This window comes from Lynx canadensis, chromosome D2 (assembly GCF_007474595.2).
Source record: "Lynx canadensis isolate LIC74 chromosome D2, mLynCan4.pri.v2, whole genome shotgun sequence".
Lineage (NCBI taxonomy): Eukaryota > Metazoa > Chordata > Mammalia > Carnivora > Felidae > Lynx > Lynx canadensis.
The window spans coordinates 78,704,297-78,825,915 of NC_044313.2; the positions used below are offsets into that span (position 1 = coordinate 78,704,297).

Sequence of the window (121,619 nt, forward strand, 5' to 3'; positions counted from 1 at the left end):
CCACTTCCTGTATGAACGCGTTCACGTGCCTGAAGGTGCTGCCCAGGGAAAGGCGCTAGGAGCCCGGCGGCCACGGAGATGTGGAGCTCGTTATTCAAGCTCCCAGGTTCCCCCAGTGTGAAAAGTGCTTTACTAGCCTACTTCCTGGGCAAGAACCTGAAGACAGTGGATTAAGGAACATTAAGAGTGTGCTGGCCAGATTGCAGGGAACACGTGGGCAACCAGTGATGGGAGAAACAGGTCCTCCATACGCCTGGGATCATGATGCCATTGAGTGGCCCTTCCCTGCTGCGTCCGGCCGCCTGTGGTGCGCCCTCCAAGCACGCATGAGAAGTGTGATCACCTCCTGCTGTCCAAAACTGGCCCATGGGAAAATAGGGGCTGCTTCCCAAGAGGTGTCCATTGGGGGTGGGGGTGGGGGCGGGGGGAGGAGATCTAAGGCTTAGATTAAGACAACGATCCTCAAGCCTCAGTCCCCCTTTTGCCATTTGTGTGGCTCACTTGTACTTTTATTTAACTTTATATATTTTTAAATCAACTTACTTGTTTCCTAAGATGACTTTATTTTTAAAACAAAAAATTATATTGTCATATAGCCATAAATGGAAAATCAACATTCCTTACCAAACACAGAGGGCATCCATAAAAATAAATATACAACTATTGAAACAAAATATTCGCCTGCATACCACTAGGAATTGTTTCCCAGCCCGCGGGTGGAAAGGCCAACAGGCTTCTGGAGAAGCTGACTTACTGTGCAGAGGTGACTTCTGTCCACTTTGGCCTTCCTGCCAGCCCTCAGGTGACTGCTGGAGAAAGACCGTCTTTCTGGTCTGACGCCCAGACCCTCCCCAGGAGACTTGAAGGGGTGCTGTCATTACACTGGTGGGGGGACCCTCTGCCAGGCACCTGCCTTTCCCTGTTAGAACGGGCTGAGTCAGGGGCACCTGGGTGGCTCAGTGGGTTCAGCGTCCGACTTCGGCTCAGGTCGTGATCTCACAGTTGGTGAGTTCGAGCCCCGCATCTGGCTCTGTGCTGACAGCTCCGAGCCTGGAGCCTCCTTTGGATTCTGTCTCCGTCTGTTTCTGCCCCTCCCCCTGTCTCTCTCTGTCCGTCTGTCTCTCTCAAATACAAAGAAACATTAAAAAATAAAATAATAATAATGATAAAAAAGAACAGGCTGAGTCAGCTTAAGGGAGACAGTGGTTGGGGGAGGAGGAAAGTGAGTCCCACAGAGCCAGAAAGGGGGGGGGGGGTTGGAGGCGGGTCCAGAGCACAGGTCTCTTGCACAGAAGGGATAAGTGGAAGGTTTTCCGCAGAAGGCAGCCCTAGTTCACTAATAGACTCGTGACAAGGTCGGGCCCGTAGATTTAAATCCTCATTACCTCACTAGCTACGAGAAGCTTTGCATAATATTTAACCCCTCTCTCTCTCTCCGTCTCACTTTAAACATAAGCCCTTTGAATCGTGATGATTTGCCTGGGAGTTGGTCTCGCATTGTATAATTTAATTTAATTTAATTTTTGCAATTTGCAAATGGTCCACTTCAGACCCTACGGGGTCACCAACGTGTTTTATAGGTGACAACACATGGGGTCCCCGCCCGTGGTGCCCAGCACCGGTGCCTTTCATTTCCTGAACTGCCTGCCTTCTCACGAGGTGAGAGAACACAGCATCGCCCGCAGCCTGTCAGCTCAGCCTCTCCACAGGGAAAATAGCTCGGTTGCATTTTTCTGGAAAAGAACTAAAATGGAATCATGGGATCAGACTCTTAGTTCCCATGACCGTCCAGTCGTTGTCTCTGGTCAGGTGTGGCCTGAAGGAGAGGAGGTGCCCATCTCTCTCTGCCTGTCTTCGTACAAATGTGATCGTTCAGACACGCCCAGGGTTTTCTCCAGAAGCTCACTGCAAGCCACATGCCCCCGGTCTGTGCTCTCTGGGTCATCTACTGGCTCAAGTCCACCAGATAGGTATCGGTGAAGAAAAGAACGAATATCTTTGTGACGTGCCCAGATGATCATCATAAAATAGTTCAAAATGGTAAAGGAGAAACACCCCCAAAAGGGGGTGAGGCATGGCTATATGATTTAAAATAGTTTTAAATTTCTCAGCATCTCCTTCCCCCCTATACACAGCGCCCTCTAGGAAGGATGGTTCTCTGGGAGACTTGGGACTTTGTGTGAGTCTGCTGGTTTGGGGGGCGCTGGCCTTGCACAAGAAAGGGGTGGGAGATTGCCAGGGAGGGTGAGGATCTTTGGGGGAAGTAGAGGTGGGTCAAGGCAGCAGTCAGGGAGGTAATGTCAACACGGGATCAGGAGGACTGACTTGGGGAAAGACCTGTCTGGTGAGGTTTCTTTTTTCCCCCCAAAAATGTTCTGTGTTGGGCCCTGTTTGATGGGTCCTCTCTTTGTGGACCATCACAATATACTTGGTTGGATTGGATTTCTTATTAAAGGCTGAAGGGGCCAAGCAGAAGTGTGGATCGAGGGGGACAATGGACCCCAGAGATTTAATGTCCACTTAGAAAAAGACCTATCAGGGCGCCTGGGTGGCTCAGCTGGTTAGGCGTCTGACTTCAGCTCAGGTCGTGATCTCACAGTCTGTGAGTTCGAGCCCTGCATCGGGGTCTGTGCTGACAGCCCCGAGCCTGGAGCCTGCTTTGGATTCTGTGCTCTGTCTCTTTCTCTCAAAAAATAAACATTAAAAAAATTTTTTTAAAAAGGAGGGGGGGAACAACACCTGTCAGAGTTCAGGAGAGGTCCAGCTCATAGAAGTTGGGCCACATTTGCACTTCCTTTGGAAGTTCTCCTGGTGCATTCAAGCCGGGAGAAAATCAGCACAAATATCAACGTGGGTTGGCAAAAACCGTGCAGTCTTTTAAGTGCTTCCATTCAGCAGACTGATATTTTTAACACTTAAAACTGCAATGTAGAGTCTCATGTGGGGCTAATGTCAAGAATCTAAACTTGAGGCCCTCGGCGGGGCATTCCTGACAGCTTCTGACCTGCGGTCACAGAGTCTCAAAGTGGGAGAGACCTTTGGGACCCCAGCTTGGCCCTTCCCGCTTGAATCCCACTAGGACAGCCTGGGGAGTGAAACCCCGGCCTGGGCTGCAGTCCTTCCGGTGCTGCCTCTCACTGCCTCCGAAGGTGGCTCATTCCATTTCAGAACTTTCCAGCGGTCAGAAACGCTCCCTGATGCGCCATGAAACACGGGCGATAGTAACCGTCCTTGAATTCGAGGTTAGAAGAGGTGTTCTTACCACCCAAACCCTCCTCACCAGCCCTTCACAGACCCACGTCTTGAGACGCTTCTTTCCAGATGCTTCCAGCCAGTCAGCCCGACTCCCTGATCGCAGCACATGGAGCGAGACGGATTTGTCTAGCGTCCACGCTGAGGAAGGATATGAAACAGATATTCCCCACCGCGCTGGCTTTGAAATCCCCGTGGAGTCTCCAGTTCATTCCAGGAGGTTACCAAAATTCTTTACGATCTTTCTTCAAAGCTATTTTTACTTAAGCCAGGAAAATGTAAGGGGAGGAATTATTTAAGGAGCTAGGAATTGTGCAATCAAACAAAAATAAGGAATCGCGACTAGCAGCATCTAATACTTATATAGTGCTAGGGACCTTGGCGTGTTTCTTGCGTACCTGTTCACTCATCCAAACCTCCCAGCTGCCGCCACGAACAGGGTCCTGTTACCATCCCATTTCAGGTGAGCAACTTGTAGCAACTTGCCCAGACTCGCCTGGCTCCACGTGGCAGAGAACTAACTTCTGAAGTCCCTGCTGAATCTACTTCCTTTTCAAAACAGATACATCAATGGCCTTATGACTGAGACATAAACTCCCTAAGGAAGTATGAAACCTGATCGTGTTGCTGTTCTGTCCAATGCGTGGTTTCCTGTTGATACAATTCTATCCAGCAAGACGGTTTGCTGGGCTTGTATCCATTTTCCCTTCTAAAAATTACAGCTCTTGGCTTCTGCAGATCGGGTTGAAATAAAGGACAGCACGACTAAGCCTGTGTGGACGTAACTCCACGCTCTAACTCGGAGCCTTTCCAAACGTGAGTATGGACGTGACTCACCTGCTGATAGGATTAAATTTGGACTCTGATTCAGTAGGGCTGAAGAGGCGTGTGAAATTCTGTATTTCTCCCCAGCTCCCGTGTGAGGTCAACGGCACCATTCGGAAGGGGCAAGGACCAGCCAGCTCAGAGACACCATCCATCACATCAGTCCAGGGGTTTGATCTCATACGGATAAAAACTAGCTGAGTCTACCATTTTGGCCAGTTGCGTTATTATTCAGGTGCCTCTTTTACGGAATTAGGCGGGGAATCTGGGACGATCCACGAACTAACTCATGTCATAAAAAATTAATACATGCATTTCTACCCAGTTTCCATTTACCTTAATGTTATATACAGCTGAGGCCAAATTTTTACTTAGCAGAGACAAGTCTGCCTTGACTATATAAATAAGCTCTTCCTATCAAGAAGAAGAACAAACAAACTTAGTTCATTTTCAAACAGGCTGAGCTTTTATTTCCGTGAACAGTAAGAACCCTGGCCAGAAGCCTGCTGATTCTCTCAGCCAATCAGAATAATGTGACCATAAATGTCCATAAATTCCCCCCTCAGTGAATCTCTGCCTTCCTTATTTCTGTCGTGGGGACATGTGTCTTACAGCTCTGTGCCACATAGTCTGCCTTTTATGTCTTTCCTCTCCTGTCCTAAAAAAAGAAAGAAAGAGAGAAGGAAAGAAAGGAAGGAAGGAAGGAAGAAAGAAAGAAAGAAAGAAAGAAAGAAAGAAAGAAGAAAAACCCCAAACAAAAAACTAAGCTCTGTAGAATCTCTCATCTAAAAGCCCATTGTCTTTTATGTTAAAAGGTATTAATACACACACAGCTCTTGATTACTTTTAACAATATCTGACACATTTAGGGCACTTAAAAAGTGCTATTCTAAGGGCTTTATAAACATGTTTTCGCTTAATGCTCGTCCAAAGGCTGGAGGCAAGTCTTCTTACACCTGTTACAGAAGGGTAGCGAGTGAGGCCTTGAGCAGCTAAGGATCTGGTCGCACAGCAAGTAAGTTGCAGAGCTGGGGTTCGACCCAGGACAAGGAATCGTTTCTTGCCCTTACCGATGGGCCCCCCTTTTTCCTGAGCCAGCACGTGCCAACTAATTGAGCATCCACTGTGTCCCAAACCCTTTTCCGTGTATGACCTCACTGAGCCCTCGGATCCACACCTATGAGAGAAGGATCACTTTATCTTATTCACGTGGACAGGTACCTGGATCAAGTTCCAAGGCAAGTGGGGACTCAGGTCTGTCTGTCTCTGACCCTGTGTTCTTTGCACAATGTTTTGGTGTCTTCCACCTTCTTAGTGATTGAGAGAGTTGGCCTCGTGCTTTTTTATTTTAAATTTATTAAAAACTTTTTTTAAATGTTTACTTAATTTTGAAAGAGAGAGACAGAGCGCGAGTGGGGGAGGCACAGAGAGAGAGAGAGAGGGAGACGCAGAATCCGAAGCAGGCTCCAGGCTCCGAGCTGTCAGCACAGAGCCTGATGTGGGGCTCGAACCCACGAACCGCGGGATCGTGACCTGGGCCGAAGTCGGACGCCCAACCGACTGAGCCACCCAGGTGCCCCCCCACCCTTTTTTTTAATAGAGGGCCAATCTGAAACCTTTGCATACACCAAAGCACAACCTAGAATATTGCATATCCTATTGTCACTGGGACACTCTCTGGAAGCATCTAAAATGCCTTGCCTAATCGATTCTCCACTCTTTTCCCCAGCTTGCTTCCCTCGCCTGCCCCCAGTTCCCTCTTCCTATGACATCATGTCTCCCACCTGGGCCCATCTACCTCTTTGTGGTGCTATTTACAAAGCAGACATTGAATCAAATTGGAAAATGTCCCTCTCTTGCCTTCCCTTGGTGCTGTATCATGCCCTAGGATCTCATCCCTCGATTTTGCCTTTTCCCCCCGCTCAGATCCCAGTCTAGACCTCACCTCAGAATAGAATGTACTATCTTCTTTTCCTGTTTTGAATGTAGCATAGGTTCATAAGACGCAATGATGAAGGATAAAGCATTGGCCAATTCCTTCAAAAAAAAAAAAAAAAGCCATTCGTCTTGCAACCCAATGATGAACCCATTGCTGCCATTTGCCAGGGGGTCACTTGCACTAGAAAATGCTTCATGCGCATGCCATCTTATTGGAGCCTCACATTATCTTAATATTCAGTGTTATCCTCATTTTACAGATTAAGGATCTTGAATAACTTGCCCGAGACTATGTGCCAGGACATGGTAAAGCTGGGCTTGGAACACAGGTTTCCCGGCTCCTAATTTGCCCCTCTGTCAACAGAGCCCCCTTCCTCTTTGATGGTGTCTCGTCTTACCCTTTGCTTCAGCTGACTTCCTTGTATTCTACCTCCCCGCACCCTGTTCCCGTGCTGTCATCCAAACTGCCCCTCTGGAAGGACCTGCTTCCTCCACTTTGACCATCCAACCCCCACTTTTCATATGAAGCAAAATGAAACACTTGGAGCCTTCCCTGACTTGCTACCCCCCCCCCCCCCCCCCCACCATTGCAACCCTTCCAAACTTAGAACTTTCTCTGCACTTTTGAGGAGTGAGGAGACCAATTTTCATATTTTGAGTCTCCAAAAAGTATCTCTCTTTTTAAAAACGGACACTTCAGATAAATCCATATGGGCTTGGAAATGAACTACCCCGGTCTGACCGAGGTAGTTCACTGCTCCACGACTACACGTGACTTTAGATGGCGCGAGACACATTACTGGTCAGGAAGCAGGTTGCTTGAAAAGAAGGCATTATTTTCCACAGTCTTTGAATGGAGGCTTTGAGCTTAAGTCTGGATCTCAACAGTTTTCCTGAATTAAGTAAAACATTATGAGTCCCTACTTCACGGCACGGACTGAGCCAGGCTCTAGGAACAGTAGTGAGCAAGACGGGGATGGCCCCTGCCTTCAAGGCTTTACAGACCAGGGCAGACAACCCAGCAGAGGGTTAACAGTAGTCAGCCCTGGCCTCTCCCCACCTTGAGGAATGTTTCTCTTCTTTGGTTCCCCGGACACTAGCTTTCGAGTTCTCTCCTCCCCTGCGCCTTCCCTCCGGTTATGCCTGATGCGTGACCTGCCTGCTTAGCGCTGTCCTCAGTGCCCTCTGCCCTCAGTTCTTCAAAGATGCCCTGAGGCTTCGACCATCACCTCTTCCCAGGTGACATTCAGATCTCTATCTCGCGCTCTGACTTAGGTCGACACTGTCCCTGCACCATTTTTCATTTTTGCCCATTTTCCACTTACCACCTCGAACTCTTTCTGGGCCTAAAACTGAGCTCTTCAATTTCCAACCTGACCAGAAGGGAGAGGAGATTGGAAGCAGCGAACAAAAGAAAAGATAAAATAAGAATCCAAGTGGAAAGAAGTCTCGAGAGTCTTTGGGTTCCGTCTGGCCATTCTCTGAAGCAACCGTGCTGTGCTCCTTCGGTGTCTGTCAATCTTCATGATTAGGCAGGAAGCTCCTTCAATGTAGGGAGTGTATCTTCTATCATCCCATGCTTGTGGGTCTATTCCAAAGTCTTACAGGGGCTTTGTACACCCGTGAGGACACAGGGGGTACACACAGGACACAGAGGGGGACAGGGACGCAGACGCTGGAAATGGCCTTTGCTGTTGTTTCTGAATGGACTCGCCTGACATTGGATTGTGCAGTCGGAACTCGATGGCTGGCAAATTATCAAACACCCTTAACTCTTCCTGAGTGAATGAGGTTGGAGTTTTGTCCTGATTTTTGATAGAAAGATCAAAACAGTGCCATCCATCCAGGCCGTCCTTCCCCACCTCTCAGGGATTGTAGATGTGTTCAGAAAAGTGATGGTGTCATCGTCAATAATAGAAAGGCAGAGAGAGAGGGAGAGAGAGACGCAGAGACACAGAGACGGGGAGAGATTAGCCTCAGCTTGAGACCATCGTATTCTCTTTCTCATGTTTTTATGAGGGTTATTGCCACCTACACTAACCAGAGTTTAGTATCATCCTAACACGAGTAGCCTACGTTTTAAGCGTTCTTGACAATTATTTAGCTAGACTGTCAACCTTTCAGAGCGCTGGAATGTTGTAGTGAATTTCTGTCTTTGAAGTCCGCAGGCATCTGGTCCGCGATGAATCACAAGGCCTGGCTTCCTTAAGAGATGGGGCTGCCAGAGTCCTCTGCGCTGTGGAGCCTGGAAACTCGCTGACCCCATTTTTCCTCCCCTTCATCACAGCTCCTGCCTCCCTCCCTCCCTCCTCCACACCGGCGTAGCTCAGTAGAAGCGACTTAGTAGCAGCTAAAGACGCTATAGTTTGGCCGGTGCTTGGCTTTTCAGTGTTTTGGACAGTGGACCACGTTCCTAAACATAGAACGACATGGTGTTGATGCTTCTCACCAATGCCCATGTTTTGACACCCATCAGTTCTGAACTTGTTCTTTCTCTCTGCCTCTTGTCATCCTACTTATTCCTTCAGTAAACAGAGGTCGCAGGGGATAGTGTACTTAGTGTGGGCCTAGATCAGGACAGGGAAGCACAGTGTGCTCACGTCTGCTCGCGGAGATCGTCAGCTGCCAGAGCCTCACGGGACTGGACCTTCTGTCTGTGGGAGCCACGCTTCCCCCCACCGACCGCTTTCAAGGGTCCCTTCTGTTAAAGTCTTTGTCCACTGTTACCTTAGGATTCTGGGTGTAGACAGTGGGCTGGCCAGGTGAACGCTCAGTTGGCTTATTAAACTGGGTAAAGGAGAAGGGTTTTCCAGGTCACCCTGAAAATCAACCACAGTTGGATTCTCACTTGGTTTATAACTCTGAAGGTGTATGGTATGTGGAGACAACTTTTTCCATTTTAATTCTGTCCCCAAGTAGTTCACCCTGCCACGTTCATATTCCTCAGTGAGGGAGCCAGGATAAGCCAGTCTGTCCCGGTCCAGGCCTGGTCCAACCTGAAGACCGATTCACTTCTGCACTTTCATTCCAACAAGATTTATTGACTTTTTGAAAAAAATTGTTTATTTATTTTTGAGAGAGAGATCGTGCGGGAAGGGGCAGAGAAAGAGGGAGGCACAGAATCCGAAGCTGGCTCCAGGCTCTGAGCCATCAGCACAGAGCCCGACGCGGGGCTGGAACTCATGGGCTGCGAGATGGTGACCTGAGCCAGAAGTCAGATGCTTAACCGGCTGAGCCACCCAGGCGCCCCATTGTATTTATTGACTTTTGGACAAGTCACTATCTCTGCAGTGGCAGGAGAGAAGAAAGATTTAGGCCACAGAGATGAAGGGGATATGAGTCTCGTCGCCTAGAAGAGCGCAGGCAGGCCAGTAGGAGCTAGAGGACTCTGGAATCAACTTCTGGCCCCACACGCGTTAGTTAGGTGAGCACGGGGCCGTTATTTAGTTTTTCTGAGCTTTGGCTTTCTGTCTGGCTTTCTGAAAAAGGTGGCAACAACAGGATGTACTTTATATTCTTGTGTGAGTGGACAGGTAATTCACGAAGAAGATGTCCCGTAGTGTCAGACGCATGGTTCCTACTCTGAAGGGCGGTATTGCTAAGAGGGCCAACGGCGTGACGATGGCTCCTGGTGTCTGTTTTTATGGAGACGCTGTCTCTCGGGGTAGAACACGTTAGCCTCTGCCGGCGGGAGAGAAGACTCACTTTGACACCCTGGCCCTCACAGGGTGCTCCCCGGCCTCCCCGGACGTCCCGAGCTCCCCGGCAGCAGGGCGACCCGGTGGTCTATGCAGCCCAACGGAGTGTGCGTGACCGATGACCGCGCGTCATTTCTTCTTTCCTTGGTGGTTGGGTCCCCACCGAACGGGACCTTTTCTGTCTCCTACTGGTTACAGAGGGCTGACAGGTCCCAGAAGACATGGGGCGCCTGGGTGGCGCAGTCGGTTAAGCGTCCGACTTCAGCCAGGTCACGATCTCGCGGTCCGGGAGTTCGAGCCCCACGTCGGGCTCTGGGCTGATGGCTCGGAGCCTGGAGCCTGTTTCCGGTTCTGTGTCTCCCTCTCTCTCTGCCCCTCCCCCGTTCATGCTCTGTCTCTCTCTGTCCCAAAAAAATAAATAAAAAAAAAAAAAAAAAAAAAGAAGACGTGACAGAAGCTCTCCCACTGTCCACAGGGAAACAGGATCGTGCAGATTTGTAGAGTTCCGACAAACGTATTGCCATTACGTTTTCTCAGCTTCGTCTATTTATGTGACAGGAAGAGTAGGGGCTTCTAGCTTTTCAATAACTCAGCCCACAAAAGTACTCATTCATTAGGTGCCGAAGATGCAGGGAATACATTTTCTGCTTTGGGGTGCGTGCGGGTACATTTTGTGATTTATCCAAAAGGATCTGGGGGACACAGGCAAAGTGTCCTCAACCAGAGGTAAGCATCCCAAACAATGTAAACATCTCCCACAAACGTTGCTATTGGCTTAAGCCTCTAAGAGGTTCTAACAATGTTTAATAAAAGAAATAATTATTTAACATTTAAACCCCAACTCTACCTTAGTACCTGGACAGTTGCATCTTGCCGTATTTTATGAAACATTTTCGGGGATTCTGTTCCAAATTTTCTTTCCATCATAGCTTCTTAATTATGAACACATATTTTGAAACGGCAATAGAATATAATTCCATTCATTTAAAATTAAAAAAAATTTTTTTAACGTTTATTCATTTTAGAGACAGAGAGAGACAGAGCATGAACGGGGGAAGGTCAGAGAGAGAGGAAGACACAGAATCTGAAACAGGCTCCAGGCTCTGAGCTGTCAGCACAGAGCCCGACACGGGGCTCGAACTCACGGACCGTAAGATCGTGACCTGAGCCGAAGTCGGTCGCCCAACCGACTGAGCCACCCAGGCGCCCCTCCATTAATTTAAAATTACAGTCTCAGAGTGCCCGGGTGGCTCAGTCAGTTGAGTGTCGGACTCTTGATTTCAGTTCAAGTCATCATCCCAGAGTTCTGGGATCGAGCCCTATGTCAGGCTCTGCACTGAGTGTGCTTGGGCTCTCTCTCCCTCTGCCCCTCTACCCCACTCACGCTCTCTCTCTCTCTCAAATTAAAAAAAAGGTAAAAGCAAAATAAAATTATAGTCTCAGTCCTCAGAGATATTTTTAAATATTTTAAATACAATATCACCCAATTGCTATTTAAGATGTTTACAGACATGTTAGTCGTTTCCAAGTCATTGAAGAAGTGAATTTTAGCTATAGAATTACAGAATTTGAGAGCCAAAAAGCTTGAATTAAAGCCAGTACAATGGAACAGATATTTAAATGTGAATAATATACTATGTTTCTCCATTTTGCGTGACTCTCAGAATGAACCAATACGTTGACCTCAACCCCATCAACCCCTTTAAGACTCAATATTGCCTTCCTGTCTTTACTCTAGCATACTAATAATATCACGAATTAATATATTAATTATCTATTATCTATAATAAGTATATGATTAGCATCGTTAATGTATAATAGTACCTAATAATAATCCGTGATAGAGTGTTGATGTAGAAAGGACGTGAGATTCTGTGGCCGGGCCATTTGGCCCTGGCCTCAAGCTTGAGAGAGATCTCAGATCTCAGCCACAGTTAATTTGAGAAGCTAATGAGCAGGACCCAGATGAAACTTCTGTCATCAATACCGATTCCAAATTAAAGTCGCTGAATTATGCTTGTTTCTCCTGTGGAGTAGTACCCCAGTATTGGTATTCTCGTGTTAGTACTACTGTGTGTTAATACCACAATAAACACTCCCCAAATCAAAGGGGAGAAGACACATCCAAGGACAGTGAGCCTCAACAGCCGTCGGTTGCCAAACTTACCGAGGCTCCGACTACCTTAACATTTTAGTACCTCTTAGTGTGTGGCCTTGCTTTTATTCTAGAATATTTACTGAGAGCCCACCAGGTGCCAGGCACTGTTTTAGGTCCTGGAGTGATGAAGAAAGTTGGGGGGGGGGGTAGGAAAGGCCTACTCTCACGCAGTTTACAATCCAAGGGACAAGCAGACCTGGCCCCCGGTTCGCGGAGCCTGGAACCCCCAGGCTGGGTCCCCGAAGGCTGCCTTCACTCTCTCCATGTCCTTTCACAGTCTCCTCCCTCTTTATGAACTTTAGCGATCTTCTTCACGGACCTTCCATACCCAGTGTTCAAAGATTTAGGAAATGTAGAGGCATGGTTTTTCGCTCTTGCTTGATAGCTGTCTCTTTTTTTAAACTGATGACTCAAAACATGGTTTTACTTTCACTTCAGTTGGTAATTTAATGTGATACTGACGCAATCCGTAATACTAGTTAAATGCACTGAATACTAATTGCATGCTACACATTGCACCAAGCAATTCGCATTATCTCATTTAATTGCAAAATAACCTTATTTTCCCCATTTTAAAGATGCAATTTTGAGAGGTGAATTGCCCGGGTTAACAAAGCCAGCAGATAACCGATCTAATTTTTTTTTTAATTTAATTTCTTTAATGTTTTATTTATTTTTGAAACAGAGAGAGAGTGCAAGCAGGGGAGAAGCAGAGAGACAGGGAGATACAGAGTCCGAAGTAGGCTCCAGGCTCTGAGCTGTCAGCACAGAGCCCGACGCGGGGTTTGAACCTGTGAAGTGAGCCAAAGTCAGATGCTTAACTGACTGAGCCACCCAGGCGTTCCGCCGATCTGGGGTTTGAAATGAGCTCAGCTAACTCCAGAGACTGAGCCCTAGACAACTCTAACCCTTTGCTGTCTGTCCCAGAAAGTTACCCTGTTCATGACACTGACTGAGAACATTATTTCAAAGGGGAGCAACATTCCTCATATTTTTTGACCCTACAACATTAGAGCATTGGTCAGCTTCCCCCAAATGCTTCCTAATTAGAAGGAGAGAGATTCATTTTACCAAACAGAGTCTTAAGTGAGCTGTGAATGCCAAGGTCAATGGTCAGGTGGAATTCACAAAAACATTTTTATTACTTAATTACCTTTAGCCGATGTATCTGGCTACTAGAGGAATTCATTTTGAAAACAGACCACCAACATCTAATAAGTTGCATGCTATGTATTGGTTGGATAGGGGGTTAGTTTTCAGTTCACTTTTAACACATAAAGCATAAAGCACGCATCAGGTTCAAAGGGCAAATTCTTGGGGCTTCTATTTTGGGGGAAATGCCAGGAACATCTTTCTATTTGCAGAGGGTTTCCTAAATAGGGGCCTTGAGAGTCTATTTCTTCAGCAAAGATTCAAGTCAAATGAAATATCACTTTAGTCAGGCTGTATTTCCAGTTCATCTTGAGGCCTGGTTTAGTCCCCCTTGTAAAGTTTAACAAAAATCTGTAGCTCAGAAGGTCCCAGTTTATGGTAATATATCAAAACATACCGGTGATTACGCATGTACGTGCAAATGTAATTGCTTACGTGCAGCCTGACAAAATCTAGGCTGTCGGATGACTTTGGTTCAGTTGCAAAAATGAATACAGGTTTTATTGAAATGTCTGCAAATCAATAGGGGCCATTTGAGGTTCTTCCAGGTGAAGCACTTTGTACCTGGAGAGAGACTAGCCCCTGTTAGGGAGGCTTTTGGGGGGCAGAGGGAGTGGGAGGTTAAGCCCAGCAAGGTGCCCAGATCCGGCTTACAGAGCACACTGCCTGAGATCCATGAGTACTTGGTAATTTGATGAGCCAGGATGAAACCATCGATTTTTCTGTTTTTTTAATTTTTATTTATTAAATTTTTTAAAAACATTTATTTATTTTTTGAGAGACAGAGAGAGACAGAGCACGAGTAGGGGAGGGGCAGAGAGAGGGAGACACAAGAATCCGAAGCAGGCTCCAGGCTCCAAGATGTCAGCACAGAGCGCAGTGTGGGGCTTGAACCCATGAACTGTGGGATCGTGACCTGAGCTGAAGTCGGACGCTGAACTGACTGAGCTACCCAGGGGCCCCCATCGATTTTTCTTTAGAAAGCGGGAGGAAGACACAATTTCTAATAAGAAAGTGTTCTTTTTGTTGTGAACTCTGAAAGGATTTCACAAATCCCCCCTCTTCCCCCGCCCTCTCTGGGGCTGCCTTGTCTCTCCCCATTAAGACATTTCACTTCCTGTTTCCCTTGAACCTGCTCAGAGGGTGACCGCCTGGAGGTTCCCCGGGAGTGAGAATCTGGTAGATCCTCACTCTTCATGGACTCTGTCTCCAAAGCAGTGCCAGGAATTATCCAGATAAGGAAATTCTGACTCAATGGGTCACGGGGAGCAAAGGGGGTGGGGTGCGGAGAATGGAGGGGAAGGTCCCAGCAAGATGCAAGTGGAAAAAAGAAATTTAGAAGTTAAAATTGATTTTTGGAAAAACTAAGGACTTACAAATTGAGCTATTAGAATAAAGCAAACAGAAGGGGCACCTGGGTCGTTCAGTCGGTTAAGTGCCCAGCTCTTGGTTTCCACTCAGGTCATGATGTCAGGGTCATGGAATCGAGCCCCACATCCCATCAGACTCTGCGCTGACAGAGCAAAGCCTGCTTGGGACTCTCTCTCTCCCTCTCTCTTTGCCCTGCCCCTGCTCATGCTCTCTGTCTCTCTCAAAAGAAATAAACGTTAAAAAATAAAATAAAATAAACAACCACAAAGTCCGTACGGGCTCGATCTGCTTTAGTATTCTGCAGTGGCACTTTTTAATAGCTCAGCCCTCACGCACATGCACCAAAACACTTGTACACACATGCACATACACACGCACACCACAAACACACTCACACACACATACGTACACACACATACGTACCACAAACACATACGCACTCACACACACACCATCTTTGTACCTGCCACCTACAATACCTAGAATGCTACAAAATTGCCTCTGAGGCTCTCGGTTAAAATGGATTTGGGGCAGATAGATCAGAAATAGATCAAAAAAAAAAAAAAAAGGAAATAGATCGAAAGATACATAGGATGTTCACTTTGACAGCACATATGCTAACATAGAAATAATGCAGAAACTATTAAAGCAGAAATTACACCCCTGTGTGCATCGTATGTGCATTGTAACAGGCTGCGGAGGTAAATGTGCTTAGACACTTGTAAGGTTTCAACATTTCCCATGAAGTGGGACAGGATCAACTCTAAGTGGCTTGTGAGTGTTTAGGGATGTACATTGTAAACCCTGAAGCAACTGCTTCAACATAATGCAAAAAGATATAGTTCAAGCAAAATAGATAAATTAAACTGACATTTAGGAAAAAAAAATCAAATGATACGAAAGAAGGCAGGAGAGAAGAAATAGAACAACAACAACAACAAAAAAAAAAAAAAAAACAGAGGAAAGAAACAGAAAGAAGTCATAAAATAGTAGATCGAAACCCACCCATGTCAAATATGGCATTAAATGTTAATGGCCTAAGGGCCCTGGGTGGCTCAGTCGGTTGGGCGTCCGACTTTGGCTCAGGTCATGATCTCACGGTTCATGAGTTCGAGCCCTGCGTCGGGCTCTGGGCTGATGGTTCAGAGCCTGGAGGCCCGCTTCGGATTCTGTGTCTCCCTCTCTCTCTGCCCCTCCCCCCCTCGCACTCTATCTCTCTCTGTCTCAAAAATAAATAAACATTAAACAAAATGTTAATGACCTAAAAGAATAAATAGGGATTGATTGTTTTCCTAAGTGTTCTGTTCCTCAAACTCCTTTTGTGACATCAGTCACCGTTAAAAATAATAGTAGTCAGCCCCGTGTCAGGCTCTGGGCTGATGGCTCAGAGCCTGGAGCCTGTTTCCGATTCTGTGTCTCCCTCTCTCTCTGCCCCTCCCCCGTTCATGCTCTGTCTCTCTCTGTCCCAAAAATAAATAAAAACGTTGAAAAAAAAAATTAAAAAAAAAAAAAAAAAAGGGGCGCCTGGGTGGCGCAGTCGGTTAAGCGTCCGACTTCAGCCAGGTCACGATCTCGCCGTCCGTGAGTTCGAGCCCCGTGTCAGGCTCTGGGCTGATGGCTCAGAGCCTGGAGCCTGTTTCCGATTCTGTGTCTCCCTCTCTCTCTGCCCCTCCCCCGTTCATGCTCTGTCTCTCTCTGTCCCAAAAATAAATAAAAACGTTGAAAAAAAAATTTTTTTAAAAATAATAGTAGTCAATCTCCTGTTTTCCTGCTGCCTGAAAACGGGCTGAATTTAAAGTCTTCCCCACTTAGTTATTAGCAATTGATGACTGTGTTTCATTTCATTAGAAATGGATAATTATCAGGTGGTTCCATTGGGCACCAGATACTTCAGTTCTCCAGAAACTATAAATCTGGCTGAAATACGCTATTGGAAAAGCTCCACATCTCTATGTCAGCTCCACATCAGGGAGCCCCTGTCCCCCCCACCCCCGAACACCCATTCTTGGCTGTTTTCAATTAAAAAAATTTTTTTAACGTTTACTTTTGAGAGAAAGAAAGAGCACGAGTGGCGAGCTCCATGCCCTGAGCTGTCAGCACAGAGCCCAACGCGGGGCTCGAACCCACGAACCGCGAGATCATGACCTGAGCCTACGCCGGACGCCTCACTGACTGAGCCACCCAGGGGCCCCACTGGCCGTTTTCTAAGGTAAAATGCAGCAAGAAGAAAGATACTTCACAAATGGCCAAAGCCGGGACATGCTGTGGCTCCCGTTTGCAGTGTGGTCCTAATTTTACAAACGTCAAAAACAAAATCAAAAAGAACCACAGACAACTCTTCAAGCGGTTAGCATTGCTGCTTCCTTCTGCATCTGGCAAACCCATCAGGAAAAAAAAAAAAATCAAATCCAAATGGTCTAGAGAGGAAGGAGTTAGTCAGATAATGAGATTTGGAACTAAAACCTTTAGCAGATGGAACATAAGGAAATGCGTCTCCCACTCGTTCTGCGTTTATTCTGTTTACCCAAACACTCGGATCCTAACTTAAATTTTAATGCGCTGCCTTGACAAAATTGAAACAAAATCGTATGGTGCCATCCCACCGACGCCCTCTACAAAACACTCCACGTAAAGTTTGCTCATTTTGTGTTTGTATTTTTGTCCTTAGCTGGACTTGTTTCCTCCAGTGAGCAAGATGGAAAACAAATACACCGTCCATTATTCCGCACACTTGGAGGGACACCCACCCATTCAGACAGCTGACATTTTAAACTGTAGGACAAGTAAGGGTAGGAAAAATGTCTGCCCTCTCCAGCTACATAAGAGTGAAGAGTTTTCTTAAACATCCTAGCTGACGTCTGAACACTGAACTTGAGGGATTTGTGGATTGCCTGAATATTAGCAACAATGATCTGTCTCTGAAAACTCACCCACGTCACCGTTCTTTCCAGTTGTCAGCTCAGTGGCAGCTCGGGTCTGTCATCAGCTTATTTTTCAAAATATGTGCATTTTCTGAAGGATCGGAAGCATTCGCTCATCGTAAAAGCCCAGGTGGAGTTTATAATTTACCAACACCCACACGAGAAACGTTTACTGAGCACCTGCTTGAGCCCAGGCATGGTAATCGATGCTGGAGACATGATGGTGAACAGTCAGAGTCCCTGCCCTGGCCCCGGGAGAAAGGTGGATAGGAATGAAACAATCGTACACAATCGTCACTGCTATAAACACCGAGAAGTACTACCAGGGGAAGGTCGGGTGCTATTACAGTATCCAACAAGATCTAGTTAGGAGGGTGTGAGGTGTTCAGGGAAGGCTTCCTGGAGAAATCCATCATCCCCGAGACCTGAAAAATCTGAGTAGGAGTAACCCCTCCCCCCACAGATGATCCTTGACAGACGAAGCCCAAACCTCTGAAAGTCTCTGTTGCCCAAGAGACGATGTGCCATCCTGGGTATGTTTTCTTCCTTCCAAAAGCACGCTGGGGCAGAGCGACCCCTTAGTTTACAACATAGGTTTAGGCCCCGCCGATGCCCCAAACATACTAGAATGTAGAAATATTCATTTCTTCCACAGTGGAGTGTGTGTGTGTGTGTGTGTGCGTGTGCGTGTGCGTGTGCGTGTTTGAGATGGAGTATTAACACTTCAGTCAGTGAAGTTTTGTGGGAGATGAGAGAAAAGGAAGGCCAACAGAGCATCAAAAAAAATCTATTTTAATCTTACGGAAGCAACACTGTGTTCTGACTTCGCCCACTCCTACCGTTTAGGATTATACTTTTTGATTCAACAATCAAAATCCCACTTATCGAGTTGCCTTGAGTACTCTTCGGTGTGGGGGAACAAAAACCTAACTAAATAAATAAAGTCCTACTACAACACAGAGAATAGCTTCCCAAACACTTAATGCTTTCTTTTACTGGGATGTTTGTTTCTCCTCATCCAGAAGTATCCTTTACCCAGACACATTTTCCATCTGTGTGTCGTCTGGGAAAAAATAAAATACTGCAATGCTTTGCCCCACATGCCACACCCATACAGAGTTCTGACGGACGGAAAGATTTCCTTCTCAAAGTCTGAGAAGTCTCCCTTCCATATGCCCCTCTCCCAGAAGAAGGCTTTCAAAGGCATGAGAAGGTATAGGGACCTGCAGAACTTTGTACCATGTACACATTCTGTTACTAGAAAAGAGGACAGAAATTCCCAAATCAACAGTTGCCCGAAACATTTTTAGCAGAGCCTCATTCCGGGCCAGCCCGTGAGAAGGAAGCAGGAAGAGACTTTCTGTGACTCAGAAGCTGCCTTCCCTTATAAAGTCAAGGTTTTCTGGAGTGGTATTTTGACTACTTTGGGAGGAGGAGTTCTCCGAAGAAGCCAGAGGTTTCTGTCCCTCTCTACCAAAAAAGCACTCCATCGACAAATATGCGTGTGAAACGCCTACAATTCCTTCAGGTCAGTGGAGTGCCCGTGTTACTAATATCCACGGCGGGTTTTTGGATAAAGTTCTCATCATGGATTCAGGAAGACAAACATGGTTTCAATTGTTCTATTGGCAATTTTAAAACTAAGGTGAGCAATTTTAAAACTAAGGTAACACGGTGCATACAGATTTGGCGGGTTCCTTCCCCGAAAGAAGTCACCTAAATCATATATTCTTGCTGCGAAATAAGAAAATCCAGTAAGTGCACGGATCCAACCACACCAATATATAATTAGATACTGGGCTTGTCTGATATTCTGCATAAATGAGAGTTGCCAAATCTAATGGATGCGAATTAACCGTATTCAAAGACTTAAAATACAAGCTTTGCATACAATATGCGAGTTAAATACAAATAATTATATCTACAAAACTATTGAAGTGGACATTTGACTTCGGAGACGCTGTCGGACCGTGCTATGCCTTAAGGTCACAAGCGGAAAATCCCACTTACTGTTATATATACAGCAAAAAAGCAGATGTTATCTGACATTATGGTTATGTGAATTCTGGGAAAAATGTAAGCTTGCAGCGGGGAGAGGCGCCTGGGTGGCTCCGTCGTCGGTTAAGCGGCTGACTCTTGATTTCGGCTCAGGTCATGATCTCACAGTTCGTGGGTTCGAGCCCCACATCGGGCTCTTTGCTGACAGAGCGGAGCCTGCTTGGGATTCTCTCTCCCTCTCTCTCCGCCCCTCCCCTGCCCACGCACTCTCTTTCTGAAAATAAACAAACTTAAAAAATAAAAAAAAACAAACCCAAACTCCAATTTATGTATATTCCAAGTAGTGTCCCAAAGCTTGCTTTTGCTTGTGTTCGACACTGCCAGGATGTGCCGCCTTTAGGCAGCGTGGGCTGCGGGAAGAGGGGGGGGGGGGGGGGACAGAGCGAGGCCGAGGGCCAGAAGACCGAAAGTCGCCAGCGTCTGCCGTTCCTCACGACAACCCCGATGGAGTGATGGCACGTCGTCCCTGTTTTTCAGATGAGGAGACTGAGGAGCTGGGCTGCTGGATGGTTTGCCCAAAGACTTGAGATGAGTTACACAGCTGGTCTTTGAAGCCAACCGCGTTTCAAAGCCCGGGGGCTGGCCCCTATTTCATGATGCCTTTCATCATAGAGAACAAGAGTCCCGGCCTGTTCCGACAATCTCAAATTCCAGCCAGCCTTTAAAGAAGAAGTGGGAGCTCGACGGCATGAGATTACCCTATAGGGTCTCAATTTTGTTAGAAGAGGAAGTGGATGCCTCGAATTCCAAGTTGCAACTCTTGGAATTCTTGAAGCATCCAAAGATATCTCACAGGGTTCTTCCGGTTGGCTTTCTTTTCTAGGAGCTAAAGTATGTCTGATGCTAAAAACGGTGTTGGGTACGCTCCGGGGCCACCTTGGCACAGAGCCTGCCCTCCCTGAGCACCACCACTTTCCTCCTTCTAGGTCTTCTCACATCAAGCCTCAGGATCTTCTAGTGGACACCCGAGTTCCCAGTGCTCAATGGACAGTGACCCTTTGAGCACTTCCTGTCGCCAGATACTCACCTGAATCAATCCTAATTTAGGTGACAGCGGACGCTGTGCCCCTTGATTGCTACTTTGTAGTTTTCGAAATACCCGAGGAGCGTATTTCTTTCTAGACGAGCTCTCAGCTCAGGAGCCCCGTGAGATGGCTGAGCCGGAGTCACTGTCATTTTGCAAACGAGGAAACAGAGGTACAAGTCACGTGGACCGCCCACTGATAAGCCTCTGGCTCCTGGGGCAGAATTTCACCCGCTGTATCTGAGTCACATTGTCCTTTTGTGAAAACGGTCGACCTCTCTGGCATATTACCCATGGGTGCCATCAGGAGAGTTTATATTTCTGTTTTAAAATTAAAGAAGTCAGGCTAGTTGAGGTAGAAACGGTCGTTAAAATATATAGGTCCACATCCTTATAGTTATGGGGGGACGAAGCCAAGGCTGGAAGCCACACGGACAATCAGTGGCAGCACCTAAAATAGAACACAGGTCTCCAGTCTTGCCCAGAGCTTACCTTCTCCAGTCTGTGCGCCTACCGTCCACGCTGCTGTCTGAGGACGTATGTCTGGGACCTGTAATCCAACGAGAGGTGATAGCGGTGGTGATGACAAACGGATCCTCATTATTTTCCTGCACTTTTGAGAGTTCAGTTCCAGTTATCTCCTCCCTCCCCTTCCCCGCCTCCCCCCGCCCAGCCTCTGTTCCAGGGCTTCTGGGTGGCTCTCGACTCAATGCACATTTCAGGCCCCACACCAGGAAATCTGAGTCGGGGGAGCCCCGGGAGTGTACATTCTGACAAATTGCCCAAGTGATTCTGATGATAGTAGCTCTAGAAGATCAGACCATGCTTTAAGAAAGTCTGTTCCAGGGGCGCCTGGGTGGCGCAGTCGGTTAAGCGTCCGACTTCAGCCAGGTCACGATCTCGCGGTCCGGGAGTTCGAGCCCCGCGTCGGGCTCTGGGCTGACGGCTCGGAGCCTGGAGCCTGTTTCCGATTCTGTGTCTCCCTCTCTCTCTGCCCCTCCCCCGTTCATGCTCTGTCTCTCTCTGTCCCAAAAAGAAATAAACGTTAAAAAAAAAAAAAAAAAACTTAAAAAAAATAAAAATAAAAATAAAAATAAAAAAAAGAAAGTCTGTTCCGGGGGAATCTGGGTGGCTCAGTCAGTTGAGCATCTGACTTTGGCTCCGGTCGTGATCTCATGGTTCGTTCGTTTGAGCCCCGAGTCGGGCTCACTGCTCTCAGCACAGAGCCTACTTTGGATCCTCTGTCTCCCTCTCTCTCTGCCCCTCCTCTGCTCATGCTCACTCTCTCTCTCTCTCTCTCTCTCTCTCTCTCTTCCCGGGGCGGGAAAATGACTGGGCAGCCACGCTGAAGGAACAATGTACTTTTTGTAGGGCTCGCTCAGAGACCAACCACAATGGCGACGGAGAACTGGTTAGCTGCAGATCAGCCAAACCAGTGGTGTCTCAGAAAACAGAGACTCATTCGAGGAGTCTGCTGCTCTCTTCCTAAGGGGTTCCTCCTCCCAGCTGTCCCCAGGAAACACGGCCCCCTGACGGCTTCTTGCCTGTTTGACTGGTGACCTGAGCTCCCAAACTGGCCCAGTTTGCTTGGCCAAGGGCTCTGTTCTGTGCCTGGTTAGGCGGCTGATGCACATGGATTTGCCCAATGTGTTTGTTCTCCTAAGGTCGGGATCCTAGGCAGCCACCCTCTGTTTAAGGAAAAGAAGGCAAAGCTGTCCTATTGCAATGACCCTGAAATGTGCTAAAGAAAACCTGGGGCCAGAGAACTGCCCTACCTGATGCGTCTTATCGCTTCTTTTCTTAAACTAAATTAGGAAAGCTTTCTGAAAATAACAATGTCTGAGATGCTCGTTGCGACTCTTTTAAGGTTTGGAGGAAACAGGCTGTTGCTTAACCGCATTCCTGAGATCCCACTCCGTGGGAAGGGCAGTGTGCCCTAAGGGAGTAACAGTAAGGGAGGCGGGCTGCCCCCAAACTCTAGCAGCCCAATGGTGAGGGCGTCCGTGAGAAAATACAAGAGCCGACAACAAGGAAGTACGATGACGGGATCCCTGGAACGACAGAGCGTCCTCCACGTGGAAACATTAATCTAAGAAGGCTTTTGAAAAAAGGCAGGAACATGACTTAGCAGGATAAGAAGTGAGAAGGTATCTCAGGCTCTGGAAACGGAAGGCCATGAAGGCTCCGAGGCTGGACTCTGAATCTGGGTGCTGTGGGGAAAGGGGAGAGTCAGGACATTCAGAATGGCTTCCACTGGTGACAGATGAGTTTCTGAAGTAGGTCTAACACCACAAACTCAGCAGTTCGTGTGCCCACACTCTGGCTGATGGTTTCCGCCTTGGGCCCGCCTCTCCTATACTGTGTCTCTGAAGTCAGTGACGCGAATAAGGGGACTTCCTTCTTCCACCTTGAGTGGGAACGTGGCTGCCTCCCTCCTTCCTTTACCTCCTCCGCATACCTTTGGGAATGTCCTGTGCCTCTAAGAATGCAAAGCCCTTCGCTTCCACAGACCCGAGTTTGAATCCTAAACCCATCGCTCAGTAAAGGTTACCCAAGTGAGCTTGGGTAAGTTACTGAAACTCAACTCCAGTGTCTTAAAGAATGGATAGGCTATTAGCACAATTGATGCCTAGAACGTACTAATGGCGGTAGGCATCTTTGTTATTGTGGTTGTTCCTCACGCTACAGTAGCTCTGAAGTGCTTGAGATCACTCGTGTGCCACGTGTGCCTCTTCCCGCAGCCTCCTGTATCCCAGGATCCTTTGCTCCTCCACAGCACCGATTGCCCAGTTGATTCCGATACTTTTTCTTTAGCTCCGCAACGTGTTTGACTCCGGCCCCAAGCGCTGTATGTATATCCTCCCCGGTATGGCTTTCTTTCTCCTCCCAACATGCTGGGTTCCAATTCCAAAACACTCCGTGGTGGTAATATCAACCATTCTATATTTATTCACTGTTTTGTGTCTAGAGGATCTGCGACTTGGTTTCTAGACTAAATAAGTGACTATCGGTTAGTCTCCCCTGGAGTCCAGCAAATCCACCCATTTGCATGCCATCCACGCTCAGAGACTCCAAGAGTTACCAAGTTGGACGGAACCCCAGGACATCATATGATTCTGGCCCTCTGGCCCAGTGATTCCCAATCACTGGACTGGAATGAAAATCACCGAGAATCACCGAGAATCACCGAGAATCACCGAGAATCACTCACATGGATCCTCATCTATCACTGTGGATGAGAATCACTGAGATCCCTATCAAAAATACATTCCATCCTGGAAGATTCATGTAGATCCTCAGCTCTCAAGGAGGTGGAGGGTGGGTCCCCCATTAAGTGTGGGCTGTGCTTAGCGACTTCCTTCCAGAAGGTGTAGCATGGGAGGGGTTGGGAGGAGAGTGACTTGACAGCAGAGAAACCTGACAAACTCAGCCCCGTGGTTATGACTAACAGCAGGGGGACCCGGGTGGTCCAGTCAGTGAAGCGTCGGACTCTTGATTTCGGCTCAGGTCACGATCTCATGGTTTGTGAGTTTGAGCCCCACGTTGGGCTCTGTGCTGACAGCGTGGAGGCTGCTTGGGAATCTCTCTCTCCACCTCTCTCTCTCCCCCTTCCCCCCACCCCCCCACCCCACAAATAAATAAATAAACTGTTTTTAAAAAAGTAAGGGAAATCTAAGAAACAGCCAAGTGGTCTCCTGGCGTGGAAAGAGGGCATTAGATGAAAACTTAGGAAATCTGAATAAAGCATTGACTTTAGTTAATAACAAGGGGTCCCTAATGGTTCATTAACTGTGACAAATGTTCCATACTCCTGTAAGATGTGAATAATAGGGGAAACTGGGTGTGGGCTATATGGGAACTCTCTGTACTACCCTCACAACTTTTCTGTAAACCTAAATGTACTCTAAGGTGGAAAGCTTTTTTTTACGTTTTATTCTGGGATCTTCCCTAGGGATTTCGACTTAGAAGATGTGTGTGAGCAGGAGGGGTGTCAGGTCTCTGTATTATTAACACACTGCCTGGACGATTTGGGTGCAAGCAAATCATCCATCATTTGGATGCTCTGAGAACCCTGGGCTCTTCTGAAGGTTCTCATGTTGGTGGCACCCTGGATGCCGGTGTCCCTTCCCAGATGCTCTGATTTCATCCATCTGGGGTGTGGCCTGGGCATTTGAGATTTTTGAAAGCCCCTTAGGTGATTTTAGTTAAAAGTCAAGTTTAAAAATCACCTCCTAGGAGACACCTGGGTGGCTTGGTTCGTTCAGCATCTGACTCTTGACTTTGGGTCAGGTCATGATCCTAGGGTCACGGGATGGAGCCCCGCGTGGGGCCCTGTCCTGAGCATAGAGCCTGCTTGGGAGTCTGTCTCTCTCCTCCTCTAAATAAATAAATAAATAAATAAGATTTACTATCTGTGTGCTGTCTAATATGGTAGCCACATGTGGTTATTTAAATGTAATTAAAATTTTTTTTACACTTATTTATTTTTGAGAAACAGAGTGAGACGAAGCGTGAGCGGGGGAGGGGCAGAGAGAAGGAGACGCAGAATCCGAAGCAGGCTCCAGGCTCTGAGCAAGAGGTCAGCACGGAGCCCGAGGCGGGGCTCGAACCCACGAACTGCGAGGTCATGACCCGAGCCGAAGTTGGACGCTCAACCGACTGAGCCATCCGGGTGCCCCAAATTTAATGAAAAGAAAAGAAAAGAAGTTGAGATCTTCTCCAAGAGCCTCTGAGAGGAGGAAAGAGTCCCTCAAGACTTCCTGAGTCATACATGGGAAAGGCCACACTTATCGTTAGTGAGGATCCGAATACCCGAGCTGTCCCGCTTCGCTCAGGACTTTCACAAGCACTGATAAAGTCCCACGTCCATGGCAAACCACGACAGTCACCTTAGCGATCCAAGCCTTCTGCGAAGGGAAGCTTCAGCCGGGAGGACTCTGGGGAGTTCGAGCCTGGTGAGGACGGGAGGCACGAGCTGGTGTCGAGACGTTGTCTCTCACTCGAGCCAGCTGGTCCCCGCTTTGTCCCCCGTGTGCCCGGGGTTTCGCGAGGCAGGAATGGTGACCGGTGCAGTCGCCTGGTCGCCCGCCTTCGCATGATAATTCCACCTCTCGGTCCCCGCTGCCGTGCTAGACGCTGACCCCAGGCCACCACCCACACCTCTGTGTATGTGCTTGAACTCCAGCTCTGGTCAGACTCAGGTGTGCCCCTGGTCCAGCACTCGCTAGCGATGAAGGCTTTTGCAAGACATTTAGCTTCCCTGAGCCTCTGTGTCCCACCTACAAAGGGGGACGATGGTATCCCTATGGCTGCTATGTGCTTAGATGAACTCCGGTATGTAGAGAAAATAGCTCTTAGTGCTATCCGATAACAGCGCCATTCACCCTCTCAGAATACTCTTGACGCTTATTGTTTGAAAGTCAGTCGTTAAGCATTTTCTGTGCCTGATTCAGTTCCATGCCAGAAACACTGAGTGTTTCAGCCTCTAGGAATGCAAAGACGAAATCGGTTTAGCCTTTGCCCTCAGACACGTTACATCTAGCCCGGAAATGAAGTGTGTTATTATAGAACAGTGTGATGAGTCCGGCAAGGGAGGTGAGCAGAGTGTGGGATAGGCAGCCAGAGGAGGGACCCCTACCCCAAACGGGGGGGTGGAGGTGGCCAGGGGAGGCCTACAGGGCCGGGACACCTACCCGAGCTGGGGAGGGTGCGTAGAACAGCAGAAGAAGAGCCGGAGTTGGAGGCAGAGGTAGAGAGGCGAACGGGTAAAGGTAGCTGCAGGCAGTGAACAGCATGTGCAAAGGTCCTGAGCTGTGAGCTGGCCTGCTTTCTTACCGGAAAAGTCTTCTGTTCAGCATTACTGGGGCAATGTTGGAGCGCACTACTTCTAAAGGGATAGATAAGGCGGAAGAAGCAGGAAAAACGTAAGGGCAGCTGACAAAGAAACAATGGAGAGTGTCTTTCTCCGCCAGGGATTTAACTCAGCTTCCAATGCTCTCTGTTCTTCACGGTGAAGCCTCATCTCCCAAGCCATCTTTTGGTGACAACGGGAACGCTAAAGTTGTTCTGTGTCCAAAATCCAACGGGGTGCCATTCTACAACCCAACCTGCATTTTGTTCTTTAACAAATGCGATGCCGTGAAACGAAATAAAAAAAAAAAAATAAAGCGCTTGAGGGTGGTCTCTCAATCTTGAAGCACATCCCATATTCTAGACACTCTGAAAAGCTCACGGGCGTATACAGGCTTCCTCTGCTTTCGTTGTTGGCCTTTATGGGATCATGGAGACACAGCTTAACACTGTTCCGGTCCTCTCCTCAGGCAGGACTTGTGCACCGTCTCGTAAGTGTCTATTAAGTGTTCGTAACTGTATTTAATGTTAACAACGTTGGTAGAAATCTCCTCTTTTAAACTGAGAAACTGTTCCAAATGCCTTGACATGCGACAGGAAATATGTCGTGTGTGTGTGTGTGTGTGATGGGATGGGCCCCGCCCCACGTGTTCCCATCCGGATCCCCAAAGCCTACGGACATGTTACCTGAGATGGACCAAAAAAAGTGAATGATCTTAAAATGGGGAGACGATCCTGTGCCATCCAGCAGGGCCCAAGGTAATCGTAGGAGTCCTTCGAGGAAGGAGGCAGGTGGTTAGAGTTAGAAAATGAGATCTGAAGATGCTCTATTGCCAGCTTTGAAGACGGAGGGGCCACGGGCCGAGGAATGCAGGCTGCCTCTAGAAACTAGGAAAGGCAAGGAAACAGATTCTGCCCCAGAGCTTCCAGAAGATGCACAGCCACCCTGACGTTAGCCCGCTGAAACCTCGTTTGGACTTCTGACCTCACGAACCGTAAGGTAATAAATTCTGTTGTTGGAAGTCCGTTTGTTGTAGGTCCTTGAGCAGCAACAGGAAACAAACACAGGGCGTCACGTTCTTCCGATCAGGTTTTCCTCTCTGCCTTTGTTGTCTGGGAAAGTGCCTTTCACACCTCTACATCCAAGTTCATCTTTTTTTTTTTTTTTTTTAATTTTTATTCTTTAATGTTTATTTATTTTTGAGACAGAGAGAGACAGAGCACGAGCAGGGGAAGAGCAGAGAGAGAGGGACACGGAATCTGAAGCGGGCTCCAGGCACTGAGCTGTCAGCACAGAGCCCGCCAGGGGGCTCGAACCCACAAACCGTGAGATCACGACCTGAGCTGAAGCTGGACACTCAACCGACTGAGCCACCCCGACGCCCCCCCAAGTTCCTCTTACAGAGCGTCCAAGGGTGAGGCGGTGTCCCAGGATCTGCTTGTTTATTAACTCTTCACATCTCATTACCACCTTGTAATAATGTATTATTCACCAAATTTTTCATATAAGAAAGCTAAGGCAGGGGCGCCTGGGTGGCTCAGTCAGTTAAGTGTCTGACTCTTGGTTTCAGCTCACGTCATGTCTCACGGATCATGGGTTTGAGGCCTTCGTGGGGCTCTGTGCTGACAGCCTGGAGCCTGCGTGAGTTTCTCTGTCTAAGCTCTCTCCCTCCGCCCCTCTCCCACTCACTCTCTGCCTCTCTCAAAAAAATAAATAAACTTAAAAAAAAAAAAAACCCAGGGGCGCCTGGGTGGCTCAGTCGGTTGAACGTCCGACTTCGTCTCAGGTCATGATCTCACGGTTCGTGGGTTCCAGCCCCACGTCGGGCTCTGTGCTGACAGCTCGGAGCCTGGAGCCCGCTTCGGATTCTGTGTCTCCCTCTCTCTCTGCCCCTCCCCTGCTTGTGCTCTGTCTCTCAAAAAACAAACTAAAAACATTAAACAAACAAACAAAACAAAACCAAAGCTAACTAAGGCAGAGAGAGGACACAGGACTGCTAGGCAGTAGGTCCAGAACTCGAACCCCGAGCCAAAATCCCTAGTGCTCCAAAAATGTTTGCCTTTGCACAAAGACAAGGTCACTGAATTCCTTCCTGATGTTGCATGTTATTTCTCTCACGTGCTAAGCGTCTTCTCTCACGGGAGAGTCGTTGGGTTTCTCAGATTTCGAATTAATGGGAAGACTATGAACACTAAAACCATCTGCTGTGCATCAGCCTAGCCCCCAAATACCAGCCCTTACACCTCGAGAGGATGCGTCACGTCAACTTTGCCACGAAGGGCCTGGAAATGCTGAGGGACAGAGCACAGCAGAGCCAGGCCAAGCCCTGCCGGTGTGGTTAGAGGGGCGTGTGCAGTGGGAGCTGGGGGATTTTGTCCGCTTGGGCCGTCTTAGGACAACTCAGCCTTTGGATCTGAGAATTCCAGGACCCGGAGAATTTCAAGAATGGGAGACAGGAGGGGTGCCTTGCTCTCACTGTGTCTTCCCAGACAAAATGAATTGTATGAGCTGAATAAAATAGCTAATGAGTGCGATCCGTCCAGAGGAAATAATTCGTATGGCCTAAATTTTTGACAGTGGCCAAAAAGTCCAGAATCCAGGTTGTATGGATGTTCGCCAGCATTGACGTGGCCCAATTTAAACCTACCAGGTGACGGGGACAGAGAATAAGCAAGACGTTGGTAGGCAATTATTGAATACTCACTGCTGACTCAGCTCTGGACTGGGCCCCAGCGAGCATTACACTTGTCCCAGATCTTAAGGGATTTACACTGAATCATCACTGGATAAGGTTACCAAGATGGTGTGTGTGATGTTTGTAGAACAGCACGTCTGGAGAGGATTCTTGACTATGTGCTTATAGTTTGGAATTTATTTTATAGTTTTCCTGAATTGCAATCAAGTCATCAGGCACTTCTGTTTTCCTAATTGGCCTGTAACTCCTTGGATACGGAAGGTATCTGGCCGCTTGGCTGGAGATTTCTTCGTGCACACACGCACTCATCCGATGCTGTTTTCTCTCAGTGGGGAGACTTGGATGGGGCACGACAGTATAAATCTCAAACCCAGACAGCGAGACCATTTAATCACTTGCTCGGAAGTTTATTTTAAGTTATAGGTCCTCCCTGGTTAGTATCATAGATGAAGAAAAGAGAGAAAGAGACGCGGGAGGGAGAGAGGGAAGGGGGGAAGGAGAAAGAAAAAAAGGGGGGAAAAACATGGAGGAAAGACCAAATCTTGAGTCTCCTTGCGTATCTGTTTATATCACAGTCTGGTTATTGCCAGAGCGGTGGATGTCCACGAGGAAGAAAATGACGTACGAATCATAAAGGTGAATACCCAGGCTGTTGTCCTTGGCGTTTAGAGGACCATTCACTTCACAAAGTTAACCGAGCACGACACAGATTGTGTTTGAGACAGGAACATGACCTCTACACTCAGATTGGCCCCCTAACCAGGAAAATAAGGAATTTTTGCTTCACATGATCTCTGTGATTAAAAACCATTGGCTTCGTCTCCCAAGCCCAATTTTACATTATATTGTGTAGCCTTCATAGTTGAACGTTCAGACGATTGTGTTTTCTGGTTGTTAAAAACTAGACACAGTTGAGAAAGTCCTGAAAAACAGAGAGAAATCTATTACTATTTAGTCTTTAGCCGTTTGAAATTTTCTTTAAAAAAAATTTTTTTTAAGTTTATTTATTTTGAGAGAGAGAGAGAGAGAGAGCAGGGAGAGAGAGAATCCCAAGCAGGCTCCACGCTGTCAGCGCAGAGCCCGATGAGGGGCTCAAACGCGCAAACCGTGGGATCACGACTTGAGTCGAAACCAAGAGTCGGGAGCTTAACGGACTGAGCCGCTCAGGTGCCCCTGCCATTTGAAACCTTCTAACATTCAACAGTGCAATTTCTCAGAGATGAATGTATGTGTATGCGTGTGCGTCCCACACGTCTAACGTGCCAGACGTGGTCACTGCACAGCTGGCCACAGCTGTAAAATAAAGCCATTCGTTCTGGGATTTTTCTCACGGATCAGCGGTCCAGAAATACCCGTGATATCCATCACGAATATTTCTATTATGGACTTAGTTAGAACCCTGGCTTGGAGGAGGGGAGCGGACAAACGAAAAGCCGTGGAAGCTTATCCACTGACACTTGGGAACGAGAGCTTAAAGCCAGATTCCTGCCTCAACGACACTACCTGTCTTTGAGAAATGAGTGGACCACCTGATCTCTCTCTCTCTCACCTGTCAAACGTGTCAGCAGGTAGAGAGCAGGGTCAGAGAGACCCCTCAACTTGAACACGCCCCTTTCTCTCCCAAACTGCATCTATGACAGGGCGCTGCGGCAAAGGAACAGCCCATAATCATTCGGCTACGTTACTCAGGGACACGTCGATAGGCCTAGCCGATGTCCCCAAGTGGTGGAGGCCATGCCGACCCCCAAGCTCCTCTGTGAAGAACGTGGGCCCGTCAACCCTGCCTGCGTGTCAATTCCTGCTCCCACGAATACCATGCTTGGGCTCCGTTTATCAACATAGCATGACTACCATTAAATCATGGCGCGCTCTCTCTCTATTTATGAACAGTTGAAACAATACCTTTCTTCATTAGGGTTTGTGAGAGAATGTTTTAAAAGTCCCTACTTCTCGAGGCCGCTCCTCTCTGTGCTCGGCTCTATTAGGAAATGCCCTGGAATGCCAGTGAGACCGTGGGCTGGCTTCTTCTGCGGAATGTGTAGACGGGGCGTGCACCTGCCCCACCGCTCGAGCCCCGGGCGTCCGGGCATCTCAGCAGTTGCTCTGAAGGCCCCGGGTGTTTATCTCCCCTCAGGCAGCTGACCTGCCTCCCGTTTCTTGAGCAGAGCAGTGGAATTTGGTGGAAGAGACCCAGACCTCCGGCCACCCAGATTAGAGAGTTTTGTGCTGAGGTCCCTATATGGTTGTGTTAGCCTGAACGCCAGGCCCAAGTCTGTCTTTGTTCCTTGTTTGGGAAGCAAAGGGGAGGGAAGCAGGCCAAGGGGCTATATAACCCTTCGGCGTTCAGCTTCCCTGAACACCACCCAGAGCGGAGAAGCCCAGCTGAGCGCTGTCAGGGTAAGTGGCTCGGACCCAGGGCTGTGACTTCCCCATCCCGGCGGCTTTGACATTACTCAGTGCACTCAGACGTCATCTGCAGAGATTTACTTGGGCTTGTGCCCTCTGCAATTTCTGAATGAACATTGTAGTACTAAGACGATTGTAGCTTTTAGCTTCCCACTATCTAATATTAAGAACAAAGTTAAGATGCGGTTTGGCGTGGGGGGAGGAGGAAAGGAAGACGGAACAGAATCTGTGTGTCCCCTGCACCATCTGTTTATGCTACATCCACAGCCCAGGTCTGGCCGGGCTCTTTCAGAGATGCAACCTAGCAATTTCCAGCGAGTTACGCGTTTATTTCTACTTAGGCACCAGGGATTCTAGTACTTTCTGTGGTTCGCTTTGGCGTGGGGATTTTTCATCGGATGGTATTTTCGGGGCCGCTGGAGGCACCTGGAAATGCATTTGAGAAGTGAACAGAGTCTAGTGGCCTCGTCTTTGGTATTGGCCGTTTACGTGCTCGCATCAGGGTTCCTGTGGCTGTAATTGGTAGTGTCTTCTGTAGCAAAGGCATGTCTGTGAAGCTACACTCCGGGCTGTGCCTCGCACGCTCCACTGGTCATTTGCAGCAGGAAACAGGCTGTATCTTTCTCTGTGAATAAAGAGGGAGGGAGCGGCTGACAGCTGCTTGTGTGCCGGCCTAAGGGACGTCTGGTTTGCATTTCTCTCTCCCCCCAGCGAGGCGGCAGTCCCCGGGCTGAACCTCGCTGGAAATCGGGGCTTGGCCGCTTCAGCCCGGACTAGACTTTCCACACTGAGATTTGCCTTCATTCTGTGATCCATGACTAAATATGGTTTGCATTTCAAGACGGATGAGCTGGGAACTGTAGTGTTCTTCCTCCCCCACTACCCCCCCCCCCCCCGCCTTCCCCACACTAACTACTCATTTTTGGCACAAGATGCAGGCAAAGCAGTTGGAACAACCCCCCGGCCAGGGTGCAGCTCCAAACGCAGACGCTCGCCTGTGTTTTACCTAATTAGGAAATGCTTTGCTCCAAACCCGGCCGCTCATTCAGGTCAGATAAGGCTTGGACACCACTGAGTCGGCCTCTTTCCGGGGACACAGAGACTTCTCCAATGACAGTGCTCATCCGAGAGATTAGAAAATCCCTCCTGGGCTTTTTTGTCTGTTTGTTTTGTTTTATACCAAATAAAAACACGTTTACTGGCTTTTGAGATTTTTTAAATTTTCCGCATGTTTGCTGATGCTCTGGGGCAGCCTGCTTTTTCTGCAGTATATTCAAGCCCCAAGCCCTCCCGGCCAACGAAAGAGTTAGGGAAGGGGACGCGCACTCCTGGTGACCGTCCTGTCACATTGTCAGAGCGTCCTATATCCAAGTATGTCGTCCCGTTTTCAGCTCTTTGGGTTTGGGAAGTCTGCTTAGTGCATCCACAGAGAGCCCGCCGCTGGCGCTGGCCGCCTCTGACACACGCCTCCGACTCTCACTTCTCGTCCTGTCTTGTCTCCTCTACGTATCTCACTTCTCCACTCCCCTCGTCCTTCCGTAGGACGGAAGCCAATCGCAGGAATGCCGAGCGGTATCCAGCATCTGCAAAGGGCAGGGAGGGGTGGGGAAGGAAGGAGCAAGCCATTGGCAAGTCTTGTTTTCCGTTCTTAGGAGTGGAACCCACAGGTCAAGGATCCCCATGCTACGCCTGGAGGCAGTGTGGAAAGAAAGCAAAAACTAGAAATAAAGAGGGCGGGATAATGATCGTAGTGCTATCATGCTGTCAATGATCATCCCTTTACAACTAACATTTACGGGCATCCGTAATGTGTTTGCCACTACAAAGCATTTCAAATGCTTTTTAAAAATCTAACCCCCCATTGTAAGAGCTCTGTATAGCACATACTGATATTATTGCTGTTTGCAGAGAAGGAAACTGTGATTTAGAGATGTTAAATACCTTACTAGGTCACAGCCTATAATCATCATACTCTTCCATCTCCGTGGTCCTAACTTTACCAGCAATGGGATCTTGCATAAGTCACTTCAATGCCTTGAGTCTTGATTTCCTTGTTTGTCAATGGGAGAGAATAGTACCCGTCCTGGATTTTAAAACGCATCGCCTCCGTGGAGATTCATGCTTTTGCCAAGGGTTACACAGCATTCCGAAAGAAACAGCACTGATTTCGTGGGAATGATCTGGCAGAGCTCCAGAACAAAAGCAAAAGCTGGGTTTTTTTTCTTCTTCTCCTACATCCCAGAAATTTCCTTTAAAGAATTGCATTTTATATCTGGGTCAGGGTGTGCAATGGGTTCACCAACTTAGAAGAATCTTCCTCAGCTTGAAATCCTAAGCTCTCAAAGTTGGGCAGACAACGGTGGGTGTCCCTCTTTTTATGGGATAATTCTGCTTGGAAAAATGGAAGGGAATCTGAATTAAAAGTCCAAGGGGTAGCCAAGGACACTTGGTCTCTGATTCAACTCTGCCTCCGGTGCCCTGTGTGCCCTTGAGCAAAACACTTCCTCTGGGTGTTCTCATTAGTAGAAATGAGGGCATTGCATGCAAATGGTCTCTCTAATGGACCTGTTCTCCAAAGCTGCTGCTTTGCTCCCACTTTTCAGATTTTGTTATAGGATCAGAGCTTAAGAGTTGGATATTCAAAATATTGAATACATGCCCAATTTAGAAAATATTACAAAACCCAGGGTAGATCATTAAAAACACCTACAAAACCCACTGTCTCAAAATAATACTCATCAACATCTTGGCAAATACAATTGACCTGTTTTCAATGCATAAATGTACATTTTTAAATAGGATCATACAATGTTACTTTCTCTAATCTATTATTCTTACATAGACTATACCTTTTCCCTATCTCTTAATTTATCTTTCCTAATAGCAGCAAAATATTGTACTATGGTATGTGTAACTTATCAGACTCTCCCTCGCTTGGATTTTAGGTTAGCTGTGATTTTTATTAATGGAGAATAACTATGGCCCCTAAAATTTCAAGCACCTTCTTAGAAAGTTTCAATTGTTTTTAATGTTTCTCCAAAGGTAAAATAAAAGTTCTCAGGACCAAAAGAGATTTTTCTTCTTCTTCTTTTTTAATGTTTATTTATTTTTGAGTGAGAGACAGAGTGTAAGTAGGGGAGGGGCAGAGAGAGAGGGGGACACAGAATCCGAAGCAGGCTCCAGGCTCCGAGCTGTCAGCACAGAGCCTGATGTGGGGCTCGAACCCACGAACCATGAGATCATGACTTGAGCCGAAGTCAGACGCTTAACCAACCCAGGCGCCGCGAGATTTTTCTTTTAAACACCTTCCATTCAACATTTCCAAATATTCACATGCAGCCTGGCCCTCAAAACCTACCTTTTAAAGAAAATAGTTAAAAGTTATAACATATCTAGAAAAATGTGTTCGGGCCGATGCAGACAGCATATTCCAGAAACTTCTCTCCCACATGACACGTTAACCGGATCTTCCTGTCTGCGCTCTGCGGTTGTTCATTTATTCACCTGCTTGGTTATTCTTTAAAGTGTCCACGAGCACCTGTGACGTGCTGGCCACCGTGCTAGAGGTCAGTTGTATGAATGTGGAAGTCTGAGTTCTGGCGTCAGTCTAATTACGGTACCTTGAGATAAATGCTGTGTCGTATAAGGGTCAGTGGAGTGCGCTCCGGGAGTGCAGAGAAGGACCCCACATCCCTTCTGGAAGGTGGGAGTGGTCAGTGAAATGACATGGCTGCTGGATGACAGCGGAGGCGGCTTCCTTCCTGTTCCCCTAGGACCCTGTGAAGCAGCTCCAGCCGAGATGTGCGAAGAAGAGGACAGCACTGCCCTCGTGTGTGACAACGGTTCTGGGCTCTGTAAGGCCGGCTTTGCTGGGGACGATGCTCCCCGTGCCGTCTTCCCATCCATTGTGGGGCGCCCCAGGCATCAGGTGAGCAATATTGTACTGCGATTATGTAACGTGATGAATATCGCCACATCGACCATCGCATGACGAGACACAAATGCATCCGGAGAACAACCGTATACCTTAAAACCACACGATGTCGCACACCAGATTTATTCAAGAAAAGGAAGGTTGGATTGCAGTAGAGCGAAACAGGGCTACACATCAGGCCCCTCTGTGACGGGGTGCCCATGAGTACCCACAGTCTGTCTATTGCTTTCTGCCCAGAAATTATGTGACCTTGTTAAAAATACACCTCTGGTGATGGATGTGTACGAGTAAGTGTGAATTTCACATATGATATAGACAGATTGTCTGGTGGGTGCCTATCAGATATAAAGTTCACCTATCAGATATAAGTTCACCTTTTTGTCTCATGATCATTATCATCATCAGAAATACTACGAGGTACCTAATAATGTGTACCTCAGCTACTCTTTGGAAAGAAACTAAATTAAAGGCCGAGGGCACTCACTCTCAAAGATCTTGATATTAGGTGAAAGTGAGCGTTGTTACTGAATGTAATTTTACATACTTTAGGTGTCAATGAAATATATGTAGACAGCCACATGTTAATTTTATAGAACATTACATATAAACAAAATATTGGGGGCAGCCATATGGTAAAAAACGGAGCCATATGGTAAAAAAAAAAAACTCTCAGTTTTAGAAACTCTTCACGTCAGAAATATAGCTGCTCATTGACCCTATCTGACTGATGTTCGTGGCTCTCAGTTCGGCATACAGTCGCAAGAATGAATAATAGCCCCTTCCACTGAATGAAACCTGAGATGTTTCTTTGTTGAACTGTATTCATGGAGATATTTTGCACAAGCCACTATTTATGGATCTCTAGCAGCCATGACTGTTCTGCAATTCTAAAACAATCACCCCAATGCAATTTAAAATCCCAGTAATGAGAATTCCCTTTCTTTTGTTTTTGTTTTTGGGTTTTTTTTTTTTTTTAAGTTTCTGTTTATTGCGTTAAAGGGCACTTGTTGGTATGAGCACTGGGTGTTATATGTAAGCGATGAATCATGGGACTCTATCCCCAAAACTAAGAGCACACCGTCCACACTGTATGTTATCCAACTTGGCAATACATTATATTAAAAAATAAAAAAAAATAAAAATACTTCGGACTAGTTTAGGCAAATGTCTTACTGTTGATTGGTATGGATTTATCCATTAGAAACGGAGCACTGAGTGGTCATTTGTAGATATGATGCTTTTTCACATACTCTTGGGTGGGTGACAATTTTAATAGCTTAAGGGATTTATAAGAGCACGGTGCCATTTAACTAATATGTAAAATTTCATACATTCATTTAGGAAGTAATTGTTGAGTGACACATAAGTCCCTGGCAATTTGTTGTTGTGGTGAACAAGCCAACACAGCTTCTGTCCTAATAGAGCTTGCTAAGAAATACGGCAGACAAAAAAAACCGCAACGTAAAGTTGCTTCCCCCACAGGGCCCTCTGCTCTTTGGAGACTGCTTCAGGCCTGTTGCCAATCAACTGAGGGATGTTGCTTCAGAGCATAGTGACCCTAAGACAGAATGTCATGTTCCTGATACCAAAAGAGGAACTTTCTACCGCAATGACTTAACCCTTTGTGACTGGATTGTCATCAGTCCACGAGTCCTGGGGGAGGCTGACTTGTGCTGTGTTGAATCTCTGCAGGGAGTGATGGTGGGCATGGGACAAAAGGACAGCTACGTGGGGGACGAAGCACAGAGCAAAAGAGGAATCCTGACCTTGAAGTACCCGATAGAACATGGCATCATCACCAACTGGGACGATATGGAAAAGGTACTGGAGGTTCTCTGTGCGCGGAGCCCTCAGGATGCCTGGTTTCTGTGGCTCCTGGTTCATAGTATCTTGTTACTGTTGAAAAAAAAAAATCCTGAAATACGTCTTTAAAAACACGCACACACGAATCTCTTGCCTAACAGGGTTTCTACACTAATCAGAGGGATAGTGTTCTGTGGATTCGAACAGTAGCCATTTGCCAGTGGTGGGAATTAAGAGCCTGTCGCACTGGATTACCTTCCTAAGGCCAGCAGGTGGGGGGGTGGGCAGGGAGGGGGGAACAACGCTCCCATTCCGGCCCCCCACCGCTTGCTGGAGGCAGGGAGGCAAGGACTCCCAGTGGAGGAGAGCTGGGTGAAGCCCCGCCCCACCCGTGCTCTTTTGAAAGCTTTTCATTAACTCACCCTGAACGTTTTTTTGAAGTATTTTAGTTTTCACTCTAGAAGGGAGAGCCGTGACATTGCGGATTTGGGACATTCCTGAAAGTTCCCCAGCGCACTGAAGCGCAAGGAGCGGACAAACATTTTTAAATAAGTATTTGAGAAAGTGCCTCTCTGTGTTGTATGAAGAGAGTGCTTTAAAACCTCCCAGATTCATATAGAAGAGCTTCCGAGAAGAGTTAAATCCTAGGATTTTGATGTTTGGTATCAGGCATCATAGACACGCAAGCGATCGGAGAAAAACCAGAAAGACCAATGAGAACGTGACACTAATTCTGTTAAGGTAGCAAAATATATTAGAACCACAATATCTGGACTTTTGTCAGCTCCCTACACACAGGCACACACACAGCTCACACGTGCTCACACACATACACATACAGGCAAGAACACGCATACCCACGTGCACGCTCATTCACGCACACGCACACTCACACAGACACACAGACTCACACACACACACAGGCACACGCACGCATATATGTGAGCACAGGCACACACATGTACACACGCTCTCACCAGGTTAAAAGAAAGTGGTATTGCCAGAATTGATCAGCAATAATGCCGAAGCCTCTAGCTCTCTATAAAAATTGCATTTCCTTAGGTTTGCTTAGTCTGAGAGGCTGGGTTTGGTTAAGGCTGCAGTTTGCGCGGAGAGACGCTGTTAACGGCAGCAGGAAGTGCTCTTCAGAGCTTCCCCGTGGAGTTGGCAGCATCTCAGACTGCAGGCAGAGCACTGGGATGAATAAAGTCATCATTTCTAAAATCTGAATTTAAAGCGTCTTCGGGAGACAGAGAGGCGAGGGGGGGTGGGCAGAGAGGTTTGTGGGCGGGGCTGGGGGGGATCAGCTGTATCGTCAGTGCTGTTCCAGAACACCCACAGTATATAATATGACTGGCGGGATTTCTTGAGCTCTCTGCCGCTTCTACTCCCTCAGAGGGGCATAACTTTCAAGCTCCCTAGTTCTTTTCTAGAAACCGCAAATTCAACACCGGAGAGACTGGGACAAGATCAATCTAGCTTTCGTCCATTTGTCAATTTTCACCAGCTGTTCTTGTTTGGTTTTCATTCTGGATGAATCTAATACTCCTGGTGCCAGGGGAGAATTTCCAGGCCTTTAGAAATCATTAATTTAGACTTCTTTGCAATGCTGTGCTCTCTTTGGCATCTGATGATTAAAGAGGATGCTCAACCATGAAGCAAACTCACGACCAGAGTACATCATACAAACACGCTATGAATAGGCGCAGGCTTTTTGGGAAGCACCTGAAGGTCAAGTACCTGACCACGAATGGGAGGTTCTGAGGGCGCCACGGAAGGCAGGCTTCAGCCAGCCCTGGAGAGCAAGGAGGGGAGGGAGGAGGCGGGGAGACCCGTCCTCTTAGCATACATCGCAGAGGGAAATTTCCTGAAATGCATTAAAAAGGCAACTAGATGTTTTTAGGTCAGCTTCGTTCTCCCATTCACACATTCACTCATTTGTCCTCTTGCTTGCTAAACGAAACCATTTTGCCGTGAATATTCACTAAAGTGGAAGGAGGAGGAGAGACACGGTTTGCGCCTGGCTGGCTCAGTCGGTGGAGCACGAGACGCCTGATCTCAGGGTTGTGAGTTCCAACTCCACCTTGGGCACAGAGATTACTTTAAAAAAAGATATAGCTGGCTAACAGGAATATTTATTCTGGGCCAGCCCCTGGACTAGATAGTAACCGTAGGGCTCTTGCAAAGACATACTAGCTATTTTGATATTACCCATGGTGAGGTGAGCCGGGAAGGGTTAAAATTTGCCTAAGCTCACACAACCAAGAAATGGGGGTTGAGTCGGGATTTGAACCCGTTTTGACTTCAGATTCTGTGCCGTGAGCCACCAAGCCATCCTGGCCCATAGACCTGGGTTTGGGATTTTGCTCAGTCGCTTACGAGCTGTGAGTCCTTGGGTGAGTTACACACGGTCTCTGGGCTGCGGCGCCCGTGTCAGTAAAGTCGTGGACATCTGATGAGTGCTTGTAACATTCTGCTTGGTCCTGGTTTCATTTAGCTCATTCTGGCCCCTCTCTGGGGTCTGCAGCCTTCTGTGACGTTGCATCATTGTGTTTCCCCTCCGTGCCCCGCTAGATATGGCACCACTCTTTCTACAATGAGCTTCGTGTCGCCCCCGAAGAGCACCCAACTCTGCTCACCGAGGCGCCCCTGAACCCCAAGGCCAACCGGGAGAAAATGACCCAGGTGAGCATCCACTCCAGGATCCAGCATTTGGGGTTAGGGGGCAGTCCTGTTGGAAAGGGGCGGGGCAGGAGAGCAGAGAGGTGGTGTGCCCGGCGGCCCCCTCCCAGACCAACCAGCAGCTTTCCAGGGACTCCGGGGAGGCCAGAGACAGTAGCGTGGCCGTGGTAACTCACATCCTTACTGCAGAAACTGCCCCGTGACTCCAAGAGCAATAGGAAATGAAAATATTTCATTGTCAAAGGTGCTACGTTAGCTTAAAAACTTCCGAGGAGAAATCATTTCAAAGTACGGCAGGAAGTTGGTTCTTGAGTTGGAGAGAGGTTTGCAAACTGGATCTGTCACTCATCAGCTACGTGAGTTTCATGAAGCCACTTCATTTCTTTGAGTTCTAGTCTCCTTGTCCATCTATACATGGGGAATAATATCAGTGCTATCACTTTTCAAAGGGCTGACGTGAAGATCAACGGGGCAAAATGTTAAATGTGTTTCATGGTGCCTCATATAGTAAACATTCAACAAAGAATAGTTCATTTATTTATTTTTTTAATTTGTTTTTGAGAGAGAAAGAGACAGAGTGTGAGCAGGGGAGGGGCAAAGAGAGGGAGACACAGAATCCAAAGCAGGCTCCAGGCTCTGAGCTGTCAGCACAGAGCCCGAGGCGGGGCTTGAACTTGTGAGCCACGAGATCATGACCTGAGCCGAAGTCGGATGCTTCACCGAATGGTTTTTATTGGCACTCTTGTGACTAGGCTGAAACTCAAAGACCTTATAGCAGGAGACCATCCATTCCACCAGCCAGACAAGGTTTCCAGTTTGGATGAGCTATCGAATAAAAAATCTGCTGTCGGGGCGCCTGGGTGGCGCAGTCGGTGAAGCGTCCGACTTCAGCCAGGTCACGATCTCGCGGTCCGGGAGTTCGAGCCCCGCGTCAGGCTCTGGGCTGATGGCTCGGAGCCTGGAGCCTGTTTCCGATTCTGTGTCTCCCTCTCTCTCTGCCCCTCCCCCGTTCATGCTCTGTCTCTCTCTGTCCGAAAAATAAATAAACGTTGAAAAAAAAAAAATTAAAAAAAAAAAATCTGCTGTCAATTTAACGCTTGCTATAGTTAAGCTCTGGGTTAAGCATTTTACATGCATGGTCTCTTTAAATCTTAGCAATGCGAAGCATGTTATATTATATAAATGACTATATAATTGTGTATCTGATTATATAAATGAATCATTCAAGGATCCAATACATAAGACTGTCCCAAGGTCACACAGCTAGACGTGCCAGAGCCTGGAACTGACCTAGGATCTTTTGGCCTTGGAGAATAATCCATAGACATCATAGAAATACTGTATGGCTTCTTCCCCAAAAGAGCTCTTGCTGATTACCCCAACACATGCGTGGTCATTCTCTCCAGGGGACATCTGTGTGCCTGGGAGTCACTCCGTGAGGCAAGCAATGTCATTTCTGATGGGCGTGATCGTCCTTGTGAATGGTGCGGAGGCAGAAAAATATCTGGGAAGCATGGCTCTCTAGCAAACCATGTCAGACATTCTGGGGGATGGCCCAGGGGGGGCTTCGCCGATGGAGAAATGGAGGCCCGTGGGCACGTTTGTGGGCACACACTTCTCATGAGTGACCTGGAGGGGCTCCCATTCTGATCTTGTCCCCAGACCACATGAGTTGAGGCCCTGCCATTGACACGTGGCCCTCTGCTATCAGTGGGCAGATCTTGTCTTCCAGGAATCAAGGTCTCGTCCACAGCAGCCAAAGTGGCCTCAGAGTCTAGGGCTGGCATTGACTCGGCAGCTCCCTGGAAAGTGGAAGAGGTTAAAAGGAACTTCAGACAAATCACAGAACTGGGCTAATCCAAACCCATCTGAGCTTCTGGTTTAAAAGGTCTTCTCCTGTAGACTAGAGACGTCAAAACTGGGATGCTGTCTTTCCTTGGTCTTTTGGCTTTGATGTCATGCGTGCGCCCTCGACTGCCCACACTCGAGCTCCCCTAGACCAAACTCCTCCGTTCACAGTTGAGACACCAGGAAGGAAGGCCACAGAAGTCAGCTGTTAGTCTGGCGAGCCCTCCTGGGTCACACTGGAGCCGGGGCCAAGGCCAGAGCCCGCACAGCCCCCGCCAGTCACATGTGCACCGCCCCCCTGCCCCAGTCTCCTCTGCCCAGAGCCAGGCGGGCCCATCTGTATTCTGAGCCCACCCGCAAGAGGTGCTCTCCTGAACATTCTTGCTGAGACTGGAGACGTCACTAACTTAAGCTCTTTCGGTTGCTTTGCAGATTATGTTTGAGACGTTCAATGTCCCGGCCATGTATGTGGCTATTCAGGCGGTGCTGTCCCTCTACGCCTCTGGACGTACGACTGGTAGGTGGACGCGGTATTGGGAGCCGCGACCGGGAGCACCATCTGTTGTGGGCTTTGATGGTTATCAGCATGGGGTTTGGATGGCCTGGGGTGGGGGGTAGTTAGAACTGACAGGGCTAATCCCAGCCCTGAAAGGTCTTCTTTCCACCTTTAAAAACAAGCCCTGGAGGGGTGCCTGGGTGGCTCTGTTGGTTGAGCGGCTGGCTCTCGATTTCGGCTCAGGTCATGATCTCACGGTTGGTGAGATCGAGCCCCAAGTCAGGTTCTGTGCGGAGAGCGTGGAGCCTGCTTGGGATTCTCTCTCTGTCTTCTCTCTCCGCTCTCTCTCAAAATAAATAGGGGTGCCCGGGTGGCTCAGTCGGGAAGTGCCCCACTTTGACTCAGGTCATGACCTCATGGTCCGTGGGTTCGAGCCTCACGTCGGGCTCTGTGCTGACAGCTCAGAGCCTGGAGTCTGCTTCGGATTCTGTGTCTCCCTCTCTCTCTGCCCCTCCCCTGCTTGTGCTCTATCTCTGTCTCTCAAAACTGAATAAATGTTCAGTAAACAAACAAATAAGTAAATAAGCTTAAAAGAAATAATGAAAATAAGCCCTCAAGCTCCTATTTCCAGCGGGACTTTTTCTCTCTTCCTGCTCTTTCTTTATGTTCCCCAAGCCTGTCCTGCCTCGCCTATCCTACCACATGCTTTCTCTCTTTTTCAAGTCAGAGGCTCAGAAACTCCCCTTCTCCTGGGCCAGCCAGGGACCACGCACCGGGGGCCATGGTGACTTTTGTCGTGCGATTTGTCCCCCAGGCATTGTGCTGGACTCGGGAGACGGGGTCACCCACAACGTGCCCATCTACGAGGGCTACGCCCTGCCCCACGCCATCATGCGTCTGGACCTGGCCGGCCGCGACCTCACCGACTACCTCATGAAGATCCTGACCGAGCGCGGCTACTCCTTCGTGACCACCGGTGAGTGAGGCCCGTGGGAGTGAGGGGCGGGGGTGCAGGGGCCGCGTCTTCTTCGCGGGAACCTCGAGGACCCTGGCCACCATCCAGGGACATGACGGGAGGGGACCGTGCAGCGGGCAAGGCCTGCCTCGGACGCTGAGAGCAAAGCACGGCCTTCTTTCTTGAGAAGAATGGTGAGAACCCCCAGCGTAAGCTCGTCAGGGGCCTGTTACTCGGACACTTTTTAACCTCCTCTGTTCACAAATGGGAGGCTGAGAGTGCAGAGATGGAACGCAATGAATGTGGCACACTGGTTGGCGGGCTTGGTGACATCTAGGTAGGGCGTGGGTCCCAGTTCTGCCACGCACTAGTGGGGGTGACCCAACTCACCAACCTGCGGCCTCCTCATCCGTGAATAGGGTTTCACCCCCGACGTGATTGCCGGATTAAGTGATACCGACACTGAGTAATTCGTTATTTGTAAGTCAGTAATTCAGTGATTGTTAGCTGGCATGAAGGCCAACCTGGCAGGAAGCTATCCATGTGTCTGTCTTTGGCCTCTGTGTTGGTGGCCCCCAGTGCGGACTTACAAGAGGCAGAGTCCCACGGCGCTAGACATCCACGTTGGGATGTCCTCGGTGCGCACGGCCTTAACCGCCTTCCCTCCACTCATCGATCAGGTACTGTCCAAATGTCTCAGTTTCTGGACATGCCTCACGTTTATTATAGACTCTGAGCTTGAGCCCTGTGGATGTTCAGGCTTCCTTCTGGGGTAGGGAGGTGAATTAATTCCTACATTCCTCTTCTCCCTGCAAAGAACCCCAGAATATCTCCCAAAGGTTCCAGGGGCCTGGATGGAACCCATAGCTTAGAAGTTCCAAGTGCAGGAGTCTGGAAGGGACTGGCCGTCTGCTTCCTCCACACCTCCTTCAGTATGCATCACTGAGCCTTCTGGTCTAGGACTGGTCCTGAGCCAGGGCCTGCCTCCTTCTGGAAGGTAATGGATACACCAGTGGTGTAGCTACTGGGCCAAGCGCCGTGGATCTGTGGAGCTTTTTGAAAACCGCGGGGGCCCCAAAGCATAAGATTTCAGCATAAGACTTCCTGGTCAACCGAAAATCCAATATGACAAACTAGTATAAAACACTTATAACAGAGAGGGAATCGTTGCTCCCGAGAAAAAGAAAACATAAGGTACAGAAGGCTGCCCTCCTCTGCGCCTTTCTCTGGCTCGCTCCTTTCACTCCTGCCCTGCATTTCCCGGATGATCTTTTCCACGAGCCCACCATTCTGCCAGGGACAGAGTGGCTCCCTCAGGGACCCTCTATAGTTTCATTACCATCGCGGATGTGGGGCTGCAGAATGGCGAACTTACACCCCGTGAACCCACACCGCGGGAGAGACTGATGTGAGGCAGGTGGGTTTTTAGCACAGGCGCAAACCCTCGTGTCTGTATGTTGACAGCCGAGCGTGAGATTGTCCGGGACATCAAGGAGAAGCTGTGCTATGTAGCTCTAGACTTTGAAAATGAGATGGCCACAGCCGCATCCTCCTCCTCCCTTGAGAAGAGCTACGAGCTGCCCGACGGGCAGGTGATCACCATCGGGAACGAGCGCTTCCGCTGCCCAGAGACCCTGTTCCAGCCGTCCTTCATCGGTGGGTCCCAGCGTCCCGTCCCCGGGAAGGGGAAGGCACCCTAACCCCCTGCATCCCCCCAGCCCCTGGCCATCGGCATCCTTCTGCATGAGGGGGACATGTGACAGGGCCACAGGACCAAATGCATTTCTAAACCAGGGCAAGGGAAAGAGTGTCACAGTTTTAGAGAGAGAAGGAGGCCAGGAAAGGAGTGTTTTCTCCTTATTTATTTTGAGAGAGGGGCAGGAAGAGAAAGTGCAAGCAGGGGAGGGGCAGAGAGAGGGAGAGAGAGAATCCCAAGCAGGCTGTGCTGTCAGTGCAGAGCCCAACGCAGGGCTTGAACTCATGCACCGTGAGATCATGACCTGAGCTGAAACCAAAAGTCAGACACTCAACTGACTGAGCCACGCAGGTGCCCCAGGAATTTTCTTTCTAAGCAAACACTGTCCGTGTGTCTGGAGAATGGTGAACAAATCAGATCTTGCCTGTGCCGAGGACACAGTGGAGCCATCGACAGATGGGGAGGATAACACCGAATGCTGAGACTGTGGGAGGAGTGGGGCGGGAGAGAGAAAAATGGAAGAGCCTGTTCCTACATGAGCACTGACCTCGGACAAAGGTTAGCGTTGTTGTTTACAGAGGGTGGGCTCTGGGAGGGGAGAGCCCGGGCTCAGTCTCAGTTCTACTTTCATGATCTTGGGAAGAAGGCCACTTAACGTCCCCAAGCTTCTGTGTCTTCATGTGTGGAGTGAAGATTGTGGGGCTCCTGGGTGGCTCAGTCAATTAAACGTAGGACTCTTGATTTCAGCTCGGGTCATGATCTCACGGTTCTTGGGTTTAAGCCCCGCGTCCGGCTCTGTGCCGACAGCTCGAAGCCTGCTTCGGATCCTCTGTCCCCCTCTCTCTGGCCCTCCCCCCTCTCAAAAATGAAGAAACATAAAAAAAGAAGAGAAAGGAGCCTTGTCCAAATCGGATGAAGCACCTCCCCGGGGAGTCAGTGCCCTTTAGCGTTGAGGGGTGTTCCCAAGGGAACAGGCCAAGAGACACGTGGGTGGTCCTGAGCTACGGCGGGGGTGCTGGCTCTGCACGGGACCCTCCGTGGGGGGCCTGAAGGCTCTGCCCTTCCTTGCACCCCACCTAGAAGTGAGTCTGTTAAAGATCAGCGATGTGATGTTGTAACCCTCCGCCCCTACGGTGCCCCATCAGGGCCTCCTGGCTAGATCAGACATGGGAGCACACGGAGCATAACAAGAGCCTCTGGTCACTCGGATGGGCGGTTCTTACACTGTGGTTCCTGCCGAGCTTCAGCCCACTGCGAGACCCCCCCCCCCCCCCAGAGGCTCACGCGGGTCTTCTGCGTCCGACCTGGGTGTCGCCCACCACCCGAGGGTCATGGCCTGTGTCTCCTTTGCAGGGATGGAGTCTGCCGGCATCCACGAAACCACCTACAACAGCATCATGAAGTGCGACATTGACATCAGGAAGGACCTGTATGCCAACAACGTCCTCTCCGGGGGCACCACCATGTACCCGGGCATCGCCGACCGCATGCAGAAGGAGATCACCGCCCTGGCGCCCAGCACCATGAAGATCAAGGTACGGTTCGGGGTCAGATGCTACGGTTCTGCTGCTGGAGGTACCGACCCCGTCACCAGACGTGACGGGCTCTTCAGAGCAACACGTGTTACTCACGTGTGCTCATGGGTTCCAGGACTAGGTGGTGGGTCCACGTCCACACGTTCCACTCTTTATTATTATTATTGATGTTTATTTTACTTTGAGAGACACAGAGAGAGAGAGCATGAGCAAGGGAGAGGCAGAGAGAGAGAGAGAGAGAGAGAGAGAGAGAGCATCCCAAGCAGGCTTTGTGCTGTCACTGCAGAGCCTGACATGGGGCATCCATCTCACAAACCATGAGATCAGGACCTGAGCAGAAATCAAGGGTTGGACACTTAGCCAATGGAGCCACCCAGCCGCCCCCACAAATTCCACTCTTTATTGGCTATAAGTCAGTCCAGTTCATAAGAGAAGCTATGTTATTCTATACAAAATTTAATCTACAATTATCTTGTCTATCAGCTACTTTCAGGTAAAGGTCACCAAAGCTCCCGTGTGTGCGTATCCCTTTATTTTTTTTATGGAGATATAGCTCACATATAACATTGGATTCGTTTCAGGTGTGCAACCTAATTCAGTATTTGTATATATTGTGAAGCGATCACCATAAGTCTAGACGATTTCCGTCATTGCTCTTAAAAATACACGCGTGTCGTTTCTCCCCATCACAAAAATAGTGCATCCACGTCTCACAGAGACATTTAAAAAAAATCGGAGGAGCCACACATATTTCTGAAGAGGTTGAAAAGCCGTGGGTTCAATAGCATACGCTCCTCCTTCCACTACTAAAAGTGATCACCTGTCGGTGGCCGGGATTAGAACTGTGTCTTCATCTCTGTCTGGTGCGCCTTTTGATCCGGGCGCTCAGAAGCGCAGAATCACTCCAGGATGAGCCAGCTCAGTCCCCGAGCCACCAAAGACCCTTCCGTTGTGTTCCCAGTCCCAGCGAAGCGAACTCAGAGATTAAACAGACACTGTTCTTTGGAGGCCAACTCAACATGTGCCCGGTGATTCCCGAAAGCTGTTATCACTGTCTGAAATCAGAAGGCCATGCTGGGACTCTCTGACCCCTGTCACAGGGAGCGGGAGAAAGGGCATTCCACGTGCAGATCACACACACGCGAAGTGTTCAGGCACCTTCTCTGTGATTTGCATTCCCTTCTCTTTGTCGGGAAGAGGGTTTGCAGATCACGTACACGGTTCCAGACCAGAGCTCTCGGGCCTGCGTCCCGGGCTCTGAAAGACTGCATGGTGACAGCAGAGACAGGTTCCTGAGGTTGGTGTTTCTTGGATGCTCCTCTGATCGGCTGTCTCCCCCCCACCGCCCCACCCCACACTGGAGGGAGAGACAGGAAACGAGCTCCGGGCTCACGGACAAAGCCAGCCTAGGTGGGGGTGCGTTACGGCAGCTGCAGCCGGGGCTGGCTGGCTCCCACTCCTCCAAACTCAGCTTCCGGAATGAAATGAATATGGAACTTTGGGCTCCGGTGCGGTGAGAGAAAACCGTTAAAAACCCGGGGCAGTAAAGGTTATGACATTAGGCGAAACTGAAACTGGAAGGGGGCTATAGAAACCCTGCACTGGCTTTAACCACTTTTCTGTAAATCTAAAATTACCCCCAACTGGAAAAGTTACTTCTAAGATGAAACGAAATGAAACAAACAAACAGACAGACAAAAAACCACCTGGGAGAGGTCCGGGTTTGAATACTGGGTCTGACAGGCATACAGCCAGTGGGACCTACCCCTGTTGCTCCAACCTCTCTCGGGGCCACCTGGCTGGCTTCGTCGGGAGAGCATGTGACTCTCGATCTTGGGGTTGTGAGTTTGAGCTCCACATCGGGCGTGGAGTCTGCTTAAAGACGACAACAACAACAACAGCAATGACTCTCTCAGCCTCAGTTTCCCCACGTGTGGCAGGGCACTACTCAATACTCTTTAAAGTGGTTATGAGAATAATTCATGTAAAACGTTGAGCGTGGTAGGCACGTGGTAAGTACGCAGTGAAAAGCAGCTACTTGTATTCAAAAATAAATGTTCAGACGGGGCTTGGGGGATAAACAGAAATGAAACCTTTCCCCCAGGGTTTCAGAAATACCTTGTCTTTTTGCCCAAATGTCCACATTTGTTTCCACCCAAGAATCTAAGTCTGGAGTGGATTTGGGAATGGCTTAACTGTAGCTATCTGTGTTTGGGGCGACAGCAGGTGGAGGGGACCCCAGGACCCCGATTCACTGCTCTCTGCGTCCAAACCATTCATTTAAGAAACGTTAGCATGGCCTGCGTGTCAGGCCTGTGCAGCGGGAAAGCCAGTCGGCGCAGCTCAACTGGGAGCCACCCCAGGGAAGTGGTCATCCATCCGGGGGACCCCGCGGTCTCGGTAGACGTAATCGGGTGGAGCAAGACTCGTCTCGTAAGTTCTGGCACAATCGAAGCTTCTCGTTGAGGATGCCGGTGTCGTGCTGAGTTCTGAGACACAGCGTCTGAGACATCATCGGTGTTCTTGAGTGGAGGCCGTGCAGGATTTGGGGCCCACGTTTAGTTTTTCATTTCGTAGACCGACCCCCTTAGAGTTGTCACAGGTGCCTTGGAAGAGATTGTGTAAAAGAAACCAGAGGAACAAAAGCGCTCGTTGGAGAGTCTCTAACTTCAGAGCCTAGTCGCATCCCTTGGGGCGGGGGCGGGGGTGGGGGCGGGGGTGGGGTTGGGGGCGGGGGCGGGGGCGGGCATCTGACAGCCAAGGCTGTCCCGCTGTCGCTGTCCGTGGAACCTGAGCTGTGTGGACCACGGTGGCGCGTCCGGCCCTGCCCTAACTCGTAACCGTCCTTCTTTCTCCCCCCGGCCCGCAGATCATCGCCCCTCCGGAGCGCAAGTACTCCGTGTGGATCGGGGGCTCCATCCTGGCCTCGCTGTCCACCTTCCAGCAGATGTGGATCAGCAAGCAGGAGTACGACGAGGCCGGGCCCTCCATCGTCCACCGCAAATGCTTCTAGAACACGCCCTTGCTCTCTTGTCCGTCCCTGGCACACAACCGTGAATGTTTTGCGGAGTGGCGCCTTCGCTTCTTCTCCGAATCATTCCTAGCCAAAGCTCCGACCTGCTACCTACGTGTTTTTTAATAAATCTGAACCGTGCTACCGGTAACCCGCGGCCTTGGCCTCTGCCCCTCTCAGGTTTCCGTAGGGGGACCTCACCCGCTACATCGTGGCTCCCTCCGGTGGCACATCCCGGGACGCGACAGGGCTGTGGGCGCGGACGCTTCCCAGGAAAAGGTGCACTCACACTAACCTGGGAAGTCCCGACTAAATGCTCTAAGTGGAAAGAATTGGAAAATACCCAGGTACACGGAAACAGGGACTAAAGCGTATCAACAGGACAACCCACAGTGACCTCACAACCTGCCGGGCCATTATATCACTTTGCTGTCTCGCGACCTCCGTACCGGTAGCCTTATATGCGAATACAGAATAGTAACTTCGCGTATGACACACGCACAGATGTCTGATTATAATACATATTAAACACATACGAAACATAATAAATATACAGGTTTTCCTTGACCTACAACAAGGTCACAGCCCAACAAATTCAACCCGAGTTGGAAACATCGCAAGTTGAAATGCATTTTCCGCACTTAAACCTAGCGAACGTTGGAAATTAGCCCAGGCGACCGTAAACGTGCTCAGAACACTTACGGCAACCTCCAGTTGGGCAGGATCATCTGCCACAAAGCCTATTTCATATATTAAAAAGGTGTCGGGTGCCTCATATAATTTATGAAATACTGTAAAGTGAAGGAGAGGATATGGGTACAGAGTGGCGGGAAGGGGTCTGTCGTTGACCCCACGAGCTGTATTCCCTGCTCCCGCCCAGCCCGGGGGTGGGGGGGAACCACACAGAGCACTAGCCCCGGGGAAAGATCGAAATTCAGGTTCAAAGTACAGTTTCTACTGAATGCCTTTTGTTTTCACACCATCCTTAAGTAGAACCATCGTGAGCTGGGACCATCCGTATGTTAGAAGAAGGCGTGACTTTTAAGTCTTTCAGAGGAAACAGATTTTTTTTTTTCAAAAACAAGAAACAGCACTCTAAACTCTCAGTACACATCTGGATCGTCGGTTCCCCTCCCCCCGATCAATATCTGTGCCCGAAAAGGAGGCTCTGGATCTATTCACAGGAGAAGGGAGGGGGGCGTTAGCAATGCTAGCCGAGGACCACTGTGTCCGTCATCATACAGCGGATTTTATAAACGTCCTCCCTCGTGTGTCCTTCGGAACGATGTGGGCACAATCTTGTGATCGCGTCCATTTCACAGATGAAGAAACAGACGTTCCCTTGATATCATCATTAGGAAGAGCTGCCAACTTCGACTTCTCTTTTACCGATTTGGCCTGGGAGGTGCCAAGGTGCACAGAGACATCTTCCCTACCTGTAAGGCCCTTCCTCTCGAGTGCTTTTCTGCCCAGGCCGCTTGGCGTCCTCGCTTCTCTGGCCCTGTCGCTCGAGCTAATGAAGACGAATACCACACATACAAAGAGCTGACGTGTGCTGGGAACTGTCCTGAGCAGATTCTATACCAAACCTTTACACTAGGACCTCATTTTATCCCACAAGAGCCCTGTGCACTTGGTATTCTTCCTGCCCTTTAGCAGATGAAGCAACTGAAGCTCTGAGTGGTCCTGCCCCTGGCAGAGGGGCAACTTGACCTTGGTTCCAAGCCCGGTTCTTAGCTACTAGGCTGCTGTGTCTCAAGGAGTAGGCCATACAGGTCAACGTCATCGGGGGCTCCTTTTAAATGGGCACATTCTTGGGTCATAACCAAAGCGTACTGAGCTAGAATCTCTGGAACCGAGGCTAGGGGCTTGAGTTTTCATCCGATTTCTCTGGTGAGAGGCCCCCGGGGGGCTCAGTCGGTTGAGCATCTAAGTCTTGATTTCAACTCAGGTCGTGATCTCACCGTCGTGGGTTTGGGCCCCACATCAGGCTCTGCGCTGACGGTGTGGAGCCTGCTTGGGATTCCCTCTCTCTCTTTCTCTGCCTTTCCCAGGCTCGTCCTCTCTTTCTCTCTCTCTCTCTCAAAATATTTAAAAAAGATTTCTCTGATGCCTCTTTTGCACATCAAAATCTGAGAAGCACCGTAACACGCTGTGACTGAAGGAAATTTCCCAGTTGCAGGACTACACTTACCGGGCAAGGGCACTCCCTACATCCTACACTTGAACTTAGGCATTAGTGCAGACACCTTGCAGCCAGATCGCTTTGGTAACTGAGGCAGAAATCACCAACCGTTCCCGTCATCACTGCGGAGTTTACATAAAGTAAAACAAATCCCCGCACTGTCCTACTCGTATCCACCATCAGAGGATGCGGGCTCTCTGGTCACGGTCAGCGAATGAGGGCTTGGAATAGTCCGAGGATCTGAAGGAGCCGTGGCCAGAGGCCGCGACCAGGAGAGCCAGAACCACTCACTAAATGAGCCTAAGTGAGTCGCCCCTTCCTTGTGAGCACCCAGCTTCAGCGTCTCCGCACCGTGCACAGTCCTAGAGCAACACCTCCTCCCCTCGATTCCATAAGATGCCCCGTGACTCGAAGGGCTGGACAGAGTCTCGTGGATGAGCCCGAGACGAATCGCGAGGAGATAAAACCAGCAACATAAGCCTTTGTCGTCAGTGTGGCATCATTCCTGCAGCCAGGCTGAGCTCGAGGCTCTCCAGTAGGATTTCGGACACAGAACGGCCTGGAGAAGAGTTCCTGACTGCGGTGAGGGAGGAGGCTGTCTGAGCGGATGCACACAGCTCCACCAGGAGCCATGGCCGTGACTAAGCCTATTCAAAAAGATTTGGAGGGAAAAAAAGAGATGGAGAAGAGGAGGCGGAGGAGGAGGAGGAGGAGGGCAGCCCTAGGTGTGGCTGTTCCTCATCAGCTCACGAAAACCAGAGGGCAAGCGCTGTTCACCCCTGGGAGACCCAGGTTAACTCGGGGACCGTCTCCAGAGCACCTGCTGTCAGCGAGGACTGGGGCGGGTGCGAGCGCCATGAAGACAAGAGGCAAGGTTCTGCCCGCATGGAACTTTCGGTCTACGAGGAAGATGGACGTTGAACAGGTCGCTGGGTGCCCTGTGAGGATTACAAAAGTGGACACATGCATGTGGGGTATCTTACAGCCAGGGGCTCAGGGGAGGCCTCCCTGGGGAGGTAATGCTTGCGAGAAGGCGTAAAGAGTAAGCGTTAACTGGGAAAAAAGGGTGGGGGAGGGAGGGGTGTTGAGGCTCGGGAAGGGGAAGTGGGGTGTCCGTGGCGTGGGTCCCCGGCAGAGGCCCAGGGAAGGGACAGTGTGCACCTGTGTGGAACAGAAAAGAGATCTCCCAAGAACTGAACCACGCACACGCTCCAGAAGTTTGACTATGACCTGATTGTAATTTTCCAAAGCAGAGTTCACCACGTTGTGCCCGTGAGTGTCTGGCCCGAAGTCAGACAGCAATTGTAAGAAATGAAGACCATTTTGAGTGAGAAAGTCGGTATCCGATTCATTTGCCATTCACAACCACCTCATCTGGAGGGGTAAATTCTTCTTCTCCTTTCCAGAAATGCATCTCGGAAATGAACACCCCGGCACTGTCACCTCTCTAATTTGTTTCCGATGGTGACAGCTATTCTAGAAAGTTCTTGTGATAACTTCATGGCCCCTTTGAAGACCGAAGGGAATACGAATGATTACAGCTTGCCTGGTTGCCTTTGTGGCATAGGCTACCTTTAAGCAAAACTGATGACGACAGAGGCTCTTACGTAGCGTAGTTAAGGGCAGTTTTTCGGAAGCCTGAAGTTCAGAAATCCTCAAGCAGATTTCCCATCCTTGGAGAAAAATATAGGGCACTGTAGACACACCAGTCAAAAGATGGTATTTTCATATTCTTCTTAGGTCACGTCTCTTTCTTTGCCTCCACGTTTCGTTTTGAAGTTTATTCCTCTGTCTTGTCATTGGATTGATTCTTGCCTCCCCTTTTAGATCTCTCTGCATATGCCACAACCTGAAACACCTTAAGAAATGCCCTAAAATTGTTTAACATCAGACCTTCCTCTACAAAATGGCATCACCTGCCCTGGGGCGCCCGGGTGGCTCCGTCAGTTGAGCGTCCGACTTTGGTCATGATCAAAGGGTTCATGAGTTCGAGCCCCGCATCGGGCTCTGTGTTGACAGCTCGGAGCCCGGAGCCTGCTTCCGATTCTGTGTCTCCCTCTCTCTGCTCCTCCCCTGCTCATGTTCTTTCTCTCTCTCTCTCTCTCTCTCTCTCTCTCTCTCTCTCACAGAATAAACATTAAAAAATTTTTTTAAAAACAGGAAAAGTTTATGATTTCAGACAGACGTCCCCAGGGAGCCCTCTTCCATGCGAAGGCATAACCCACTGACTCACGCAAAGCCAAAGTAGGATTTAGATGCCATTAGCACGGCTGTTGTTGGTTGATCTCTCTTCTGTATTTCTAATCCTACCCACCCCAGAAGAGTTGACCATCCTTGATAAAATAAAATTCTTCTTCTGAACATGTTCTAGTGAACTTGACGAATGCCTGGGCCTGGGTGCCCCACAATAATAAGCATGTGATGACAGAAGGTTCTGGGAGCCTCGGGCATCTTCATCATCGGCTCTGATTTTATTATTAAAATTTGGCTTTCACAGAATTAAGTCAATAATGTACCGCTCCGTCAAAACCGCTATGGGATACCACAAAGCACACCTACCAGGATAGCGATTATAAGACAAAGTGTTGGCAAAGATGCGGAGAAATTGGAACCCTTGTACATTGCTGGTGGGCACGTAAAATGGTTCGGCTTCTGTTTTCTGTGGAATACAGTTTGGTGGTCCCTCAAAAAGGTAAACATAGAATTACCATACGACCCTGCAATTCTACTCCTATGTATAGACCCTCCAAAACGCAAACAGATACTCAAAAAGTACATGTTCATGGGAGCACTATTCACAATAGTCAAAAGGTGAAAACATGCCAATCATCCACCATTGGATGAATGGACAGTTGAACTGTGGCATACCCATACGATGGGATATTAGCCATAAAAAGGGAGAAAGCGCTGATACGTGGTATGATGTGGACAGACCTTCAAAACTCACGTAAGGTGAAAGAAACCAGACGCAAAAGTTCACGTATTGTATGATCCCAAGGATATGAAACACCCAGAGTGGATAAATGTATAGAGACCGCGGGCATCAACGGTTGCCAGCAGCTAGAGGGAAGGAAGTGGGAGGAGCAGCTTAATGGGTCAGGGGTTTTACCGGAGTGACGGGGATGTTTTGGAACTAGACAGAGGTAGGGTTGCACTATATACTGCATACGTACTAAATGTCACTGAATCAGTCGCTTTAAAATGATTAATATGGGGGTGGCTGGGTGGCTCTCGATTTCAGCTCCGGTCATGATCCCGGGGCTGTGGGATTGACCCCCGTCGGGGAGTCTGCTTGGGATTCTCTCTCCCTCCCTCTCCCTCTCTCACTTGTGCTCTCTCTCTCTCAGAAATAAATAACAATACATAGGTAAATTTAAAAATGATTAATTTTATGTTGCATGAATTTTACCTCCACAAATAGTTTCTTACAAAGAAAAAAATAAAAATAACGTGTGGCCCTGGAAAAAAACTTCAGTAAGTGTGAAATTTTATTGCTGAAAGGAACCTGCTAAATCAGTAATTCATACACTTCATTTCCAGACCAAACCGAACATATACTTTATTTCTGTAGGTAAGAAAACCTGGCTTGAAGACAGGAATACAGCAAATGTCTTCTACTTGTTTTGTTATGTTTTCCTGGTGCATCAGCGTCTTATTGAGAGGAAACGTTATGGAACTTTTTTTTTTTTCGAACCATCTGTCAACGCTTTTCTCTCTTGGAATAACTGCACAGGAGAATTTTACACATCCTCTTCAGATTCGAGAGTATAGTGTCATCACTCAAACCCCTGGTACATCCAGGACCCACGAGGACCGTGAGAACTGGAATAAACCATTTTTCATTTTCACAGTCACTGCAGGGGTATAGGTAATCTCCCTTGACGGAGGAGAAAAAGTATCTCCATGGTTTTAGACAGTCTTTTGGTCTAGATAACGCCCACGGTATTTGCTTCAAACAATTCAGCACAGCCAGTCTACAACACTCAGCCCGTCCCCATTCCCCTTCCCCAGGCCCTTCTCTGTTATTCTGTTTTCTGTCCCTCATCCTCTGTACTGTCCCAAACAACTTCACCCTGAATTCTGGCTCGTTTCCTTTCTCAATAATGTTCTCTCCCCGAGATTTTTATCCCTTCCATTTCTCTAGCTCCCCTTTGACCATTCAAACTTGTACACGCATATGGATTTTATTAAATTCTTTTAAATATAAAAATATTGTAAAATTATGGGGTGGCTCAGTTGTTAAGCATCTGACGTCAGCCCGGGTCATGATCAGGTTGGTGAGTCTGAGCCCCGTGTCAGGCTCTGTGCTGACAGCTCAGAGCCTGGAACCTGCTTCGGATTCTGTGTCTCCCTCTGTCTCTGCCCCTCCCCCGCTCATGCTCTGTATCTCTCTCTCTCTCTCTCTCTCTCTCTCCTTCAAAAATAAATAAACATTAAAAATTTTTTTAATTGTTACAAAATTAAAAGCATAATTATAAATCATTATTAGTATAAAATATATTGCTTTAATTTAAAAAAACCCTTTCTTTCAAGAAGTCTGTTCCTGAAATCTGAGACCTAGTGTGACTTAATCACCTGGCCATTCTTTCTGAAAACTATCTTCATAATGAGTAATTCTGTAAAACTATTCGAAGGCATTTTAACACCAGATCACAGGGAATAGAATAACAGCGATTCACACTCTCGTGAATGGTACTATTTAATGTAATTGTGGGATTTCGGGAGATGGACGGGACAGCTTCCATAACACATGGCAAATGGATAAACTATTAGCTATTTGGCACTTTCCTTGCTACGGACTGAACGTTTGCACTCCCCTCCCCCCAAATCCATCTGTTGAAGTCTAATCCCTGGGGGGATGGTGTCTGGAGGTGGAGCCTTTGGCACGTGATTAAATCCTGAGGGTAGAACCCTCATGATGAGCCCTTATAAGAAGAGACTCTAGAGGAGAGAGATGAGGTCTCTCCACCATGTGAGGACATGGCAAGAAGGCAGCGGTCTGTAAACCTGCACGCGAGCCCTCACTCAGAACCCAACCACGCTGGCTTTCTCTCGGACTTGCGGCCGCCAGGGCTGTGAGAAATAAACGTTGGTTAAGCCACCCAGCTTATGGTATTTTCACAACAGCAACCCGGACGAAGACGTGCCTTTCGATAATTCAAAAAAACGAGTCTTCTCGGACATCCATATGATGAATCTCTAAAAGCCACTAACCAATGTTTTTGTCAGCTGTCCCCAAGGAAAACACCTTCTTGCCTCATGAAGAGCCAAGACTTCAAGACTCAAAAAGGAAACACGTCGCTTACAGGAACAGAGAAGAGTGTTTCGTCTATTTGTTTTCTCAACAAATAACCAGCTAAATTCTTCTAAGAAGAACAAGGAGCTGAACGTTTGCCTCTCTTCCTTGATCTGTGCCAAACCCATGACATTTCTCAAGCATCTTCTTCACAGAAGACATTCGCTTGCTACTTAATTCTGTAAGATGTGTCAGGTGAGAAACACCTGTTTCCCATGTTTTGAGGCCATGGTGGCTGGTTTCCCAATGAAAACCTCAGTCCCGGTCCAAGTGGTTGTGACAACGTATCCTCCAGTGTGACCTGTGTGGCTGCAGCATGGAATGGAGTGGGGAGAGACACGGACCACCCCTATGATACGACCTTAACTGACACCGCACCTCAAATAGGATGCCAGTCGCTCCTCGAACAAAATACTTCCCGAGAGAATCCAGGAGCAATTTCAGGAGCGGAGAATAACCCACAGACATCCTGCCTTGCTTGTCTATAATTGGCAAGGTCTGCGGACAAGAGAGTCATTTCTGCATGACAACAAAGAAAGTCATTTTCAATTCCGTCTGTGAGAAAAAAGAAAACAAACAACTTCAGTAAGCATTTATCGAGTGCTGTATTCGTTTGCTTGACTGCCATAATAAAACACCACAGGTTGAGTAGTGTAAGGGACAGAAATTCATTTTCTCACAGCTCTGGAGGCCGGAAGTTTAAGATCAGGGCGTTGGCACTTTTGGTTTCTTCGGAAGCATCCTTCCCTGTGGGGGGCTGTCTGGTCCCTGTGTCCTGCCCTGGTCTTCCCTCTGGGTCCCTGTCCTAATCTCTTCTTCACATCAGGACACCAGCCATATCGGATTAGGACCCTCTAATGGCCTCATCTCACCTTAATTACCTCTTCAAATGTTCTACCTCTCAATAAGGTGACACTCTGTCTCCACAATTGTTTCCATTCTTAGGTTTTTCCCACTAATTCAATTTGCCTACATAGCACACAAACCTCCTATTCCTTGTATTTCATCCCTATCTTTTAATCCAGGTAAATGTTTTTATTATCTAGGTACCAGTCACAAATCCCAATCCAAGCCTGATTACACCATAACATCGTACTTGTTAACCTTATTCAGTTTAAAGAGATTTGTCTTCTAATTTCCCATGCCTTGATTTATATGCAGATACTTTTCATTGCAAGCGTGCTTTCCAAATTATTCTCTTATTTATTCTTTTCGGCTGAAAATTATCAGGTATTTCCTACACTTCATTTCTCCTCCCCATCACCCCCGTTGACTTTCACGGTAACAAGCCGTCCACTTTAATCTGATTCTTTTTTTCTATTCTTCTCTCAAGCGTTTCTGCGTTCAGTCACCTAAATCAAGTTAATGAATCGTCTGCTACCTCAAGCCCTCGGACACCTGCTCCCTGAGCTCACCGTTCTGGTCTCGTCCATTAGGACCCCCGCAGACGGATCTCTGAGCCGGACTTGCTGACATTGAACGAAAGACGGCTCTACCACCTGTGGGCATGTTTCTTCTCGCACGTGAAAACTGCTCATCTTTTTCCACCGGGGGGAATGACTGCAGAACCAGATGGCCTGTCTTGCGGACCGCCTGGCACTCAGAATTTCTTATTTGGAATCACATGTTTCAGGAGCGAGTTAAAGAATACAGCGAAACAGCCAAAGATGTGAAAACATGCGCAGAGACCTCTACAAATACCGGACATATTGTTGTTTGCAGCACAATTTATTATCTGGTCATGGTATTTGAGTACATTCACAGGTACCGACGTAAAAGCACTGTGACCTCTCCGGAGACAGGGCAACTCAAAAAGAGAACTTCAAAATGTGCAGGAGCAATAAATATCAAACTTTCTGATCTAAAACGTATAAATATAAAATATCAGTCACTTCAGGAAACATCTTAAGAAAATTCGGCAACCACACGTCCATGGGTAGATGTCGGGTGTTGACGGTACTAATCTTCAGAACACGTCACCTTAGATCCAGCATGGTTATTTTTATGTCTTTTACCAACACATGTTTGCATATCTAGGTAAAAAGAAATTGGTTTTACATCATAAGGTTTAATTAACACGGTTCTCGTCAGAGAGGGGATAGGAGTTCCCTGATATAAAAATGTTCCCAATTTTGAAAAGGTTCCCGATCAGAACGGACAGAATCGTGTTCATTCATTTCTGGCACGAACGGATTTACAAAGGTTGCCAAGTAGTTTTCATTTTAAGTAGATTCGAACTTCAAAATAATGTTTCTCTGACGTTCCAGCCAGGGAACCGGCCCGCAAGCAGTTAGGAGGACAGAGGGAGTCAAATAATATTTCTTTTGGGCTAAATCCAAGCCAATCAGCAGGTATGATTACGGGGGCCCCTGGGTGGCACGGTCGGTCGGTTAAGCGTCTGACTTGGGTTCCGGGCATGATCTCACAGTTTGTGGGTTCGAGCCCTGCACTGGGCTCTGTGCTGACAGCTGAGAGACTGGAGCCTGCTTCAGAATCTGTCTCCCTCTCTCTCTGCCCGTCCCCTGCTCGTGCTCTCTCTCTCTCTCTCTCTCAAAAGTAAACCAACATTAAAAAAATTTTTTAAAAAGAATTACGATTAAAGTTTTCATTGAACCATTATGAAAAAATTAATGTGGCCACATCGAGCAGAAATAATTCATAAGACATTTAGCATCATTTTCTTTAATTGTAAGGAGTCTGAGGAAAACTCTATTTCCATGCACAAATGGAAAAGTAACTTTAAGCATATCAACTCTGCTATAGAAATACTGGCATTCTCTCATAAATAAATTAATAGTGCAAAGAAACCAGAAGTACCTACAAAGATTAATTTTTGGGATAAGAAAACAACAAACTAAGCAGTACAGTGTTTTATCCATATCATACTCCTACTGTTTCTCTCCTTAAAAAAAGAAAGGAAGAGGTGAAAAACAAGTATCTGTAAAAAACAGTCAACACAGGGGCACCTGAGTGGCTCAGTTGGTTGAGCGTCTGACTTCGGCACAGGTCACGGTCTCGCGGTCCGTGAGTTCGAGCCTCGCGTCGGGCTCTGTGCGGACAGCTCGGAGCCTGGAGCCTGCTTCGGATTCTGTGTCTCCTTCCCTCTCTGCCCCTCCCCTGCTCACAGTTTCTCTCCCTCCCTCTCTCTCTCAAAAATAAAACATTACAAAAATAGTCAACACAGCCTACTCACACTGAACAGCCTGGGGTCCTTGGTGTGTGGATGAAAGCCCTTCTTTTTACAGGCAGAAACCTCGAGCATGCCGGCGTTGGTCAGCCTGAAGATGCCCGTGCTGTTCCAGGGTGGGAACAAATGTACAAAAGTTAAGGATCATTTGGCTTTCCAGGGGCTTTGTCTGAATGGCCCAAGGATACGTTTTCCTCAAAACGGGACGGAGACAGAAACCACAAAACTAGAAGTCCACAGAGATAGTTTGAGCCGATTTTGCAATAACTGGCCCAGAGAGAAACCCCTAGGGGGCCAACGCCAACTCCATGCACCTGCTGGGCTAGAATGGGAAACAGGCAGCTGAACTGTCGTGTGAGACCAGAGTGGAAAACTGACGCCCCATGGGAGGAAATTACAGGTGGTGGATATTTCTACTTTTTCTAATAACGTGAATGCTGTTTATAGAAACAGCAAATATTTGTCGAGCGCTAGCTACGGTGCCAGTCACTGTGCCAAGCCCTCTAGGCCGACTGCCATGTAGCCGCTTCTTCACGTCAGTCCCGCTGGGCAGGTGTCAAGGATAAACAGACCAAGGCTCAGAGCGGTCACGTATCCCGCGAGACACACACCACGTGAGTGTGGAGCCGGGATTCCACTCGAAGTCTGTCTGACTCCTCTGCTCATAATCATTCGGCAATAACCACTGTCTCCCAAACCTAGAAAGGCTTTGGAGGTAATTCAGCTAAGGCTGGAAATTGTCTTTCAACAGGAGACGATACAGTAGAAGTAAGATCTCAAAAGGCAACCCGGAATAATGTCGTCACTAAATAGAGCCAGTGACTCGACTACGGAAAGGACCTTAGAAAGGAAGAGACAGCAGAGCTACAGGTATAAAGGGAGCAGGCTGGCACCAATCTCTTCTTCCCAAGGGCACGGTGCGTCTGCCTATCTAAGCGCCACCGGCAGCCCCAGGCAAAAGCCTTACTTGGACCCCATGGATCGGCGCACTTACTCTCTATGCTTCGGTGAGCAAACAATGGCGATGGCCTCTGGCAACATGAGCTGGTAGGAACAGTGAGTGTGAAGGTCAACACTGGACAAGAACGCAGTTTGGGTCGGATGTGTCTATAAAAAGAAAAGAGGACAATCACACTGGAGGAGTGGAGTCTTAGCCAAGACCACAGCCCGTGCTCAGAGAAAACTCCAGTGATTAATCCATCATTAATTAAATAAGGATTTTAGAAAATGGGTCACTGACATCACCCTTCCTTTTGTGCATCTTTGGGATGACCAAGACTTGCAGAAGAGGCTTTTGGAAGTGTTCATGTACTTTCTGCTTATTGGAAAAGACAGAACTGGAAATTAATGTGTATATATAGATGTATATACATATACACACACACAACTCCACGCACCTGCTGGACTACAATGGGGAAGAGGCAGCTGACTGTCGTGTGAGACCAGGGTGGAAAACGGAGGCCCCACGGGAGGAAATTACAGGTGGCAGATATTTCTACTTTTATAGAAGTGTATATATATATATATATATATATATATATATATATATAGTAGTCTCTATATATGGTATATACACCCACTCAGACACACACACACACACACACACACACACACACACACAATGGAATACTACTCGGTGATGAAAAAGAATGAAGTCTTGCCATTTGCAACAACATGGAAGGAACTAGAATGTATTATGCTAAGTGAAATAAGACAGAAAGATAAATATCATATGACTTCACTCATGTGGAATTTGAGAAACACGACAGATGAACATAGGGGAAGGGGAGGAAAAATAAGATAAAAACAGAGAGGGAGGCAAACCATAAGAGACTCACATGGAACAAACTGAGGGTTGATGGTTGATGGGGGATGGGGGTTGGGGAGGTGGGGAAAGTGGGTGATGGGCATTGAGGAGGGCACTTGTTGGGATGAGCACTGGGAGTTTTATGTAAGTGATGAATCACGGGAATCTACTCCTGAAGCCAAGACTACAGTGTGTGTTAGCTAACACAGTATGTATAAAAACAAAAAAAAAAAAGAGAGAGAGAGAGAGAGATTCTCATTAAATCATGACAATGAAGCTAGGGGATAGTTTTATTATTATCTCAATTTTACACACAGGGATCCCAAGTCTCCTTTAAGTAACTTGCCCATGGTCACACAGCTGGTCAGGAACAGAGCTGTGATTGGAAACTCACAGATACTTTATGCAAAACCATGGACACAAAAGCAAGTTTTCAATGAATTTCCCACATTTTGCTGTGTATCTTTTCGTGGATGCATCATTCCCTACAAATGGGAGAATGGAACTCTCCAAGTTGTTGAAGGGGTTTGGAAATAATCTTTCGCAGCAAGTAAATACCCATATGATAAGAAGGAAGGGGAGGTTATAAACCTAAAGAAGTATCTTGCAGGTTTGGGGCTCTCTACAAACGTGTGTTTAGGAGAGACAAATCAGAGGTTCACACTTGAGTATGAAAATACATGCACCTGTGCTGATGTTGGCTCAGGCCATGGGTGATGCACAGTCAACCCCAGTTCCCCTTGAAAAAGGAAAGTGACCATTTTTAATCAGGAAACCGAGGTCCCTGGCATGGACTGCCTGGGTCCTGGTCCCAACCCTCACTGCCTATATGACACTGAGAAGATTACTTAACCCCCCGTGCCCCCTTCTCCAGCTGTAAAATAAGATCAATAATCATTTTCTTCATGGGGCTGCTACATTAAAATTAAATGGGACAATCCATGTAAAGTTCTTAGAACAGTGCCTACCGCATGGAAAGGAATCAAAATCATTAGCTGTTTTTGTTGCCGTATTATTGCTGTTGTTGTTTCTTTTAATATTGTCATTGTTAACTGAAGGCCATAGGCCGATAATAATCGCTTCACGGCCTTTCCACGTAACTACGGTCTGCTAAGGAAATGCAAAATTTTACAACTCATTTCCACTTCACTTTATAGAATTAATAGAATGAAGGTAGAATCCATTGAAATCTATTTACAGAAGATACGTGTTCTGCGAGGAAAAAGTTACCCTTGGTTTTAGTCTATAAAGACGTAGCTCAACAGAAGACTGGCAATTATCCTGGTTTTTAAAACCCAAATCTTTAGAGAGGGTCTGAGTAGAGGCGGTCTAACTGCCTGTTAATCTGATTCAGTGCAAACCTCCTGTCACTACGCAGAACCGTCCATGCCTTGACGAGGAAGCAAGAGTCACTCAGAGGGACTCTAGTGCTGCAGAGAAGCAAACAGAGTGTCAAACAGACAAATCACGCAGCCTGTCCATTTATTTGCACACTCAACGCACACCACGAGCGTCCTGAGCCCCTCATTTCTGCCAAGAGAATCACTTCTACTCTGATAACAGCAGCTCTCCCACGGGAGAATGGTGCTCCCACCCTACCCCCTCTATGGAAATCAAAATGACCATGACCATGATCGTGATGATGATGATGGCTGCCGATGCCATTCACTGCAACTCGACAACGTGCCAGGCACTGAACGAACCACTTCCCACATATTATCTCCTTCGACTCTTACAACAACATGGGACAAGTGCTGTTATTATCCCCATTTTACAGATGAGGAGACTGAGCTAAGAAGAAGAGTAAATAACGTGCAGAAGTTCACAGAGCCAGTCAAGGTGGGAAGGCTACATTTGAACCCAGCCCTATCTGATTCTGATTCAGGCCTTCTTTCCCCTGACTAGCTCTGGAACCTGTTGCCACCATTAGGTCAATAAAAATCACAAAACGTCATTTCCAGCCATTACAACTTAGGAATAGGTTTTAAACACGTTTTCATGGAACTTCAATGACGTGACGTGGAGAAATAAACAAAAAGCAAAATCCTGGATTTCTAAAATTTGGCCAAATCCATAATCTAAATGAGGTAACTTCCTTATTGCCTATACGCAATATGACGCAGGTCATACGGGGAAAACCGGTTTTTTAATTTGGCAAATGTTTTGTAAGAGTAACTAACATTGACTCTTCAATGTAAGTATAATATAATGGACTGTCATTCCTTCTCAGTTTATGTTAGAATTTCTTTGCTACGATTTATTTTGCTTTAAAATGCATTCCTGTCGCAGAAAATCACATTAAACTGAACAGCGCCTTGAAAATTCAGCAATTTCTAGGGGCACCTGGAAGACTCAGTCAGTTAAGCGTCTGACTTTGGCTCAGGTCATGGTCTCATGGTTAGTGAGTTTGAGCCCCCCATCCCACCCCCATCGGGCTCTGTGCTGACAGTGGGGACCCCGCTTCGGATCCTCTGTCCCCCTCTCTCTCTGCCCCTCCTCCCCTCTCAAAGATAAATAAATATTTTTTTAAAATTCAGCAATTTCTAAGCGCACAGTAAGGCACATTACTTACTGTTAAATCAAACAAATAGACATATTCGGGAAGTTTTGCAAACTCTTCATTAGAAATAATTTCTTTCATTTGGGAGGCGATTGTATTTTTCAAAGGGCTCTCACACTTGGTGTCTTACTTATGGCTCACACGAATCCAGCGAGGGAGACAGGGCACTCACTAGCCCTGCCTAGAAACAAGGAGGAGGCTAAGAGAATGTAGTAACCTCCAGGCAGAGCTGGGACTAAAGTCTCCTGTACCCTCTGAAATTACATAGCACCAAGTGCTTGGTGATTTTGTGTGTGCGTGTGGTGAGGGATCTAAGTATGTGTCCTGCCCCTACTCAGTGCATCCTTGTAAGTCAAGTAAAATAAAAAACGGTCACTAATCGGGGCGCCTGGGTGGCTCAGTCGGTTAAGTGTCCGACTTCAGTTTGGGTCATGATCTCATGGTTGGTGGGTTCGAGCCCCGAGTTGGGCTCTGAGCCTGTTTCAGATTCTGCGTCTCCCTCTCTCTCTGCCCCTCCCCCCTCCTCTCTCTCTCTCTCTGTCTCTCTCTCTCTGCCTCTTAAAAATAAATAAAAATGTTGAAAAATTTGTACAAAGAGGTCATTGATATCTCTTTAAGGGCTCTTGGATGTGCCCTGAAAATCTTGGCCATATCTCATTCCCACTATCACGGGATGAGTTGTCCTTACCCCAGGTCCAAATGTATAAGACTGAATAGAAAAGTGTTCCCCCAGACAGATTAAACCATGGAGAGGAAAAGTAGAGCACTGTCACCAAAACCAACGGCTACAATTATCTGAGTTCCTAGAAACATGTGCTTCAAAATTCACTGACGTTATCTCATTCTAACGCAGACAATTATCATGAAGTCAATTATTATGACATCTGTTCTATGGACGATAAAAGCTGATGTCCAGATTGCTTCATTTGCCAACATTTCTGTAAAGAATTCTTAGCAGAGCCGAGATTTACACTCAAATCTTTTCATTCGTAAGCCCTTTCTTGATTCTATGATGGCCTAGTGGAGGTTCGAACCCAATATATTCGGCCCCACCATGGCTGCTTATGCAGTGATAAATTCATCCTTGGCCTGTAAGGGAGATGCAGAAGAATGTACGGTCCCTATCGGACATTTACAAACATCTGTTGGAAAGAAATATTTTTTAGGAATCTTCTTAAAATAATCTACTTTTGACCCATGGCACAGGCAGAGAGAACAATAACAGTGTAGTCAAGATTAATTAAAACTCTGACGAGGTCTCCATTAGGCCATACAAAAATCATCAGAGCAAGTCATTTATTACAGGACATTTGTTACACTTGAAAAAAATTACAAATAAGGAACTATTTGAAGGAAGCTACGTGTCCTCAAGGAGGCAAGCAGCACCCCACAGAAAACTGAGCAGAAACTGCAGCTGAAAAAAGGTCACACGTACGTGGATCCATCCGAGCGTGAGGAGGCCGTGTTGGTCCTGAACACTGAATAATTCTTCTACATTCTCCACGTCACAGTAGTCCGGCCCCGCAGACTGCTTTGGCACAATCACATGGGTGATAGTAAATTCATTATGCGTCTAGAAAACAATTGGCACAAAGGATAACAAGCATCTGAAAGGGAAAAAAAAACAAAAACAAAAACAAAAACAAAAACCCACAACCTGAAATGGAAATACAATGATTTGCTGTAAGACTAGAGAGCGTCCGGGCCACCCGGTTGGCTCAGTCGGTTAAGCGTCCGACTTTGGCTCAGGTCACGATCTCACGGCTCATGACTTCAAGCCCCATGTCGGGCTGTGTGCTGACAGCTCAGAGCCTGGAGCCTGCTTTGGATTCTGTGTCTCCCTCTCTCTCTGCCCCTCTCCCGTTCACGCTCGGTCTCTCTCAAAAATAAATAAAAATATTAAAAAGAAGAAAAAGACTAGAGAGCATCCGTCCCACCACCTGCAACCTCCCAACCCATCGACACTCAAAATCAAAGCCTCACTCTTAAAAATGGATTCTTTGCCAAAAAACTTGAGAATCAGCTCTCTGGAACTCAAAACCTATGTTCACAATGGAAGATGCATAATAAATAGGAGTTCTTAGCATCCCAGGTGGTCCACGATAGCTCAGTTAATAAATAATGCCTTGATGTATTACATTTGCCGTGGAAAAAATGCAGAACAAAACGGCAGCAGGTTGAGGCGGGAGACTAAGTGCTTTTGTGGTTTTACTGAAGGACGTTTCTAAGGCGTGTGGAGGTCGATGGTCTTGTTTTTATTTTATTAATTATGTTTAATTTCACTTCCAGACCTATTTTCTTCTGCTACTGGGGCTACTCACGGGGATTGCCCATAATTAAGGTACTGTTCTGGATTTGCATTCAGAAAAAGAAAAAGGAAAAACAAACCACTCCCTTCAGGTAAAAGGTAAGAGTTGAAGGAAGAAGGCTGAGAAGAGCGGGTACGATCCTCAGGCGGGAGATGTCATGCTGACAGCGGGTGCCCACTCCTCCCTAAGGACCCCTTTCTCTCTGCTCTGACGGGGCTCTGTTCCTTCGGCCAGGATCGTAACTCCTCCCTCCATTCCCCCCTCCCGCCTTTCATGGCTAACTTTATGTATTCTCTTCAGGCCTGGCGTAAACGTCACTTCTCAGGGAAACCCTTCTTGACCTTCCCAGACAAGGTCAGTTTCCCAGTCACACACGGCCATGATGCCCTGCACTTCCAGGGAGAGCACCGGCCCCACCGATAACTAGTCACCTGTCTGATTCTTCACAGACACCATGTGAGAGTCACAGGCAAAAACTGTGGCTGCTCTAGGCTACAAATGCCAGCACCAAGCCCAGCGTCTGCCAAACGCAGGTACTCAGCACACGTCGCCCGATGAAGAATGAATGAAGAATCAGTCAATCAACCCATCAAACTAGGCACAGCATATGGTCTCGAAGAGGAAGCATCCACAGTCCCCGCCCCCCACCCCAAGGGCAAACAAGGCGGCTGTGGGGGGACCGCGGCAGGCCGTGTTCTTGTGCTTGTTGTCTGTGCTTCGTCTCTCCCGGAGGAAAAGTGAAGATGTACAACCGGAATACGGTAGGAGAACGCGTGTCGACTAAAGCGTATTATCCAACTAAGCAGCAGTTCCCAAGCGGAATGCGCAGGACAGAAAACGTGCCTGGACCCAGAATTAAAAACTGGTATCCAAATGAGTCTACGAAGGGCACTTTCAACGAAACATTATTCAGCCTTCTTGCAAGTAGGCAAGTGAGGCTTATGCATATTCTCTCTTCTGTCCTCCTTGTTTTGACATTGTCGTTTCATCGCATATTTCGGATGAAATCTTCCGTATGTAAATGGGACCTGTGCTACAAGATTTCAGCTTCCTGAGACTACCGTCTGAAACCCTCATTTTATTCCACATGTGTCTGGAAAGGGTGGCAAGATGTCACCCATCAAACCCGCTAGAGTTAATTACATAAATACATGTGAAACTAACCGTTGCAATGGAACTCTGATTTAGAAAACTAGATGGTTTTGGAAATTGTAAGACCTGTAATCCATCATTTTTCTAAACAAAGGTTTAATATGTGGTTCCATTCATTCTTCACAACCAGCTTGTACGGTATCCCTGAAATTTTGCAATCCATTTCCCAGGATTCATTGCATTAATAATGACAGTAGTCGTGTGTCATTAATCCAGGTAAAGATAATTTCATAATTTCTGCAGCTCTGAGGATGCTTTTATTCTGTTCTGCTTATCGCAAGAAAGCCATTACTACTGAACGTGTATCTTGGGCAGAAAGATATGAAACAAAGACCATACCAGTTTTCCACAGAGTATTCCACACGTTTCTACTCCTCTCACTGTATTAGATTCTGCCAGCAGCAGAAACTTGTGGCAGAGGTCTCTGGATAAAACTACACAGCGCAGTCCTTCAACCACTAAATCTAGGAAACAGAAAAGGCAGAAAAAGCTAAAAAAAAACAGATCTTCCATCCCATCCATCAGAGCTATTTGTGGCAAGCAACTACCGGGCAATATAGATATAAAAAATGAGGGGTGCCTGAGAGGCTCAGTCAGTTAAGCATTCGACTCTTGATTTTGGTTCGGGTCGTGATCTCACGGTTCATGAGTTCGAGCCCCGCATGGGGCTCTGCGCTGACAGTACAGAGCCTGATTGGGATTCTCTCTCTCTGCCTCTCCCCAACTCACTCTGTCTCTCTCAAAATAAACTATATATATATATATATATATATATATATAAATATAATTGCACTATATATATAAAGTGTACATATATATATATATATAAAGTGTGTGTGTCTGTGTGTGTGTGTGTGTGTGTGTGTGTGTATATACATATGTATATATATAGTGAAATTATCAGGTGTTCCACTTCCTATATTTTATTTTTAAACTCTTAAAAGTACACATTGACCAGAAGGAAGGAAAAATTCCACTTTGCATATAAATTATCTTGTGAACAAGTGGGAAGGTGCAAGCATTTTTCCATCTTTGTGCCTCAGATCAACTGTCTGCATAGATGTGTGAGGTTTTTGGAGGGTACCAAGCAAATACACCTTCACCTGCACAGGCTGCAGTGAATGGATCTCACGGACCATCAGGCATAGGATAGATCTTCTTTCCTGCGTCTTCCGTATGTTTCTGATAGCTTCATGAAAGTTGGTGATCGTTAAGTAAAAGCACTGTTTACAGAACTCATTAGTGATAGGGTAACTTATTAAATAGTTGCCTATCGCAACTCTTTTAAAATAAATGGAAACGCAGACTGCAATCCGACAGTGTCTGTGGGGAAAATCTACCCCATTTGGTTTTGGGAGCTTGCCAGTGCCGACGGAGGGGCACCAAGCAGAAGTAACTGTTGGCAGAAGCTTATAATCCATCTGGAGGGTAACGACCTGTGTGTCAGAGAGCCTCCTGGGCAGGGACATGCTAAACGTGTACATTTACATTTGTATTTGTATTTTTTAATGCTTTTATTTATTTTTGAGAGAGAGAGAGAGAGACAGAGACAGATCACAAGCAGGGGAGGGGCAGAGAGAGAGGAAGACACAAAATCCAAAGCAGGCTCCAGGGTCTGAGCTATAGCACTGATGTGGGGCACAAACCTGTGGACCACGAGATCATGACCGGAGCCAAAGTCAGACGCTTCACTACTGAGCCACCCACGTGCCCCTACATTTTTTAAAATGCAGGGTTTTTTTTAAATTTATTTTTATTTATTTTGAGAGATAGAGAGCAAGCAGGGGAGGGGCAGAGAGAGAGAGAGAATCCTAAGCGGACTCCGATGTGGGGCTTGATATCACAAATGCAAGATCACAACCTGAGTTGAAGTCGAGAGTCAGACGCTTAACCGACTGAGCCACCCAGGCGCCCCATAACATTTATGTTTACATTTTTAAGCAAACGATTTTCTTAGCATCTTCTTCCCTCTCCAGTGTAAGTATTTACCTTGAAGATTCATGCGTTTCTTGGCTAAAATGCATGAAAGAAAGATAAATGCTTGGAATTCTTCTCATTTCAAATCTCTATACCATGACCAGATACAGTCCTGTTGATGACAGCGTGCTGTTCTATCCGGGCGGGCAAATCATGCTTCCTGAATTTTAAGGTTACGGACGGGAAGAGCCGGATGGCACCCTTCATACCGCATCGTGTGGGGGCCCTACCCCAGTGGATGATGAAAAGAGGGGGGCGCCTGGGTGGCTCGGTCGGTTAAGCGTCCGACTTCAGCTCAGGTCACGATCTCACGGTTCGTGGGTTCGAGCCCCGCGTCGGGCTCTGTGCTGACGGCTCGGAGCCTGGAGCCTGCTTGGGACTCTGTGTCTCCCTGCTCACGCTCTGTCTCTCTCTCACTCCAAAATAAATAAACATTTTAAACAATTTAAAAAAGAGAGAAAGGAGGAGCACCTCCCAGCGGTTAGGGGCCGCGGCTCCAGCGGAAGAGAAGCCGTGTCTCGCGGGGATGCGTTCCGTCACTTACTCTGCACGGCGCTCAGAGTGGCCGCGGGCTTCAGAGCCCTGTTGACGGGGGGCGAGTGGCTGGCGGAATTGGCCGCGTCGCTTTTGCCAGGCTGGTCCGCGGAGACGTGCAGCAGGGAAGGGCTGTGGCGCGGGCACAGGCAGGACGCGGCGCTGCCGTCGATCTGCTCGGACAGCGCGGGGGGCTCCGGGCTGCGCATCTGCCCGCGGGCCAGTTCCTGCTTCTTGAGCTGGTCTTCGAAAAACAGGAACTGCTCCGACTCCAGCTGCTGCTGGCGCATCCGAGCCACCCGCTTCCTCTCGGCCTCGATCAGGCTCTGATGCTCCAGTCGCTTGAGAATCTCGGCGTCGTACTTGTTCTGAAAAAAAACGTGGCGGCCGCAAGAAGAGGTTAGTTTCCGAGGCAGCCGCCTCGAAGCGGGACTGGACACTTGCAGGCTTCTAGCAGACGCAGAGACACAGAGGCCGCGGTCCGCCCAGGGGGACACTCACGCGACAGCGAGGAAAATGTCAACCATCACGGCCGAGGCCCCTTACGTTGGCCAAGGGGGCGGTCCCAAAGCCACCCGCGTTTTTACCAGAGGCGGGCTATGGCAGTCAAGTTCCCTCCATACCCCACGCTTTTAAAAAGAATTAGGAAATCAAGGTCAGGATGGTTGGCGTGGCCCGACGGACCAAAGCAAAATATCTCAGAAATGGTCACATCACCCTAGACCGCACCGTCCAAAATCACAGCCACTGGCCACATGGACTACTTAAATCTAAATGAAGTTATATGCGATGAAATCGGATATTTAGTTCCTCGGTCACGCCGGCCACCTTTTCAGCACCACGTGGCTAGTGGCTCCCATAACAGCGCCACACAGAACGTGTCTATCATCAGAGGAAGTTCTACTGGACAGTCCCTGCCGTAGAAGTTTTTGCCTCTGACTCGAGAACTCTTCCCACTGGGGCTTTTTGGAGAAAGGGGAGTCACTAGGAAACCGTCCAGCCATCTCTATCAGAACGAATGGGGAATTTTGTTAAGATGATGAATCCCAGGTTCCCTAGTCTCAAAAAAAAAAAAAAAAAAAAAAAAAAAAAAATCCAGGCATTATTAGGTCAGAGAATACAAATCTTTAATAAGTTCCTCAAATGATTTTGATAAAAACTAACTTTGGGGATGCTTGGGTGGCTCAGTTGATTAAGCGTCTGACTTCAGCTCAGGTCATGATCTCACGGTTCGTGGGCTCGAGCCCCACGTCGGGCTCTGTGCTGACAGCTCAGAGCCTGGAGCCCGCTACGGATTCTGTGTCTCCCTCTCTCTCTGCCCCTCCCCTGCTCACACTGGATCTCTGTCTCAAAAAGAAATAAACATTAAAAAAAATTAACTTTGCCGGCTGCCTGGCTGGCTCAGTCAGTAGAGCACACGACTTTCGATCTCAGTGGTGAGCTCCAGCCCCACACTGGGGTAGAGATTACTTTTAAAAAATTATGTATAAAAAAAAAAAAAAAAAAGAAAAGAAAACCAACTAACTTTGGTAGGGGTGGGGTGGGGCACACAGTTTCCAATAGCACTTGGGGTGCACACGAATCACCCGGGGTTTTGTTATGAGGGCTGATTCCGATTTGGCAGCTGTGGGCTAGGGGCCGAGATTCCCATTTCTAACAAGCTTCTGGATGATTCCAGGGCTGCCTACAGTGAGGGTTTACTGATGGGTAAACCCATCTCTCTCTCCTCCTCTCTCCTCCCCTCTCTCTCTCTCTCCTAGGCATAAAGGCTGCCCCTCGGTCTGCACAGAGATTGCCACATGACATCTACTTTGGGACACTGTTGTGGCCTGTGATATAACTGCTATCATCAGAGGCAGACCGGGCCTTTCCTCCCTGGGAGATCCTGAGAGGGCAACCACATGCATCGTTGACGTGAAGGAAGACCGGATTGGGCTTTTCTCTCCTTTGCTGTTGCTTTGTCTGGGTCCCCCAAATCATTCTTATCTTTCATAGTTCAAGTCAAATCATCAATATGCACACTTGAGGAGTTTCAACATTTCAGATTTCAACATTCCCGCTGTCATTTAGTGGAAGCTCAGCACTGAAACCTGGCTATGCCCCCAGGAAGCAGAGACATTCTGCGACCATGTGCCGAGTTCATGACATTGAACTGAAGCGAAAGTCAGTACAAGCGACAATCCCAAAGCACATAAACACACAAACAAAAAAAGCAACACCACCTTTATAACAACGCTAAAAACAGGAAGAATTCAAGGTTTGAACTTGAGGCCCTATGGACTGGTCAATTTCTTCTTCCAGTGCCTTTCAATCTCTTAGACATCATTATCATGATCTCTCTTTACGTAATAATGATCCAGAAGCCACCGTCCATTGGTGATACGACATTTCATTCATATGGTTAGCTATTCATCTATCTTAGTGCAATATTGACTGTAATATTCAAGAATCGAATTTACATTTCCAAGGCCTACATAATTAGATCAGAATAATCTAGATCAGAACAATCAGAAACTGTACACTGTTTTCCCTCCCTCCTACTGGCTCCGTGCATCACCAAAAAGCGGTCATCTGCCTCAAGGTTCCACTGGCAAGAGTTGGTCAAAAAGCTCTATTTAAATCACCATAAGAAATCCATATTCTAAGTCATTCTCAACGTTATTAGAGTTGTAAGGAAATAAAAATACCACTTCTTTGGTGCAAGTGCTTAACCTGTATATCAACATGAATTCGTTAGTGGCTTTACAGCCTTGTATGTGTAATTTTTAATTGAAAGGCACATGACATTTGAAACACTCACATGAAAATGAAATTCAAAACATAGCCGCACAGAAAACAGTCGCGAAATAAATGTACCAATTGAACTTACTTTGCTTTGCAAATATTCTTGGTATTCTACGTTATATTTCTTTAAAAGGTCCTTTTTCAATTCATCTGTCCTTGGGAATGCAATCTCCTTCAGTTTCTTTTAAAAATATATATATACATATTGATTAGTGGGATTCTCAGTACAGTCTTTCAGATCATCAGCTGAGAAAGAAAAGCTGGTATGCGTATTAGAAATCAAGACACAAGTAACCAAAGATGATGGCAGAAATAGAAACTTCTCTTTGCCGTGGCTCCAAAACACAACTTTTCAGTAGGAAATGGAAAGGCTTATCCCTTTTGTAAGAGCCTCTGTTGACTCAACTAGGTAGGTTCTGTTGAGTTAGGTACCCCGTGTTTACGTGGTGGGTTTGTCACTGCACACCGCACAGCAGGCCAACAGTGCGGCATCATGATTAAGACACTGGACAGCGTGGTAGGGAGGGGCCGCTGGGCTTGACAGACCGTAACGGGCAACTGGGGCGCTTCGTGTACAAATACAGATTCCCAGGCCTACGCCCAGTTTCCCCAAATCAACGTGTTTCGGGGCAGGGTTGGGGAGTCTGGACCTCAAACAACTTCTCAGTGATTTTTAGTGGCCGGAAAATCCGGGAAATCTGATTTAGTCCAAGCACCACCCTCCTTTTCAGAGATGAGGGAACAAAGGCCTACAGAGATGAGAAGTCTTCTCCAGTGTCATGCAGCTAGCTGGTGGCCCCATTATTACTAGAATCCGAATCTAACTCTGGCCAGGCTGTCCCACTAAAATGTCTTTTCTTTTAATTGCCTGTCATCCATCCATCCATCCATCCATCCATCCATTTATTCAACAAGCATACACAAAGAAAACGTATATGCTTTTGGAGAATTTTTTTCCTATAAGCAAAAATAAGAATAACACTAAATTAGAGCAAAAGGCTCAGCTTGGTGGCTGGGCCCTTGGGTCCCCTATAGAACCGTCTGAGGTCGAAACAGCAAGAGGATTGAGAGAAATGCTACATAAGGTGTGGCAATGAGGGCCCCTTCGGAGAAGTGTGTATAGAGATTTTTAAAAATGTAGATGGTCGTATGACAATATCTGGGTTCTTACAGGCCACCTCAGGCCAGATATAACCGGTAAGAGAGCCTTTCTTCTATTATATGGTCAAGTATCTTTTGAGAGTTATTTAAAATTCCAGGCTGTGATTGGCTTTTTATATACAGTTTCATCTTTCTCCATGTAAGTTCATCCCAAACTACTTAAGGCAAAGGAGAAACATTAAAAACGTGTTCTTTAAAAGGATATATTCTCCAGCTAAAATTGTCTGAAGCTTCATATATCAGTTGCAAATGTTGATGGTAAATAAATAACTTTTCAACAACTCTCTCCTTTTTCCTTGAGAATATTTCAGGCTATCCACAAACACTTTATTATGCCCTTAGGCTAATCCTACAAGAAGAAAATAGCTAGAACTTTGTGGCCGCCTTAACAATCAGCACTGATTTTCAAACCGTTTTGGGGTTCGGGACTATATGGGATAATCAAAACCGGTCAAGATGACTCTGAAACAAATCTGGGGAATTGGACACGCTTTCCGACAGTCTCTGGGAAGAACAGTGAATAATTCCTCCTCACGCCACAAGGCAAATTGAACACATTCTTGATCTTCTTTTCTCCCCCCGCCTCCCAGTTTCAATTAGACATCCCACACTGGCTCAGTAACGATGATTAAAGGTCCAAGAAGAAATCGAAACATCTTGGCTAATGGAATTTTCTGCGCTCAAGCTCTCAAGAGGACGCGACGAAGGAGGAAAGGAGGTAGGGGCAGATCAATAACGGAGACTCGGGGAGCATTTGATCCCTCAGGGGAGAATCGACCCCACGATACCTTCATAATATCCTGTTTTTCAGGTACCGCACACTGCTGGTAATCTCGATGGCTGGGAAGCTTTTCCACAAACAAGCTAGAAAAAGAGAAAGCACATCCTTAGCATGATATAACAGAAGCAGCAGGTGGGCAGTGGTTTCTAGTATGAGAAAGAAACTCCTTTTCCAAATGGACATGTTTATTACATTATTATTACCCAACATCCTTTCCATCGGCCTTTTCACCAAAGGCGGACACGAACCTATGATTTTGGCATTACAGGGCGGTAAGCTCAGCGGACGGAGCACTGAGGTTACGAGGGTGAGGTTGCTCCCTGACGGACCGTGTCACATTGGTCCTTCTCAAGGTGCGGGGTGCTCAATCCCGCCACAGCGCCACCTTACTCACTTGTGGGGCTGGCAATACAGAGGGTCGTGGAAAAACGTTAAGAGTCTGAAAAGATCAATGTAATCTCGTCTCACCCCTGAAAAAGACTCAAAGGACCACTGATGAATCCGTAGTGCCATGGTGTCTACTGACCAAAAATTCTTCGCTGAAAAGTCGCAACTAAGAGAAATAACAGCCAGAACCCCTAGTGGATTAGGAGGTGCTCACTAGGAGTTCATTCTTCATCACCTTTTTGAGGAACAAGGGACAGTGGACGTAAAGGGAAATCCCAAGAGCAAACCAGATGCATCACTTTCAGGGTAAATGAACAGTTTGTTTCACAAGGGCAGGGAATTTTGGGTGTGTTTTTTTTTTTTTTTTTTCTTACTGATGTATCCCTAGCTGGTAGAATAGTGTCCAGCTCATGATGTGTGCTCAATAAATATTTGTTAAATAAAGAAATAGTCCTTCCTTGATGGATCATGGTGGGCTATAAACACTATTTTTGATCAGCTAATATGTGATACCTTATCATTATTGGTGTTCTCCTCCTTACAGATCACACCTGCTTGCCTTCGTCATGCTGCCTACAGGCGACAGTGGAATGGTAAAATAACTCTCATTTCTTTTTTTTTTTTTAATGTTTATTTTTCAGAGAGAGAGAGACAGAGACAGAGAAAGAGGCAGACAGGGAGACAGAATCCGAAGCAGGCTGCAGGCTCCGAGCTGTCAGCACAGAGCCAGATGCAGGGCTCGAACCCACGACTGCAAGATCGTGACCTGAGCCGAAGTCGGACGCTTAGCCAACTGAGCCACCCGGGCGCCCATAACTCTCATTTCTTTGAACAAGAAAATTACGGCTTAAAGAGGCTATGTGAAGTGTTAGTTGCCTGAAGCTTTATAAATAGAATAAAGTCACAAACGTTTAGAGTTGAAGAGAGCTTAGAGATTTCTGCCCGTAAGTCTTCCATTTGTAGATAAGGAACTGAGGCCCGCACAGGGCAAGTGAATTACAGGTTGTCACGTGGTTAATGACAGAAGGGAATTCACACACTCTGATGACTCAGTATAGTGGCTTTTTGGTTTTACCGCACTTAACGTTTCCACAGAAATGTGTACAAACACGCAAGGAGAAGGCAAAACAGAAATATTACCGATCGGTAACTTAGAGTTCAGAAATTAAGACTTTTGGAACACGTGCACTATCCATGATGCCTGGTGGCCTCCAATTTCACATTTATTGGTTGGCGCTCTAGAAACTAATGGTCTTCCCCAGTAGGCTGAGCGTTGTGAACCACCAACTTCTCAGAGGTCCTCGGGTTAAGTCCCCAACGGAACTAGTGAAATCAACCAACATGTGAGTTTCAGTTAAAATAAAAGTACGAGTTTCAGCTTAGATTGAACAGTTACTGGTAACAGATCCTCCCACCAGTAAACGGGCAAATGAGGGAGGAAACTCCAGACCTCACTTCTGTTAATTCTTAAGCCGGGACACATTACTAAAAAGTGTCTAACGGGAAGGATGCTGTTTTCTACACGGCTGTTCAGAGGCGGCCACTTCCACTCAACGTTCTGGAAGCTCTTTTATCCAGAACGTTATTACACAGCTAAATAAATTGCTTTTGTAAAAAAATATTCACGCTAGAGGCACCTGGGTGGCTCAGTCGGTTAAGCCTCTGACTTGATTGTGGCTCTGGTCATGAGGTCGAGATCCATGAACTGAGCTCCACATTAGGCTTCCCACTAGCAGCGAGGAGTCTGGCTGGGATTTGGGATTCTCTCTCTCCCTCTCTCTCTGCTCCTCCCCTGTTCGTGCACGTGCTCCCTCTCTCAAAATAAATAAATAAACTTAAAAAAAAAAAAGAATAGCTCTGCTCTGAGCCAGGTAGGCTCCATATTTGCTGAAGCTCTCTCCATTGCTTCAAAAAACAAAACAAAACAAAGCAAACTACAATGTGAAACTGACTGTTCCTTTCTATCCCTGAATCAGATCCTTCATATAACTGCCAACTTATCCCCCAGTCGCAACCCATCAAATCAAACTTTAAAACCGTTAACGGCAGGGCGCCTGGGTGGCTCAGTGGATTAAGCGTGCGACTTCGGCTCGGGTCACGATCTCACGGTTCGTGGGTTCGAGCCCCACGTCGGGCTCTGTGCTGCCGGCTCGGAGCCTGGAGCCTGCTTCCGATTCTGTGTCTCCCTCTCTGTCTGCTTCTCCCCTGCTCATGCTTTCTCTCTGTCTCTCAAAAATAAATAAACGTTAAAAAATTAAAAAAAACCAAAAACCTGTTAATGGCATGTTCTAGGCACCGTAGTCAGAGCTACAATCTGGCTCCTACTTGCACAAAACACTTACATTGCTGTGGGGGAGAATGGCATAAAACAAGATATTTCCTTTGTGAGAAGTGTCAAAGAGAAAGATACGCAGGTCACTGCACTGGCCTGTAGAGAAGGTACCTCCTGTCCCCGAACCTCACTCCATCCCGAGCCTCAGAAATGGTGTGGGACGCCTTTGAATACATTCCTTTCTGACTTAAAAGCCTGGACACGTAACGCTTTTGGAGACTGCAAAACTGGTCTGAGTGGGAAAATATTCCCGGCATCCAAACCGTCTCACCAAAACACCTTGTGAACATTTCCCCACTTTTCTCGTTTTGAAGGCCTCCGAAACTAAAGACTTACGTTATAAATTTATTATAAAGGACAAAGGCATTTTCCAAATTTCCTTCTTCCATATACACCGAAGCCATCCTTTCCATCTCTACTCCGGATCTAAAGTAGCGGCGTGGGGTGATGTCCTCCGTGATGGTGATATTACAACCAAGCTTGCTCAGGGCACGGACTCGCTCTTCCGGGCTGAGGGAAACATCCGTGTGGTCAGGCATGGCAGCTAGCTTTCTCTGCAAAGCAAAATTTGAATCTCTGGTTATGGTAAGAAATGAATAGGACTGCGATTCTGGATGTATCTTCTGTACTAAGTACCTGACACCAGTACCCAAGGAGAAAGAGTTAACGTAAGAGTTAACGATAAGAGTTAACGTATAAAAAGTTCCATAAGAGTTCTGTATAAAGAGTTCCGTAAGTTAACGATAAAGAGTTCTGTAAGAGTTAACGATACGACGGGGCTCCTGGGTGGCTCAGTCGGTTAAGCGTCCGACTTCGGCTTAGGTCACGATCTCACGGTTCGTGAGTTCGAGCCCCAAGTCGGGCTCTGTGCTGACTGCTGACAGCTCAGAGCCTGGAGCCCGCTTCGGATTCTGTGTCTCCCTCTTTCTCTCTCCTCCCCCACTCATGCTCTGTCTCTCTCTTCTCAAAAATAAATAAACATTAAAAAAATTTTTTTAAAAAAGAGTTAACGATACAACAAAAGCGAAGCCTTTGTGTGGCAAGTGTATGTAACACTTAAAAATGCAATGATTGTAAGCCTTGTTCCAATGCTACTTATATGCAGTTCCCAACCTCTGTGTCATGAATAGCGCCTTATGCCATAAAATTTGTTTGCAGGTCTTTAAACATCATTTTAGGAAAGGGTGGTCAAGATAATGCATCCGGCGGGACAGTAAAAGCAAACCACAAAAAAATAGCTCAGGAAAGAACTGAAAGAAAGAATGGAAAGAATCTAGTGACATCCCTGTATGAAAATCATAGCCTATAAATGAATTTATGGCCTTTGCAGATTTTTGTATTAGTTATTTTGGAAAGAAAATATTGTACTGCTGTCCTTGAAGGACATAGTTGAAGAGAATTTTTTTTTTAATGTTTTTATTTATTTCTGAGACAGAGAGAGAGCATGAGTGGGGGAGGGGCAGAGAGAGGGAGACACAGAATCCGAAGCAGGCCCCAGGTTCCGAGCCGTCAGCGCAGAGCCCGATGCGGGGCTCAAACCCACGAACTGCGAGATCACGACCTGAGCAGGAGTCAGTGCTTAGCTGACTGAGCCACCCAGGCGCCCCTGGTACAAATTCTTACTAGGCCTCTGCCCGCATCTAGAGATTGGAGTCAGGCTCGAAGAGCCCGTGTTTGAACTGATGTCCCCAGAGGTCCTCGCGCATGCCGCAGCCGAGGAAGCACTGGATTAGACCACTTCACCGTGCTTACCACCCTTTGATGCAACAAGAATGGAATTAGCCCAGAGCGGAATTAGGTCTCCAAGTCTGCCTCCGTCAGTCGAGGGTCGGTGGACTACAGTCTGGGCAGAGCACGTGATGAAAAGGTACGTGGACAGCTAAACAAGTAATTGAGGTAGACACGGTTTCCGTCTGACTGTGAGTTACGGAGCCAAGGTTCAAGGACAGGGTGCAATGAATCGGACGTTTGCAGGTCTTACAATGGCCTGAGGTCTGTTTTGGTGGCAGTTTTGAAGGGACCTGGAATCATTCTTCTAGAAAGTATGCTCTATAACCAGCCAGATAAGCACAAACATGTTCTCTCTGTTTCCTTCTCCCTGAGAAAACTCTCAGGGCCTGGGCTTCTCTGCCCTGAAGGTCTCCAGCTATCACTCCCGGGACTGATACAGGACTGACCACAGTCCTGTGAGACTGATCACATTGCCCAGGTCAACTTAGAACAGAAGGGACAGGGGCGCCTGGGTGGCTCATTCGGCTTAGTGTCCGACTCTTGATTTCAGCTCAGGTCATGACCTCACAGTTCGTGAGCTCGAGCTGTGCATCGGACTTTGGGCCGATAGTGTAGAGCCTCCTTGGGATTGTCTCTCTCCCTCCTTCTCTCTCTCTCTCTGCCCCACCTCCCTCAAGATAAATAAATAGACATTAAAAAAAAAAAAAAAAAAAAAGAACAGAAGAAATAAGACTTATCAGCCTCCCACAGCCTGTCTTTGGGTCCAAGTTAGGAAGAAAACCCGGGACACCGGATTTGTGACCGTGGCACCTTAAATCTACTCTCACGTGGCCCAGGATTCTGAGATCAGACAGGTGTGAGTGAACTCAGCCCTTCCTTTAACTTCACCTGAAATTAAGGCACACTTCCTTCTAGCCAAACCCTGCTGTGCCATTCTCATTTTTGAAAACACTTTCTAATTTCAGGGGCATCTGGGTGGCTCAGTCGGTTAAGCGTCTGACTTCGGCTCGGGTCATGATCTCACGGTTCGTGGGTTCGAGCCCCGTGTTGGGCTCCGTGCTGACAGCCCGGAGCCTGGAGCCTGCCTTGGATTCTGTGTCTCCCTCTCTCTCTGCCCCTCTCCCGCTCATGCTCTGTCTCTCTCTCAAAAAATAAACAAACATTAAAAAAAAAAAAAAGACTTTCTAATTTCAGAGAAGCTGCCAGAGGCTTCCGCTCCTCAGAGGCAGGAATGGAAGCCTGTGGAGTCCGAGCCTCGGGTGCCTGACTGGGTGCCACGTTGTCACTAGGTGAGAAGTCCAGCAGCACAGCCACCACGCTCAGTGCAGTGCTCAGCAGCACGAAGGGAAAATGTCACCATTCGACCACAGATAAAGGCTTCGGTGACGTCGGAACATGATGGGGAGAAAGAAAACTCTGTGGAAATTAGCACGCTTTCCAAAGGGGGTTTCCAGCCTCTTGGACGTGCAAAAGTAATTTGTCCAGTTTTTATTACTATAGAGTCCGCACTGAATTATAATTATTTGTGGATACTGTTTTCAGTTCCTTGGGAACTCCTGGAGGGGCAAGAATCATTGTCCATCCAGCCTTGGCCTTGTTTGCCTAGGATGTAGAGTATTTCTTGCGGCACGGATGATAATACATGTACCGAAGAAAGGAGAAAGAGAGAAAAAGCTGCAATGTGATTATACCTAGACTATCTTTTCGCCTGAAAGTAAAAATACGATTTACTTTTCCTCTACTGAATGGTCCTGTTCTTCCCAAATGCAAAACTGATTTCGGAAGTAAACCGGGAAGAGCCCGGCACCTTCGTCAATCTGTAACGTTGGGTTTGCGTGTGGGGTTCTTGGATGAAAAAGCAAAATCCCCAGCTGAAAAACGCCTCACTGTTCATTTTTACATTGACACGTCCACTAACATTTTAATCATTTCTACATAATGTTCTGGAAAACACACAAGACCCTCGAAAAGGATGAGGGGGGCCGCCTCGATTCCCCCACGGTGCCCGGACCACACGGGGTCGGAAAGTGAAGAAGCTCCTACAGTTCTCGGCTCCTCGCCCTGTCCGAGCAGCTGAGCACCTGTGAGGGCGATCTTGGCAAAGAGGACTTGGGTCCCAGCCTGTTTTGGAGCAAGAACCGGGCCCTGCCTTTCTCTGTGTTCTGGGGCTAAAGCTTTGCAGATGTCAGGCGCTCAGTCCACTGCGGCTGTTAGTGCTGTCCACGGGGCCACGGGGCTGCGGTGAGCGGGGTGGGAGGCTGGTCAGGAGAAGGGGGACGGTCCTAACGGCTCCCCTTTATCAAGCCCTCATGACAGGCTGGGAACGTTAAAAATATCGTTCCCAATTGTCGAAAGGCACAAAGTACGAAAACGGGGCCGTGGAGATTACATAATGTGCCTACGTTCTCACCCAGAGAACGAACGATCTGGGACACAGACTATGCCTCTGTGATCCCAGGGCCCCTGTTACTTCCTCTCCGCCATCTTGTTCTTTCCAAGACGCACCTGGAGAAGGTGCCTACTATGGTGTTGGGCTGTGAGGGGAAACGTGAGAAGAAGGAAGTTATTTACGCAGGGTTCCAAAGCAGCGTCTATGTGTCACACACAGAATGTTTCCCTGGGTCCCTACCACACAAGGTAAGCTTCCCATTTTTATCTGGAAAGAAGCTGGGGTCCCTCCTACAAAGTCAACTCTGTAGTTCTCCTTCCCCGGTGTTCTGCTGAAGGACCACGCTCTTGGAGTCTAACCCGAGAAATTAAAATTTCACACTTTGGTGGGCCAAGGCATTATTTTTAGTTCCAGCAAAGATGGCTTTGTTAGTCACTTCCTCAAAGGCGAGGACCACACAGATGGATGAAAAGCGACAAGCACAAAACTTCTTGAAGTAACTGTGACTCACTTCACGTTCGCTATGTTTCTGTTCTTCTTGTTGGGTTTTCAGGGCATATGTAAGCTATCGGCGGGCATCACCTACCAGAGAATTCGCTGTAAGCGGCTGATCCATATGCTGTCTGGTCTATAGAAGGAAGGTGCTGACGGTTTCTTCTCGATCACTTCGTCTGTTTCAAAGACAAAAAGCAGAGCCCCGGTTATTTCTTGAGAATCCGAGTCTCAAATCTCAAACCCCAGGGTTATTTCTGGCTCCGAATATAAACAAACCGAAATGACTTATATAACCTGAGTGTTTGGAGAGACTCTGGAAGTCTCCTCCCGAACTTACAAGACTGCAGGTGGTTATGGTTTCTCTTAAGGCAGACCTCTAAAAGTGGGCGTGTGAAGAGAGTTATTGCGGAGTACCCGGCGTGTCTTCTGAGTGTTTTCTTTTCTTTTTTCTTTTTAACGTTTATTTATTTTTGAGAGGAAGAGAGAGAACGTACGTGCACGCAGGGGAGGGGCAAAGAGAGAGAGAGGGAGAGAGGATCCCAAGCAGTTTCCGCTCTCTCGGCACAGAGCCCAACGCAGAGCTCGAACTCATGAACCGTGAGATCGTGGCCTGAGCTGAAATCAAGAGTTGAGCTTAGCTGACGGAGCCACCCAGGCGCCCCTGGGTGTTTTCTTACTTTCTTCAAAGGGAGAAAGGTCATAAGAGTTAACAGCATGGACCCTGGAGCCGTGGGCTTCTACACCTGGAGTCAGTCTGGGCCTAAGCTCAGCTTTACTAGCTCTGGAAGGTGGAACTGTGACAGCCCTGTGGCCCCTGCGGTTGGGTATCCATGGGTGTGTGTACCCTTCAGTGTAGACGGACCTGTAACTGACTTCCAATCAACGGTACATAGCAAAGGTGACGGAATACTACTCCCATGTTTATGTTATGTCACATGGCAAGGATGAGGTGGTTCTCCAGATACATTAAGAGCTCTAACCAGTCGGCATTGAATTAATCCAAAGAACGTTTTTCCAGGGTGGGCCTGACCTAATCAGGCGAAACCTTTCAAAGAGTGAGATCTTCCCCTGCTGATCTTGAAGACTCAGTCGCCCTAAGTACCACAGCCCCAGGGACATGGATTCCGCCAGCAGTCACGTGAGTCTGGAAGAGCACCTGGAGCCTCATGAGATTCTTACCTGGTCAGCAATGCCGTTCCTGCTATGTGATACCCTGGACACAGGACCCAGTTCTGCTGTGCCCAGGCTCCAGACCCACAAAACTCTGAGGCAATAAATGTACGTTGTCTCAAGCCACGAAGCTTGTGGTGATGTGTAAAGCAGGAACAGAAAACGAATATGCCAGCTACGTGCCTGCACATGAGTTTTACAGCCTTTTTGTGCAAACCGACGGGGGGGGGGGGGGATAAACTGACCTATGTCACATAGTGGGGGCAAGGATTACATGCGTTAGCACAGAAAGTGCTCGGGAGAGTTCCTAGCACACAGTCGATATTATAGAAGTGTTAGCTATTATTAGAATCTTTATTTTGCAGTCGTGGAAACGGAGGCTCAGCGATGTTACGTGAATGTGCTCAAGTTCAAACAGTCACTCAGTGAACATTAGCCTCCTTCCTTCTTGTGCTACTTTGGGTCAGGCAATGCATCACCACTTCCCACTTCTGAATTCACTTTGAACTTTTACTCCACTCATCGTTTATGTGATGTTGGACATGTAGCTTTTCTGCAGTTCCTCATTTATGGTATGAGGGGCTTAACCTATCTTCATTCAGATTAGAGCATTCTGTGGTTCTAGAGATCTCAGACGTAGATCATTCAACCCTCCTGCGCCTTTTTTCCGGCCCGGATCCGTGCCCGAGAAATCCTTCAAGGAAAGTCAGGTTGGCAGGTTCTAATGTTTCCCTTTCATCCTCTCCAGTGATGCCTGGGGTAACACTGGGATCTAAGCTTGCAGGCTGCAGAACTGACCGGGAGAGTGCCACAGCCTCAGTGTCATTTAAAACCCTGATTAATTCGGTGCCACTGAATGTAGGCAGTCCCATTTGGGGAATCACCAGTCCTCAGTGAGAAGAAATAAACCAGGAAAGAAAGAAAGAGAGAAAGAGAGAAGAGAAAAAGAAAGAAAGAAAAAAGAAAGAGAAAGAAAAAGAAAAGAAAGAAAGAAGAGAAAGACTAAAGAAAAAACGAAAGAAAAGAAAGAAGAGAAAGAAAGAAGAGCCCTCAAAGCAAATAGAAATAAGACCAGAAAGAAAGACGATACACCGAAGAACTCCCTCCAAACCCTCCGGAGCTTGAAGTAATTCGTTCTTAGGAATTCGTCCTTCCATGAATTAAAAGAGTTAAAGAAACAGAACAAAAAGGCTTATGGGGTATTTGGGACTGGGTGGGGGGAAGGGGGGAAGGGACAAGGAAATATTATTAGTCATTGACTAGGGTCTTGTAAAGCCTAGAATTATTTTTTAGGGGTTACTCAGATCCTTAAAGGGAGAACAAATAATTCTGATAGTTAAAAACATTAGAACAGCAGTTCTTAAACTTTACTGTATCTAAAAGTTATGGAAACCTGAGGCTGGTTTAAAATGCAGATTCCTAGGGGGCGCATGGGTGGCTCAGCCCGTTAAGCGTCTGGTCATGATCTCACGGTTGTTGGGTTCAAGCCCTGCATCAGTCTCTGTGCTCAGCTCAGAACCTGGAGCCTGCTTCAGATCCTGTCTCTCTCTCTCTCTCTTCCCCTCTCTGGCTCATGCTTTGTCTCTCTCTCTCTCTCAAAAAATGAATAAACATTAAAAAAAAATGGGGGGGGCGCCTGGGTGGCTCAGTTGGCTTAGGTCATGATCTCATGGTTTGTGAGTTCGAGCCCCACATCGGGCTCTGTGCTGACAGCTCAGAGCCTGGAGCCTGTTTCAGATTCTGTGTCTCCCTCTCTCTCTCTCTCTCTCTCTGCCCCTCCTTGGCTTGCACTGTCTCTCTCTCAAAAATAAATAAACATTAACACATTTTTAAAATAAATAAATAAACATTAAAAAAATTTAAAAAATTCTTAATGCAGATTCCTAGGATTTACCCACAAGGATTCTGAATCCATCAGTTCTAAGCCCTCCAACAGGCATTGATTGTTAAGATGTGGCCCAGGTATATTTGATTCATGACGTTTCCAGCCTGGCACCAGAAAATGCAGATAATCTGGCACTTGACATTTCCATAGGAGTGAGGAAGGCAGATTCCACTGGGAGAAAAGGTAGATTCAGCGGGTAAAGAAGATGTGGTTTATATATACGATGGAACACTACTTGGCAACGAGGAAGAATAAAATCATGCCATTTGCAGCAACGTGGATGGAACTGGAGGATATTATGCTAAGTGAAATAAGTCAGGCAGAGAAAGACAGGTATCATATGTTTTCACATATGATAAACTTGTTTCACATACGAGAAACTTAATGGAAGACCACGGGGGAAGAGAAGGGAAAAAATAGTTACAGAGTGGGGGGAGGCAAGCCACAAGAGACTCTTAAATACAGAGAACAAACTGAGGTCTTATGGGGGACGGGGGAGAGGGGAACATGGGTGATGGGCATCGAGGAGGGCACTTGTTGGGATGAGCACTGGGTGTTGTATGTAAGCGATGAATCAAGGGAATCTACCCCCAAAACCAAGAGCACACTATACCCACTGTATGTTAGCCAATTTGACAATAAATTATATCTTTAAAAAAAGAAAAAGAAAAGGTAAATTCAGGACTGGGCGGCCAAAAACAATGCTCAGCGCGCACAAAACTCAGACCAACCTCTCTGTAACGAGCTTCTGAATGTCTCCGATGTTTAATGTAGTATATCTTAAACGCCAGAATCTAGTCACTTCTCATAGATGCAAACCGATCACTGTTAAGACGCACATGAAAATTTATTTCTAGTTCATAAATAGAAACCAACTCCCCTCAATCTAAGATGAAAGACGTTTATAGATTGTTCGGTGAACATATTTTTTTTCTTTTTTTTTGCACCATTAACTACTCAGTGGCAGCGTTCCTGTCTTAATATGCTTTTTAATCTCTAACCCTAGCACTCATCAGTTTCAGTACAAACAATTACCCAAGTCCGCATAACCAGGTTGTGTTCTCTAGACCAGCAGCTGTCAAAGTGTAGGGTCCCCAACATCCTTGTAAGGGATGTGCTAGGTCAGTGTTATTTTCATGATACCGTGAAAACACTGTTTGCTCCGTTACCATCGCTCCCTCACGACTCTGCAGTGGAGACTTCCAGACGGTGTAAGTGAATGGAATACTTCTTTGCATATTCCTGTAAATGTTTTAATTTTTAATACGGTAAACCTAAATCAATATGGCCCACGTGAGCAAAGCTTTTCGGTATCCTTGGTAATTTTCAAGAGTGCAGCGGGGTCCCGAGACCAAGAAGTTTGGAGACGGCCGCTCTAGACCAGCCGTGAGAACAAACAAGACAAAACCAAAGCTCGTCAGGCTCCTTGAATCTAACCAGAAACGCAGTGGGTCAGAAGAATCTAAAAGAGAGAAACTACATGTCGAGTATCACCTTCCGCTTGTGCTGCTGGGGTCCTGCTAAAATAATTAGAAAGCTGAGGGCACAGGGGCACCTGGGTGACTCAGTGGGTGAAGCATCTGGCTCTTGATTTCGACTCAGGTCATGATCCCGAGGTCAGGGGATCGAGCCCCACGGGATCGGGCTCCACGCTGGGCGTGATTCTCTCTCTCTCTGTCTCTCTCTGTCTCTCTCTCAAGATTCTCTCTCCCTCTGCGTCACTTCCCCATCCTCTCACTCTCTCAAGTGAAAAATAAATAAACAAACGAGGGCACAGTGAGAGGTGCCTGACCTCACAGAACCCGAGACCCAGAAGAACAGATGCCACAGACTGCTGGATATTTGTGAGACCCATTCTCTTTCCCTCACAGAAAAACATAATGTTGAGCTGATATGTAGCCACCCGGGTAGGATCTGCATTTTCCAGCCTGTCTTGGCCTTCGACGTGGCCGTGTCCCCAAGCCCTGCCAAGGGGGTGTGACCAGAAGTACTCGGATCACAGTCTGGATCCCGCCCCTGGAGGAAGGGCCGCCTCCTCCTGCCCCTCCGGCCGGCTGGAAGGTGGCTGCGCAGGGGCAGGCGAGCCAGCGCGGCCAGGAGCGAGAGCCAGGGCAAAGCAAGAGAAGGAACCTCGCAGCTTGCTGACCCTCAGACCACGAGGACAGAGACGCATCTCTGTCTTGTGCAAGCCTGTTTCTTTGTTTAGGCAGCTGGGCCTGCAACCTGACAGATGCAACGAGTTTCACCTGGAAAGGATGATTCAGCATAGCCCAGGGGAGACTGTGACGAGTGCGGATGTGGAAACACACATCCTCTGTCATAGCCCCCTACTCACTCGGCCTGTCCTGCCTCCACCCCTCCGCCCTGGCCACAGGGAGTAGCAGAAACATCCCCCCTTCCTCCTCTTGTCCTCACAGCTCACCCAAATCCTGCCCAGCCTGTGAGATCCCACGTACCTAGAAGGTTCTAGAAGGTCCGAACCGTCCCTTAGCTAACAGATAGTACAAGCTACAGCCCCAAAGGCAACATTCGATTGTTATGAATGTTTCATTTGGTTGTTAGGGTAAATTAAGCAATTTTTAAGTTAGTTGACGATATTTACAAGTTGGGAGATTTCACGTACAAATTCAGGTTTCAGCTTCTCTTAAAAATAAAATATCAGAGGATCTGGCATCGTTAGGCCCAGTACCTGGGACATTTATTTGTTTGCATCTTCTCTCCTGAGTTTAGAACAGCACCTGCTACAAATGCATATTTGCTGAGTGAATGAAGAAGCGAAGTTTACAGTATTCGCCCCATCACATTCCCAGACGTACAGCAAAAGTAAATACTCGGCTCAAATAAGGTCTAAAACACGTCCCCCAAATGCACCAGCCTTCAAGAACATGCGGGCAGCTCATTTAATTCTCTTAATACACACCTGTTCATTAATTCAGTCATATATTCATTCAACAAACATCCACTGACCATCTAGGATGCAAGAGGCATTGTTCTAGGCACGCGGGACATGACCAAAACTGGCACAGATTCCTGCCCTTCGTGGCGTTTACAATCTAGCCGGGAGAGACAGATAAATAATAAACCTCTTACATAAATTGTACGGTAAGTTAAGATAACACATGCTTTTGGAAAAAGAAAAAGAGCAAACCAGGAGCCCTGGGGAGGGGTCGACTGGGCAGCAGAGGGCAGGGGAGGGGGGTCTCACTCTGAATCCAAAAATGAAGCAAGGGCTTGAAGGAGGTGAGGGAGAGGAAAGAGAGAGATGGTGCAAAGGCCCTGGGGTAGACGCATCAGCAGGCTTGAGAGAAAGCAAGAAGGCTGCTGGCTGCAGCAGAGAGGAGGCAGAGGAAATGAAGCCAGAGGGGCGAGGAAGGCGAGGAGGCATACAGGGTCTCCATACCCACCTCTGCTCTTGCTTGGACTGAAACGGGGGACTTTTCAGGGGGTTCAGCGAAGAAGTGATGCAAACGGCATTATAATTTTATTATTTTTTTTTAGAAGAGTGGGTTTTTTAAATTTGTAGTATTTATTTATTTTTGAGAGGAAGAGAGAGAGACAGAGCAGGAGCGGGGAAGGGGCAGAGAGAGAGCGAGACACAGAATCCGAAGCAGGCTCCAGGCTCCGAGCTGTCAGCACAGAGCCCGACGTGGGGCTCGAACTCACGAACCGTGTGGGATCATGCCCTGAGCCGAAGTCGGGCATGAACCGACCGAGCCCCCCAGGCGCCCCGGCATTATAATTTTAAAAAGCCCCTTGGGTGTGCCAGGGAAGAAGCCGGCGGTCAGTGAGGGGGCCACCACAGGGATCCAGGGCAGAGGTGATGGTGTCTTGGTGACACGGGGAGGTGGTGACGGAGTGTGAAGCCAAGAGAATGTGGAGTCCCCGCAGAGGACACTGAAGCCACGAGGACGGGCAAACAACAGAAGCGTCATCGCTGGGAGCAAATGGCACTTGGGGGAAGGCAGCGGCCCGTGTGACGACGGCACGGCAGGCTGGCAGGACGCCGGCCACACCGGGCGGGCGGTCCAGCTCCTCGCCCTCCGGTCGCCACGGAGGGAAGCCGGGCAAAGACGACCGCGGGCGCTAAAGAGAAGTCAGCGCTGCGGCTGGAGGGCCGGACGTCAGCGGAGCGAGGCGCCGAGAAGGCCGCAGGCGGTGGTCACCTTCACGCACCAGCGACACGGAGGCTCCCTTCGCGGGTGGAGGGCCCCGGGGCAGGGGCGGCCTTTGGGGCCGGCCTGGCCGCATCGTCCGCTTGCCCGGCGTCCCTCCTGGACACCCCCCCCCCCAGGGTCACCTCCCTCGTCCACAGCCGCGCTCGTCGTGGCCCCACTCCATCGCTTCGCAGCGGCCCCCAGCCGACTGCAAACACCCCTCGGGAAAGCCGGCTTCCATCCCAGCCGCCCCCAAGGGGACCCCGCCTTCCCGCCACTTGAGACCTCGGATCCGCAGCCCAGAGATACACTTGACCTGCGCCGCAGCTCTCGAGAGTTCTGTTTGCTTTAGAGCTCCCGTCTGTTTGCCTGCACCCCCCGCCCCCTTTCCTGGCGGCCGCCTCCCAACACACACCGTTTTCCTCTTCCAAAGACCTTTTCAAAGAGGAGTCAGGGGAGGGTCCGCTTTCCGGGAAGCCTGGCACACAAGGGCTTGGGGAGCTGGTCAGAACCACATCTATTCACACAGAACAGCTTAAGGCCAACTGCCGTCCCACCGGTCCCAGCCGACGAGGACCTCGTGGAACCAACGAACGGCTCCCAACCTTGCCCAGGGAGGATGGGACGGAAAGAGGGTGGCCTGCGAGAGGCAGGAGCCCTCCCCATAGTGACACTGCACAGCTCTGAGGTGATGAGAGTTTACTCTCCCTGCGTCCCCAGTTTTACAGCCCAGTAGCAGAGTCCTTTGGAACTGGGGGTCCCCATGTGATGTCACCAAGTCCCAACTCTCCCCAACACGGTGCAGAAGCAGCTCTACAATTCTGCCTTTGAATTAAAAGCCAGCAGCAGGGGCGCCTGGGGGGCTCAGCCGGGTAAGCATCTGACTCTTGATTTCAGCTCAGGTCACGATCTCACCGTTCGTGGGACCGACCCCCGTGTCAGCCTCCGTGCTGACAGTGCGGAGCCTGCTTGGGATTCTCTCTCCCTCTCTCTCTCTCTGCCCCTCCCCTGCTCATTCTCTCTCATTCTCTCTCTCTCTCTCTCTCTCTCTCTCTCTCTCTCTCAAAATAAATAAATAAACGGTGCCTGGGTGGTTCAGGCAGTTAAGCATCTGACTCTTGATTTCAGCTCAGGTCACGATCTCACCGTTCGTGGGACCGACCCCCGTGTCAGCCTCCGTGCTGACAGTGCGGAGCCTGCTTGGGATTCTCTCTCCCTCTCTCCCTCTCTGCCCCTCCCCTGCTCATTCTCTCTCATTCTCTCTCTCTCTCTCTCTCAAAATAAATAAATAAACGGTGCCTGGGTGGTTCAGGCAGTTAAGCATCTGACTCTTGATTTCAGCTCAGGTCACGATCTCACCGTTCGTGGGTTCGAGTCCCGCATCAGGCTGCGTGCTGAGAGCGGAGCCCGTTTGGAATTCTCTGTTGATGACTTCTCTCTCTGCCCCTCCTCCATGTGCACTCTCTTCCTCTCTCTCTCAAAATGAGTAAATTTAAAAAATTAAAAATAAATAAATAAACATCAAAAAAGAGAAAACCAGCAGCAAATAATGCCAAGAATGAAGAAGAAAATATTTGACCTAGCACAGTGTGTATTTTGTGACATGTCCCATCCCTTAACTTTCCTTTCCTTTCTTTCCTTTTTTTTTAATACCTTTTTAGGCGGCTAAGCTCAGAACTCTGACCCACTTTCACACACAAGACCGTACTTTCCAGTACTTTCCGGAACACAGAGGAGTCGACCAGGCACTGAGCAGTCTCCCTAGAGACCCAGCAGGCACAGGAGTGTTCCCAAGCGGGCCGTTTTCTCCGGGGCGCAGCGGGCGACCAGAGGGCTGTGGTATGAGCCAGAAAAGCAGGGGTGTCCTGCCCGCAGGTGAGGGAGGCCGGAGCAGCCCCATGCCACGGCCACCTCCCGGACTGTCATTCCCAGTCGGCCAGCCGGCAGCCTTTCTTGTCCCCGCTGGGTTAGAGTTCACGTGCCGTGTCTCCCTCTTTCCCTGCCCCTCCCCTGCAGGAAGAACATGGCGCCATTGACTTTGCTGGAGATAAATAAAGGAAACGACCGTCACCTAGGCTTTGAGCGGCAGGGTCATAACCCGATTCAGATAAAAGGGGGTAAGTTGTCATTTGCGTGCCTCAAATGACAGCGACGGAGGGATGCCTCCCCCACGTCAGTCACTCTCTTACAGATTGGGACCTGCTTTAGGAACAAAAGGACCGAGGCCCACACTTGCTGTCCTTTTCAAAAGCGGTACAAATTCCAGACCTGAAAACCGAAGATTACTATGATTCTTTTACACTCATCGTAGGTATCTGCAAATCAGAAACGCGCTGGTCCAGATAAACCTGTCTTTACAAATAAGAGGGCACTTTATTTGTACTGCAGCACCGATGGGGTGAATGTGAGACTTGAGAAGAAAATTAGAAACAGCTTTGGTTGCATTTTCCCCCTCTACTCGTGAGTACCACCTATGAGTACCTACGAGGCATTCATCTCCAGTCCCTAGAGGGAGGGATATTCCGGGTTAGACACACCACAACACCGGGCTTTAGACCAGATCAATCAGCAAGAATGCGGTTGCTGCAGGAAAGGTTATTAAATAAATCACCACTCCCGACGCACGTTTGAAATTACTCCGAGGTAAGTCTAGGCTACCTTGAAAGCTACCGGGTCTCCCGTGGGCCGTAAAGTAATTATTTCTCATGGCGTAACATCGTTTTTCTGCCGCCACCAGAATGGAGTGCTTGCAGCCCTTCAGCACCAACAGCTTAGGCTTTGGGGCCAAATACACCTGCAAGAGAAAATCCAGCTTCGACCACTTACGAGTTGGGAGGGCTGTGACACCTTTTTTGTGCGTTTTACCTTCCTCTACGAAATGGAAGGGAGGAACACCTTTCCAGAAGAAGCTTAAACACAAAAGGCAGATATATGTGAGGTAATACATAAGGTAATAAATAGAAGTTCCATTGTAGGTCCTGGCGTGCAGGAGAAACATCAGAGAAAAGCAGTCCCTTCTCACACTGAGTTCTCAGAGAAGGCAGGTTAATTGCTTCTGTCCTCCAGTCTTGATGTCTATCACATTTCAGAAATAAACGTTTAAAAAAATTTAAAAATAATAGTAACAGTAGAAATTTGTGAGATTTAACCATTTTTGAAGGAAAGATCGCCACGATATTACCTTCTTCTTTGATTAAAATATAAATATTATTTAACTGTTGATGATTCCACTCTATTTCAATGTACCAACAGCAACGCCTCACTCCATTTCTAATTGGCACCTGTGTAGAAAATCAGTTTAAATTTTTTTTTTTTCAACGTTTATTTATTTTTGGGACAGAGAGAGACAAAGCATGAATGGGCGAGGGGCAGAGAGAGAGGGAGACACAGAATCGGAAACAGGCTCCAGGCTCCGAGCCATCAGCCCAGAGCCCGACGCGGGGCTCGAACTCCCGGACCGCGAGTTCGTGACCTGGCTGAAGTCGGACGCTTAACCGACTGCGCCACCCAGGCGCCCCTAGAAAATCAGTTTAAAATTTTTTTTTTTTTCAACGTTTATTTATTTTTGGGACAGAGAGAGACAGAGCATGAACGGGGGAGGGGCAGAGAGAGAGGGAGACACAGAATCGGAAACAGGCTCCAGGCTCTGAGCCATCAGCCCAGAGCCCGACGCGGGGCTTGAACTCACGGAGCGCGAGATCGTGACCTGGCTGAAGTCGGACGCTTAACCGACTGCGCCACCCAGGCGCCCCGAAAATCAGTTTAAAAAGAACTTCTTTATGAAATGTCTCTGACCTCAGTATTTCTGTCCTTTTATTTTTTTTTCAATGTTTGTTTACTTTTGAGAGAGAAAGAAAGAGACAGAGAGATCACAAGCAGGGGAGGGAGAGAGAGAGAGGGAGAGAGAGAGAATCCCAAGCAGGCTACCCACTGTCAGTGTGCAGAGCCCAACGCGGGGCTCGAACTCGCGAAATTCGAGATCGTGACCTGGACCCTGAAACCAAGAGTCAGACGCTTCACCGACTGGGCCACTCAGGCGCCCCAGTCTTTCTGTCCTTTTAGTCTTAGATCACTGATAAAATAATTTAAACTCACTTGTAATATTAAAGTGTAGGCTGGACACAGATCTCAAGGAGTCTCCCTGTGAGTAAACTATGTGCTGATCACAGTGAATGTGCTCCGTGATTTCCAAACAGGCTGTGCAAAGAGCATTTTCTTAGTTTTCTTTTTTTTCCTCCACTGTCTTCTAGATAAGAGCAAGCCAAGTTCTGGGCAGGTGAGGTATGACTGTAGGACTACACGTCACCTTCAATACAGCAAAGGAGCTATCTATCATCATCAGAGTAAGTACTAGTAACACAAAGCTTTCCTTCCCTGGTTAACTGTTAGAATGGGCTAACACACAGGATCTCGAGCCTCTCCAGAGCCTTCCCAGGGAGGGGGCAGCTGAACCGAGAGGAGACGGGCCACCTCCAGGGTCAGACCACTTGGGTTCAAATTCTGACTCCAACCACTCACTACAGGATCACGGCTTCTCAGACGGCGACGTGGGCTTGGGAACAGTAACCAGGAAAAAGCTGTTGAGAAGCAAAGGTGAGATGATGCCTGTAGAACACAGGGCATGACTCTTGGTGTCAACAAAGGACCACCATCATCTCCGTGTGACAGAGGAGGAAACAAGAGCCCAGGACAGGTAGGCACCGTGAGCCAATGGTAGAGCAGGGACTCAGAACCAGGTGCACAGGGTCCCTGAGTTCAGGCTCAAATAGCATCTGACGGTGACATCGGGAGAAGGTCAAACCCTTGGGGCATGGATAAGGATGATAGGCTTTACTGCGGAAATGAAATGTCACGCCTTGAAAATCAACTGATCTGGGAATAAAAATGGAGGAGGTTGGTGGTGTGGAAGGAGTTGGGGCATCTGGGGAGAAACTTCTAACTGCCGATTGGATTTTTTAATGGTTATTGGGAATATTCAGGTTTCCTCCTTTCTCCTGGAGTCGATGTTAGTAGTTTTTCTAATTTTTTTCCATTTTATCCAAATGCAGATGGTGTTCTCTTCAGAGGTTTTAAGTTACTAATGGTTCTGTGGTTAGGGATCCCTTTTCATTCCTAATGTTAATTATTGGAGGGTTTTCTTCTTTCTCTCTGGGTTAATATTGTCAGAAATGAGGTTTTCATTGATGTTTCCCAAGAATCAGCTTTGGGCTTGGTTTATCCTTGCAACCTTATTTTATTACTTTCTTATCTGGACCACTTTATCCCTTTCACCATGTTTAGAATTAAGACACCATTTTTAACTTCTTGAGGACGGTTCCTTGTTTTCTATGATTTATGATTTTTTAATAAATGTATTTAAGCATTGAAAATAAAAAAGAAATGAAATTTCAGTTCAGCATCACAGAGCTCTGATTCACAATCTTCTCTCTGCCAAATACATAAAAGGGCATTCATTCCCTTGCTTATTTTTTAGGCAGAATGATTGGGTGTCTGTGGACCGACCACCTGGAAGACGTAGTCGAGAAATTCAAATACATAATTATTCTACCAATTCAAAATATTTGCTGGTTTTCAGTGTAAGTTCTAAATCGTGGTATTCAAAAGGCATTTCATATGCTCATACGTGTGCTAATTTAGGATTCTGTATGTTTTCTTGTTAATGAGATGATCCAATTAACATGCATCATAAAACATTTTGTATTCATTTAGAAAATGAATTGGAGGGTCAGGGGGAAATTTCTATCTGTGCCCAATTATTTCGTCATCTTAAATCCATATGAGCATGTTAATTTTGTTTTTCTGCCGTTGAGGTACTCAGATTTCCTGGAAATAGACGCGTTCTAAAAATAGGCCATCCGTAAGCCACTAAACTTTAATGTATATTTTCACATACTTCCTTTTTTTGCTGCCATAAGTTTGGAACGGAATACTACCCAGGAGTTATCTAATTCAATGAAGCATAATGAGTCAGAATACATTACAAAAATAACATCATTTTCTTGCCTGCCAGTTGCCTGAAGCTCAGAGGTAAGGTCAGTCCCGGGGCATCATTAATCGGTTTTATTTAATGTTCATCAATTTCCCAAGGACAGGACTTGACCAAGACGAATTGAGCCCAGCACTACTACTCAAAAGCTGCGCTGGCTGGAATACTTCTCAGCGCGCCTCTCCCTACGGCCCCCTGACCACAGGAATTGTAACTGTTCAACGTGTTCCTGCAAAGAGCTGCGCTCACATGTTTTGGTTTGCAATGCGGCGAACGCGAGCAAAACAGGCGAGTCCCTCCCCTCCATAGCTTTCCGTTTCCTCCATCGCAGTCTGTTTAAAAATGCTTCGAGGGGCGCCTGGGTGGCGCAGTCGGTTAAGCGTCCGACTTTAGCCAGGTCACGATCTCGCGGTCCGTGAGTTCGAGCCCCGCGTCAGGCTCTGGGCTGATGGCTCAGAGCCTGGAGCCTGTTTCCGATTCTGTGTCTCCCTCTCTCTCTGCCCCTCCCCCGTTCATGCTCTGTCTCTCTCTGTCCCAAAAATAAATAAACGTTGAAAAAAAAATTTTTTTAAATAAAAATGCTTCGAGAGCTGCCCCCCTACCCAGTGCTGCCAGAGTCGTTGGCAAGGGCCCTGTTTGCTCACCAGTCGCTCGCTTCCTATTTTCCTGCCCGGTAGCTGACATCCCCCTACCTTGGCATAAAGTCTCCTCCGAGTGTGGTGCCCGGCCCACCTGCACCATAGTTATTCGGTAGAGGAGGAGCGTGGTTGTCACAAGAAACAGATTTCTAGATCCCACCGAGTCAGAATTCCTGAGAAAAGGGCCCCACAGATCTCTATTCTCACCAAGCAGCCCAGCAGCCCTCGACGCACATCAAAAACCGATAAAACTGCCCCAAGACAGTTACAAAGACCCTTGTGGAAGTCTGGCCTTCGTCAGCCGAACATTCCCTACTGCAGAACCAGCCCCGGCCTTGGCCTCCGGAAAGTTCCCCTACGTCTTCCCTCACCGTGCCTCTCAACTATTAACCTTCTGTCTTTTCTGTGAACGTGCTTTCCTTCCATAGGATGTATTTTTTTTCGTGACTCGAACTGAAGCTTAACGTGAGTGTTAGCAACACGGTTCAAATGCTCTCCATCCATTTCCACCGGGACCTCCAACTGGGATTTGTCACCGCGTTCCAAGGCTAAAGGCATCTTTCCCACAAATATCACTGGCTCCAAGTAAACTCCCTCATTCGTTTGTACAGTGTTATTTATAAGCTGATAGTCTGTGCTAAGAATCAGTGATACAATGGTGACCAAAGAGATAACACCCGATCTTATGACACTGACATTCTGCTGGGGCAGGGGTGAGGCGGAGAGGTGTGGTCACCGTGGTAACTGCTACAAAGACAAAATACAGGAAACACAGAGAGTTGTGCATTTTGGGGGGCAAAAACGACCTCAGAAATGACAGTGTGTCTTCCTCAATGCATCAGGAGGCGTGGATTTGCCCCCTTATCCGTGATGCGAACTTTGATCTCTTGGTTAAGTGCCAGGCTTCTCCCCTGTGAAGATACCATTTTTCCCTTTGTAGTTACAAAGTATCTTGTAGTGTGGGAGGGGAGATGGGCTAAATGGGTAAGGGGCATTAAGGAACCTACTCCTGAAATCATTGTTGCACCATAACTTGGTGCAAACCCTAACTTGGATGTGAATTAAAAAATAAATTAATTTTAAAAAATAAATAAAGTGTCTTGTAGGGAGTTCGGGAGTATACAAACGTGCGTCTGCCCACTAATTTCAGCATCCACAGATGATTCTTGCCCGGAACAGCTGTTACTGCGGTGCTTGAAAATGGTGACTTTTCTATTTCCATCCTCCCTTCTGCATTTATCAGTTTAGGTGGCGTTTAATTTTTGTGCGAAAAACTTTAAACTTTACTCTGTTAAGGGGTTCCATCTCTTCTTTATGGTATCTGGGTTTTTCATCATCTTTTAGAAAGTCTTCAAACTCACTGATGACAAAAAAATTTTTGTTAATATGTCCACCCATCTTTTCTTCCAGTACTTTCTTGACTGGGTATTTCTGGATAAATACCTTTGATCTGTGTGGAATTAATTTTTTTGTGAGGAGTAAGTCCAGGCTATGGTTGCTTTTTACCACTAGGCAAAATGGCCCTGAAACCCTTCAATTATGCATAATTTCTTGTTTAACTCGCAACTCTGCCCCATAAGGTGATCTGCCCCAACTAGGCACTCAGGACGTAGTTATTAAATGAAAGTAATTTCTACCAGTTACACTTCCATAGAGCTGAAAGGAGAAAGTCTGGCAGCAATGGATAAAATTCCAGAGGAGAGGAAAAGGCACCCCCTAGGATGATATGCAACTGTGGATGAGGTACCCCCAAGTCTGGGCTGAGTGGTAAGAAGATTGGAGAACAAATAGCTCTTGGGAGAAATTCTGAGGAAAAGCTATAGACCTTAGGAGGTAAGTGGACTTCATGAAGCACGGGAACAAAAGTAGGCAAAGATACTGTACATGTGACATCTCCAGGAACCGGAAACCTTGGTGCTTTTGACTTGCGCAGAGTAAACGTCTCCCCCACCTCAATGAATGGTACCCACATCTCGTCAACTGCACAAAACCTGGTGAAACGTGTAAATGGCCACCCTGAGTCTTCCTGGTTCCTGAACTCCACAGCCAATCTGCCACTGTGCACACACACACACACACACACACACACACACACTCACACACTCTCTCTCTCTCCCACGAAGAAACATCACACCCACCCAAATGGAGGGATTTTCCATAAAACAACCAGCTATCGCTCTTAAGAAAGGGTCACAATGATTAAAGACAGAGCAACTGTTTCAGACTGAAAGAGAATACAGTTCTGCAGGGGCTCCCGGGCCAGAAGGCTGCTGAAGAAATGTTCGTTGAGATCTGTGCATTAGACAGAGCAACGTGAGAGTATTACTTTCCGGATGTGACAACTACTGTGATAATGAAAGGGGTTCACATTTGGGAAAACGGGCTACAGGACGTACAAAAATTCCATGTATTACATTGCTGCAATTTTTTGGAAGTCTGACATTACTTTAAACTATTGTTTTTCAGGTTCAATTAGTACCTTAACAATCCCTCTGAAAGGAAACGAACAGAAGGAAAACAGTTTGCGTCCCTTGCGACCCTATAACATCTATTACCTCTTACTGTTTGTAGAACAGTAAGAAAGAGGTAAAGAATTGAATAAAAACAGGAAAATGGAATGAACGAGTCATAAGAGAAATATGAATACCAAATAATGTGAATAATGCTTCATTTCACTAATAGTTAAGAAACTACAGATTTGAGCAGGACATCTTCAGTTATTTGATTAATAACATTTTCATGATCGATCAGAATAAATATTGATGAGGACGGGAGGAAAACTTGGCAGTTTTTTATAATATGCATTCCTGTTTATAATATGCAATTCCAATTCTAAGATTTCCCCTTAGACCAAGTAATATAACACACACACACACACACACACACGCACACCCCTTCCTCCCTCTCTCTCTCATTGCAGATGGTTTAAAAATATGAAAATTTAGGAAGTAAAAATAGCCATCAAAAGGGTGTTACTTAAAATAAAGAATCTGTAGAATGAAGGATGCCATTAGAAAGGACTTACATCTATATGCACGGAACTAGGAAGATGTCCCAGTTATAGCATTAAGTGGGGGGGGGGAGGCAGCAAGTTGTAGAATAACAGAAAGTAGGACTCCATCCTTGCAATACTCATCAGTGGGTAGTTGATATATACGGGCATTTGCAAGAAAAAAAGTCTGACCAACATACACTGAATGTTTCTCAGGCTGTTCTCTCAACGATGGGATCCTGAAGGACTTTTCGCATTCAATTCATTCATGTCTGTACAGTTTGTCACAAGTAGGTATCACTTCATAATCAGACAACTTATCCTTCTGTTAAGTCGATAAATTTAGTAGGTAAATTAAATTAAATTAAATTTAGTAGGTAGCTCCAGATGCTAATCCTGGCCCTGCCAGTTCCCAGATGCGTGGATTTTGGTAAATTACTCTCTGAGTCAAGTTTCTCCAGAATGAAGTCAGAGTTTACTTGTGCCTTTCTTCCTCCACGATATTGTTAAGGCAGTGGTGGTTATTCAGAGGCTTTCTAAATGCAGAGAAGCTGGTCCAGCCTGACGGCCGAGCTGGGTGGCCTTACTGTCACACAGGAAAACGAAATATGTAGTTGCTGGCAAGAAGATTTCTTTGAAAACCCACACTTCAGGGGCGCCTGGAGTGGCTCAGTCGGTTGAGCCTCCAACTCTTGACTTTGGCTCAGGTCACGGTCTCACGGTTCACGAGTTCAAGCCTGCGTCAGGCTCTGTGCTGCGGAGACTGCTTGCAATTCTCTCCCTCTCTCTCAGTCTCTCTCTCTCTCTGCCCCTCCCCTACTCATGCTCTCTTTCTCTCAAAATAAATAAACATTAAAAGACTTTTTCTAAAAACATATATTTTAACTTCTTGGATGTTTCATGAATCAGGAAAACAAAGCTTCACACTCACCAAGGACTCCAAGTGATTTCCATGTTTTCCATTTTGTTTTGTTTGCTTGGAGTTCGATATAGATTCAGTGAGCAGTTTCTCTGCCCCATTTTTACAAGAAACGGCTTATTTCAGGCCTCTCTTTTCTAACTTCGTTCCACCCGTCGTGTCTGTCTGCTTCTCCTGTTAAAGACGACTGGACTGAGGAACAGCTCATCAACCGGCCTTTCACAGACAGACTCAAAAAAAATTTGAAGGCTGAAGCATGAACCCACAGCCGTGAAGACCTGTCTCCGTGCCTTCTTGGTGGCTGAAATGCACCTTTCCGGCGTTAAAATCTACAGTTCTAGCAACAGGACGAATGAAATCACATGGTCCTTAGAGGAGCTGCATTTAACCCTAACCGCTACTACTCATTACAGTTTTCTTTCTGCCTTTAACTAACAGGTGCACAGCCAGTCAGTGCCTCAGCCATTCACATCTGAAGTGCTACACTCCCATAAGGCCCCCACACTTCAGTGACTTTCTGAGCACGGGTAAAGGCAAGAGAGGCAGGCAGTGTTCACCCCGAGCCAGGAAGGGTTCATGATGAGTCATCGCTGGCCTCCCGTTTCCAAATTACCCAGAAAGTCATCAAGTCCATCAAAATGAGTCATTCCTGGCAGGTCCCTGTAGAGTTTTCTCTTGCATGAGCCCGAGTGGGATCTTTGGTTCAGCTTCTGTGATGCCATCGCAACAAAAGCATAGCAAAGGTTTACACAGTAAAACACCAAATCCACCGAAACTCAAACTCTTTCATCCTTAACGAGGTTTTCTTTTTTAATTCAGAAGACGTGTTTCTCGCGTGCCCTGACTCTCTCTTGGGAACAGGGCCACGAGGCATCTCGTTCAACCTCCTGCCTTGCTTGGCATCCTGGGGGCCGTGGTGACAACCCAGGCTACTGAAAGAGGAACCGATGGCCCGCGTAGGCCCCTGATTCACTCCAACCTAGAGATGCTAGACGCACGAGGGCGGGAGGCGTGGTCAGAAACAGAGTACCAGTGAGCAGGTTCCTCCTTCCAACCCCAGGCAGGCTCCCGGGGTTGGATCCAGGGTATGAAGCCTCCAGGGCCCATCACGACCACAGGTGGTGGCCTGTGGCAAATACCATCTTGCTCTTTCAAAATCGGGTTTAAATTCTCAAAATTTGAAAATAGTTGCTTCATGGGCCCCTGGGTGGCTCAGTCAGTTAAGTGTCCTATTTCGGCACAGGTCATGATCTCGCAGTCCGTGGGTTCGAGCCCCGTGTCGGGCTCTGTGCTGACAGCTCAGAGCCTGGAGCCCGCTTCGGATTCTGTGACTCCCTCTCTCTGCCCCTCACCCACTCACGCTCTCTCTCTCTCTCTCAACGATAAGCAAACATTAAAGAAATTTAAAAACAGTCACTTTAAAAGGAATTGAACTTGACTTAATAATGTGCAATTTATACAAAAAATTAAGTCAAAGGACACAGACGATACCTTTTAAGATGAGATTTAAAACTTTTCCTCAACAAAATAGTACCTGTTAACTTTATACAAGACTAAGGAAAGTTTTTGCCTCCCTAGGAAAAAAAATACCAGTTACAGATTTCTGAAAGTTATTTATCAGAACAAAGAATTACAAGGACTAACGTAATGGTAAGATATTGAAATCGGTGATGACATATTCCATTCTAAAGTAGCTCTGGGGAAATTGAGGATTTTTTATTCTTTGTTGCTATGGCAGTCTTCCCACCTATAATTAAAATCTGGCCTCTCCTAATTAAACATAATACCTTCAACAAGTGAAAAAAAACACCTAAAATTATTTGGCTGTTATTCTATAAAATATTCTGAATAAAAATGGTTATGAAATGTCATTATAAACTCACTGTGGCTCACAAATGGGAGACAAGACTCTGGGAGTGTAGAGAGAGGTGAAGGGCATAGACGTGGTCCAGAATGCTGGTATCTGCCCAACTATATAATGTACACATACTCATTTGTAATGTCTCTCCTTTTTTTAAGTTTATTTATTTATTTTGAGAGAGTGAGAGAGTTCAAGTGGGGGGAAGGCAGAGAGAGAGAGAGTGAGAGAGAATCTTAAGCAGGTTTGCCAGCATGGAGACTGATGTGGGACTCGATTCCACAAACCACGAGACCATGACCTGAGCTGAAACCAAGAGTCAGACGCTCAACCAACCGAACCACCCAAGCGCCCCTGTAACATCTCTCCTTGTACCCAGTGATTCCTTGTATACAATGTGTCTCCTTAATATAATGTATTATATAGTATATTATATAACATATACAGATGTATATAATACATGTTATATGATGTATATACTATATACATTGCATAAAGCTTATACACCCTATATTATACAAACACATAGTATCACATTATGCATTGTGTAAATAATAGATCATGTATACATTATAGTATATATTAAGGAGACCTATCCTCTCTACCTCCAGCAAAGAATCACTGAATATAAGGAGATGTAACAAATGAATATATACTGCATATGTTAACCATTAGGAACAAAAATAACCAATATTTCAAGCACAGGTGAAAACACACATTGGAACCATGCTTAATAAAGAACTTAAAGGGCACCTGGATGGCTCGGTCTGTCTGTTGAGCGTCCAACTTCGGCTCAGGCCATGGTTTCTCGGTTCTTGAGTTCGAGCCCCACGTCGGGCTCTGTGCTGACAGCTCGGAGCTCAGAGCCTGGAGCCTGCTTCGGATTCTGTGTCCTCCCTCTCTCTCTAAACCTCTCCTGCTCTGTCTCTCTCTGTCTCTCAAAACTAAATAAACATTTAAAAAATTAAAAAAATATATATTTTAAATAAAGAACTTAATGAAACACAGGATTTACAAAATACCAAAATATCAAGGAAAACCAGCAAAAATTTTGTGCAACAATCTGGGTATTAATTCTTTTGGAGATGGCAAATTCCACAGTGGAAATGACTGGAGTCCTCAGTCTCCATCGACAAGCCCCCACTTTCCACACTCCCTGCAGTGTTCCCAGTACCTGGTATGGGTTACAGGAGACAGACAGACACACACACACACACACACACACACACACACACACACATGTTCGGGAAGCAGGCACCAGAGTCACTGCCTGGGTTTCACTCCCAACTCTATCACTTAGCAGCCTATGACCCTGAGCAATTCCCTCGCCTCTTTGTACCTCCGTTTTTTAATCTGCAAAATGATACCTATTCCATAAGGTTGTTTTATGAATTAATAATAACAACAGCAACACATATAGCACTTAACTTGGTGCCAGAAACTTCTAAACACTTTCATTTACATCTACTCAACCCTGCCCCAAAGCCTATGAGACAGAAATTAATATCCCAATTGAAAAATGAAGAAATAGAGGCTCAGAGAAGTTAGTGACTTGACCAAGGACACACAGCTGGTAAATGGCAAAAAGAATCCATGCTTCTAACTACTCCATTGTCCCTGCGAAAACACACGTAAGGTTTTGTCCAGTGTCTGGCATATTGCACATGTTAAATATTTATTAATAACTATTAATAAATATTTGCCAGATGTTTGCAAGATTCTGAGGTTACACCAGGGCTCAAGGATGCTGTGACCGACCAGATATGGAACAAATGGGTGGTCACAGTCGTGCCCAGGTTCACCGTCCCTCTTGCACATGAGGTCTGACTGCCTGGCATTTTCCCTTCTCCACTCAGTGTCACCGGGAGGCTATGCCATCAGGCCGTCATTACTGACACTTGATTCCACCCCCTCCCCCTTCTACAAATCCACTCAAGTGCCAAACACTCTTCTGAAAGAATGCCTTCATCACTTACTGCTTTCAAGGAACCTACCTTGAATTGGCTACCTCATCCAATCAAAATTGCACACCCCGGCTTTCAAGGGCCTTACTAAGACATGGCAGGAACATGCTTTCAACTCTTGTTCAAGTGCTCAAGTGCCTACTTCCCAAACAACTACTTAATGAGAATGGCCATGTTTCGTTATGCAGAGAATAGCAGTGTTTATGTCACTGCAGAACAGCGATGAGCTATTTTTTAATTTTACATATTTATTTTCAACACCACCCAACAGAAAAAAAAAATTTCAGTGATTAAGGATCTCATCTGATTTTTGTTCAGAATGAAACAAGCTTGACTGAAACACATAAAAGGAAGGCTATGCAAGAGAAAAATTCCATTATTAATATGCACTATAATGTTAATATCCGGGCAAATTTCAGACAGCTTTCTAATCTTTCATCCCGAAATTAGATCATGAGCCACAGCCACAGGGTAAACCTCTAGTGATTGGGGATGGAAAGTCAGAATAATTAAAAAAAAAAAAAAAAAAAAGAAGAAGAAGAAGAAGAAGGTATAACACTCTAAATCATACAATGCACCCATTTCCAAGAGTACCTTGAAAGGCTAACTAGAGCAAAGCAAAACAAATGAATTATTGGTACTTAGATCAAGGGGCTGCTTTTAATAAATACAAGTTACTAAGTAACCAGCAGTCTGAATTAATGTGTCTAAGGCAACCACATCAATGGGCAAACATAACATGGGTTTAATTTAAAATGTAAAAAAATCAAACAACACGTGCTTTGAAGAGTTAGCAACTTGCCAAATGTCTAACCGGCTTTTCCACTTAGCATGAGGAGATACAGGATTGTACTAGAAGTTCATCTGATTTGCTTAGAAGTGCAAATAATTTCTGACAAAAGCCACATCTAGATGTGGCTACATCCAGATCATTCCTGAGTCGAGCATTCTGATGTCAACTCAGGACTTCTGAATGTACACTCACATGTCCGACCGGACAATTGACATGTTTGGACAGCTGGAATGAGCAGGTCAACAGGTACAAACACAGTGCTGTGTGTTTATGTTTTGTTTGGAGGGATTCTTACAGTCCCTTTGAGGAAGTCAGTCTTCCTACATGAATGTATCAACTGGGCTTCAGTTGGATGGAATGATTAGTAATCCATGCCAAGGGATGGCTAAAAAGAATCCACACTAGAAGAGGTGATGATGTAGTTAAATTGGGAAGATACACATTTTAGAATTGGTACTCATGTAGCAGCTGTAATCCATTAGCCTTAGGGACCAAAAGCTGATTCAAATATTCTCCAGGATGACCGTGAGTCATTTCTCCTGGTCTCAACCGAAGTTACTTACACACCTCTCACAGGGTTGACAAAAAAATGCTAGTGTTGGGCAGAATCACGAACCCAGTGGATTAAAATGGATCTAATTTATAAATGCATCCTTCCAGGTAGGCAGCTGGGATTTGGGGGCACCTCTCACATTCCTCCTACTCCCTCATAGTTTGTGCAAGAATCACCAGGCTTTGCTTCCCTGTAAAAATCAACCTCACTTCCCGGATTGCAGCTGTAAATTGGCTTGGGAAGAGTCCTTAACGGAGGAACACGACGACCAAGCTGTGTCGGTTACGTCCTCCGTGCTGAGAGTAAAAAGAGGCAGCTAGTATGAACAATTCTCTATTTTTATCAGTCTTCTCAGGAACCAACCCCAGAGACCTTTTTCTCTCCAGAAGCCTCTCTGCGGAACATACCCTGGGGCCATGGTTCTGTGCTCTCTCCCTCCAAGCCTCCTGTGAAACAGGCACAAAAGCAGGCAAGAAACTAGCCCCAAAGTTGGCAATATGAATAACGGACTAGAATCATCTGCCTGGTAATTTAAATGGTGCATATTTTAGCAAGGAGTATAAGAAAACACAGGTCTTAAAATCCCCAACAACCAGCTGATACATAAATCACAGCTCAAGTATATCCCAAGAGGCCAACAATTTGCCGTATATGTACTTGGACAGACGCAAGCAGCCAGGTCGTTTTCTAGGTCTCCAACAACATTTTGTGTCTTTGAATGAAGACGCTGTAATGGAGCACATGGTAAGAGGAACCTCCTTCTCAAAGACACTGACTTGTATGAAAAATACAGATTTTTCTAGTGCACCTACACAATGCCTACTACAGTGCAATCCCCAAACTTTTGAAGTTTAATTGAACATCCACCCCACAAATGTAAGACTGCCAACCAAAACAAGGTCTGGAAAGAAACAGAACACAGTGGTTTCATCTCTGTTGTAAAACAACCATAGAAAAAGGAAGCACCCCCGCCCCCTTGGAACAGGAACTCAAACATCCAGGTGTAATTTAACTGTTAGAACAAATCTGCCATATTGACCTTGACGGGCCTTGACTCATGAGATCCTCAAACGGCACCCTAGTGATATCCAGGATCATTCTGGACACGCCTTAAAACCCAGGACTTCGTTTTATTCTCCGTGATTAGCAGGATGTTTGCAAAGCAGGGTACTCACTGGAGCTTACGTTGAAAGATGTCTGTTTTACTCACATCAGACACTGATTCCCAGAAAGCCGTCCCCAACCCACCCCCAGTGCCAACCAGATAGAAGACTTTTTTCGATCCTCTCGATGAGGTTCTGTTTCCTAAGTTACTCATTACTTACACAACTTAAATACACCCCCTCCCCCCCCAACCCCCCAGTGATTGTGGCACCTTAGGCTCTTGGATCGGGACTGTGGGTTGTTTCAGAGAGTTTTGGAACATGACGTTTCAGCTGACTATCCACTTCTCTGTGCTTTCGGTTAAGGTTTGAATTATTCAGGGGAGGGGAAAATGGCATAAAAGTCAACCTCATCTAGGAAGGCGCCCCACTCGCCCTGCAGGGGCGGGTCAAGGTCTGCTTTTCCAGCCCCCACGCCGCGCACCCCAGAAGCAGCGCGGTGGTCCTCCGGCACGCCGGCACCCTCCCCAAGGCTGCACCCCGAGTCGGAACGAGAAGCACACGCGCACAGGTCACCGCCAGAGTCCCGCCCCGCCACCGGCAGCCACCGCTTCCTGCCTCCCCGGTCAAGGTGAAAGCAACCCCCGGGGGCCGGCGGGAGCCGCGCACAGGACCGGCAGGAAGGAAGTGAGCCGCGGCAGAGCGCGCCTGCTCCCCGCCGAGCGAGCCCCGCAGAGGGGCCCACGGGCACCTGCCCCCCGCCTGCGCCCCCGCCCGTGTCGGGGCGCGCTCACACTCACGCGCGCGCGCGGCCACTCACCCGCAGCCCCCCGAGGTCCGGAGCCCGCGTGGGACGGCGGCTGCGGCGGCTGTCCCCGCGCCTGCCGTGTGGCCTTGGCATCCGTCTGGCCGCTGCAGCCCGGGCCGCGGTGGCTTTTGCTAGAAGGCCCTGCGGCCGGGTGACGCGGCCCCCAGCGTGGAGCGCCCGCTCGCCGGCCTCGGCCGCGCCGGCCCCGCTCCTCGTGCGCGCAGCGCGCGGCTCTGCTCCTTGCACTCGCGCCGGCCCGCGCCTCGCTCCCCCTCTCCCCTCCTCCCCTCCCCCTCCTCCCCCTCCTCCTCCCCCTTCCCCCCCTCCTGTGCCCCTCGGCGGTCGCGCTCCGCAGAACCCGCGCCGACCAGGCCCCTGGGGAAGCCACGCGCAGGCCGGCCGTCCCCGCCGCCGCCACCGCAGGAAAGAAACTGTCACCGCGATGGTCCCGGCCTCCCCGGCCGCGGCCCCTGGGTGCCGCCTCCGCCGCTGCCTCCGCCCCTCCCCCGCGCGCACGCTGCAGAGAAAGCTCGCAGGTGGCCTCGAGTCCCCACGGCGGGCCTAGCGCCGCTGGGAAACCGCCGGCTGCCACTCTGCCATCTGAGACCCCGCGCGTCCCCTTCCCAGCCCGGAACCGCCGGGACCCGCGTTGGCTGCGCCGTCGCTCTCCCCACCCCCACCCCAGGTGGCCCCAGGGGGTGCCTTTGAAGGCTGCGGGGTACAGACGGCCTGAGGCGGCTGGACGCGACCGCGAAACTCGAAACTCTCGCCGGAGTCAGGGAGGGACGGGGTGTGGGTGAGAACCCCACTTATTCCTCGTGTTCGGAATTCTGCCTTGGGGTTTATGCGCGACACCCCGACTCCCCCCGCTCCCTGCTTCTGGCTTTGTGCACCCCGAAGATACCTCCTGGGCATTGTTTAGTATCTTGGGCAGTGTTTTCAGTGTGGTCCTGGCACTCCGCCAGATACTCTAACTATGGCATCTCATTTTATCGTCGCCCAGGCCTATGGAAAGGCCTTCTAACTTTTCCCGTGCCTGGGACACAGGTAATTTGTCCCCGGTTACCCACTTAGGAAGTAGCAGAAGTGAAGGTGTGAATTCTCATCCGAGACACTAAAAAGGTATTTCTTCAGGCTGGGCAGATTCTGTTCATTTACAAACGTTTTGCAAACGCGGCTACTGCTGGAAGAAAAACAGACACTGTTCCGCTTCTCCTGAATTTGGGTAGGAGGTGATTTCCGAGACAGAGATGTGACTGCCGAGACAAGGCAGTGCAAGATGAAATGTAAAGATTTGACTCTGGAGGCAGCCTTGATTTTTATTTAAAAAAAAAAATTTTTTTTTAACGTTTATTTATTTTTGAGACAGAGAGAGACAGAGCATGAACGGGGGAGGGTCAGAGAGAGGGAGACACAGAATCTGAAACAGGCTCCAGGCTCTGAGCTGTCAGCACAGAGCCCGACACGGGGCTCGAACTCACGGACCGCGAGATCCTGACCTGAGCCGAAGTCGGCCGCTTAACCGACTGAGCCACCCAGGTGCCCCATCAGCCTTGATTTTTAAAAAGCGATGGCTGTCATTGTTTTTCTACTTTTGAATTTGGTTCCAAATTTTAAAATCAGGAAATTTCACAAAAACCCCTCAGACCTTGGGCATATTATGAAAAGTTGAAGAACTGACAACCTTTGGTTCATGGTAGGTTCTAGCAACCATCAGCTGGGGCCAAGAGGTTCCCTTCACACAGGGGGATAGTGCCTCCAATCCTCCAGGGTCCCGACCACTCTTGTGTGCCCTACCCTGCTGACATTTGAAGATCTGATATTTGAGTTTGCAGTTCTGGACTAGATAATCTCATGGCCTACTAGGCAATCTAAAAATTCAGTCATAATTAAGAAGATGAACCAGATTCCTAAGAAAAAATATTATGAAACAAAGAATTTTATGTAAATACTTATCGTGGCCATTGATCAAGGTCTTGCTACCTACAACCCAAACTCTCACCAAAACCAAAATGGCCCAGGGGCACCTCCGTGGCTCAGTGGGTTGAGTGGCCAACTCTTGGTTTCCGCTCAGGTTATGATTTTAACGGTTCGTGATTTCGAGCCCCTTGTCGTCCAATCCCTGCTTGGGATTCTCTCTCCCTCTCTCTCTGCCCCTCCCCCCCCTTCAAAATAAATAAATAAATAAACATGTGGGGGCGGGGAGCCAAAATGGCCTAATACTCACTGTCTCCATCATGTGACCTAAGTTCGGCCCATGAGAAGTTCCTATCTAGGTCTTTGAATCTGGAGTTGGTGACTCAAAAAGGAGACATTTTAGAAATAATGGCGTTATGTGTGAAGTGGCTTTTGTGCCCGCAGACAGCAGTGCCAGCGGTGAGAGGTGGGCATGTCCAATGGCAATACCAATGGTGTCCCAAATGGCCTGTCCTGAGTGGTCTGACATGTTTTGACTCCAACAACCAAGCTACCCTGTCTGTTTGATGGAACCGAGTCTCCAGTCTTCCTTTCTCTATGGCATGCTGCCGGCTGGCCTTCCAAGGCATTTCTCTTCTGATTAAGTAATCAGAATCGGTTTTGGTGTTTGTCACCAAAACCTTGGTCCAATGGCTTTTTGGATGATCCAAGCTCTGCCTCCCTTTCACTCACCGAATTAATGAAAACTGGGCACAAGTGTGTTCATTCAACTTTTATGTTACAATTTTGAAGTGTTCTAGGGGCGCCTGGGTGGCTCAGTCGGTTAAGCATCGACTTCGGCTCAGGTCATGATCTCACGGTTTGTGAGTTCGAGCCCCGCGTCAGGCTCTGTGCTGTCAGCTCAGAGCCCGGAGCCTGCTTCGGGTTCTGTGTCTCCCTCTCTCTTTGCCCCACCCCCGCTCGCACTCTGTCTCTCTCTCTCTCAAAAATAAATGAAACATTAAAAAAAAATTTTAGGGGTACCTGGGTGACTCAGTCCGTTGAGCGTCCGACTTCGGCTCAGGTCATGGTCTCATGGTTTGTGGGTTCGAGCCCTGTGTCGGGCTCTGTGCTGACAGCTCAGGGCCTGGAGCCTGCTTTGGATTCCGTGTGTCCTTCTCTCTCTGCTCCTTCCCTGCTCACACTCTGTCTCTCTCTCAAAAATATATAAAGATTAAAACAATTTTTTAAAAATTTAGAAATTTAAAGTGTTCTATAATTTTACTTGCACTTATAAAGATTTTATTTTGCTATTAATCTAACATGCAATGTTTTTTTTTTTAAGATAGCATTTTTGTTTGTTTTTTTGCTGTTACCGATCATGTTAGCAAAGATCTTGTGTTAATGAACCTTGCCCTCAATACTGGCGAGGGTACAATGAAGTGAGCCCTCTCATCGGGTGGCATAATCTTGACACACTGTCAGGGAAAGTAATTTGCCAGCATGTTAACACAAGCTGTGAAGTGTAACTTTTCCGTGGGTAATTCCATTTCCAGGAAGGAAATGATCCTAAGGAGATCTGAAATGAGAAATAAGGTTTCTCCACTGAGATATTTACCACCAATTTTAGTCATTAAAGTTAGGCTTATGATGAGTCTTCTTTTCTCTTTCATTTCACTTTATTTTAGAGAGGTTGGGTGGGAGAGGGGCAGAGAGAGAAAGAGAGAGAGAATCGTAAGCAGGCTTCACATTCAGCATGGAGCTCGACGTGGGGCTCGATCTCACGACTGTGAGATCATGACCTGAGCTGAAATCAAGAGCCAGACGCTCAATGTCCTGAGCCACCCAGACGCCCCATATGATGAGTTTTAAACAACATTGAAGCTGCTTATCATCCAACGTTAAACAAATAAGGAAACAAAATGGCACACACGTATCAGCTCAAATAGGTAAAGCCACAGGAAAAGGATCTAGGAGAATTTATTAAAATTACCCCCTAGAGATTAGTTATGGGCAGTTATAATTGCCTTCCTTATACTTTACTATATTTAACATTTTCTACAATGGGCATGTTTTTCCTCTCATTTAGGAAAAAAGAATATTTACGAATTAAAAATAAACAAAATTGGTAGCCAGAAAAATATGAGGGCCTGTTTATGACAACGCCTCATTTATAGTGGGTATATAATTAATATTTGGGGAAGAAAGGAGGGAGGGAGGGAGGGAGGTCATGGTGTTTCACGAGGAATGATGAATTAAGGGACTGTGACATCTCTATCATTTGCTTAGCTGATGGTGTAAATAAAAACAAGACAGTACATTCTAAATTTTTTTTTCAACATTTTTTATTTATTTTTGGGACAGAGAGAGACAGAGCATGAACGGGGGAGGGGCAGAGAGAGAGGGAGACACAGAATCCGAAACAGGCTCCAGGCTCTGAGCCATCAGCCCAGAGCCTGACGCGGGGCTCGAACCCACGCGTCGAACCCATGAGATCGTGACCTGGCTGAAGTCGGACGCTTAACCGACTGCACCACCCAGGCGCCCCCAAGACAGTACATTCTAAATTTCTCTATTATAAAGTAATGGTGCATTTGAGTGTTTCCCAGTTGTGGCATGTGGCAAAACATTGAATGCCCTTCTCACTGGATGGGTAATATGGAGCCAGTGCTCAGAGCTTTCCCGGCCCCACATCGTCAGAGATAGATCTGAGAAGGTGGAAGAACCAGGGTGTTGCTGTTCTAGACAAAGAGGCCCTCTCTTGCCTCTGATTGGCCACCGTATGGAGGTCTGCCCCTCTCTTTGGGGCACCCAAAGTCCGAGAGTTGGGGACAGCCTCTCGTCTCCACATCTGTTGACACCCTAATTGAATCTTACTTGTTACAACTCACAGTACAAAGATTAAGTGTGCCTGGTTGAATTCACGTTAATCAGGGAACCCACTTTTGCATTCGTGTAGTCCTGCAATTGTTTGGTGTTTGCACAAAAAGCAATAGTCCCTGGGGTAATCACGGCCCTCACCGGGGGATCCTCACTGAGACTCTATGGCTTGGAGTCCTTGTTCGTTGTTTAGAATTTCCTGGCTCTGGATTATCTGTGAAGCCAAGGGAAAGCCAAGAACTAGAATACTCAGCTGGTCCTATTAGAAGGGATATATCCAATATAGTATAGTCTAGTTTATTGTATATATAAAGGAAAATAAATATCATATTCTTGAAAACATGTGTTTTTAAAATTAAGGGGTTTGCTGTTGTTCATTCCACTGGTTCTCAAAGTATAGCCCAGTGACCCTGGAAATCCTTTCAGACACACTTGAAGATCAAAGGCTATTTTTACAAAAAAACATGAACACATTAGGTGTTCAGCCAGGTGGTGGCTCAGTCAGTTGAGCATCCGACTCTTGGTTTCGGCTCAGGTCATGATCTCGAGGTTGGTGGGACTGAGCCCCACGCTGGGCTCTGCGCTGAGAGCTCAGAGCCTGCTTGGGATTCTCTCTCTCCCCCCTGTCTCTGCCCCTCTCCCCTGCCATTTCAAAATAAATAAAATAAACATTAAAAACATGAACCCATCATTCGACTTTTTCACTCTCATTCTTTCAGGGCTTGCAGTTTCCCAGAGCTATGTGAGTGATATCGCCACAGCCAGAAGGCAGAAGCCTTCTAGGAGAATACAGCCATCTCTGAAGCCAGATGTGCAAGAGATTTCTAAAGCTATAAAACAATGCCAATGTTCTCACCAAGTTTTGTTTTGTTTGGGAAAACATAGTTATGTTTGGGAAACATAGTTTATGTTTGGGAAAACATATGTTATGTTGTAATGACAATGAGATATTTAGTTTAAGAAAAATTTTTTTAACGTTTATTTATTTTTGAGAGAGAGAGAGAGGGTGAGGAAGGGGCAGAGAAAGAGGGAGACACAGAATCCAAAGCAGACTCCAGGCTTTGAGCTGTCAGCACAGAGCCCGCCCAATGAGGGACTCAAACCCACAAACCGTGAGATCATGACCTGAGCTGAAGTCAGACACTTAACCGACTGAACCACCCAGGCGCCCTGAGATGTTTAGTTTAACGGGAGACCAGTATATTATTTTTTGATAAATTGATAAAATACTTAAAATTTTTTCAATTTTATTTTCTAATGTAGCAAAAATGGACAGATAGAAGTCGCATCAACAAAAGCTCTCCAGAGTCCTCAACAGTTTTTAAGATCATTTTAAGAGGGTCAAGGAGTCCTGAGGCCAAAAAAGTTTGCAAACCACTAGTCTATGCTATTACAAAGCTAGTAAGTTTTAAATGACCTATTCTTCGTTTGAGGAATTGCACCATAACTATGGCAACTAGTCTGTGTCACTGAATGCAGGAAGTAAGAGCTCCAAAAACAGAAACGGCAGGCACATTTGACTTTTTCCATTTGTGAGATTTATTTTGGTGCTCTCTTCCTGTTAGCTACTCTAGGCCCGGGGAATTTTGTGTCTGTTACGTTCCCGTAGCCAGTACACTCGACGAGGCTTGGAGTTCCTGGAACCCTGTCTTCCTGCCACTTATTTTTCGGAGCCTAGTTTTCAGACAGCTTCAGACGGCTCTTAAGGTTTAAGTCCTGAAGCTAACGAGTATGCTAGCATTTTGAAAACCGTCCTGCGCTTTGTGGATGGAAGACTTACTACTTTCAAACATGTCAACACCCAGGCAGACATTTGGTGAACATGTAAATTCCCTTGGCTTTAGGTACGTAAGACATTGCTAAATGTGAAACAAATATTATTAATAGGAGCCCCTGGCTGGCTCAGTCAGTACAGCACATGACTCTTGATCTCGGGGTTGTGAGTTCGACCCCCACGCTGGACACAGAGCTTACTTAAAAAATATTAGTAGTGTTTGGGTGCGGTTAGACTTTTTTCTTTTTTATTTCTTTTCCTTTTTTTTTAAATTTTTGTAAGTTTATTTTTGAGAGAGAGACAGACAGAGTGTCAGCAGGGGAGGGGCAGAGAGAGAGGGAGACAGAATCGGAAGCAGGCTCCAGGCTCTGAGCTGTCAGCACGGATCCCAACCCGGGGCTCGAACTCACAAACCACTAGATCATGACCTGAGCCAAAGATGGACGCTTAACTGACTGAGCCACCCGGGCGCCCCTGTTAGACTTTTTTTCTAAAGACCTTTTTTTGCAGGATGTGTGTGGAAGGTAGAAAGGTGAAGGGAAGGGGGAAAACTGTAGAATAACATCTGATTCTCACTGCCAAAACATAGCCTCTAACAGTCACATCCCTCCTGGGACTGCTTCCATGCAATAGAAATCCTTCCGTGGTAGGCTCTATTATTTAACAGCTACTCGGCAGGTTTGAGTGGCATCCTTCTGAAAGAGAAAGCACAAAACACACAAGTTGGCATTATATTGGTTATTTAAATTTAAAATTTCTTCGGTCAGCAGAGAAAGACTCTATCTTCTGTTTATGGGGGGAAAAAGTGCCCACTGACGTTTTTTCTGTAGCGAATAATACTGTTTTAAAATACTATTCTTAAATTTATGGCTACATAAGCAAAGACCTGACCTTTTCCAAGGATAAATAGTAAAAATAGCAGATCTATAAATATATATTTAGGCATGTGCTGCTGGGCTTAAAACTCAGGCTTATACTGTAGATAACACTTCTGTCTTAGCCTGCTTAGGCTGCCATGACAAAATACCACAGACTGGGTGGTTTTAAACAACAGAAATTTTTTCTCACAGCTCTGGAGCCTGGAAGTCACAGTCAGGGGGCTGGCTGATTCGTTTCCTCTTGAGAGCTCTCCTCCTGGCCTGTCTGTGCTCACCTTGCTGTGTCCTCCCACAAGGGGCAGGGGGGGATCTGTCTCTCCCTCTTCTTGTAAGGATCCTGTAGGATTAGGATAAGGATTCTGTAGGATTAGGACCCCAACCTTATGACCTTATTTAGCCTCAATTACCTCCTGGAAGTCCTGTCTCCAAATACAGTCACGTTGGAGGTTAGACTATCAATATGTGAAATCTGGGGGGGACTCAATTCAGTCCATAGAACTTGTTTGCTTTTTTAAATAAGTACACGATAAATCATAAATGAAACCACATAGCTTCATACGGGTCTCTTAGAAACTACAGGATTCTAGGGGCGCCTGGATGGCTCAGTCGGTTAAGTGTCTTACTCTTGATTTTGGCTCAGGTCATGATCTCTTGTTTCGGGGGATTGAGCCTCACATCATAGTTTTTGCTGACATTGCAAAACCTGCTTGGGATTCTCTCTCTCTCCCTGTCTCTCTGCCCCACCCCTGCTTTCACTCTCGCTCTCAAAATAAATGAACAAACTTAAAAAAAAAAAAAAAAAGAAAGAAACTACAGGATTCTTTGCACTCCAAGGGACAAAATAATCAGGAATATGTCATTGTACACAATAATTTATTCAATTTCTCTGATTAAATGTCAAACTTTGCCATCACAGGTCACTCTGTCATAGTATATCACTATGTTTTCAGAGGCACAGATAAACACACGGAAACACTTCCTCCTCCAAAGAGGGAGGAGGGAAATTCTAAAAGGTTATTGATATTGCCTTTGTCTGATGTAATGGCTTTTTTGAATCAGAAAAATCTCTCATTCCTTGAAGTGGAAAATAGCATCCGTTCTGAAGAAGCAGAATCTTCAAGTTTTAGAATCAGAAGGAACCACAGGTATCATTTCGTCCGACCTCCTTACTTCACAGAAGAGGAAAGGGAAATCTTCAAGGTGGGGGTGACGTGTCAAGGTCACTGAAGACTGTGTGTGTCTGTTCCCTTTCAGTCAGGAAACCCGATTGGCTCACCACCAGCTAGTGCGATTAGACTTTACCTTTATTGATTGTATGTCCTTTCCCAGGCATTATGCCAGTGGGTTTTCTTAACAACCCTGTGAAAGGAAGGCCATGGTGAGGCCAAAGGATGAAGGCTTGTGTTTCTAGAAACGGGACACAGAAAGGAAGGGGGAGAAGACTTCAGACCCGCAAACCACAAAACCATAAAAGTCAGCGTTCAAGGGGGGGGACTCAGATGCCACGTGGAAACAAATGGGATTACACAGTATAAAGGGAGTAAGTGAACTCGTGAAAGTGGACATTAGGTGGCAGAGTCGTTGATCACCAAGAGTGGGTACTTTCAGTCGGATGCATTGCACTTCCAAGCTGATCAATTCCTCCGAGCCTGTTTCTTGACTGGTAGACGAGATAGAGCCCTTACGAAGATGAGATGAAACCACCTCTCTGAAGCACGTAGCAGCACGTCTAGCAAAGGAAGGGATGTATGGAGGTTTTTGAGTCAAGCGATAATGCGGGCTGCAGTAAGATGCTTTTGCACTGGAGACAACAGCAGAAGAGCCGCGTGGAAACACTGACCTGGCAATCGCAAGAAATTAACCTTGAGGTGTAGATTTCAGGGGTCATGCACTGAGCAGAGGTAAGTGAAATCCGGAAAATGGTCGAGAGCCTCAAAGGCAGTGAATGAGAAAGGCCTGAGGGCGGAAGACTGAGCCTCCACGGGCACTGGGCGGCAGGAGGGGGAGCGTGTTTTCCGGAAGAGGAGTGTGCGCATGCGTACACGCACCGGGTTGCAGGGAACTGGTGAGTGTTGGGGGCAGGACTGAGATGCCACCCGCAGACCAGTTACGTCAACGGAAGGCAAGAAATAGATGGGCAGTCCGTCGTAGCTTCTAACCCTAGCCCTGTGGGCCCTCCGTGAACGGTCACCGTTACTGCTCACAGTAAAAGAGAATTTCTGATTAGCAGGTCAGTCAGATGGGCAGAGTCAGCTGGAGAGGCGTCCCTGAGCTGTGTGTCCTGCGAGTTCATTGGCCACACAGAGATACAAAGCTATGTGTGTTGGGGGAGGAGTAGAGAGGGAGAGAGAGTCCTGTCTACACACTTGCGGGCCATTTAGCGTGCAAATATCCAAGCTTCCTTTCCTAGAAAATGGTGATCTCTACTTGGAAGCGCCGGTTCCTCTTTCAGGCCTGATGTGAGAGCCAAAAAGAGGTTTCTACAATGCAGACTAGACTCAGGAGACAAAACGCATCTTTCAGCAGATGTTTCATTAAGCTCTGATTTAGCCTGATTAAAATCTATATTGACCGAGGCTAAGGAAGTTGTTGCTTTATGCCAGTGCCTAGAGAATGATTTAAATTCCAGAAGAGCTTGGATGATGGGGAATGGTTTTATGTGTGATTTAAATTTCCTCTCTTTGTCATTTTTTCCAACTGCGTTATTTTTTCAGGCTTTCGGCAAAGAACATCTATGGCTTGTATGATAATACAAATTGGAAAGTTACGAAAGAAATACGTCTCCTGTCTCACTAACACGCGGGCATGAAAAGCCAGTTTGAAAGGGGGAGTCACCACCGTGTTCAGGGTGATTTGCAGAGGAGTGGACCTGGAGGAAAGCATCTGGGCTTTAACCCGGTAAAACTTTGGCTTTATCTCCAACTCGTTCTTTTTTTCTCTCCTCCTTTCTCATTCCTGTCTTCCTGTTCATTGCAAAAAAAAAAAAAAAAAAATCTGTCCTAGAAGGATAGAGATTTTTGGTTGCTGCCAGAGAGGCTGGGCTGGGGGTCAAGCCTTTGCTTTAGGAGGCCACCTGATTGCTCTGAGGTTTTATAAAAAGCCGAGGCCCTGCAGGGAGTCTTGGGATGAGGGGATGGGGTTTGTGCCTCGGATGCTCTGGTTTAAACTAAGAACTTCCGGTGGGTGTTTTGCAGAGTAAATCTAGGAGGAGACCTTGAGATTTGGCTTTTAAAAAGCTGCTATTTCACCTGCTTCCCGTAGCGCTTTCTTTATGATGATCCGAACTTTCTTCCCCTCTCAACCCAGGCTTTAGGACGTCGGACACCATTTCTGACGGTTAATTTTATGTGTCAAGTTGACCAGGCAGAGGGACGTCCAGAGCTGGTGAAGTATTATTTCTGGATGTGTCTGTAAAGGGTGTTTCTCGACGAGATTAGCATTTGAATCATTAGACTAAGTAAAGAAGATCCTTCTCCCCATTGTAAGGAGAAGTCCCTTCTCCTTTTCTCCCCATGTAGAGTATACATGCTCCTAAATTAGAGTGTACATGCTCCTACTTAACCCTCTTTTTTTTTCTCTTCGTGGACAGTGAACATTTCCCCACGTCTTTGCATGTATTCTTACAATATAATTCTCCCCTCCAACTGTGTCTGCTCGACAGATTGCCACCGGTGACTTCTAAATACCTAGCACTGAGGCAGATGCCATAAGAATCCTGGATCAATCACTTGCAAGCTCTTGAAGATAAACTACCAAACTTCTCTGAGCCTCAAATGATAATAATAACTACTTTAAGGTTTGTGGGATGTTTAACTGAGACACTGCATTTAATGTATGTTTCCTGGCATATGGTAAACACTCAGCCAAGATTAAATAACATTGTTCTCATTTGAAATACTGTTACAAAGCTTGTCTTTTTCAGTTTTTAATTTTTTGAAGTTTTAATTCTTTAGGTAATCTCTCCACCCAACATGGGGCTCGAACTCATGACCCCAAGATCCGGAGTTGCACGCTCCACTGACCGAGCCAGCCGCATGCCCCTGATTAAGCTCGTGTCGATACTTTTCAGTGACGTCTGTCATCCTAATCCTGGAGGGCTGGTCACTGCCCCACAGAAACTCCCATGTTCTTTTCTCGGACATCATGGAGTTCCAGGGCACATGAAGGACCATGTCGGTCTAGAAAGAACCAGCCAGGTGTTCACTTAACGTCACTCGGGACACGTAAGTCTAACTTTACATTTCGTCATCGCCACGTGTGCTCTGCTCCCGTGACACTCTATCCTCGGAAGCTCTGTGGGGAGTACACGGTCAACAAATGTATAAACTCATCAGTGGTCCTCATGAAGCCGAGCTTCATTATATCCTAGATTAAGACAAAATCTCCCGGGTCCTAGCAACTTGCAGGCCAGGGATCCAAAACCCTGAGTCTAATGATTCAGAAAGTGTATTATCTGGTGGGGGAGGGGAGGATTCCTGGGTAGCTCGGTAAATTAAGCTTGATTTCAGCTCAGGTGGTGAGTTGAGCCCTGCATCATGTTCTGTGCCGACAGTGCTGAGTCTGCTCGGGATTCTCTCTCTCTCCTGCTTTGCCCCTCCCCTTCTCACTCTCTAGCTCTCAAAACTAAATAAATAACCACTAAAAAAAAAAAAAAGAAGTGTGTTATCTGGGGATTTAACCTCAGCTCCAGGAGCTGTGGGTGATACAGAGCCCACTTCATTTTTCTTTAAGACTGGACTAGGAGATAGATATCTTATATCTGCCTTTAGTGGATGAGATGGCAGATGGTTTACCCAACATCTAAGAGACTAAGTGAACCAACAAAAATAAAGGGCAAGAAATGGATACGCAGAGGCATTTTCCAATGAAGTCACCATGTCTTTAGTGTATCAGTCAGAATGTGCAGGTGTGAGTGAAAGAAACCAAGCAGAAAATATTGGCCAGAGCTGACTAACTCCACACGGGTCCAAGAATCAGGTTTGTAGACAATGCAGGCAGAGCCAATGCTGGAAACAATGATGCAAAACTGGTCTGGTAAAGGCACCACGGGTACCATTGTTCAGTTGAGTCACTGCAATTAACACTTCCGATTTCATCAAGCCCGGTCATGGAATCCCGGGTTAGGAGACATTTCTCCATTGGCGCCTTGCTTTTCTTCGTGTCTTACAAACAGAGGCCCTGGTTGCCTTTGTTGCAGACTATCCATCCAGGACAAAATGTGCGTATTTTAAAGAGGTGCTGTTTTTCATTATACTGAATTAACAAAGATGCTGGTGAGGGTGTGGTAAAATGGTCACTTCCATATTGACAGCATGCACAGAGGATGAATTGTCACAAACATGACTGGGAAGGTAATTCAGTGAAATGAATGACAACCTTCAAAGATTTTTGTATCTCTAGTTTCCCAGAAATCAAATGACTAGATCTACCTTACAGACATCTTCTCAAATATAGAATGTAGTTTACAGCCAAATATATTCTTCCTAGTGCTAAAAGAAACAGACCAAACATCCATAAGAGAATATAAAAATCTGTGCAGTTATATCTGCTATAGAATACTACATAGCCTGCTCCAAATAAAGGTTCGGCAGTTACCTAGAGTATATATAGCAAATACCAATGTGTGTTGGTATACATATTTGATTGTAACTACATATATCCAATTTGACCTCATATCCAATTTAATTGTAACTATGTAAATGAAACACACAAAAACCTATGGAAGGAAAAAAATAACTGGATGGAAATAGACCAAAATTTTAATAGTAAAATCATATATATACATATGGTTTTGCTGTCATATATATATAATTGTCATATATATATGAAATATATGAAATATATATATAATATATATGAATATGAATATATGAAAAGTATATATATAATGTCATATATATAATTTATATATATTATATATATATATAAAACAGTTTTACTGTTTTTTACTATTTACTGTTAACGGGTTTTACTGTTATATATATATTGTTATATATATACTGTTATATATTTACTGTATAATGGTAAAACCAGTAAACAGTAAACAGTAAAAAACAGTAAAACTGTTTTATATATATGTCTATACATATATATATCTATACATATATATATCTATACATATATATATCTATATATATATCTATACATATATCTATATATAGATATATATATCTCCTTGGAAGGTAAAGACAGTATTTCCCTACAGAACAAAGGTTAGACATGCTTACTGCCCATTATAAAAGATCCAGTGTGTTCCCCTCTGTGTTCAGGCATCTGTCTGGCCCATCTGCTTTGCTCCCATGAGAATTAGGGCCAACGGCACCTGCTGTATGTGCGAATGTTCATGATGCTTGATGTGCTTTGAGTAATAGAGCCCTGTGTCTCTGACCGAAGGGTTTAGCATCTTCTACCAGCATCCATGAAACTGTGGCAGGTGAGCCTATTAGCCTGTAAGTAGAGCGAAATTTCAAACCTTTAGTCCTTACACCTCGCTGCTGCTGAAATTGCTCCTTTGCTGTCTTTAGAAATGGAGGACGGTCACTAGAACGGAAATGGCAGTCTCTGGCTTTTCTCTTCTGATCTTCCGATTCTAAGTTCATGTGACAGGTGCTTCTAACTGGTGGCCCCTAGGTCATGTGATGCCTGATGTAAAGGGAGTCCGGGAAATCCAATATTTATTTTCCTATAGTTTCCGTAGTGGGAAAGTCTCCAAACATAGCTTGTTCAGGATAACAGGAAAAAAAAAGACAAATGTCCACTACATCAGTAGTTATTCTAGATTTCTCCAATTGATATATGACAGGAATTCTTAGGACTTTGTCAAAGGTTAAGTCCAAAGACAGAGGTCTATAATGTTCTTCAGGGAAAGGCTCTAAATTCCATGACTCGAGGCAGAGATGTTTGAGCCACTTGGCCGAAAATACACCAGATGGCACTCTTAACTAGTAATGATACTTCTGCTTTCCCCCTGACTGTTTTGGGTGCTTTGTC

The 121,619-nt window shown here is 47.1% G+C and overlaps 2 protein-coding genes across 5 annotated transcripts; one reads left to right on the forward strand and one right to left on the reverse strand.

Moving 5' to 3' along the window:
* Positions 1 to 31,260: 31,260 nt before the first annotated feature.
* Positions 31,261 to 49,462, forward strand: ACTA2 (actin alpha 2, smooth muscle). Its single transcript, XM_030334840.1, has 9 exons — positions 31,261 to 31,340; positions 35,123 to 35,277; positions 36,976 to 37,104; positions 39,661 to 39,771; positions 42,049 to 42,133; positions 42,927 to 43,088; positions 44,532 to 44,723; positions 46,117 to 46,298; positions 49,168 to 49,462. Exons 2-9 carry the CDS (start codon positions 35,149 to 35,151, stop codon positions 49,309 to 49,311), a joined length of 1,134 nt encoding a protein of 377 aa, XP_030190700.1. The 5' UTR covers positions 31,261 to 31,340; positions 35,123 to 35,148; the 3' UTR covers positions 49,312 to 49,462.
* Positions 49,463 to 58,501: 9,039 nt separating this feature from the next.
* On the reverse strand, positions 58,502 to 107,476 carry STAMBPL1 (STAM binding protein like 1). Of its 4 annotated transcripts, none has more exons than XM_030334147.1 (11): positions 107,214 to 107,476; positions 82,470 to 82,554; positions 78,100 to 78,317; positions 75,052 to 75,127; positions 73,188 to 73,283; positions 70,329 to 70,686; positions 68,147 to 68,271; positions 65,782 to 65,919; positions 60,974 to 61,086; positions 59,986 to 60,085; positions 58,502 to 58,825 (listed from the first exon to the last, which is right to left on the reverse strand). In XM_030334147.1, exons 2-11 carry the CDS (start codon positions 82,497 to 82,499, stop codon positions 58,769 to 58,771), a joined length of 1,311 nt encoding a protein of 436 aa, XP_030190007.1. In that variant the 5' UTR covers positions 82,500 to 82,554; positions 107,214 to 107,476; the 3' UTR covers positions 58,502 to 58,768. The 4 variants fall into 4 exon arrangements, with proteins under 4 accessions (XP_030190007.1, XP_030190009.1, XP_030190008.1 ...); XM_030334149.1 differs by lacking the exon at positions 107,214 to 107,476 and adding an exon at positions 106,666 to 106,875; XM_030334148.1 differs by lacking the exon at positions 107,214 to 107,476 and adding an exon at positions 99,237 to 99,919.
* Between the last annotated feature and the right edge of the window lie 14,143 nt (positions 107,477 to 121,619).

Coding starts and splice junctions, on each gene's coding strand:
- ACTA2 (XM_030334840.1), top strand. CDS start 35,149: ATGTGCGAAGAAGAGGACAGCACTGCCCTCGTGTGTGACAACGGTTCT. Junction 35,278..36,975: donor TGGGGCGCCCCAGGCATCAG/GTGAGCAATATT, acceptor GAATCTCTGCAG/GGAGTGATGGTGGGCATGGG. Junction 43,089..44,531: donor CTACTCCTTCGTGACCACCG/GTGAGTGAGGCC, acceptor GTATGTTGACAG/CCGAGCGTGAGATTGTCCGG.
- STAMBPL1 (XM_030334147.1), bottom strand. CDS start 82,499: ATGGATCAGCCGCTTACAGCGAATTCTCTG. Junction 73,284..75,051: donor AAAAACAGGATATTATGAAG/GTATCGTGGGGT, acceptor TATTTTTAAAAG/AAACTGAAGGAGATTGCATT. Junction 65,920..68,146: donor GAATACTCTGTGGAAAACTG/GTATGGTCTTTG, acceptor ATTGTTTTCTAG/ACGCATAATGAATTTACTAT.